Source organism: Zingiber officinale, chromosome 7A (genome assembly GCF_018446385.1).
Source record: "Zingiber officinale cultivar Zhangliang chromosome 7A, Zo_v1.1, whole genome shotgun sequence".
Lineage (NCBI taxonomy): Eukaryota > Viridiplantae > Streptophyta > Magnoliopsida > Zingiberales > Zingiberaceae > Zingiber > Zingiber officinale.
The window spans coordinates 66,285,386-66,429,564 of NC_055998.1; the positions used below are offsets into that span (position 1 = coordinate 66,285,386).

At 37.8% G+C, this 144,179-nt stretch overlaps 1 protein-coding gene across 2 annotated transcripts; it reads left to right on the plus strand.

The window, feature by feature from the left end:
• The first annotated feature begins 26,919 nt into the window (after positions 1-26,919).
• Positions 26,920-66,748, plus strand: LOC122001459 (methylenetetrahydrofolate reductase 1-like). Of its 2 annotated transcripts, XM_042556205.1 has the most exons (12): positions 26,926-27,289; positions 27,970-28,152; positions 28,459-28,519; positions 28,610-28,689; positions 29,328-29,501; positions 29,869-30,042; positions 30,119-30,219; positions 30,326-30,437; positions 65,133-65,213; positions 65,330-65,507; positions 65,902-66,236; positions 66,446-66,748. In XM_042556205.1, the coding sequence occupies exons 1-12, from the start codon at positions 27,068-27,070 to the stop codon at positions 66,527-66,529; spliced, it is 1,785 nt and encodes a 594-aa protein (XP_042412139.1). In that variant the 5' UTR covers positions 26,926-27,067; the 3' UTR covers positions 66,530-66,748. The 2 variants fall into 2 exon arrangements, with proteins under 2 accessions (XP_042412140.1, XP_042412139.1); XM_042556206.1 differs by lacking the exon at positions 27,970-28,152 and having other exon boundaries at positions 26,920-27,289.
• Positions 66,749-144,179: the final 77,431 nt, after the last annotated feature.

Consider the following 144,179-nt stretch of genomic DNA (forward strand, 5'->3'; position numbering starts at 1 on the left):
GAAGGAACCTATTTTGGGTTCTAAAATCATGCTTAGATTAAATTTTTATGCATGTCTTACATTTGAATTGATTGAATATTTTTTTCTTGCTTAGAATTGACTAAAAATTTTTTACATAGTTTTTGTTAAAAATTAATTTGATCCAAATTTTTTGGAGAAAGAAGAGTTCATTATTCTTCTATAGAAAAACTTTTACATTTTTTTGACTATTGTATTATTTTTCTATGAATTTTTTTTAACAAAAATCCTTTTTTTTAATTTAAAATTATTTTATCGAATTAATTTCTACAAAATTTATCTTTTTGTAAAATATTATCATTTTCTCTATATATGAATTTTTTTTTGAATTTTTTTAATCATTAGTAAATTTTCTATGAATTATTTATCCAAATATAAATTTTTAATATTAAAAATTCTTAAAAAATTATTTTTTTGAAAATTTATTTTCTCTGCAAAGCTACTTGCTATAATACATACTTAAAAAATATTTCAAAAATTTTTTAAACTTAAAAACTATTTTTAAAAATTTCTTTTGAAAATTTAACTTGTGTAGAAGAAAATTTATTAATACTTAAATCAAATTCATAATTTCATGAAGATTTTATTATAGCCTTGGTTATATCTGCTTTATCGCTATAAAAATTTTTAGATTAAAAATATTGTTCAAATTATTTTTTAAAAAAATGGTTTATAAGTTATAAAAATCTAGATTTTCAAAATTTAAACTTAATGATTTCTTTTTTGGTTATTAGTCACCTTATTTTTATCCCTTAGACTCTTTTTTACACTTTTTCCAGTTATTTTCATAGAATATCCCATTTTTAATGTGATCAAAGGGGGAAAACTAAGGGTTAAGTCTAGGGGGTATATTTTTAATTTTTAATTTTTAATTTTTTTTCTTAAATGTAAAACATGTACTTGCTAGTTTCTATTATTTGTTTTCAGTTAACACAAACTTAACTTAGGGTTACTCACATCAAAAAGGGGGATTGTAAGTATCCCGTGATAGTTTTGATGTGATCAACCAAGTCAAGTTAGGTCCTGTTATGTTTTGATGTCCTATGTCTAAGTATGTAGAAATTTAGGAGCACAGGAAGTAGAGGGAAGACACAGCCAGTGAGAAGGATGACACGGGAGAGAGTCAACGGGCTTAGTGCGTCCGAGGGACGAGGTGCTGCAGAAGAGTACGCTGGCGAATGAAAAGGAAGCACATAACGGTTCTGAGGGACGAGAAACCGGAGTGGAAGGTTGCTCAAGAAGGCTGAAAAATGGGTGTAGGTGAGCCCTATTCCAGATGGCTGGAATCACCCAAGTGAGTGAAGCCAGAGTGAGAGCTCGGACCGAAAAGTCAACAGGGAAGTTGACTTCAGTCCGGGTGCTTGGACCTAGTCCAAGCGCCCGGATCACCTGGGCGCACCCAACAGGGGCGTATCGACACCGTCTAGGCACCTGAAACCCTTTCGGGTGCCCAAACCAAAAAGTTTATCAAAACTCAATGTGTCGTGATCTATTGCAACTTAGATAAAATTTTATCCATGTCTAGGTGCATCGATCATGGCTATAAATACAACCCTAATTCCAGAAGCTAAAAACAACACTTGCAATCAATTCTTTTCATGTTTAGTTGTGTAATTCAGTACTTCAACTGCTATAAGAAGCTTCTCCACCTGAGGGAGACTTTAGTAAGCTTTTTCAACGTCTTGGATTAGTAATCTTTTGATTACAAACCAAGTAAAATCTCTGTGCCTCTCTTCTTTTAATTTGCTTACTATTTTTTGTACAAGTGTTTATGTTAATTAAGCTGTAAAGTTCAAGAAAGGTATTTGTTTTTTATTTCAAGCTATTCACCCCTTCTAGCCAACCACAAGGGACCAACATAAGAGTCGTACGTCACTTACCTTGTTGAACTCATTGTTCGAAGCTCCCCCTTCATCGAAGCTTTCTATGCTCATCTCGGATGAGGTTTCATCATTTTCTTCATCTTGGTGACTTGCCATTAGCACAAGTCTAGCGTATTGCTTTGTCTCAGATTCGAATGATGACATCTCATCCCAAGTCGCCTTCAAGTTTTTGTGCTTTAACCATCTTGGCCCTTTGTCCTTCTCTTTCTCTCTTTTCTTCAACTTTAGGCAGTTGTCTTTTATGTATCCTTCTTCATCGCAATTGTAGTACTGTATTTTTCTTTTTCTTCGAAGAAGCTTCTTGTCCTGCGACTTATTAAACTTGTTAGACTTAAAAGATTTTAAAATTTTTATTACCATATATACTCTTTCATCTTCATCAAGGGATGTGTCAAAATCTGATTCGCCCTTCTTAGCTTTCAGGGCAATGTTGTTGTTCATCTTTTCTATGTCTTTAAGACCTGCACATTGAGACTCATGAAGTTCAAAAGTTGAAAATAAATTCTCTAATGTACTTACCTCGAGGTCCTTGGAGATATAGTAGGAGTCTACTACAAATGCCCATGTCGGTGCTCTTGGAAATGCATTTAGGGCATACTTCAATGAATCCCTATTCGTTACCGATTCTCCGAGGTTGTTGAGTTCCGTAATCAGTTCTTTAATCTTGGCTTGCAGTTGAGCCACCTTTTCCCCTTCTTCTATCTAGAAGTTGGTTAGTCAATTTCAAAGAATGTCTCATCTTGCTAGATTAGCCTTCGATGTTTCTTCGTGAAGCTCCATGAATTTCTCCCAGAGTTCTCTCGAAATTTTTGTAAATCCCATATCTCATCGAGACCTTTCCACATTTTTTTTACATTCCATTTGTGCTTCTGGCTTTTGAACTTATGACTATAATAATTAACTTGTATGTGGACTTTGGTTCTTGTTGGGTATTGGTTTCGATTATGGTACATTGTGTCTAAGTCGTGCCGGTATGCAAACCATTTTGGTTTTCCTATATGTGGTTGATGTTTATCTTGCATGGTTTATGTTTGCACAATTGTGTGGCATGTGTATTATTATCTTACGTGATTTGTGTTTGTACTAATCGTGTGGGTTGTGTATTATCTTCTAGTGTGTTTATTCCAATTGTGTGGGTTGTATCATGTCATATTGTATATTGTTACAAGGGAGGTTCTGTTCGTTTTTGTCGGATAAGTATACCCCCAAGGCATAACATTCAAACTTGAGACAGACCCCCTGAGTTGAAGATGGTTTGGATATTCTACGTTTAGATGTGGGTAGTTCTTCCTAGACCTCCATAGTTTTTTTTATCTAGTGCATAATTTTTCATTTATTTATGTTAATTGGGTAGCATTTACTTGCTTACCATGACTCCACTCTATTTGTTTCTTGAGTTGATACTTACTTGCTTATCCTTATATTTAATCCATTTGATATATATATAGTCTCATTGTTCTTCATGCTTGATTGTTTATATACATACAATATCATTAGACCATCGTTAGCTAGCAGAGTTTAATCTTGGATATGATTGTTACTATTTACTAGTCATTATTAGTTTATATGCTTATATGTCACGATTGCCCACAAGACATCCGTGGTAGCGAGTTCACCTATAGTCCATAGCTAGATAGCTACATATATATATCCTAACTGCCCACAAGACATATGTAGTAGTGAGTTCGCTTGCAATCTGTAGCTAGATAGCTACATATATACCCTATCTTCCTACGAGACCATCCATGGTAGAGTGTTTCTCCCGTAGTTAGTAGCACCTATATGTCATGTTTACCCACGAGACCATCCATGGTATAACATTTTTCTCGTGGACAATAACTATTTATATTCCCTAATAGTCCACGAGACCCATTCGTGGTAGCATGTTGTTGCACGCAGTCATAACTTGTTATATGTTAGTTACGTATTTGTTTATGCTTATTTTGGATGTACCATATATACTCCCAATTTATTGATTATACCTGGTTGATCAGGTTTGTAGATGACTATGTTGGTGTTTTTCTCTTACTTTTATAGTAAGTATTTTAGCTAAGATTGCTTCTTTTAATCTCCTTACGTTATGTAGTTCATGAACTATCTTTCTTATACCCACTGAGTCATTGTACTCACTACCCCTTACTTTCCTTTGACCTTCAAGTTAATAGTTAGAGGATGTGTCGTGTCGCAAAGGTCCTGACTGTTGGTTCCACCAGTTTGGATTCCCTTTTTGAATTGCTTAGTTGATTTTTCATCGCTTGTATTTATGGTTTCTTTCCACATCGATTCAAATAGTATGACTTTTATCTTGTTTAGTTGAGTATGTTCACATGTATATGTATACATACACACATTGACATTTGTAACTTGGTGATATTATATTACATTGGTGTTTGTATTGGCTTTAATTGGATTGATATTGATTATTTCCTATATTGTCACTAGAGGTTACCGTTCTATTTGGCGGACAAGTGCACTCTCAAGGCGTGACAAATGATCACTCCAAATATTGAAACATAAAGAAACTTTATTATCTAATTTACTAAATTCATCAATTAAATTCTTTTTTCTTGTTTTAGTAATTTTTTTAATTGTATGAATAAGTTAGTCCTAGGAACACGTTTAGCACATGGATTCAGAGATTCTTTATAAAAATCTTCAAATATATATTTAGATCCAAAACTAAAAGAAAGATGTTCTTAAAAAACAAATTTAGTAATATTTCTCTTAATTTATTATTAGAATATAAAAATAAATCAGAATCAGTACACTGCTAGTTGAAAAATATCTAGAAAATTATAATTGAGAACGGTCGAGTCTATATTTTATCGGTTGCTTTGTTCTACGTATTGTTTCTATGACCCATAGCTGACGACGACTTGGAATTTGTAGAAAGCATTGTATTGCTTATATTTTGTACATAATTCTTCCGACGGAAGAGTGACATTCTCAAAATGTTTAGTAAAAATAGAAGATTTTAGAGAAGAAATTTCTCGAACCTTAGAATTAATTGTATCGAAACTTCTTTATGTTTCAGGTGTCAGAAGGTGCTCGGTTTCATTATCGATGAATTGAATGTTGGGTGGATTCACTATTTTCTTTCTCTTATGAGATTGAGATGATGAACCTCCACGACCTCATTCCATTGTAGTTGAATGTTGGAGACAAAAGTGCACAGAAATTGAGACTTGAAGTCAAAAACGTGTAGAGAATTCAGAATTGAGAATAAAGAGGAGAGAAAATGTGTGTGGAAATGATGAAATGAATTTTCTATTTATAGAGTTTGGATAGTAATGAACACTAAATCATAACCTTTGCTCAAAAAATGATTAGATGGTCTTAACCATTAAAAAAAACAAAATAATCATCCCCAACAACTAGAAACTATTGGTTACTAATAGAAACATAAAAAAAATTTAGAATCGGCGGGTTAAACCGACGGTCCATCGATTTTTGGAGGCCTAGAACCGTAACATGCCCACCTACCGGGCTAGTTACGATTCGACCTGGTGACCTAGGTTAGCGGGCAACTAGCCCCGCAACAGGCTCGTTGACCTGGTTACAGGCCCGGGTTGAGTCCGGGCCAAATCCGGCCTAAGTCAGGTTGGGTCACCCTTTATCAAAAAAATAATAATAATAAAACTTTATGATGTATCGAGCCATCGATAGTTCTATATAACATCTTTTACTTTTCATCTAGTATAGTTCGCCTCCTTTTGACTATCGTCAATCCTATCATCTTAATATCTCTTGTCCTATAGTTCCTCATGTTTTATATCATTCTTTTCTATTTTTTTATTGAACTTTGAGCCATCAAATCATATCAACTTGGTTGCACCAAGTCAAGCTCCATGATTTGTGCTACTAAGGGATTCACAACAAGCATTTTTTCAAACTCCCTTATTTTCTCTTTCCTATGTATCGTTGAATATTAAGAGCATCTCCAATAGGGCTGCAAACGAATCGAGCCGGCTCGCGAGCTTTTCGAGCCGGCTCGAAAAATATTCGATTCGCATTCGAATTTATCGAATTCGAGCCGAACTCGAACATGTTCGAACTTTTTTTCGAGCCGAACTCGAGCCCAAATGATATTGTTCGAGCCGCTCGTGAGCCGCTCGCGAGCCTTAATATTTATTAATATAAGTTAAATATATATTAAATAAATAAATTTCGAGCCTTTTGAACATATTTTCGAGCAATAATTCGAATAGTTCGCGAACATGTTCGAATATTTCGAGCCGAACTCGAACCCGAGCCCTAATTCGAACCGAACTTGAATCAAACATTTTGAATTTTTCGAGCTTCGAATTGAGCTCGAACTCGAATATACTTATTTCGAGCCGAATTCGAGCCTTAAATTTTTCTGCATATTCGGCTCGATTCGGTTCGTTTGCACCCCTAATCTCCAATACAAGGTTTTTAAAGAACTTTATTGAATGAAAAAGCTAAACAAAAAAGTTTTAACCATTATAGATACAATGCTTGAAGTTTATAGTTCAAGAGCAATAATAAAATTTCAAAGCTGCTTTTTTATCTTAAAATTGATGTAATATGCATATAGCCATACAATTATATGTTATGAATTGTACCACACAAAAAACATTTAGAGCTCTAACTATTGGAGATCTTTCAATAGATTTTTAAAATATTGATGTGACATGATGTGACATATTGAGATTATAAAAAAAAGCTTTTGTAGAACTCTAAGGGCATCTTCAATGTTTAGAGTTCTACAAAAGCTTTTTTTTTATAATCCCAATATGGCATATCAATATTCTGAAAACCTATTGAAACATCTTCAATAGTTAGAGCTTTAAATGATTTTTGTGTGGGTCAATTCATAACATGTAATTGCATGACTATCTGCATATTATATCAATTTCAAGACAAAAAAGTAGTTTTGAAATTTCGCAACTACTCTTGAACTATAAACTTCAAACATTGTACCCATAATGGTTAAAACTTTTGTATTCGATTTTTTTATTTCACAAACTTCCTAAAAATCTTATATTGTAGATGCTTTAACCATTGAAGATGCCCTAACTTCTTAATATTCTTTTCCTATGTGTCACCCAACTTCTTAATATTCTCTTTCATAATCACTAAATATTAGAGCACTAACAATGAGAGCTCCTTAGGAGCTCCCAACGTGGATGTGGCATAAGGGAGGGAGCCTTCTCCTATAGTGAGAGAGAGCTCCCTCATTTCCAGGAAGACGCGACTCCCAGTTTATTTTTAATTTTTATTTTTTTTTAATTATAATAACTTTTTAAATTTAAATTTAAAAAATCAATAAAGTTTTTATTTATGATTTTTATTTCAAATAATGTAATTTATTCTTTAATTATTAATATTATTTAGTGGCAACTTATGAATTTAAATTTTATTTATATATAAGATAAAATATAATGAAAAAAAGTAGGATCCATAAAGAGCTATTTAGAGGTTTTTTTATGATAGAGAGATATATAATGGTTTTTACTTTTGATGTAACGTTGATATGATATTAAGAGAGCTCTTAGAGAACTCCCACGACTATGGATGTTCTTAGCTTCTTAATCTTTTTCATCCTTTCTTTGAGGACCACAGTAAAATCCAAAAAACCTCCTAACCATTAGAGATGTTCTAAGTTTCTACCCAACTTAATGTCTACATCAATAATATAGGTAAAAATAAAAATTAAATTATCAACATATTAAACATTGATAAATTATCCTAAAATCCCTATGCAAAGTTTTAACTTTGTCGTTAGTCTCTAATTCAACATCACTTAATTCACTATTATAGATAGTGCTCAATTTAATAGAACATATACTCGATTTTAGTTTAAACGATGTTGAATTAGAGAAATTATACTTCATTATGGACTTTTTTACCTATATTTTGTCATGTACCTAAAAATATGTGCATAGGAATTATGTTAAATTTAAGAGAATTATATCTCATTATAGACTTCTTGTACTTATATTTTACCATTAACCTAAAAATTATGTGTATATATAGTGCACTAGATTTAAGTTTAAATAGTACTGAATTTAAGAAGAATTATACCTTATTTCAGACGAATGATACCTTCTTTTGAACTTTTATACCTATATTTTATAACAGTCTCTCGAAATTTATGCACATATAGTGAAAAATTGGTATGAATTAGGAAGTTGAAATAAATATTCTCCAACATAGTGACTCACGACAAAATTGTAACTTTACATGATAATTTTAGGACAATTTGCCCTTAAAACATCATTAGAAATAAAAAAATTAAATATAAAATTAAATTATCAAAATATTAAAACACCATAGTTGAACACGATTACGTAATCTTCGATTGCACTACCAGGGGAGCACACAGACGGAAACAGAAGGAAATTGAAATTGATAAGTTGAGAGCACACTTACAAACTGCTATAATACTAATCTACTAATCCTCAGGTAAGGTTCGAGTGAACGCTCGATGCCCTTGCGAGAGGCTATTCTTTCCTTCTTATAGCAAACGATGGGTGCTCATTGGGCCACATCATCACGTTTGTTGATAAAAGGATAAGAAGCACTTCACATCTTTAGTAGTGCCTATCTACTCACAGCGCATCTACTTTTTAAAAAGTAGTGCATTATTGTACATACTTTAATTATATATTGCTTCACGCGCGAATCTTCTTTTTCTTTGGGTCCATCACGTCTGTTGTCCTTCAGACCTTAAAGTTGCTCATTCTTGTCATACAATCTTGAAGAAGATACGCAGCATGTGATAGTTGTCTGTCACACTGTTCTACTGCTGAGTACCAGTCGTTCCACCGGTTGTCCTTCTCTCGACACTGGTTACACTCTTGTCGTTTAAGGGAGTGGATAAGTCTGAGTTGCTGTAAAGCATTGACAGCTCGGTTTGCTGCTCTTTTGTTCAATAGTGTATAAATCTTCTGAGATCTGGTGGTACTCATCGAGTGGGACCGGTCTCTCATGTCTTGAATTGATCTTTCGTTGGTATTGTTCAACGATTTCAAAAGGGCTAGAATCATCTTGTTTAGTAGATCCTGCGCTTGCGGGTGCGGCTGGTCTGTGACTTCCGTGATGGTTGGTGCTAGCAGCGCCAATTGGCCTAAATGCTATTCCGGCCATTCTGAAAATAGTAACACAGAAATTAGACGAGATAAAGAGTCAGCTACCTGATTATTTTTGTCGTCTATGTGTTCAAATTGTACTGTTGGTCCAGCCCCAGTAATATAATCCATGAAGGAAATCCATCTAACTCGGGAAGGTTTATGGTTAGATGTTTTTCCGAAAAAGCTAATAATAGCTTGGCAGTCTGTTCTAATGAGGAGCTCAGATTTGTCCAGAAAATATATTTTTAAAGCTTCCATTGTATTCATGACTGCATAGATCTCTGCATCGATAGTTGACTTTGGTGGGTTAAATTTATCACTTGAATAAGCACAAATCTTTTCAGAGGAAGTAGGATCAAATTTCTTTCTTTTCCATTTGCAAATTCCGCCCCATCCATCCATACATCCGTCTACTTCAAGGATCATATAACATTCTGGTGGGGGTAGCTCAAGGTTTGGTAATTGCTTTACCTTGGCTTTAATTTGCCGGATTAAATTCCATTCTTGCTGATTTAATCTTCTTTCTCTATTAGGAGATGTTTTGGCATATAGAGGTCCAAGCAATTTTCCCAAGTTAGGGATATAGTTTTTGGCATAATTCAGCAGTCAGCTCGTTGTCATTAAAATCTACAATTTTTGTAATCACATAAGGTTGTAGTTTGATTCTGCAGTTGCCGATGATAGCACCTAGAAATTCAATTTCTGGTACAGCTATTTTCATTTTTGTTGGGCTTAATATTAACCCATTGTCTTGGCAAATACTAAGCATCTTTTGAAGATGTTGCTCGTGACTCTTTTCATCTGGGGAGAATACCAGAATATCATCTATGTACACAGCAATAAAATCTTCTGTTCCTTTGAAGCATGAGTCCATTTTTCTTTGAAAAACTGCTGGTGCATTTTTAAGACCGAATGACATAATTAGCCACTCATATAATCCATCAGGGACCCAGAATGTCATCCATTCAATAGAATCAGGATGCATAACAACCTGATGAAATCCACTTTTCAAATCAAATTTTGAAAATATACAACTATTACTGACCTTTTTAAGAATGATATTAATACCCGGTAGACTGTACTGGTCTTTATGCGTGATATCATTTAGACAATCTTCCTTTCCTTTCCTTTCTTCCTTTGTGATCGGGTCAATAGTAGTTCCAGAGTTTACAATAATAGTCGTGGTTCGGTGCCGACTTTTGCTCGGACAAATAATCTTTAGATCCAATAAGGCCTTAACATGTTTTGAGAAAGCTTCTTTCTGAGTAGGAGTCAGATGCTTCAGAGGCCTATCTTCAATAATAAACTCCGGACTTTTTATATCCAGTTGACATACGATTTGGTTTTTCTGCCAGTGTTGCAAGGGGTTTTCCCCAATTACTCCTTGCTCCTTTAGCTTTTGTAAGAGAGGTCCAAATTTTTGTTCAAAAGATAAATTTCTTTTTCCAACTGATATATAAACCATTTCTTTTATCTAGATGTATTCTTCTTCCTCCAGCTTGAGTTCCTCAATGGCTGCATTAACAGAAGGCAATGTATTTATAGGGGTCAGATTCTTATAGAATGTTACCGTATTACCTTCAATTCTTAATCCTCCGTGCATAGCTCTTATAAAATTGCATCCAATGATAAATTGGATGTTGTCTCCCAGAGTCATAGGAAAACTGTAGGTGTAAGGAATTCTGAAGATATTGTCACCAATCATCATTCTGCCGTTCTTTAGTTTCATTTTTACAGTCTGCTGCGAATTTACCCCGCTGAAACATACTGTGAATGTGTTTTGTTCCAATGATTCTTTTGGGACTGACCTCTGATTAACGCAGCAGTTAGTTGCCCCGTGTCAAGTATTGCCTTCAGTTTGAACTTAGGAATTCCTAGAATATCTATTTCAACTGTTAGATTATACAACATATTTTTTACTAACCTGGGGCTGGAATTGGAAGCAGCTATTTCTTCAATCAACATATGAGAAACTTCCTCATCTTCTTCTCCTAAGTCTTGAAAATCCTTTTGAATTCTTTTTCTAGTTGTAGTGCTTCGTATTGAGTCTTGAAGTATTTTACTTCTTCCTGCAACCTTCTTATTTCTTCTTCACACCATATAATATAATTTCGCTGCTCCTGAATTAAATTGTTAGGATTAAATATTATTGCAGGGGCAGGGGTAACCGGTACCTCCTTGTTGAAGTAATAAGGTCCACAAAGATTGCAGATCGTGAGGAAGCAGTTTGGGCAGTGGATTCTTGCCCTTTGTATGGTTGCCCTTTTGCAGCAGGTGCATGTTGGGAATTTCGGGCCGCAAAAACCGCTTTTTCGCATTGCGAAAACCCTGATTCCCATGCCACCGAATCCGTGCGAAGTAAAATTTTTGAAAAGCATAATGAGTACGAGTTTCTTATGCTAGTTCTAAACTAGATCTACAAGGAGAAGGAATTTACCCTCGATGCGATGCCCTTCGCAATCCCGCTCGTCCAACAGTTCGTCGGATCTCAAGATCATCAAGGGTACGATCCTCTAGAAATATCCACACGAACAAACTAGGTGGAGAAGACCAAACAAAGGTATGCTAGCACCTTAGATGGTTCGGCCAAGGAGGAGGAGAGGGAGAGCAAGAATGAGAGGAAGAAGGAGGAATGAATGCCTTGAATGAAAATCAAAATTTTCATCCACACCATAAGTAGTCAGCCACTTAATGGAGTTGTAACCTCCATTCACATTTAATGTGGCCATTAAAGAGGAGATTTGCAACCTCCATGAGATGGCACACACATGTGCTAAACATGATGATGTGTAACACCATTATTGGCCACTTAATGCCAACTCACAAATGAGGAGGCATATAGTCAAGTCAAACTTGACTTTTCCTCTTCCTCTCAAGTCAAGTTAAACTTGACATTATAACTCCCATGGTTGATCTAATCCAACCATTTGATTCAAGCCAATTTAATATAATGAATCTAATTCATTTAATTAAATTAATTCAATGAGTCATAATCTAAATTAGACTCATTGAACACATGAATCAAATTGAGTCCAACTCAATTAGTACAATTAGGATTACTCTTAATCCAATTTGGTTCATCACATGAATCTAATCCTCTTGGTTCATCATATGAACCTAATCTCCATCTAATTGTCATTTGTGTGTGACCCTATAGGTTCTTATTACGTTGGCAATGCTCCTAAACCCATTTAGAAGCATAAGTAATGAGCGGTATCTAGCAACACATCATTACTACCCAAGTTATAAGAATGTTGAGATCCAACATCACCTTGTGACTACTAATTGTGATTCCTCACAATATATGACATTGTCCTTCTATCCTAGACATCTAGATTGATCAATGTGAGGCATAGACCGTGTCATCCTCTAATCAATCTAAATCTTGAACTCCAAGTAGACTCACTCAATCAAATGAGCTCAATATCTCATATTGACTCATTTGGGCATGGTCATGTACTTCGTGGTCTCACTCTATTAAGAATATCGATGTCGCTCCCGTCATATAGGAGGGATAGATCCCATCTACATCACTCACATCCCTCTGCATAATTCGTTACATACCTAGTAATCGTCTTTATAGTCCACCCAGTTACGAGTGACATTTGACGAAGCCAAAGTACGTAACTCCTTATGTAGGGATCCATGTTGACTTCAGGTCCAAGGACTAGTAGTCATACTAATAGCCACATGAGAAAGTATATAACACTCATATAACGATCTATGATATTTTCTCATGGTGGGTCATTCAGTATACATTCTCTAATGCATACCCATGTATCAACTTGATATCTCTATATCCATGACTTGTGAGATCAAGTCATCGAGTTGACCTACATGCTAGTCTCGTCACATTAACATTGTCCCTGAATGTTAATACTCGACTAGGAATGATTAAGAGTAGTGTTCCCTATATCATCTCACTATCGGTTCAACTAACCGATTGATATAGGTAAGAACTCTCTACTCAAGGACGCTATTATACTTAATTTATTTGGTACCAATACAAGTAAGTATAATAACAAAAAAACCAAATGCCTTTATATATAAGAATATGATACAATGAGTCCATACAACAATCATCAAATGATTTGCTCTAGGGCTCTAACTAACAGTGCATATATGGGATTGAGGAGAAAATATCCTTTCATTATGTTTCCACTGGTGCAGGTAATTAGACTGCGCATCTGTTAACTTGATTTGTTGCCGGTACCCTCCATCTTCTAAGCCAAACATATATATAGAGTTTAATTGGAGAGTTTGCAGAGATTGTTGTACCTCATATATACCATCTTCTCCTTCAGAAAGGCTAAATATGGCCTCACTTTGGGCTTCTCCCTCTTGTACTGAAAGTATGTCGCAGTCGTCGGGTAGGTCTAGTTGCTCAAATATAGCAACTCTGTTTACATTTCGTTTTTCATTGGGATAGTCTTTAGCGAAATGTCCTTCTTGTCCACATAAATAACACTTACATTTCTTATTTCTAAGTGTTTTCTCTTTTCAATTCTTGCATGGGAATTGTGGGGTTTACCTTTGTAGGTCTTTGACTGTCTTACCCCCATCCTTTTGGTTCCAGTCTTTTGATAGTAGCCCGGGATTGGGATTTGGCTATAAAAAGACAAGTCCTTGAGTGACCTTTTGAATGCCGCATCTTTACATTCTTGTTCTAAGAATTTGTGGGCAAAAATAATTCTGGGGAATACTCCCACTGTTAGACCAGGATGCTTTGCTTCAAAGGCTGCTTTAATTCTATTTCCGAGGTCTCCTGGCATTTTAAGCCAGAACTTTTCTAATAGCTTTGGTCCCACATATAATCTTCCTATTTTGGCTGCTAGCCGCATATAATCATTAATATACTGGATTATATTCTTGACATTGTCACCTGATAACTTCTCAAGATCTCCGTAAGCAGAATTCTGGATTTCAGTAGATCCTTGGGTAGGATCTTCTGCAGAGAATATCCTTCTCATTTGGGACAATATGTTCTGAGTCCCTTCCCTTCCTCCACTGATTGTTATGAGGGTGTCATATTCTGTAGCATAAGTCATCCTCCATTGTGCCCAAGTTATTTTTTCAATTTCTCCTAAAAGATTTTCAATGAACTCTACCTTTTTCTTGGTATCTGAGAATAATCGTGCAGCTACAAAATTCTTTGTAATAGATTCTCATCTTGAAAAGGCATCATCAAAAAGATTCAATTATTCCGGGATTACGAATATCGCCCCACTTTGTTGCTGTGCAGATGGGAGAGTCCATAACTCATTATTCATACCTCCTCGAAATCTTGTTCTTGGTGGTTGTTGTTCGTATATGGGTTGAAAAGCAGGGGGATTTGTAGTGGTGTTGTCTGTCGGGGGGATACCCAGGTGGTCCCATTGCCGTGTCTGTGGGAGGGCGATATGGAGATATTATGGTGCTAGTGGAGTAAATTTGTTCCATAGTTGGTGTTACTTCTTCTACCAGCCGTCTTAAACAGGGGTACTCCATTTCAGCATTGGCAGCAATTAATTCAATAAATACCTCACAATATTCTAGAGATAATTCAATAAATGTTTCCTTTCTCCCATCACCTTCGCTCGCAAAGGGGTAGTCCATTCAGACTCTGAGTCAGGATAAGTGTCCCATAATGGTTTGGTTTCTGTACTTAATTGAGACAAGTATTGGATGTAGTCCAGATAGGAGTTGTCAGTATCCTCATAATTTTGAGTAGTTTCCATGGACCGTGGTACAGAGGCCCCTAGGCTTGTATCCACTGCATGGGCTTTTTCAAAATTATTTGGATCTGAGTAATCCTTGACAAGGACTGCCGTTGTTTCCCTTGGAAGTAATAAGGAAAGTATATCCTAAGTTGTAAAATATTACGGGCTTTGTGAAGTTGAGGCTTGATTTTGGGTTAGTGTATGCTGATTTTGTTAGTTAGAGCCCTAGAGCCAATCATTTGATGATTGTATTATAGACTTGTTGTATCGTATTCTTATATAAATAAAAGGCATTTGTTTTGGTTATTATACTTAGTATTGGTGCCAAATAAACTAAGTATAATAGCGTCCTTGAATGGAAATGTTCTCACCTACATCAATCGGTTTGTTGAACCGATAGTGAGATGATATAGGGAACACTACTCTTAATCATTCCTAGTCGAGTATTAACATTCAGGGACAATGTTAATGCAATAAGACTATCATGTAGGTCAACTCGATGACTTGATCTCACAAGTCATGGATATGGAGATATCAAGTTGACACATGGGTATGCATTAGAGAATGTATACTGAATGACCCGCCATAAGAAAGTATCATGGATCGTTATATGAGTGTCATATACTTTCTCATGTGGCTATTAGTATGACTACTAGTCCTTAGACCTGAAGTCACCATGGTTCCCTACATAAGGAGTTATGTACTTTGGTTTCGTCAAACGTCACCCGTAACTTGGTGGACTATAAAGGCGATTACTGGGTATGTAACAAATTATGCGGAGGGATGTGAGTAATGTAAATGAGATCTATCCCTCCTATATGATGGGAGAGACATCGGTATTCTTGATAGAGTGAGACCACGAAGTGCATGGTCATGCCCAAATGAGTCAACATGAGATATTGATCTCATTTGATTTAATGGGTCTACTTGGAGTTCAAGATTTAGATTGGTCAGAGGATGACACTGTCTATGCCTCACATTGATCAATCTAGATGTCTAGGATAGAAGAACACTTGTCATATATTGTGAGGAGTCACAATTAGTAGTCACAAGATGATGTTGGATCTCAACATTCTTGTAACTTGGGTAGCAATGATGTATTGCTAGATGTCGCTCATTGCTTATGTTTCTAAAGGAGTTTAGAAACATTGCCAACATTACAAGAACCTATTGGGTCACACACAAAGAATAAGTGGATGGAGATTAGGTTCATATGATGAACCAATTGGATTAGGTTCAAATGATGCACCAAAGATTGGATTCGGATTAATTCAAATTAGACTTATTGAGTTAGACTCAATTAGATTTAATTGTTGAATGAGTCTAATTTAAATTTGATTTATTGAGTCAATTTATATTAATGAATTGAGATTCATTAAATTAAAATTGACTTGAATCAAAGGTTGGTTTTAACTCAACAAGGAAGAGAATTGGTCAATTTTGACTTGACCAAATGGAAGTTGAAACATCAAGTTTGACTTGATGTATTGACACATCATGAAGGTTGACTCATCCTACATGGCATGACTAACCTTGCCACATCATCCCCACATTAATGTGGTGTGCCACCTCATGGAGGTTACACATCACATTCCATTTAATGTGGTCGGCCACATTAATGAGGGGAGTTACAAGATGCGGCTGGCCACACTAATGTGTGGAGAGGTTTTGTTATGTGGTATTGATGTGTGTTCATTGTTGCATCTTCTTCCTTGGGTTCTTCCTCCTCCTTTGCTACTGTTGCCGTGGGTTTCAAGCAGGTGAAGGTGAGTGAGTTAATTTCCAATAGAATAGGGTGGAGTGAAGGTCACAAAGGAGGGTACTTAGAGGAGTGTATGAGATTCCTTTTACTTTCTCTCCTTTCTCCCCTTTTAAATCCTATCCGAGAGCCCTAGAAAGTGCTAGCACACTTGTGGTGCTCTCTTCTCCATCCTTGTGTGTTAGAGAACACATCTTATTCATGTGGATACTTCTAGAGGATTGTCTACGTTGACAATCTTGAGATCCGACGTATCTTGGACTTGCGGGATTGCGAAGGGCTTCGCTTCAAAGGTATAATTTTTTTCCCTTGTAGATCTAAGTGTAGATCTAGGTAAACTCGTACTCGTTGTTTTTCAAAATTTTTCTTCACACGGATCTGTTGGCTAGGGAGTTTCGGGGTTTCCGCGACGCGAAAAAGCGGTTTTCACGGTCCGAAAAACCCAACAGTGGTATCAGAGCCACGTGCGAAGGCGTGTACGAGTTTATTTTGGTTTTTATAAAAGATAAACATTCTGTGAATTTCTGTAATTTCATGATTTTTATAGTTTTAAAGGGTATTTTTCTCGTAGAAGCGAAGCACAAGTGTTTAGACACTTGTAGGCTTCGACTACCAAGAAGATTTTTCCGTAACGGCAATGTTTCGACCTAAAACCTTTTGGGACAACGGGCTAAGGCGCTGTAGGATCGCTTAGGAGCAACTCGCGATGGTTAGATCGTGGATAGGGGTACTGCCCCTAACCCCGCAAGGGGATTTGCTCCGCGATTGCGCCCGAAATCGCTAATCGGGACCTCTGGGAAAAATTTACTCATAAAATTGTAAAAATTATGAAAAATTACAGAAAATTATGAAAATATATAATTTAGAATTATATATTATTTTTGTGATAGTCATGGCCCAAAAAGACCCAATATGATTGGATTTGTGTTGTAATTTATAATACGGCCTACGTGCCGTCATGTGTTTGTGTGTGCTGTATTTGATACGCGACCTACACGTCGTGCCTCCCTATTTATATTCTGGTTGTAAATTAGATTTAGACTCGAATGTAACTCGAGTTTCAAAATTGTAATGTAAATTTTAAAGCGGTGGAAGGTTCACTCAAGACAGAGTTACGAGGAAGGCGCGAGCAACACAAGGTGGTCAAAAGGAAGGCGCTTGAGAAGCTATTGACCTTAAGTTGACCATCTGATCTTCTCATTGGCTTGAGAAGATCGTAGTAGGGCCATGACATAATCACAAAATTTAGTTAATTACTTGTGTATGTGATGCATGTTTAATTAAGTAATTAATTAGTGCCTAACGAATTAGATTAGATCTAAATCGTGCACAAGATGCACCCTTACGATTGGATTAGATCTACATCGTGTACAAGATGCACTCTATCGATTAGATTAGATCTATATCGAGTATATGATACAACATCGACATTTAGATTAGATCTAAATCACGACAACTCAAAATGCCTACCGTGCCGTGATACCTACTACTACCTCGATCACATGTCGTTGTTGAATCTGCCAAAGTAGAGCAACACATATTATCTTGGTAGGGTACGGAGGGACAATCTTGGTCCCGCCTATCAACGCATGGGTGAGTACAACTCAATTAGATTGAGTAACTAGTTAACTCGGTTGGATCGAGTACAACTATAGGCATTCTTCCAACGGTTGTAAAGACAGGACATAAATCATATTTATATTAATTCTTGGGTGTATTAGCCAAAGCTAACTCAAGGGTTAGTATGATGTGGATCTTGTCCCACATGAATTATAGAATTCAGTAGGAGTATCATTTAGTTAAAGGCCTAATTAAATGATTTAAAATGAATATGATATTTATTTCTGCATTTATTTCTGTTGTAGAATTTTCATGACGTCAAACACGAACAACTTCTCTCTGCATTCTGTCCTTAAGAAGGACAAGTTCAACGGAGCAAATTTCCTGGACTGGTACAGGAATCTGAGAATAGTTCTTACTCAGGAACGTAAACTGTACGTTCTGGAGCAGCCCATTCCGGAGGCTCCTCCTGCCACTGCCACGCGAGCAGACCGAGATGCTTACAAGAAGCATCAAGATGACGTATTAGATGTGTCCTGTCTTATACTCGCGACCATGAACTCTGAGCTTCAGAAGCAACATGAGTTGATGGGTACTTATGATATGGTTGAACATCTTTGTCACCTATATCAAGGACAAGCAAGGCACTGGAAGAGAACTCCAAAGAATACCTGGAAGATCTTAAGAAGAAGAGAAATAAGATTTCTACTTTAGGTATATATGTTATAGAAGTCAACCTCTCTATTTCTTCATCGTGGGTATTAGATACCGGATGTGCTTCGCACATTTGTACTAATGTACAAGCGTTGAGAAATAGCAGGGCATTGACGAAGGGTGAGGTAGACCTACGAGTAGGCAATGGAGCACGGGTTGCTGCTATTGCTGTAGGAACTTACTATCTATCTCTACCCTCTGGGCTTGTACTAGAATTAGATGATTGTTGTTATGTGCCTGCCTTGACTAAGAACATAATTTCAGTTTCTTGTTTGGACAAGAAAGGATTTTCGTTTACAATAAAGAACAAATGTTGTTCCGTCTATTTAAACGAAATGTTCTATTGTAGTGCACCTCTGATAAACGGACTCTATATTCTAGACCTTGAAAGTCCTATCTATAACATAAATACCAAGAGGTTCAAGTCAAATGACCTGAACTAAACCTACCTCTGGCACTGTCGCTTAGGTCATATAAATGACAAACGCTTATCCCAGCTCCATAAGGAAGGTTTGCTGGACTCATTTGATTTTGAATCATATGAGATATGCGAGTCATACCTACGAGGCAAGATGACCAAGACTCCTTTTAGTGGGCACAGCAAGAGAGCGACTGATTTGTTAGGACTTATACATAGTGATGTATGCGCCCCTTTCAATGTCGCTGCTAGAGGAGGTTATATGTACTTCATCACATTTACTGATAACTTCATTAGATATGGTTATGTGTACTTAATGACACATAAGTCTGAATCCTTTGAAAAGTTCAAAGAATTCAAGAATGAAGTACAGAACCAGTTTGGCAAGAGTATTAAGATACTTCGATCAGATCGAGGTGGAGAATACCTTAGCCATGAGTTTCGTGACTATCTAGCAGAGTGTGGGATCCTATCCCAACTCACTCCTCCTGGAACATCACAGTGGAATGGTGTATCCGAAAGGAGGAATCGTACCCTATTAGATATGGTGCGATCTATGATGAGTCACACAGATCTTCCGACAAACCTTTGGGGCTATGCTCTAGACACGGCAGCTTTTATACTCAACCGAGTTCCATCCAAGGCCGTGATAAAGACACTATATAGGATATGGACTGGGAGAGATGCTCAGGTGTCTTTCATGAGGATTTGGGGTTGTGAGCTTACGTTCGACGTCAAGTCTCAGACAAGTTAGGACCCAAATCTGACAAGTGCTACTTTATTGGATATCCCAAGGAAACTAAGGGATATTACTTCTATATTCCTAGTCAGCACAAGGTAGTTGTGGCAAAGATTGGGTCTTTCTAGAAAGGGACTTTGTTTCTAGAAAGACTAGCGGGAGCACGTTCGATCTTGAAGAAGTTCAAGATGCGAACAATAGCACTGATGCCTTGATGGAAGTTGAACTGGAACCACAAAGTATTGTGGATGATGTTGTTCCATAAAGAGTTGAGGAACAACAACCAGTTCAAGTAGACATACCTCTTCGCAGGTCTGATAGGGTACGTCGTTAGCCTGAGAGATACTCATTTCTCTTGTTTGACCATGATGACATTGTGCTCATGGATGATGAGCCTACCACCTATCAGGAAGCTGTGATGAGACCAGATTTTGAGAAATGGCTAGAGGCCATGAGATCCGAGATGGAATCCATGTACACCAACCAAGTATGGATTTTGGTTGATCCACCTGAAGGGGTAAAACTCATAGGGTGTAAGTGGGTCTTTAAGAGAAAGACTGACATGGATGGACTTATCTATAAGGGTCGCTTGGTAGCTAAAGGTTTCAAGCAGATTCATGGTATTATTGACTATGATAAAACCTTTTCTCCAGTAGCGATGTTTAAGTCCATTCGGATCATGCTTGCTATTGCAGCTTACCACGATTACGAGATCTGGCAGATAGATGTCAAAACCACATTTCTGAATGAAAATCCACTCGAGGATGTGTACATGACACAACCTGAGGGTTTTATAGATCCACAGCATACTAGCAGAGTATGCAAGCTGCATAGGTCCATTTATGGACTAAAGCAAGCTTCTCGGAGCTGGAATCTTCGATTTGATGATGCAATCAAACAGTTTGGTTTCATCAAGAATGAAAATGAGCCTTGTGTCTACAAGAAGGTTGTAGGGGACATAGTTGTCTTCCTCATATTGTATGTGGATGACATACTACTCATTGGGAAAGACATCCCTTTGCTACAGTCTGTCAAGACTTGGCTAGGGACTTGTTTCTCAATGAAGGACTTAGGTGAGACATCCCACAGTTTAGGGATACAGATCTATAAAGATAGATCTAAGAGATTGCTTGGCCTAAGTCAGAGTACATACATTGACAAGGTACTCCTTCGGTTTGCCATGCAGAACTCCAAGAAGGGATTTCTGCCGATGTCACATGGCGTGAGTCTTTCGAAGACTCAAGGTCCCTCTTCTAGAGAGGAGAGCGACCGCATGGATCAGATTCCTTATGCCTCAGCCATAGGATCTATCATGTACGCCATGCTATGTACTCGACCTGATGTCTCGTATGCTTTGAGCATGACGAGCAGATACTAGTCAGATCCAGGTGAAAGCCACTGCATAGCGGTTAAGAATATTCTTAAGTACTTAAGAAGGACTAAAGAATATTTCTTGATATATGGAGGCGATGATGAGCTAGCTGTGAAGGGTTACAGTGATGCTAACTTCCAGACCGACCAGGATGATTATCGATCGTAGTCAGGGGTTCGTGTTTTGCATAAATGGTGGTGCTGTGAGCTGGAAGAGTTCGAAGCAGGACACAGTAGCTGATTCTACAATAGAGGCCGAGTACATTGCTGCATCAGAGGCAGCAAAGGAGGCAGTTTGGATCTGCAAGTTCATCACTGAACTTGGGGTGGTTCATAGCATTGCTGACCCCATTGAGCTCTATTGTGACAACAATTGAGCTATAGCACAGGCGAAGGAACCTCGCTCACACCAGCGGACCAAACACATACTACGGCGCTTCCATCTCATTCGAGAGATTATCGAGAGAGGAGATGTGAAGATATGCAGAGTACAGAAGCTAACATCGCAGATCCCTTGACTAAGGCTTTGGCACAGAGGAAGTATGATGGTCACACTAGGTCATTGGGGCTTAGAGCCTACACTGATTGCCACTAGTGCTAGTGGGAGATTGTTAGTTAGAGCCCTAGAGCCAATCATTTGATGATTGTATTATGGACTTGTTGTATCATATTCTTATATAAATAAAAGGCATTTGTTTTGGTTATTATACTTACTTGTATTGGTGCCAAATAAACTAAGTATAATAGCGTCCTTGAGTGGAAAGGTTCTCACCTATATCAATTGGTTAGTTGAACCGATAGTGAGATGATATAGGGAACACTACTCTTAATCATTCCTAGTCGAGTATTAACATTCAGGGACAATGTTAATGCAATAAGACTAGCATGTAGGTCAACTCGATGACTTGATCTCACAAGTTATGGATATGGAGATATCAAGTTGACACATGGGTATGCATTAGAGAATGTATACTGAATGACCCGCCATAAGAAAGTATCATGGATCGTTATATGAGTGTCATATACTTTCTCATGTGGCTATTAGTATGATTACTAGTCCTTAGACCTGAAGTCACCATGGTTCCCTACATAAGGAGTTATGTACTTTGGTTTCGTCAAACGTCACCCGTAACTGGGTGGACTATAAAGGCGATTACTAGGTATGTAACAAATTATGCGGAGGGATGTGAGTGATGTAGATGAGATCTATCCCTCCTATATGACGGGAGAGACATCGGTATTCTTGATAGAGTGAGACCACGAAGTGCATGACCATGCCCAAATGAGTCAATATGAGATATTGAGCTCATTTGATTTAGTGAGTCTACTTGGAGTTCAAGATTTAGATTAGTTAGAGGATGACATGGTCTATGCCTCACATTGATCAATCTAGATGTCTAAGATAGAAGGACACTTGTCATATATTGTGAGGAGTCACAATTAGTAGTCACAAGGTAATGTTGGATCTCAACATTCTTGTAACTTGGGTAGCAATAATGTATTGCTAGATGTCGCTCATTGCTTATGTTTCTAAAGGAGTTTAGAAACATTGCCAACGTTACAAGAACCTATTGGGTCACACACAAATAACAAGTGGATGGAGATTAGGTTCATATGATGAACCAATTGGATTAGATTCATATGATGCACCAAAGATTGGATTCAGATTAATTCAAATTAGACTTATTGAGTTAGACTCAATTAGATTCAATTGTTGAATGAGTCTAATTTAAATTTGATTCATTGAGTCAATTTATATTAATGAATTGAGATTCATTAAATTAAAATTGACTTAAATCAAAGGTTGGTTTTAACTCAACAAGGAAGAGAATTGGTTAATTTTGACTTGACTATATGGAAGTTGAAACATCAAGTTTGACTTGATGTATTGACACATCATGAAGGTTGACTCATCCTACATGGCATGACTAACCTTGCCACATCATCCCCACATTAATGTGGTGTGCCACCTCATGGAGGTTACACATCACATTCCATTTAATGTGGTCGGCTACATTAATGAGGGGAGTTACAAGATGTGGCCGACCACACTAATGTGTGGAGAGGTTTTGTTTTGTGGTATTGATGTGTGTTCATTGTTGCATCTTCTTCCTTAGGTTCTTCCTCCTCCTTTGCTACTGTTGCCGTGGGTTTCAAGCAAGGTGAAGGTGAGTGAGTTAAGTTCCAATAGAAAAGGGTGGAGTGAAGGTCACAAAGGAGGGTACTTAGAGGAGTGTATGAGATTCCTTTTACTTTCTCTCCTTTCTCCCCTTTTAAATCCTACCCGAGAGCCCTAGAAAGTGCTAGCACACTTGTGGTGTTCTCTTCTCCATCCTTGTGTATTAGAGAACACATCTTGTTCGTGTGGATACTTCTAGAGGATTGTCTACGTTGACAATCTTGAGATCCGACGTATCTTGGACTTGCGGGATTGCGAAGGGCTTCGTTTCAAAGGTATAACCTTTTTCTCTTGTAGATCTAAGTGTAGATCTAGGTAAACTCGTACTCGTTGTTTTTCAAAAAAAAATTTCGCACGTATCCGTTGGCTAGGGAGTTTCGAGGTTCCCGCGACACGAAAAAGTGATTTTCGCGGCCCGAAAAACCCAACAAAGTTTCAGTTGACCCAAATCCTTTAGTTCCCCTTTCTGTGTAGCTAAGATGAGGTACTTCATAAACCTCTAGAATAACTATTTTTTCAAGTATCAGTTGCCCAATCTTTTGCTGCTGAGAAATATAGACTGGGAGATTAGTTCTATTAAACAAAAGTACTTGAACTTCACCTCTGTAGTCGGAGTCGATTACGCCTGCTCCGACTTCTATCCCTGTTTTCCATGCTAGTCTTGATCGTGAGGCTAGCCTTCCATAATATCCATATGGAATTTCGATTCGTAGACCTATATGAATTAGATCTCGGCCATATGGTTCTATAACTGCTGCATGACTTGCCGCTATATCTAGGCCAGCAGATCCCTCAGTATGCCTTGTTGGTGTAACTGCATTTGGAGAGATTTTATTTATGAGAATGTGTGGTTCAGTTATTGAAGAATACCTTTCACTTGAAGCTTCCCTTGTTTGCTTTCCTTCTGGACTTCTTGGTTTGCTGAATTTATTTATCTCTTCTTCATCACCTCAGCTAGATGGGGGTGGGAGTTCTGAATCAAGATAGGTTTCTAGGATATCATAGCTGACGTAATAATCAAACTTTCCACTTGGTTGTCCCAAAGTATCCCATCTTCTAGTTTTTGGCCTTCCCCTTTTAATGCAATCATCCATTTCTCCATACAATTCATAATATTCTTCAACGATACCATCATAGTTTGTGAAAACTCCTGGCTTTGTCTCAATTAAGACTGCTAGAGTTTCATAAACTTCTTCATCTTTGTTATTGAAAGTTGGTTGCTCCGTTGGCCGTGCTGCTGCATAGCTGCTGAAGCTTAATGATATGCATCCATCCATCATTGTTTGGCTATTTACTTCTGATGATTGCATCGGTATAGAGACTTAGGTAGGGTTTATAACCCAATTTAAGCCTTGCAAGCTACTTGTAGAAAACCTTCTTCCAGGTAGAGCATTAGCCCCATGAGAGGTCAGATAATCCACCACTCCCTGCACTTCATAAGCAAACCCAATATTATGTGTATTAGAAAGCCTACCGACAATCCCTCTGGTGATTAATAGGTTTGCTTCACTGTTCTGCTATGCTTCATATCCTCTTGCGAGGATAGAGATTTGAATATTGTGGTAGAAGTCTCTAATTGTCATCATTACTTCTGGAATAACATAAATCATCTGACTACCCCGTGTTAAATCTACCTCCATTGTTGCTAGAATGGCTTGATCACCTTTCCACCGGTTATCTCTGAAGACTATGAGTGCCATAGTCCCTTCATGTTGCCTGTGTAATATCTGAATACGCACCTGGAGGACACCCAGGTGGATATACTGCATGAGACTTCTTTGTAGTTGCATAAAACTTTCTTCTTGAATGAAGTTCCTGTCTACTTGGTGATTGTTAGTCACCAGTATGGCTTCTTCAGATCTATGAACATAAACTCTATGATGAGCGTCATACCTTCTAGAATGATAAAGAACCTCTGCCGGTACTATAGAGGCTCGTTCTTGCATGGATAGCTGCAGCTGGGCTTCTGGCTCCAGTTGTTGTTCAAGGGTGTACCTTGATGATGCTCCACCAGTAAGTTGTCGTCCAAGTCTCCTTGCAGCTTGCTGAGTATTGTAAAGATGTCGTTGATTTCTTCTGTAACCCCTTATTTGATCTTCAAATAATGATGTTGTGGCTACCTGCTGTTGCTCTGTTCTAGTGGCGACCATACTCCTTTTAGTTTTTCCTGTTCTTGCTTTAGGATTTTATATGGGTCTTTAAATACCCTTAGCTTTCCAGGTTTTTCTTTAGGTTTGGATGGACCAAGAGATAAGTTTTGAAGTTTGGAGACTAGGTCTTGTGGAAAAGGAGGGGTGTTTTGTTTTCGAAGTTCCTGCTGAATCTCTCTTAAGGTTTCGACTGTTTGGATAAGCAAATGGATTTGTATATTATTTTGTTTGATGATTGTAGCAATTCTAGGCGTAGTACCTTGATAATCGCTTGGTTTAGCAAAACCAATAGAGAAATTTTCTATAGGATCAGTAGCAGAAAGAGCTTCTCGATATGAAATTGTATTTCTTGAAATAATAAAAGTGCTCATGAAAACTTATCAGAACTTACAGGGACTTTTGTTCTTTGGGTGAGGACAGTTTCTTCCCTGAGAACCTCATACAAATGTGCCCTTGGATTTCTCAGACCTTCTTTACCTTTCTCCACCAAGTTAGGATCTATCCCTAAACAGCTCATTTGATATGTGAGTAGCTTCATCCACAATCAAAGGTAATCTAATACTTTGACTTTGTGAAATTGGCAAATTACACATCAATATTGGAGTTGACTAAATTAATTATTCTAATCGAGTGAACGTAGTGCTAATTTATTGAATTATTTTACAGTTGATTGTATGGTGTAAACTCTACAAGTACAATTTTAAAACTTATAATTTTTTTAAACATTTTAAAATTTATAATTGTAATTATATATAATAAAATAAATTATACTAGAAAAATATTTCATTAAAAAAATAAAAATAGTGGTACTCCCCACATCATAATGGATCCATAGGAGGTCGTTTCAGTCAGGCAACGATTGAGCGCTCCGATTAAATCAGGTCAAATCCTCTGGACCGTTTTTGCGGTCCAAAGAATACTCCCTTTACATGTATTGGTGGGGATGTATATCTCTACTTGTAAAATAGGTGGGGATCATGCACCAATGCATGGAAATGGAACATCCTCTAAACCGTAAAAAGTGGTCCAAAAAATCTCCTCTCCGATAAATTGCCAAATTAGATTGGTGGGAGTCAAAGTCTAAACTGAACCCAAGCCATAACCTAATAATTGCCTAGTTACATCGGTCTCAGTCAAAATCTAAATTGAACCCAAGCCCGAACCTAATCCACACTCCTCATTCGTGCGGAAATAGTCGTTGGGCGGGTTGGTGTGGGATTAAGAGCTCGGAATAAATTTTAAAGAGAAAATAAAACCAAAATAATAATAATAATAATAATAATAATAATAATAATAAAACGAGAGTGATCATAGAGCTGTGGTAGGTGAAGAAAAAGCGGATCTCTTGGAGTGGATCAACAGATCACAACGCTGCCTGTTTCTTGATTCGATTTCGTTTCTCTGTTTATATAAGGGATCCGATCGCGCATTGCGACTCTGCGATAGGGCAGAGGAGGAGAGCGGAGGAGAGGAGGAGACCATGAAGGTGATCGACAAGATTCGGGGAGCAGCTAACGGCGATGGGAGGACCGCTTTCTCCTTCGAGTTCTTCCCCCCCAAGACGGAGGAGGGCGTGGAGAACCTCTTCGACCGCATGGACCGTATGGTCGCCCACAACCCCTCCTTCTGCGATATCACCTGGGGCGCTGGCGGATCCACTGCCGACCTCACCCTCGACATCTCCAACCGTATGCAGAATATGGTACGTTTTCCTTAGATTTACTGGCTGGGTCTTCTTCTACCGAGCGACAATGTTTTTTTCTGGGTATATATCAGTAAGTTTCTGATGAATCTCTATCCTTTTCTGCTAGAAAGTAATGTATCCTGTTTACATAGATCTGCTGAATTCTGATATTGATCTTGAATCTGCATTACCTGATCGGTGGATTGTATTGTATTGTCGCCTTTTAATTATTCTTCCCATCGTTACCGGTTATGGCGGAAATATCTCTTTTTGTTACATGAACCCTATGAGCTTTAGGTCCGAGTAGGAATGAAGTGGTTAGTGTATTAATGTATTCATTTGTGCAATAATTCAAGTACGACCCAATGTTTTGCTCAGTGTTCTGCACGCGTCTTGTGTAGCTTCTCTTTTGCACCTATTTCTACTGCTGTTTATTGGTATTTGACATTTTTTGCTAGAATGTTGAGTCCCCAGAATATTTTTTAGAATGTTTGTTGTCGGGGCTTCCAAGTTTGCATATAATAATAATTGAGATCAAATAAGCCACATTGATGAATAGAAGAAGAGGAGTTTCTTTATTACTAAAATTAATGAAATTGTGAGAATTTAACCTATGTTCTTGAATACACCAGCATGCGATTTGTAGAGCCATCACAAAAAGTGTGCTTGTATTTGATTCCATTGATTCTTTCATGCAGATCTGTGTAGAAACGATGATGCATTTGACTTGTACCAATATGCCAGTGGAAAAGATTGATCATGCTCTGGACACCATCAAGTCCAATGGAATTCAAAATGTTCTGGCACTCAGAGGGGATCCTCCTCATGGCCAGGATAAGTTTGTTCAGGTGGCTGGTGGATTTGCATGTGCCCTTGATCTGGTATAATCCTATTTACTTTTTAAATGTTTGATAATTTGGCAGTTCCATATCTGAAGCAAGATTTGATTTATGAAGATATTTAGTTTTTTTAGAAACACCATAGGGCTACCTTCTTCAAAATCTTGCTTGAATTAGTGTCATTTTCTTCTTGCTAAAAAAGCTATTGTTATGTGCACTTCATAAGTTTCTAACTATCAACTTGTTTTTATTTGAGGTGCATCTCATTACTTGTTCTTTGGTAAGTAAGATATAGTTTCTTTGATGATGTTTGACAATTCATACACACATATCACAATTGGCTTACAGGTGCAACACATTAGGGCTAAGTATGGGGACTATTTTGGCATCACAGTTGCTGGTTACCCAGGTTAGTGTGGTCACAATATGCTATCATGATAGTGCTCCATGTGGCTTGTAAATTATTTTTAAAAAAAATACATATATTTTTTCATTTTAGAGGCACATCCTGATATGATACAAGATGGAATTGCTACAGAAGAAGCTTATAACAGTGATCTTACTTATTTAAAGAGAAAGGTTCCTCCTTTCTTATTGTTCTTATTTTCTTCATGTTGGTTTGTCTTAAAGTTTAATTATGTAATATTTCATGCTTCTGTTTTTCTTGATTTGCTTTTTCCTACTAGTTTGATTTTTTCTGTGCTATTACCATATTTGTTCATTACATGGAGCAAGTTGACAATCTAGTTTGTGAGCATATAGTATTCTTAGGAATGTAAGATGCATCTTTATGCCACATAATTTCTATTGCTACAAAGAGATTTGCTGCATAAGCCTAAAAACAAGTTTGTTGCATATGCATAATGATGTGTAATGGCGTTTAATACAGATCTGACATTCATATTAATACAATTTTGAATATACATATACTCTCCTACTTATGTTTGCCTCATTACAGTTTGCTTTGTCTCATTACAGTTTGCTTTGTCTCAGTGATTATATCAACTTCATACAAGAGAGAGTACAAGAGTGTTTTAATCATTAGACATTGATTGCAGTGCATAGTAGATAATAATTAGTAAAGATGTAAAATTCATCACTTGGTGCCACTAGCTGTTACATCTCATGCGTCGACAATTTATTCTTTGCTTTAGTTATTGCTGCAATTATTTTTAAATTTGAATTTTTATTATGTTCTCATTCTATCCTTTGGACAGGTGGATGCTGGTGCTGACCTCATTATCACTCAACTATTTTATGACACTGATATATTTCTGAAGTTTGTTAATGATTGTCGTCAAATTGGAATAACCTGTCCAATTGTACCTGGCATTATGCCAATCAACAATTATAAGGGCTTCTTGAGAATGACTGGTTTTTGCAAAACTAAAGTAAGTTGTTTTAATTCTTATTTTTTTCTCTTAAGGTTCAGATCTTGATACATCCATTATCCATTAATACCAGTAATTTGCTCAATTAAGATGCAGACCCCTTCCTTAATGTGATATATAGTCTCAACTATTGATGGTATAAATTATTATTTGCTGACTCATTCTAGAGAAGTTAATTTCTTTTTCAAAGTTCATGGTATATAATAAAGAAAAATTCTAAATAGGTCCCCTTTTTCTTCTAGAGAATGTTTTTGTTTTCCTTTTTCAATGCAGTGAAAACAAATCATATTTCAATATCCAGAATCTAGATATAAAATCTGTGTAGAATGTCTATTTTTTCATAATTTGGCATGTAATTGCTCTACAGATTCCAGATAAGATCACAAATGCTTTGGAACCTATCAAGGACAATGAAGAGGCAGTCAGAGCATATGGAATTCACTTAGGGACTGAAATGTGCAAGAAGATTTTAGCTAATGGAATCAACACATTGCATCTCTACACACTAAACATGGAAAAATCTGCATTAGCCATTATAATGGTTGCTATTTTTTTTTCTAGTGCCATGTTTAAAGTTGTTTTATTTACTAGCTGACTGACAAAACTTGCATTTTCAGAATCTTGGATTAATAGAAGAGTCTAAAGTTCTAAGGTCCTTACCTTGGAGACGTCCAACAAATGTTTTTCGTGTCCAAGAAGACGTCCGACCTATTTTTTGGTATGATTTGTCTTCTACTTGTTGATATGTAAATTTCATGATTGACAGGCTTTCTGTATTTGGTTTTTGAACTCTACTTATATTGTTTTGTTTTCAATTTAACTAGGGCAAATCGTCCAAAAAGTTATATTTCAAGGACGATTGGATGGGACCAGTATCCGCATGGGAGGTGGGGCGATTCTAATAACCCATCGTATGGAGCTTTGACTGATTACCAGGTAATTTCTATGTTTCCTCTCTTACTACCTTAATCATGACTGCTGAGTCTTTCTGTTTAATTATATATGCCTTTCAGTGTGTATTTGCAAAGTTCAGCAAATTTCATGCTGTAGATTAATTGTGAATTCTTCTGTATGATTGACCTTGTTTCAAAATATTGACTAATATTTTCTTCCTTTTATCTAAAATAACAATTTCCTCTTAGTTTACTAGTGTTTTTTTTTCCTTCTATTTTCCTCTTGGATTCCAAGATGAACAGAAATTGGTTCTTTAAAGGATAGTGATGCCTTTTGCATTACTGTCAAACTTATTTCCTCTTAATTTTGTCATGAAGTTAAACTAACTAATCAAGTAACTGTCTCATACCATGTTCCAAAGCTCTTAGAGTTCTAGTAACCAAGTTCATATGCTGCATGATGAAGATATGGATATCTTACTTGATGCAACATGAACTTGTTTAAAGGTTTAGACAATTTCTAGATCTACTTCATACCTAAATTAATAACAACCAAATTTTTATCCTATTAAGTAAGGTTGACTATACGAATCATTCACCATTGAGCTCTATCCCCTACTATATCCTTATATATTTAAATGAATTTTATTCTATTTTATTGTTGCTAAGTCTTCTTTGGTCTCCTTTCTCGATTAATATACGTATTTGTCATGGTTTCATATCATCTAATTGAGGTATTTATGTTGGATATCTTATCCACAATCGAGTTTTGGGAGAGATTGGGAATACTTATCTGTTAAGATGACTTGAGTTGATTATTTTAAGCTGTTGGCCTGGCTGAGTAGGCCAATTACTAACTTAGTCCTAGCTCTTTCGGGACTTGGCCAGAGTGGAAGACAATCGTTGCCCAAGCCTGAGTGGGAGAACTCAACCGTGGACTTTCAAAGTGGGAGAGGGAAGTTGCCTGAGTGCCGAGTCGGGCCAGAGATGCATTGCTGAGATGATGCAGAGCTAGGACACTGAATACCCCTAAGAATCAAGTTGGGAGGTAGCCGAGTCGTCTAGCAAGAAGCAGAAGCTCGAGCACCAGAGGACTTCCCAAGTGGGCCAATATTGTGTCAGGAAAGTTGAGCCGGTGCAGAGCTGCCAAGTGGGTCGCCGAGTGCTTGGACAGAGTCTAGGTACTTAGAGCTTCAATCCCAGGTCTGAGTGGGAATATGCTGTTGGTGCGGGTAGCACTAACGGTCTAACCCAGGTTTTGATGAATGACAAATAGGTTAAGTTAGTTGTGTTGTTGTCTGACACTTTGATCAAGTGTGCAGGAAAAGTCCAGCTAGGTCGACGGGCTGATAGTCGGCGAGAAGTCTAGCGGGTCGACGGCCGACCGGACGAGAAGTCCAACAGTCGACGGTCGACCGGATAGTGGCGAGAAGTCCAAGCGGTCGACGGGCTGACCGGACGCTGGCGAGAAGTCAGACAGGTCGACGGGCCGACCGGACGTCTGCAGGTAAGTGAGGTAAGTCACCGAGGGGAGTGACCGCGAGGACGCTCCGTGGAAGGGACATTAGGCGTCGATCCGCCAGATCCATTTCGATGTCTGTCGAGATCGTGACTAGATTCCGGTCTCTGAAAGACGGAATCTAAGTCATACTATCTTTATCTATCTGTGAACTTTAACTGCTAACCATTTGTTTTACTGTGATATATATTTGCCTCGGACTAACCTTGTTTGCAGAAAAGGAGTCTTTTCTCGAACAGGTCCGCGCCTTAAGGGATCCGGCGCCGAAGGCTAATTTTATCCAGACACCTCGCCGCCATACGGAGCATCTGATTCGAAAGACGACACCGTGCGCCTGAAGGGATCCAGCGCCCGAAAGATATAAAAGAAGCCCAGCAGGAGCTTCGAATCAACTTTTCGATCGAGAACTCTTCACGATTCCGCGCCGACGCTCATGCGCGTCAACGACGCTCCGACAAAAGTGCTCTTCCGGTTTTGTTTAATTTTTGTCGGTATTGCTTTATTATTACTAGCATCTCCGTACTTTTTCAATCATATTTCGACTCTAGTGATTGCCCAACGAAAGTGGTCGAGGACCACGGCCTCGAGTAGAGTCGTCACAGTCCGAACGCAAAAATATTTGTGTCTACTTTATCTTTTTTCAGCGCTTAAACTCTTGTTTTTTCGAATCGATATTCACCCTCTCTATCGAATCTAACGGTCCCACAAGTGGTATCAGAGCAGGCGCTTCGATTTGGTGCAACCACCAATCAGACAGGGGTGAATTTTTTTATTAATTTTAAAACTGGTGTTTCGATAACTTAATATTTAACTAATCAATTTAAATTAGTGCAACACGAATCTAGTTTTTTTTATCTTTTTCTTCCCGCACTACTAATCCAAGACCAAGTCTTGGGATATTTTTTCTTGGTTATTTATCTGTGCACAGAATGTCCCAACAAGAAGGATTCAGCACAGTGCGACCTCCACTCTTCAACGGGGACGACTTCCCTTACTGGAAGAAGCGCATGGAGGTCTACCTCAAGACAGGCTTCGACCAGTGGATGAGCATTACGAAACCTTACAAAATTCCAGTGGACAACGTCGGGAATCTAGTGGATCCTGAAGACTGGACAGCAGATCTCAAGAAAAAAGCATCAACAGAAAACAAAGCGATCAACACTCTACAGCGCGGACTAACAAGAGAAGAGCTAAACAGAGTCGGTCCACACAAGAACGCTAAAGAATTATGGGACAAACTGATCGAGCTGTACGAAGGAACAAGCGACGCTAAGGTAACAAAACGAGACCTGCTTTTAAATAAAATTTTTAATATAAAAATGCAGAAAGGAGAAACAGCGAATCAACTCCACGCGAGGATCAAGGACATCCTCAACGGGCTCCATGCGATAGGCCACCAGATGGAGAACAGAGACTTGATAAGGTACGCATTAAACGCCTTTCCACGTAATAGTTTGTGGGCATCAATAGTGGATGCCTACAAAATTTCTAAGAATCTTTCTAAATTAAAATTGGATGAGCTTTTCTGTGAATTAGAATTGCACGAACAAACTAATGCTGGAGCCGAGAAAGGTGTAGCCTTATTTGCAGGTTCCTCAAAGAAAAGCAAGCCTGAACTTGAAGAAGACTCCGATCAAGATTCTGAAGACGAAGAACACCTGGTGAACTTGGTAAGAAAAATGTTCACCAGGAGAAAGAGGAGCTTCAGCAAAAAGGATCTTCAAAAGATCAGCTCTCCCTCAGAACAAAAAAACGTGACCTGCTACGGCTGCAACAAAAAGGACATTATAAGAACGAATGTCCAAAACTAAAGTTCGACAAACCAAAGCCAACCAAAAGAAGGCACTCAAAGCAACGGGACGACCCTCGGACGAATCGAGGAAGAAGAGCGAAACATCGAGCCACATCGCACCGACGGCCCGGGTCGAAACAGATAACGAGTCTGAAGATGAAGACGGGTCGAACTCAAACAAGCCACGAGTCCGTACTCCCGAAGGCCCGAATGAGGTATACTTTAATTTAAACAAAAATTTTTTAGAATTATTTCTGTTTAAATAGTAAATTAATTAAATTAGAAAAAAACAAATCACTTCTTGAGGAAAATCAAAACCTCAAGGAACAATTAAAGAATTCGAATCCAACTCAAGATCTAACACTTGAGGAAGAGAATTTATCATTAAAAAATGAAATAAACAATTTAAAAGAGATGTTAGAAAAATTCACAACAAGATCAAAAAATTTAGACTTAATCTTAAATAATCAAAAAGCATGTTATAATAAAACCGGACTAGAATACAAGTCGAATTCAAATAAAACCTTCAAATCATTAATAACCCAATACAAGTCAACCAATCTAGCTTGGGTTCCGAAAGCGTGTCTAACCACGCAAGTAGGACTTAATCAATATTATATACCTAAAGAAAAAATACATTATATAAATAAACCAAACCAAAATCCAAAATACAAACCTAAATCAAATTCAAAATCTAAACAGTTTAAAAAATAACAAAATTATCACCAAGTTAACTATAACTATAAAAAGAATTGACACAAGCCTAAAATCAAAACTTAAATTAATGGCCAATAATTCAGGGGGAGGCTCCAGAGTAGCTGGCACCTCCAAAACTAACTTACCCGACAGGTAACCCAAACTAACAAACCCTGCAGGCAATTAGAATTGAGACCAAGTTTAACTGAATCACGGCATCGGTGAAATTTTGGATGATAAGACGTTAGGAAACTGGGCATCGTACGCCTAGAAAGATATGGTTTCGATCCGCATTCGCCCGAACTGACCAAGCTACCCTTAAACGAATCCTAACCAGTTAGACTAATACTAAGTTCGTGGATAGGACTATTCGGAAAACCTCGAAAGGTTGGTTACTTCTAATGATGTCCTTGTGACTCACCAAGCTTAAGTTTATCCAAGAATGGCTATTCAGGAAACCAAAGCTAAGTCTGAATCTAACACAAGTTAAAACAAAACTCTGTAATCAAACTAATTTCATCTCACAAAATCATAGGATTCCTTGATTGATAATATAGATCGGGTGAGATGAATAAGGCTTAAAAATTAATTTCAAAATTTTAATTTTAAACTTAAATTAATTTCAAAATTTCAATTTTAAAACTTAAATTCAAAATTTTAATTTTAAAACTTAAATTAGTTTCAAAATTTTAATTTTAAAACTTAAATTAATTTCAAAATTTCAATTTTAAACTTAAAAATTAATTTCAAAATTTTAATTTTAAAACTTAAAAATTAATTTCAAAATTTCAATTTTAAAACTTAAAGTAATTTCAAAATTTTAAATTTTAAAACTTAAATTAATTTTTAAAACTTAAATTAATTTCAAAATCTTAATTTTAAACTTAAATTAATTTCAATTTTAAAACTTAAATTAATTTCAAAATTTCAATTTTAAACTTAAAAATTAATTTCAAAATTTTAATTTTAAAAACTTAAATTAATTTCAAAATTTCAATTTTAAAACTTAAATTAATCTCAAAATCTTAATCTAATGCATGCTCGAAAGACTAACCTCAAAATCCTACTTACTGTAGGAAACCAAGTGGATTTTGGACAGTGGTTGCTCCAAACATATGACTGGAGATCACACCAAGTTCACTCAACTCACTTACAAAAGCCTAGGAACAGTTGCCTTTGGAAACAACGGCAAACTCAAGGTAATTGGTATAGGTAATATTGAATTAAAATCAGACTTTATAATTACAAATGTCTTACTTGTCGAAAACTTTAAATATAATCTTCTAAGTATAAGTCAATTGTGTGATACTAGGTATAAGGTCAAGTTTCTATCTACAGAATGCTCAATCAAACATCTAGATAATCCTACCATAAGCCTAAAAGGTTTTAGAAAAGACAACATCTATGTCATCAACTTACCCATTTCTTCCATTAAGTGTTATTTAACACAAAAAGAAGAAACTTGGTTATGGCATAGGAGAATGTCTCACACCAACTTTAGAAATATAAGTAAACTAAATGGACTTGTAAAAGGCTTACCGAAGTTACCTAACTTAGATTCAACTATATGTAATGCTTGTCAACAAGGAAAACAAACTAAGTCAACCCACAAACAAACAAATCAACCACAAACTAACTCAATCTTAGAACTTCTACATTTAGATCTTTTTGACTCCCATGGAGTCAAATCCATTAATGGAAACTTATACTGTTTAGTAATTATAGACGATTACTCTAGGTTTACTTGGGTAAAATTCTTAAAACATAAAGATGAAACTTTTGAAATTCTTACAAATTTTTGCAAACAGTTGAAACGAAAAGATATTAAAATTAAAAGAATTAGGAGTGACAATGGGGAGAATTTAAAAATCATAACTTTAACGGATTTTGTCTAGAGTTACCATCACGAGTTCTCATGCCCTAAAACCCCCCAACAAAATGGAATTGTAGAAAGAAAAAATAGAACCCTACTTGAAGCTTCTAGAACAATGTTAAATGAGTATAACCTACCTAAATACTTTTGGGCAGAAGCCGTTAGTACAGCCTGCTATGTACAGAACAGAACAACAATAAATAAAACTCATAACAAAACTTTCTTCGAAATATTTTATAATAAACAACCAAACATAAAATACTTTAAGGTATTTGGGTGCCCAGTTTTTATCTTAAATACAAGAGAACACTTAGGAAAATTCACCTCCAAAATTGAAAATGGAATTTTTGTAGGGTATTCCCTAAATAGTAGAGGCTACAGAATTTACAATAAGGTTACCTTAAAAATTGAAGAAACTACTAATGTAAAATTTGAAGAAACTAAACAAGACATAGGATCTACACAAACACCTGAGTTTGTTCCAGAAACCAACCAAACTCTAAGTCATGAAGAAGAGGAACAACATCAGGAGGATCAACCTCCTAGAACAATAAGGATTAACCCAAATCATCCAACTGATCAAATAATTGGTGACCCAGAATTAAGAGTTCAAACCAGATCATCGTTTAGAAACCTAAGTCAAATTTCATTAATTTCAAAAATTGAACCCAAAACTGTGGATGAATCCCTACTAGACCCAGATTGGATCATAGCTATGCAAGAAGAACTAGCCCAATTTGAGCGTAATGAGGTCTGGGACCTAGTTCCACCACCTAAGAACAAGAAAATAATAGAAACAAAATGGGTATTCAGAAACAAACTAAGTGAAACTGGGGAAATTACTAGAAATAAGGCTAGACTGGTTGCCAAAGGATTTAGTCAAGTTGAAGGACTTGACTATGACGAAACATATGCCCCAGTAGCCAGATTAGAATCCATTAGAATGTTACTAAGTTATGCAGCCCATAAGGGATTTAAACTATACCAAATGGATGTTAAGTCTGCCTTTCTTAATGGACTAATCAGAGAAGAAGTTTATGTAGGTCAGCCTCCTGGTTTTGAAAGCTTAGAACACCCTGATTATGTTTTTAAATTAAAGAAAGCCCTATATGGACTTAAACAAGCACCCAGGGCGTGGTATGAGAGGCTAACATCTTACCTAACATCTAAAGGATTCAAACAAGGTCAAATTGACCCAACCTTGTTTGTCAAATCATTAAATACAAACATATTTATTGCACAAATATACGTGGATGACATAATATTTGGCTCAACAAATTCAGAATTTTTAGAAGAATTTATTAATCTAATGGAAAAAGAGTTTGAAATGAGCTTAGTGGGAAAACTAACCTATTTCTTAGGATTACAAATCAAACAGACAAATGAAGGAAACTATATCTCTCAACATAAATACACCAAAGAATTACTTAAAAAATTCGGAATGGAAAATACAAAAGAAATAAAAACACGATGGTAAACACAATCTTAGATAGTGACCCAAATGGAAAACCAATGACTTAAAATATTATGTGCAATAGTAGCCCATCGACCTAATGGCAGTTTAATTCGATATTTTATTCATAGCTAGTATGCTAGATACTAAACTAGTCTAAGGAATCCCATTCGACACAAGTTAAAAGAATTTTAGATATCTTAAAGGAACAACAAATGTAGGAATCGGTATCCAGGATAAGTAATTTGAACTAATAGGGTATTCTGACTCGATTATACTGATGCAAATTAGACCGCAGTGAGTGGTGGGTGCCAATTATTAGGTTCATCACTGTTATCGGTTTAGTAGAAGCAACATTGTGTTGCTCTGTTACAACCGAGTCGAATACATAGCTATAGGCGAATGTGTTGCACAAATATTATGGATGATGCATACTCTAAAAGATTTCAACTTAAATATCACAAATGTAAAAGTATTAATTGACAATATAAGTTCAATTAACTTAACCAAGAATCCTGTGCATCATTCAAGAACCAAACATATTGAAATTAGACACCACTTCATCGGGGATCATGTTATTAAAGGCGACATTCAAGTACATTGAGTCCAAATCAAATTTAGCTGACATCTTTACAAAACCTCTCCCTGAAAGTGAATTTAGCAACTTACGACGAAAATTAGGGATGTGCTTAATAGACTAGGATCTTTCAAAAATACTTTCAAAAATGATTTTACCAACTTATAGGTTAAACTTGTTTGTTTTCAAACTTTCCATTTTTAGACTTTCGAAAACAGTTTTGGCCTTAGATTAGTTTTACATCCTTAGAAAGCATGTGCCCATAGGTCTAGTTCTTGAGCATCTCACCAATACCTTAGGTTTACCTTGCTTGTATTTGATAAACATAGAAAGGGGTGAGATGCATAGGCCAACTGTCTGGACTTAAGATACTAATTTCAGTGCATCAACATAAGTCTGGACGTTAAATACAATTCAGATATTAATCAGATTAAAGTTCATCAGTCAAGTCAAACACTGACTGATCATAATCTGACTAACCAAGTGAAAGCTACTATCTTCTGATAGTTAGTTAGTACCTAATTGGTTAGACAGCTGGTTAAAGTTATGTCAGGTTCAGGGGGAGGAATTAATTAAAAATTTTCCTTTATATAAAATATTTTAAATTTTGTTTGAAAAATGTTTTCTTAAAAAATTTCTTAAACCTACTTTTGAAAACTAACTCTTATAAAACTAAGCTGTTTTTAAGAATTAGGTTTTACATCTTATTGAAAATTGATTTTGAAAATTAGATTTAATTTAGTTTTGAAAATTGTGGAAATTAGATTTTCCAAAACTTAAGTTTACAAACTAAGCTTCTCAAATTTTTTTCCTTAATTTTGAAAATCAAAGTTCAATAATCAATCTTCAAAATCAACTTGCTTAAAATTGTGAAATTTTTTAAATCAACTCAAAATTGTTTGTTTTAAATCACAAACTTTTTATCCTTTTTACTTAGTCTTTGAAAACTCAACTTTTCAAGTATTTTAAACCATGGTTTTGAAACTAGTACTTTTGAACTTTAAAAGTTTGATTTTTTTTATTTTACTTTATCAAAGTTAGTTCTCCCAAACTCCTTTGAAAACTAAAAGTAAAGTTCAAAATCGATATTTGCAAACTGAAATTTGATTTGCAAAAATTATGAAAGTTAGATTTTTCAAACTTAAATCATTGTCAAAACTTAAGTTTTAATCGTTTACAAATTTAGTTGTGAAAAATAAATCAGTTTTGGAAAAATAGGTTTTTCAAATTTAGTTTTGGAATTTTTGGTTTTGAAAACTTATGTTTGAAAAAGCGTTTCAAAGTTGAAACTTGTTTTGAAATTTAGACCTTATACACTTATGTTTGTAAATTTAAATCTTGAAATTTTTCTAAAAACTACTGCTTTATACAAGTTTTCAAAATTTTATACTCCCCCAAGTCAACTTGATCTTTTCTTGGATTGAAAAATTGTACTTTTGTCCTTAAATTCTGAACTATGATTGTTTAAGTGTTATTCAGTAACTCTACACTATGATTGTTTACCCTTGTTTTTTGATGATGAATGCCAAAGGGGGAGGAGGGTTAGGTGGTTAAGTTAGCTAAACCAATTTGAAAACACAAACCGACTTTAAAACCACACAAATGCATGTTGTTTCGTAACATATGCTTTCACTAACTTAACCAGGTTGTCATTCCATCAAAAAGGAGATTGTTGCGCGGTAGCACTAACTGCCTAACCTGTGTTTGATGAATGACAAATAAGTTAAGTTAGTATTGTTGTCCGACACTTTGATCAGTGTGCAGAAAAGTCCACTAGCGACGGGCCGACGGATAGTCGGCGAGAAGTCCAAGCGGTCGACGGGCTGACCGGACGCAGGCGAAGTCCAAACAAGTCGACGGGCCGACCGGATAGGCGAGAAGTCCAAGCGGTCGACGGGCTGACCGGATGCTTGGCGAGGCGGGTCGACGGGCTGACCGGACGTCTGGCCGGTAAGTGAGGTAAGTCACCGGAGGGGATGATCGTGAGGACGATTCCGGAGGGGACATTAGGCGTCGATCCGCTTAGATCCATTTCGGATCTAAGTCGAGATCGTGACTAGATTCCGTTTCGGAAAGACGGAATCTAAGTCATACTATCTTTATCTATCCGTTGAACTTTAATCGCTAACCATTTGTTTTACAGATATATATTTGCCTTGACTAACCTTGTTTTCAGAAAAGGAGTCTTTCTCGATCAAGGTGGTCCGGCGCTGGAGTCCGGCCCGGAGGTCCCGCCGGGCGAATTTTATCCAGACACCCTGCCGCTACGTGAGCATCTTGATTGAAAGAAGACAGACTCGTGCGCCCGGAGGATCCAGCGCCCGAACAGATATAAAAGAAGCCCTGCAGGAGCTTCGAATCAACTTTTCGACCGAGAACTCTTTTCACGATCTTGCACGCCGACGTTCAAGTGCGACGTCAACGACGCTCCGACAAAAGTGCTCTTCCGGTTTTTGTTTAATTTTCCTTTTGTCGGTATTGCTTTATTATTACTAGCATCTCCTGTACTTTTTATGTAATCATATTTCGACTTGCTAGTGATTGCCCAACGAAAGTGGTCAAGGACCACGGGCCTTCGAGTAGGAGTCGTCACAGGCTCCGAACGAAGTAAAAATATTTGTGTCTACTTTATCTTTTTCCGCTGCGCTTAAACTCTTGTTTTTTCGAATCGATATTCACCCCCCCTCTATCGAATCTAACGGTCCTACATATGCCAAGTCAGGAAAGCCGATGTTGAGTCGGCTGAGTTGCCGAGTGAAGAGTAGGTGAAGCCGTGTGCTCGGGACGAACGCCCAGTGCTCGGGAACAAACTTAGATCCTGAGTCCTATTGGGTTGCGTGAGGAGCGTCGCCCGAGGCCAAGTTATGATGGTGGGTCTTGCAGCAAGATAATCTCCTTAAAACGGATTCATTCCTTCCGGTGGTGTTAGGATGTCACGCTGAACGCTCCCATGATAAAACGACGAAACCACAAACACAACCTAGCACTTGTTGTCGCGTATTGAACGTATTTCTGCCTAGTGAAGAACTACATGACAGAAAGGAAGAAGAAACGAGGGGATCAGGTGGATGGATCTCTCATCTCTAATCTCTTTTGCTTTTTCTTTTTCTTTTTCTTGCTCATGTTCTGTTCAAGATCAAAGCACTTCCCTATATATGAGCTCCTTGAGCTACATATGGCACACATGTGGGCTAGAGCATGCAAGACATGTGGCGCTTGAGCATGCAAGGTGGCATGCCATGTGGCACGCTCCTGGTTGAGCCACGTGGGCTTAGCATGCAAAAGAGCATTGTAGCAAACATTGGTTGATCCACGTGGGCATACTGTGTTCTGAATGCGGTCTGCGTACACTAGCGTTCCCACAAGAACCAGTTCGGTTAGTTCAATCTGGGCCTTGGATTCACACTCACTTCCAAGGAATCAAATGTCGTTCCGTGCCGCTCGGCACGAACGGTTTTTACCGTTCCGCCGGGCGATTGAAACCGGCACAGGAGACGGGGACGTCTCGAGGAGTCGCGGACGCCTCCGGCGGTGCAGGAGGAGACGCGGGATGTCTCTGGCGGCACTGGAGAAGTCGCGAGAGGCCTCCGGCGGTCTCGCGAAGCCTTCGACATCGAAGGCAGGTGTTGAGCGAAGTCTTTTGCGGCGCCGAAGGCGTCGCTGGACGATCCTTCCGGCGCCACCGGACGCGTCCGACGACCCTTCCGGCGCCGCTGGATGCGTCCGACGACGCTTCCGGCACTGCTGGACGCCCCCCGCGACGATCGCGGTGAGCGATCGTGGGTTCGCTATCGCGATCGTGGGTTCGCTATCGCGATCGCGGGTTCGCGATCGTTTTCTTTTTCTTTTTTTTTTTCTGATAAATAATTATTTTATTTAATTAATTTAAACAATTCCTAAGGTCCGGTGATATTTCGAACAGGCTTTTATAAACCCTAATTAAAGTATCCTAATAAAATATATAAAAAATATATTTAAAATTAAAATAAATTCAATAAATTTTATTAATTAATATTCTGATTTTTTAATGTTTTAAATTTCATTTAAAAATTTCTACTATATTTTTTAAATATTTTGTATTATTTTAAATTTCATTTAAATTTTTTTAAAAATTCTTTAAAATTCTAATTTTTTTTAAAAATCTAATAAATAATATTTATATTATGATATTTTTTTATTTGATATTTTTTACTATTTAAAATATATATTATTTAATAAATAAATAAATAAATAGTTAATTTATATAATTATTATTATATATAAAGTAATATCTTATGTTAATTTTTATACTTATTACTATAGATAGATCCATTTAATTCGAATTATTGATCTATCAATTTTATTTAAATAAAATTATTTTTAATTATTTTTTCTAACAATGTTAAATTGTTCAATAATTGAAAATTTATACAAAATCAATATACAATTTATTTTTATATATAGACCATAATTATATTTATCTTATAATTATTATATATAAATAAAAAAATACCGAAACTATATCGGCACGGCACGATACGATACCGAAACCGTATCGTTCCAGTCTGAAACCGAAACCTCGGCACGGGTCAAAATTTTAAACCTTGCTCACTTCTACACTTTATATCAGCCTTAGTGTCAATTAACTTCCACTGTAGGACTAATGCCTCATTCATTTCCATTCACATTTTTTCAACAATCCCGTATATGAATGGAAACGAGGTATATGATAACCTTCGACAATTGAGTAGTGTATAAGATAGGTATGTGTTTCCCTTTGAACTTTTCCTTGTGAAAATATGTTTGCTCACTGCTGACAAGTAGACGCAACGTCTTTGAACCATTCTGCCATTTGTGTAACCATGAACATATCTCACCCAGGACTCTCCCTAATATAGCTCAGTTCTTATGGGTGTATTTGTTCGTGGCCATGAACATGCCTGGTTATGTGAAAAGGTCTAAAAATTGTGCCTTTAATTTTTTTCGAAGTGATCCCATTTCTTTCTCACATAGGAATCTCTTGAGGATCATTAAAAATAGAATGCTTATCCTTTCATTCATTTACTGTTCTATTGGGTGTGCTCCCTCACAATGATTGCCTTAAATCGATGTAGTTAGGTTGTTCCTTTAAACATAGTTCTTGAGATCTCAAGTCAACATACGTTGAGTTTCCTTTACATTTATATTTTTCATCGGTACCAAGCCTATTCTTCGCGGTGAGCTTGCAACTAACTTTCTGTTTAACCTTTTAGTTAGCGGATCCACTATGTTATCCTTTAACTGACTCTCGTTGAGAGTAGTTGTCTAATGGTATCGTGTGTATGACGTATATGTTGAGACTTACTATTATACAGATGACTTTGTATTTGACGAATTACTGATTGATTATTGCAATGTATGCAAATTGTTGGCACAAGTTTTGACCATCTAGGAATATCTTTTAAGAATTATCGTTATTATTCAACCTCCTCATCACATTTGTGAAGAGCTAATAATTCAGATTCCATTATGGAGTTATTACAGTTGCTTAGAAGATTTCCACGATATAGTTGCACTTACCAAAGTGAATACATATCCACTTGTAGAATTAGAACCTTTTAGGTTTAATATTCAATTCTCATTGTTGTATCTTTCAATCACAATAAGATAAGATATCTTATATAATGCAGTCTATAATTATAAGTATATCTCAAGTACCTTAGTACTCTTGTTATTTTTTTCTAGTACTCAACAACGAGATTACTCGTTATCTACTCAGTTTATTTGCTGCGTAGGCCAAGTCTGATCGTGTTCAACTCATTAAGTGCATTAGACTTCGAATCAACATGAAGTACTCTATCTGAGAGATAATTTCTCCTTGATTTTTCAATAAATCTTGACTCATATCTATTAGCGTCCATGCCAATACATCATCACCCTTATTGAATGTATCAACAATCTTGTTCACATAATGAGATTGACTAAGAACAAGTCCTTATGCTTTTTTGATAATTTTAATTCCTAGAATCATATTAGCTAAGTCTATTGATCCTGTCCGAACGCTGAATCAACGGACGCTGGGCACGTGGCGCTCTCCCAGCGGCTGATGTAGATCTCCTGACTGTCCGCACGGACCTCCGGTAAACCTGCACAGAAGTCGGGCCGGGAAGGGGTTCCCGGCGACGACCCTCCGACGCTCAAGTCAGGTAAGCGAACAACGAAGAAGTGGCTCCCAGTGTCAAAGAACGCGTACCTCCGGCGAAGGGTGAGGACCTTTTATATAGAGCTGTGAAGAGGCTCGGGCACACATACCGAGGTGCATACGTGTCCTCTGTCCATACTCGTACGGGTCACGTAAGAGCTTACCGACACCATACATCATACCGAGCACATCTACGATGGGACAGGATCCTCCGTAAGATCTCGCAGATGGCTCGTCGCCGAACATACCCACCGCCGAGATGTTCCCCGATGTTTCCTTCGTCTTTTATCTCTTCGCTCGCCGAGCGCTACCGCTTACCGGCATAGTCCGACCGGGCGAGGTATCGGTCCGACCGTGCTTCTACCGAGAGTGTTCCACAAGAACGACAGCGATGCTTTATGCCGAGCGGGCTATCCGCCGCCAGTGACCTTTTCACTATGAAGGCGAAACCCGCCCACGGTCGGGTTGTCTTCGTCCGCCCGGAAGCTCGCCAATGTCGTCGGCTCGACATCCTTCCGCTCGCCCGACATCCTTCCGCTCGGCCGCATCCTTCCGCTCGCAGGCATCCTTCCGCTCGCCCGCATGTTTCCGTCAGCCCGACATCCTTCCGCTCGCGGCATCTTCCGCTCGCCCGACATCCTTCCGCTCACCCGCATCCTTCCGCTCGCCCGCCCTTCCGCTCGGTCCCGCATCCTTCCGCTCGCCCAGACGCCTGCTCACCGACGCCTGCTCGAAGCCTGCTCGCAGGCTATCCGCCGCCAGTGACCTTTTCACTACGAAGGCGTAAACCCGCCTATGGCCGGTTGTTTCCGTTCGCCCAGAAGCTCGCCGAATGTCGTCGGCTCGAGATCCTTCCGCTCGCCCGCATCCTTCCGCTCGCACGACATCCTTCCGCTCGCCCGATCCTTCCGCTCGGCAGGCATCCTTCCGCTCGCCCGACATCCTTCCGCTCGCCCGCATGCCTGCTCGCACGGCATCCTTCCGTTCGGCCCGGCATCCTTCCGTTCGGCAGGGCATCCTTCCGTTCGGCCCGACATCCTTCCGTTCGGCCCTGCGTCCTTCCGTTCGGCCCTGTATCCTTCCGTTCGGCCTGGCATGCTTCCGTTCGGCAGGGCATCCTTCCGTTCGGCCGGGCATGCTTCCGTTCGGCCCGGCATGCTTCCGTTCGGCAGGGCATCCTTCCGTTCGGCCCGGCATCCTTCCGTTCAGTCCGGCATCCTTCGTTCGGCAGGGCATCCTTCCGTTCGGCCCGGCATCCTTCGTTCGGCGCGAACTTGGGGTTGACCTCCACGTGTCTTTGACCCTCCGCCCATGAGGGTCCCCGTCCTTACCACCGGATCATCTATATTTTTCATGTCAAATCTTGAGTTCAACATAACTTTAATGAATTTGATTATTTTATCATTACTTCCAATGATAAGTATATTATTTACATAAATATATAAGATGACATAATCGACCTCGGTGTCTTTCACATAGACACATTTGTTATATTCATTAATCGTAAATCCATTTTCTTTCATGGTAGTATCAAACCTTTCATGCCATTGTTTCGGAGCTTGTTTCAAATCTTATAACAACTTTACTAATTTATAAACCTTATATCTCTGTCTTGTCGCAGAAAACCTTTTAGGTTGCTTTATATAAATTTTCTCTTCTAAATCACCATTTAGAAAGACCCCTTTTATATCCATTTGATGTATTTCCAAATTCTATAGAGCGACGATAGCTAATAACACTTTAATGAAAGTTATTCTCAATATTGGAGAATATGTATCAAAGTAATCAAAGCCTTCACGTTGACGGTAACATTTAATTACCAATCTAGCCTTATAGCATCCGATTTCATTTTCTTCTTGAAAACCCATTTATAACCTAGTGGTTTATTTCTTGGAGGAAGATTCACAAGTTCCTAACTGTGATTTTGCAAGATAGAATCAATTTCATATGCAACCCTCGGAATAACTTACTACTTTTGAGTAACTTTGAGAATCATGTTTTGACATAAAAATAATCATTCCGAAGAATTTTTCTTGTCACGCCCCAGAGGAGTCCCTACCAGACGAAAATCCGGCAGCATCTCTCTTGTACCGGTGACCATCTGAATCCTGAAATACATAGCCCTTGGGGCTTTTAAATCCTCGACCAATACGGCCGGAAACATATATGATAAAATAAGTAAACATTCCACGCAATTTAATATAAAACCTACTCCACTACAAAGAGGTAAACACAACCCACAACGAAAAACCATCGTAGCGGAAAAAAAAACATGGGCAGCGTATCAAAACTTGATATAAAATGCACAAGTGCAAGAACTACACATCACAGGTCGGTAGATCACATAACAAGGAACTAAAGTCCGAAAACAGAAACCTATCTCGACACGGAGTGGGGACTAGCAACTGAAACCTCCTGACAGCTTCAACCTATAGAAATAAATCAACGGAGTGTGTTCAAGAACTCAACGGGTATCAATCAGACATGCATAGTAAGATATAACTATCAGTAATAATCATGCAGTACAGTCTAACAACAGAACTGAACAACAGAAGAGACTGTACTCACCAGTACCTCTTATTTGAACATAAGAGTGTGAACCATACCAATAAGTGCAGGGTCGTCGGTCGTCAGACTAAATACATAATATCTCCTGTATGCATATCAATTATATGCAACCACTAAAATGCAACAATCACAAGTAATAAATGCAATCCATGTATATGATGCAAATGACATGGTCACCCCTGATGTCAGGTAACCACTTCACACGCGATGGTGAGGTCGAGTGGATAGGGCTATGACAACTGTGCACTCTGCTATCACTATCCCTGAGTGATCGGATGGACAGGATGCTGTTGGAGTACACATATCCTCCTACCCCAAACATAGTGGGAGAGCCTAAACTCTCATCTTCCTGTATCATAGTCAAGAGGGATCCTTGTCCGCTACCACGCTGTAGTTACCACTACTCATGAGCGGACCAACGGAGCCCTGACGGAGCAAACTGCACACACCTGCCTGATGTACCACTAACCCATGAGTGGTTGTGTGTGTAGAGATCATGTAACTGGCGATGTGCTCAACTATAAAGGAGCCGACAATCGCTTAGCATGCAATCATGCAAAATGGTACATGACACTAAAGCATGTAACTCCTGAAATATCAACCTCCAAATAATATGTATCAAAAGGAAAACCAAGTCCATAACAATGAGGTAGGTAACATAAATCTAAGTACACATGTTAAGTATATCTAGTAGCTAGACCTGTACCGGTAATGCATTGTATGTCACTACTTCTATGAATATAAGTACACATGGCAAGAATCAAGAGGCATAAGTATAAATGCATAACAGATAACAATATGGGCATATTACGGATATCAAGTAGTGACATACCAAGGCAGATATAAACATAACCATTACTATTAGCTATAACCTATTACGCATATCAGAATGATAATATCAAAAGAGATAAGTCAAAGGTACACGTCTCAAAAAGGTCGTATCAGATAGATCCCACGTCGAGACGCTCGTCTCGAATCAAAGTCCTGTAACAACTTGCATATAATTAATCCACTCCAATATGTATCCAGTAGCTAAATCAAAATTTCTATTAAACTAAGAAACCCCAAATTCCCTCATTAATCCTGGTAAACTACATAAATCGAGTCTAACTCGCAGCTTAGATTAGATCCAACGTTTAATCCTAATTATCAAGACAACCACTTGGATCAATCATACCTAATCTTTCCTAACTTTAATTCCAAGTGTAAGCTACAGCAAAGATCAAATTCTCTACACCTTACCTCAACTCAAGCCACCACTGTTGACTCATGATCGGAAAACACAGCTGCTGGGAATACCAGCGGGGAGCACTTGCTGTCGTCCCAAACCAAATAACCTAAGGTAACATCGAGTATAGATCGATAATTAGGACGTACACTAGGATAAATAGATTACCTCAAATCTGGCCGCTGGAAACCCTAGATCGGCGATGGAAAAGGGCTCACGTGACTCGGATCTAACGAAGAAGGGAGATTCGTAGGTGAACTCGAGTCTAGGCCGAATCCCACTACTCGGGCGACGATCCACTAGAGGAAGGTTGGCGTCGGCCGTTAGCGCGAGGAGGTGTGACGATGTCAGCGCGGTCGGCGATCTAGGGCAGAGACGCGAGAGAAAGGCTCGGCACTGGTTGACTAGCTCTTGTAGTGACCGGAGGTGGGAGAGGATCGGGCTACCGACGCTAGGGCAGAGGGAAGGCGGTCGACACTATTTGGAGAAGAGGAAGGAGACGTCGCAAGGGAGAGGGCTCGAGGTTTTTCCTTGGCCGATGGGTTTTGTACACATGGGAGAAGAGGAACCGAAGCGAGGCGTCGCGTCGGGTTGGGGAGGCAAAGAGATCGGGGAAGAGGAAAGGGGGTCGGCGTCGGAAGAGGGAGAGGGAGAGGAAGGGGGATCGGGAGGAGAGGAAGAGAAGTGGCTAGGGCACGGTGAAGAGAGGAATCGGGGTATGCGGCGGTGAGAGGAGAAGGAATTAAAAAAATAGCTTTTATAATCCTAACTTAGGTTTAATTAATTAAATCCTAAGTTGACTCCTCAATTAACTCCCACTAAATGGATATTCCAAATAGGCTTTTCCCAAGTAGAGCTGTCAAACGGGCCAACCCATGGCGGGGCGGGTCGGCCCGTGGCGGGTCCACCATTTGGCGGGGCGGGGCGGGCCGTCAACTTGGCGGGTTGAGAAATTTCCAACCCAACCCAATCCAAGGCGGGTCGCGGGTTTGGCGGGCCAATCAATTTTTTTAAAAAAATTTTAAAAAAAAGAGTTCATATCTTCAATGTTTTATTTCGGAAATATTTTATCAATCAAATATATTCATAAACAAGTATTTTAAATATAAATGGACATAAACTACCATAAATGGACAAGTATTTTAATAACTTATGTTGGGTCAAAAGTATTATTTTTATTTTAAAATTATAACAAAGAAAGATAATAAACTACCCTAAAATTGTGCAATGAAGAGGAATAGTAATTAGGACTCCTGGCTGTGCGTCGAGCAGTTTAGATCAGTGGTACCCTGGCTATGCGTGTGTAAACGAATCAAATAAGAAGGTCATCTACTTTTAAGAAGGCCATCTAGTTTGGGTACACACACCAAGCTCTTCATTGTGCATAATGTATGTTTCAAATTTATCCCATAAACAAATCAAATAAGAAGGTCATCTACTTTTAAGATTAATCGACTTTGTGTGCATATATATTTCTGTAACTTTTGTCTATCACACTCAACTTCATAAGTATGGGCTTTTCCTAATTAGTATTTCTCTCAATGAAGAAGATAATGAAATGCTATAATTTAACTCCGGGTACTCTCGCAGTTGCAGCATTGACTACTGATATAAATTGCTTACATGTGTTTCTCAACCCGCGGGCCAACCCAAGCCCATCGCTGGCCGACCCGCGCGGGTCGCGGGCCTAGGCGGGTCGGCCCACGGCGGACTTGGGTTGATAAAATTCCAACCCAACCCACTTAATTAGTTTGGCGGGGCGGGCTAACCCGACGGGCCTAACCCAAATTGACGGCTCTATTCCCAAGCTTATAAATTCATCCCCTTACAATACACCATACGAACTCCGAAAAATTCCCAGAAAATTTCTAAAAATTTCTAAAAATTCCGTTAAGGTTATTCGTCCACTAAACCTTATTATTATTATTATTATTTTGGTAGGGTATTTTACATTTCCACTCTTTTGCTTTGTTTGACTGGACCTCAACTAGTTCATTAGTTTCTTCTTGTGGTTTAAATGTTCGTTTTGAGAAACTCGTTTCTTTTCGTTTCTTATATGGAAACACATGTTCGAAGAACAAGATATTTTTTAATTTAATAATCGAGTTGTTGTGTATCTATAGTATTTGTGAAACATACACAAGAAATCGATAAGCATTGTTGTTATATATATCCAATAAATATGCAATCAATAGCCCTTGATTCTATCTTAATTCTTTTTGGATTAGGACCAACACTTTGGCAAAATAACCTCACACTCGTAAGGATTTGTGGGATGGTTGCCTTCCAGTTTATAGCTCATAAAGGTTCTTATCTATTATCTTTCGGGTATCTTATTTAAAAGGTAATTAACTATTAACATAACTTCCTCACGTGAACTTTGACAGTCCAGAGCTCAATAAAAGAGCATTCATTATTTCTTTTAGAAAGTGATTGTTTCTCTCAGCAATCCCATTTTGCTAAGGAGTATAGAGAGCTGTTGTTTCATGTTTGATTCCATGTTCAACACACAACTTAGCGAACAATGATATATATTTGTCTCGGCCATTTCAAACCACTTTAATTTTTTTATTAAGTTGATTTTCAACTTCATTCTTATAGCGAACAAATTTTTTATAGCTATATCCTTATTTTTGAGAAGATACACACAACAGTATTTTGTGTTATCATCTATAAAAGTGATGAACTACTTATTTTCATCACTTGTCGGTATACCTTTAAGATCGCATACATTGGTGTGGAAGGCTTAGTGTTTTATTGCTTCTTTTAATGTGTTGAAAGGATGACCTTGTCATTTTTGTTTATACAAGTCTCACACAAGAGTTTCTCATCAAGGTGGAATGTAAGTATGTTTTGCATGTTAATTAATTTACACAATACATCATAGTTAATAAGTCCTAATCTACCATACCACAAAGTAGACGACTCAAGCATATATATAGAAGAACTTTCAACTTTATTTATCTTAGACTGCATGACCATTATACTGACCTTGAATGACCATTACAGCTTGAACAACCATCATTTATCCTTCCCTACAAACATTTCATGTTTGGACAACACAACTCTATTTGACTCAAAAATAATACGGAAACCATGCTTTCTCAAAAGCAGTTTGAATACTAGATTCTTTTGAATCTCTGCCTGAGGTCATTTTCAACACCACGTTTCCTTAGCCCTTGATGTCCAAGGTTGCTGAATTCTCCATGAATAACTTGTCTTCTTTGACTGCTAACAAATTGTAGAGGAGCTCCTTGTCGCGGGTTTGAAGCTATTAGGTTCACTTCAAAGACCACTTCATAGAGGTCCATATCTGATTCCTCGTTTAGGTTGACATCTATTTTCTTCGGTTTCTTGCACTCCAAAGACTTGTGACTGATTCAGTCATAGTTATAACACTTCCTAGAGAATTTCCTTTTACTTACGACTACTCTGGGTCTCATCTTAGAAGATTTGAGATTCTTCAGTTTCGAGCTACCACGGTATCCTGAGACAACAAATTTCTTTTTGAACTCTTGTTATCTTCTTTAATTCGAAGTCTAACAATGAGTTTTTCCACATTCATTTCTTTCCGCTTATACTTCAAGTAGCTCTTGATGTTGTTCTAACTGGGAGGCAACTTCTTAATGATCGATGCCACTTGGAAGGTTGCACTCAGCGTCATGCCTTCCAAGTGAATATCTTATAAGATCACTTGAAGCTTCTAGACTTGGCTGATCACTGTCTTGGAGTCCACCATTTTGTAGTTCAGGAAGCAACCAATAATGAACTTTTTGGTCCAACATTCTTTGATTTATATTTTCTTTTTCCAAGATTTCCTATAGCTCCTTCATCCTTCTCTTCATACAGTACACAATGTACTACGAGTCAGCAAGGAGGTTAAGGATGTAATTTTGGCATAGGAACTTGGAATGGTTCCATGCGTCCACTACAGCGATGGTCTACGCATCACTTGCACACTCAATATACTTGGAAGGTTCCTTTGTCAAGATTCGTGCTAGGTTCAGTATGGTTAGGTAGAAGTAGACCCGACCCCGGGCCGGGTCTGGCCCGGACCCGGCCCAAGCCCGTAACCGGGTCAACGGGCTGGTTGCCCGTTGACCTGGTTTGCCGGGTCGAACCGGAACCGACCCGACAAGTTGCCGGGCCAGTTTCGGTTCATTCGCTATAAAACCGATGAACCGCCGATTAAACGGTGGGTTGAACCGCCGGTTCAGACGATAAATTTTTTATTTATTTTTCTTAAACGACTTGAACCGCGATTAACCGACGGTTCATAGCCGTTGGAACCGTCGGTTAACCGGCGGTTCGTAGCCGTTGGGAGGATTTTTTGGGTATTTTTTTTCAACGGTTAGAATCATTTGACCGTTTTTTAATCAATGGCTATGATTTAGTGTCCGTTACTATCAAAACTCTATAAATAGAGAACTCATTTCATCATTTTTCACACACATCTTCTCTACTCTTAATCTCATTTTCTTATTCTCTAATCTTTAGACTCTACACGCTTTCGTTTCCAATTTTCAATTACAATGGAAGGAGGTCGTGCAGGTGTATCATCTCGAGCTCGGAAGGGAAAGCAAATAATGAATCCGCGGGTGGAGGACCCCAACATTCAATCCACCGATGATGAGATCGAGCATCTTCCGAATCCGACACCCGAAACACAAGGAAGTATCGATGCAATTACTTCTAAGGTTCGGGAACTTCCTCCTCTAAAGTCTTCTATTTTCACTAAACATTTTGAGAAGGTCACTCTTCCGTCGGGAGAAATGCGTGCAAAATGTAAGTACTGCAATGCTTCCTATAAATTCCAAGCCGGCGGCGGCTATGTGTCGTTGAAACGACATGTAGAAACGAAGCACCCGACGGAATATGGACTCGACCGTTCTCAAACACAATTATCAAGATTTTCTTCAACTAGCGGTAGCACCGATTCCGGTTTATTTTTATATTCAGATAATAAATTAAGAGATTCATTAGCTAAATTTATTTCCGTATAACATCTTTCTTTTAGTTTTGAATCTAAATGCACATTTGAAGATTTTTGTAAAGAATCTCTTAATTCATGTGCTAAATGTGTTCCTAGGACTACACTTACTCATATAATTAAAAAATTAGTAAAACAAGGAAAAAAGAATTTAATTGATGAATTTAGTAAATTAGATAATAAAGTTTCTTTATGTTCTGATATTTGGAGTGATCATTGGCAAACACATTCGTATATGGGTGTGACTTGTCATTCGATCGATAACTCTTGGAACCTCCAAAAAAGATTATTAGCTTATAGAGTTTTTGATGAATTACATAATGCTCATAATATCGCACAATTATTATGTTTAATTTTAGAAGAATATGGTTTAACTCATAAAATATTTTCAATATCATTAGATAATGCTAGTTCCAATACTGCTTGTATAGATGATTTAAAATTTGTTTGTCAACCTATTATTGGAGGTTATTTTTTCATATTCGTTGTGTATGCCATGTTTTAAATTTATGTGTTCAAGATGGTTTTAAAATTTTAGAAAGTTATATTAAACCAATTAAAATTGCAATTTCTTATTTATGGTCTCATCCATCTATAATGAAACAATGGGGTAGGTTTTGTAAAATTAATGGGATGAGATCTAAAAAATTTCCACGTGATGTACCAACACGTTGGAATTCAACATACCAATTATTACAAGATTCATTTCAATATAAAGAATTATTATGTTCATTTTTTTGCACAAAACACTAATACTAATATATATTTATTTTCACAACAATGAAATATTTGTAGTAGTATTTGTGAAATTTTAAAAGTATTTAATGATGCAACCGAACAACTTTCCGGTGTTTATTATCCCACTGCTCAATTAGTTTTAGAAAATTTTTCTAATATAGTATTAGTTTTAAATGAACATATTAATAATGAATCTTTATCTCCTTGCATCTTAGCTATGAAAACTAAATGGGAAAAATATTTTTATTTAATTCCTGAAATTTATTTAATTGCATTTGCTTTAGATCCTAGATTTAAATTAGAAGTTTTACAAGAAATGTTAACTTTATATTATGACGCTTTAATTCCAATTAAAGATTCTTCTTTCCCTGATCCAGTTAATATTATATATAATGTTAGAATTTATTTATATGATATTTATAATCAGTATTATGCAAAATATGGAATACAAATTAATATTTCTGAAATACAACAAACTACTAGTAGTAATTTAAAATTTACAAAAGTGCAACTCTTATTAAAAAAAGGGACAAAACATCCACGAGGATCCTCAAGTTCCATACAGGAACTTGAGAATTATTTTACGACTTCTTTTGATTTTAATGAAGCAGATAACGAAAACTTCGATATCTTAAGGTGGTGGTCACAGAAGGCTCAAAGCTTTCCCATTCTCTCCGTGATCGCAAAAGAAATTTTAGCTTGTCCAGTGTCAACTGTTGTTGTGGAACAGACGTTCAGTGCTGGCGGCAACATATTAGATGAACGACGATCAACTTTGTCTCTCGACTCATTGGAAGCCCAAACATTACTGGACGATTGGACCAGAGTGGAGAAAAAAATCTAAGGAATGCAACTTTCAAATGACGAAGTTGAAGATTTTGATACTGAAAGAACAAATACGACAGGAACAGGAAATGGTAGTGAGTGAAAATGTTAAAGGATAAAAATGTAAAAGAATTACGTGGACTTTGATTCCCCTAAAGGGATACGTAGGCAACTTAAATAAGTGCAAGCCCTTTTTCCAATAAATTTTAATTTTTAATGTTTAATTTTTAATTTTTTTAACATAATAATCTTGAACCGTGGCAAACTGTGACGAACCGTGAATCGAACCGTCAACCGGCGGTTCCGAACCGTGAACCGTAACCGTCTTGGGCGGTTAAGGTTAAGGGTCGACCTGCCTGGAACCGTCGAACCGTCGGTTTCGAACCGTGGTCAGGTCTAGGTAGAAGAACATCGACGACCACCGCTTGAAGCCAATGCACTTCTCTGATTTTTCCCCATTATTGATTGGAATATTTTCCATCGGGCAGATGACGCGATACATGTTGAGCTTGTTGCATCTCAACATCTTCTGCGACCATGTCAACGGAATGAATATGCTTTAATATTGTCAGATCTCTTATCCACAATCGAGATCCTGGAGAGATAGGTAATATTTACTTCTTAAGATGGCTTGAGTTGATTATCTCAAGCTGTTGGTCTTGCTGAGTAGGCTGATCGCCAACTTCGTTCGAGCTCTTTCGAGACTTCGCTGGCGCCTGCATGAGCTAGAGTGGAAGACAATCGTCGCTCGAGCCCAAGTGGGACAACTCAATAGTGGACTTTTTGAGTGGGAGAGGGAAGTTGCCGAGTGCCGGGTTGGGTCGGAGATGCATTGCCAAGCTGATGCATAGTTGGGACACTGAATACCTTCGTGAGTCGAGTCGGGAGGAAGTTGAGTCGGCTAGTAGGAAGTAGAGGCTTGTGCACCAGAGGACTTCTCAAGTGGGAATCCGATGTCGAGTTGGGAAAGCCGAACTGGAGCCAAGCTATCGAGTGGGTTGCCGAGTGCTTGGACGGAGTCGAGGTACTCGGAAGCTTTGATTTTTGTTCCAAGTGGGAATCCACCGAGTTGGCTAAGTTGCTGAGTGAAGAGTCGGTGAAGTTGAGTGCTTGGGAGCAAACTCGGAGCTTGAGTCTGAGTAGGTTGTGTGAGGAGGTTGCCTGAGGCTAAGTTACGATGCCAAGTCCTACAACGAGGCAGTTTCCTTAAAATATATTCGTCCCCACTAACGATTTCTTAGGATAAAGTGGAGAAACCATGAACACAACCTAGCACAAGTTGTTGTGGTGAACTGAATGTATACTTGAACACTATCACAAGTTTCTTTCAAGCCAAGAATTGCACAATAGAAAGGAAGAAGAAACGAGGGGATCAAGTGGAAGGATCTCTCCTTTTTTACTTTTTCTTGCTCATGTTCTGCTTAATATCAATGTGCTTCCCTATATAGGAGTTCCTTGAACTACATGTAACGACATTTGGCACATATATGGGCTAGAGCATGCAAGACATGTGACGCTTGAGCATGCAAGGGCATGTGGCATGCCATGTGGCACGCTCCTGATTGAGCCACACGGGCTTAGCATGCAAAAGAGCATTGTGGCAAACATTGGCCGATCCACGTGGGCACAGTGTGCCCCGACCGTGGTCTAATAGCATTCACATAAGAACAAGTTGGGTTATTGCAATCCGAGCCCTTGATTCGCACCCCCTTCTACACTCTACTAGCCTTAATGCGACCCAACTTCCAATATGGGACTAATGCCTCATTCATTTCCATTTACATTTTTCTAACAATTTATTGGTTGTATAAGTAAATGTACATATCATTTTAAACGCGTCTTTCGAAATTTTACCTCCATAGGTGCAACCTCATCTTTTTCTCTAATGTTTTCATTTCTTATCCTGTCCATCCTCATATGTCCACGCATCCATTTTAACATTCTTATCTTTACAACTCTATCTTTTATTTATGTGTTTGATTCATAATCCAACATTCAGCTTCACATAACATAGTAGATCTAACCGTTATTTTATAAAACTTCTCTTTAAGCTTTCAAGGTATCTACGATCACAAAGAACACCTGACATCCTCTTTCATTTCAACCATCCTACTTGTATTATATGTAAAACATCACTATCAAATCCTCTATCCTTTTGCAAAATCAATCCATACCCAAAACTTTTAGTTATAGGTAACTCATCATCTCTTATCCTAATAATTTTCCTACCACATCTAATACTACTAAATTTAAATTCCATATATTTGATCTCTCTTCTATTAAGTCTAAAATCTTTATTTTAAAACTTAGCATTTACTTCTTCATGTGCCTAATCGACCAAATTAATGTTATCCGCAAACAATATGCATCATGAGAATGCATTTTTGATGTGTCCTGAGTTTATTCATTTCTAGTATAAAAAATGGACTTAGATCTGATTCTTCTTATAACTCTAAACAACATGCCTATGTCCATTTTTTTAAAAATTGGAAATTGTTGTATTTTGTCTGGATAATAATTGTATTTGCTCTTTTTTATTTGAATTATGTAATCCTGTAAGACAGTTCTTAATTGTTGTATGGTCCGCAGCTGTTCTTTGAGACCAGCTTCTTTTCTCTCTCTTCCCTTGTCGATAGAGGCATGTAGTTGCGGTCCTGAGTGCTATCATATCCATGTTTAATGGAATTATTGAACGAACAAATACCTTTTGCTTCCTACTTTGCATGTCACCGCTCCCCACCTCCACCTTCCACTGCAATACCAGATGCATCTTTAGCACTCAATTCCTACAACATCAGCTAATTAGCCTCCTTTCAACCTCTAACCACTGTTTTTCAGTGTTGTCATTGTAGATCTTCATCTTCCTTCACCCTACCACTTTCATTGTAGATAAAGAAATATATCCTCCCCACTTCCTAATGTGTGGTGAGCAAATCTTGTAGAGAGAACAAGCAGCAGGCATTTGAACGTAACTTTTGAGTCACAATAGCCACCATCTTCATTTTGAGTCCTTGTTCACAGAGCTTGACCCTACCAACGTCTCCTCTACCACTCTAACTCAACTACACGCTTCTGTTGCAGTTGCTAGAAGATGGTATTCACCACCCTCGAAGAATTTTCTTCAATCCAGTGCCATCATCAACCTTCATAAACTGCATGGGAAACAATCTTTTACTTATGCCACTACTCACTGCGGACCAATTTGCAGCAACCTCCACTGGCACCTCATCGCCCTATGCCTCGTTTGCCCTATAAATAGCTAACCACTAGTAGTTACCATTGCATCATCGATCCCTGTTCCTGCCATTCCTTTTTTTGACAGCCGTGCATGAAGCAAAACCAGAATGAGGGGGCACACCTTCTTTAAAGAAGGAAAAAACAATGTCATGTGCCACTGATTTTGGAATTAGTTAAGATCAGGAACAATAATCAAACAGGGCCCAGTCATTGGCAGTTATAAAAAGGAGTGAGAAATTCTAAAGTTAACAAAAAGAAAATGGCTATTGAGTCAAAAGTGGAACCAGAAATGTGAAAAATAATGCATTTGGAAAGCAAGTAGAGCATGTGACTGTTGGTGCAGTTAGCACTAACAGTCTAACTTAGGTTTTGATAAATGACAAAGTAAGTTAAGTTAGGTTCATTATGATCTAATAATCTGACTGAGTGTGCAAGAGAAATCCAGTTAGGTTAACGGACCGACCGGATAGTTGGTACGAAGTCCAGCTATGTCAACGGGCCGATCGGATAGCTGGTACGAAGTCCAGCTAGGTTGACCGGATAGCTGGCACGAAGTCTAGCTAGGTCGACGAGCCGATCAGATAGCTGGCACAAAGTCCAGCTAGGTCGACGGGCCGATCAGATAGCTGGCTCAAAGTCCATCTAGGTCGACGGGCCTACCGGATAGCTTGCACGAAGTCCAGACTAATTGACGGGCTGACCGGATGTCTGGCAAAAGGTAAGTAAAGGTAAGTCACTAGAGGAGAGTGACTGTGAGGACGCGTCCCAGTTGAGGGACACCAGTTCAATTTAGATCTATTTGGGATCCCTAAACTGAGACCTTGACTAGTTCCTGGTCCTGGGAGGATAAGAACTAATTACTCTATTTATTATATTTGCGCTAACACTTATCTTGATATTTGAATTAACACATTTGTTGTAAGGCAAGAAAGCAAGCAAAGAAGCAAAGCTGCCTTCGGGTGAATAGTACCTGAAGGCACCTTCTATGGCTATGGAAGGCGTCTCGGTACTGTTCATAGAAGGCGCCTTCCATGGCTATGGAAGGCGCCCTCAGCATGATGATTTTTGGAATCAGTCGTAGATAAGTGCCATAATGCTCGGGATAGATTTTACCTCATTAGAGGCGCCTTCCATGCTTATGGAAGGCGCCCTCCAACCCTTTATAAGGCAGTCTCGAGTAGGCAGTTGCACATCAACTACATATGAGTTACTGTGCGCACATTTGAGCCTCCGACTGCTCCCGGTTCCTATTGCGACTCTACTACTACTCTACTACTAAGCTGCTGAGCCCGACGACTACTCCGAGGAGTTCCGATCACGCTTGACAGATAGCTTTCATTTCTATTATTGAAGTGTTGGTAAAGTTTCTTTTTGTACTTAATTACTATAAAAGGATAAGTGCAGTGTGTTGCACTTGGCCTAATTTTTTTTGTACTCGATTCTCTTTTCTGGGGGTACCGGAAGAGGTTTTTAGTGGATTGTCCATCGATAGGTCTGCGAAACCTGAGCCTTGGAGTAGGAGTTGCCAAAGGCTCCGAACCAAGTAAAAACTGCTTGTGTTCTTTTCGTATTTTCTTATCTTCAAACTTCTTACTTTCCGCTGTGTACTCGTGTTTTTAAAACCGAAAAGAAGAGTTTTTGAAAATCACGTGATTCACCCCCCCTACGTGTGTCACGATCCAACAGTGACCATGTGGACATTAGTGACTTTTTCTCTTAAAAAAATATCATAAATATTTTGTTTCCTTAATTCTAGTTCCCCAAAATCACTAATTTGCCAACAAACTATATCTTAGTTCAATTTCTATTTGAGGACGTGCATGTTGCCAATATATTTTCTAAGCCTCCATACATGTTAATTTTCTTTAGGATTCTAGAACTGGTGATTCCATCAAAATCCTCCACAATTGTCCATATTCAATTTTCTCTTCTATGTTTGGCTCCTTGAGGGAAGAAATTTTAATGAACGTGTATTAGTATAATACATGGTACATTTTTTTAAACTAATTTCGTTACTTCTATTGGAAATGATTAACCTAAGGGACATGCAATCACTAATTTGCACATGGTTCATGTTGCATTGTTCTTGTCAGTATTTGTTCTCGTGAACCTGATCTACATCATAATCCTAACAATTTCCTTTCTCTTAATCCTAATTATTCACAAATTTTTGGTACCGACACTTCTAAATTTTTGTTATTTAGATTGTTTGACACTAGTTATTGGTAATGCATTGTGGAGTTATGCTAATATCTACAATGTGAAGGGCAAAGGGTATTTTGTTGTCACTTTCATTGAGTTATCATAACATCATAACATTGAGTCAGCATGAAAAAATTTGATTAAGCACCATAATGGGTTAATTGTTTTGAGTAGACTTAGGAATATTATTCATAATTGTTAGACAATATCACTAGTCAATCTACAATTCTGGTTGTTTCATAGACAATGTTTTTGGGGGTGGAAGTTATTTTCCCTACTTGTCTACAGCCTCCCCTCTTGTTTGCCACCCCTTCCTCCATCCTCTAGTTTGTGTGGCCTCTTCCATGTTGAGCCCCTCTTGATTAGCCACCCCTCCCTTCTTTCTGCACTATTTGTGGCCCATTTCTCTTTAATGAGCTAGCATCTTGAGCTTCATCCGTGCAAGACTCCAATCCCCTCCATTTGCCACCATTTGCAACATCCCTTCCCCCTTCCCACCCTCCCTTGTTTGCCACTGTTTGTGATACCCCACCCTCCCATCTGCCAATGTATTGAGCCCCCCTCCTTTTGTAACCTCCTCTACCATTATCTTCTCCGTTTGTAAGGAGTTATGCAAAGGAAATTGAGGGAGACATTGGAGAGATGTCTTACCCATATAACACCGAAAAGCGGATAATAGTTCCTTGTAAAAAATTTTCCGAGAAAGTATTTTATCATATAAGTTATTTTTCATTAAACAAACAAACCAAAAACATTGTAGGTACTTGCATCATATAATTGGCACCATGTAATTACTCCTAGTTTGCATTAAGAAAAAAGAATTAATCGCTTAATGTAGCCTGAAATTTTATCCTTTTAAAATATAGCTTGGTTTTTAAATTGAGTATATTAACTTATCATTTTCTCACAATTTCATCATACCAGCAGTGCACAATCATTCTTTCTTATTTCAACGGGCTACTTCGTACATATAATGTTGATACTAGTATATCTTTCTTCTTGCTAATGCTTCATGCTTACTTTTACATTACAATCATTCTCACTTGAATGCACACACACACACACACCATAAAAGCATATTAAGGAAAGGTCACAATTAGATGCCAAATAAATTGTCCATTTCAACCCACCTATTTTTATAAAGCTTTGCATTGTATTTACATTTGTTCTTTGACTTTAGATTAAATTGCACATTTACAAAGTCTTAAACTCCACCCATGACAAATAAACTCCGTCATGACTAGTCTCAAGCCTAGATAAAAGAGGAGGGTTGCATTATGTTGTCAGCCAAGGTTAAAACATAGGAAAATGTTATGTATGGATAAATTAAATTATTGTGCCAATGTTAGGTCCTTTCCTAGAAGGAATGTTGCAGGGTTCGACTGCAACGTCTTAGTAAGGACGGCTACTTCTCCAATGAGAATTTTGATGTAATGTTAAATATACAAGAATTCTTACACTATAAGTCAGATAAGAATAGACATGATAGGAATATTGATTGTCTTAGATTTAGAATGTGGAATGTAGGAACATTCATCGACAAAACAACGAAGATAATAGATACGTTGATTAGGAGAAGAATTTCTTATGCTTACAAGAGGCAAAATGGGTAGGAGAGAAAACAAAGATGATAAAGAATTTAGATTTTAAGTATGGTATACAAGAAAGAGTAAAACGAGAAATGAAGTCGGTATTATTGTAGATAGTTCATTAAAGTACTAAGTAGTAGTAGGTATGAAGGAAGATAGAATTATAAATCTTAAGATAGTGGTAGTAAAAGAAATTATTAATGTAATTAGCATATATTGTGGCAAAAAGGCGAATACGCTGGCTCCCAGCACCTCCGCCAACCCGTCCCAAGGCCAACACAGAGGAGGTAAATCACGACGGCTACTAGCCTTTGGAATAGTGACTAGCACATAAGGGAGGTATTTACCTCGGCTTTGCCGAGATTCGAACCCCAGACCTCATTGTGGCAACACCTCATGCATGCACCTATTAGATGAATACACCAAACTTTGGTTTTCGGAAGATTAAATGCAGTAGTATACAAAAATTCTGACAAACAAGATAATTTTAATATAAGGATATCTAAATGAGCACGTAGAGTAAGAAATGAGAATATGATAAAGTGTAGGGCTATAGTTTTGGAACAAGAAACGAAGAAGGAAAAACTATATTGAATTTCGCGATAACATTTGAACTTATAATAGCTACTATAATTTTTTAAGAAGAGAGAAAAACACCTAATTACTTCTAAAAGTGGGAATAATAAGTTGCAAATCGTCTTTCTTATAGTTAGGAGGGATAATTATTTTTTTAAAAAATTACATGGTCAATTTTGGAGAAAACTTAACCATCCAACATACATTAGTCATGTTAGATATGCATCTTAAGCATAGTATGTATAGAAGGAAAATGTGCATGACTTCTAAGATGGGATAAAGTTAAAGGATGGAAAGTAAAGTATCTTTAAGGTGAGGGTATGAGCACAAGAATTACGAGAAATACATGGTGACTCGAATACGACATAAAATGACTTTAATTTGAAAATGGCGGACAAAAGTGTACTCGATGAGTTAAGAGGATGAACACCAAATAAAGAATCTTGGTGGTGGAATAAGAAAATACAGGAGAGTCTGAAGGGAAAGAAGTCTATAAGTTACTATTGTACATGTAACAATGAAGAAAACTATAAAAAGTATACTGTAGCAAGGTGACTAAGAAAGTAATGAGTGAAGCAAAGAATGAAATTTTCTAATGCTTATATTGACACCTTGAAATAAAAGAAGGGGAAAAGAGCATTTATATAATAACTAAAGGAAGAGAGAGAGGAAAATAAGGAATTTATCTAAATAAGGTATATTAAAAGATGAATCCAATAAGATACTAGTGAAGGATAAGGAAATAAAGGAGTGATGGAAGAGGTATTTTCATCAACTTTTTAATGAAGATTTCGATGACCAACTTAACTTAGAAAATTTAAAAGGTTAGAAGAGTAGAGGAGTATAGAAATTTAAAATTTTATTGGAGAATTCAAATTTTAGAAGTAGTTAGGTGTTTAAGAGACGCCTATTAAGAATATTAGAGATAAAGTCAGCTTGCACATATTGAGAAAAAATTCTAAAAGACACATTTAAGATAGTATAGACTTGTACTTGGGCGACCAATAAATACCCTAGTTTGGTGATGTGACGCTATGATAAATACTCACAATAATTAAGGAAGGAGACCAAAGAAGTCTTGGTTAGCAACAATTAAATGGTATAATATTTATTTAAATATATATGAAGATATAATAGGGGATCGAGCCTAATGACATAGGAGGACCTATATAGTTGGGTAAAGATTGATTGTTGTTGTAAAGTCTTAAAAAGCATATTGGTCTCATGTGATGAGAACATACCAATTGTGATGAAAAACATACCGATTGCATGAGCAAGCTAAACATTAATGATGTATAAATGTTGGCTATAATTGTATAAGTCCTAAGAGAAATTATATGAAGAATTCCAAAAAGAGAGGTATTAGCGTAATATATATTGAACAAATTAAGGATATGTACAAGGATATAACGACTAGAGTAAAAATTTCAGGTGGAATAATTGAAGCATTTTCAATAAAGATAGGGTCACATCAATCAGCTTAAGTTCCTATTTTTTACACTAAATATGGATGAATTCACTGATACAATACCGTGGTACATGTTGTTTGCAGATGATATTATTTTAGTAGATGAAACACGTGAAGGAGTAAATGCTAAACTAGAATTTTGGCGGGAAACACTAGAAGGGAAAGGTTTTAGGCTTAGTAGAATAAAGACATAATATATGGATTTTAAGTTTAACAATATTAGACATAATTAGACAATTATTAAAATAGAAGATGACGAGTTGTCCAGAGCCGAGAACTTTAGATATTTAGGATTTTTTTGCAAAATGATGGAGGGATTGAGAGGGATGTCTTATATAAAATACAAGCAGAATAGTTGAGATGGAAGAGAACGTCGGGTGTTTTATGTGACTATAAAATACCTCTAAAACTTAAAGGAAAATTCTACAAAATCGTAGTTAGATTTGCTATGCTATATAGAGCTGAATGTTGGACTATGACTCGAGCACATGAGCAAAATATGAGAGTTGCAAAGATAAGAATGTTAAGGTGGATGAGTGGACATACGAGAATGGACAGAATAAGAAATAAGAGCATTAGAGAGAAAGTCGGAGTTATTGAGGGAAAGCTCCGAGAGACATGTTTAAGATAGTATGAGTATGTACTTAGACGATTAATAAATGCTTCAGTTAGGCGATGTAAAACTTTGACAAACACGCATATCAAACGAGGAAGAGGTAGAAAAAAGACTTGGTTAACAATAATAAAACAAAATAAAATTTAAGTATAGATGATGATATAGTAGGAGATATAGCTCAATGCCGTAAAAGAATCCATATAGCCGACCCCACTTAGTGGGATAAGGTTTAGTTGTTGTTGTTAATTTTGTCCATTATACTGCTATAATTTAAAATTCATGCTATATTTGTTAATATTTCAAGAGTTCTATTAAGCAACTTGGGATAAAAAATGGCTTGGAATTGCAGGAAATGACACGTCACATTTTCTAAACCCATACTGTTTTAATTTTGTTACCTAGTGTTGTCAATCATAGAAAGATGATGGGAAAGAATCATTGTTGTAAGTCTGGCTGAATTTGCTTTAGCTTGCATGATTGTAATACTGGAATACTATTTTCTTACAAATGATGTTAATATTTTGTTTCTATACTGTAACCATATTATACTTGCTGCCATAGATAACTTCAAGTTTCCTCATTTGGTATTTTAATGACCTTACATGGTTTGGTTGCCTTCTCATTTAAACAGTTCATGCGCCCACGCTCACGGGACAAGAAACTTCAGGAGGAATGGGCAACTCCATTAAAATCTGTTGATGATATCAGTGAGGTACCTTGATAATCATGCTTTATGTGCTTTTGGATTAGTTGTCACTTGACTGCAACTGTACATATGATCATGGATAGGGGCTACATAGCCAATCATTCTGATTTTCTAAAATGCAGCAATTTGTGAAACTTTGCTTGGGGAAACGTAGAAGTAGTCCTTGGTCAGAATTAGATGGTCTTCAACCGGAGACAAAGATAATCGATGAGAAGCTTTCACAGGTTAACTCAAAAGGTTTTCTTACTATCAACAGCCAACCTGCCATTAACGGAGAGAAATCTGACTCTCCTGCTGTTGGTAAGCTTGTCATATGTTGTTGGGCATTTGAAAATTATACTTATTCATGCTTTTAATGTGCCGTATAAAAGTTTTGATGGGCATAAATGTATGTATCTTAGTTTGGTGACCTGAGTCCGGGTCATAAAGTAGTGTCTTTTTCTTTTTGTTTTTCCTCAGAATGCATTTTTTTAGAGCAATTAGAGGATATATGTACAATATGAACAGAGAACCACGGTTGCTGGCTGGTTTTAGGGGTAAGTGTTAAAAATAGTGAGATTGTTGGGTAGGATTGAAACATACGACATCCATGTTAGTTGATTTATTAATCTGTATATGCCATTTAATGATTAGTTTCTCTGATACATAACACAATGCATGATATGCTAAATGTATGGTATGGTTTCCTTTGTAGGATGGGGTGGACCCGGGGGCTATGTTTATCAAAAGGCATATCTGGAATTCTTCTGTTCAAAGGATAAACTGCATTCAATTGTTGAGAACTGCAAAGTCTTGCCGTCACTCACCTACATCGCTGTGAACAAAGACGGCAATCATACCTCAAATGTTGCTCCAAATGCAGTCAATGCGGTAACATGGGGGGTTTTCCCTGGAAAAGAGATCATCCAACCTACAGTAGTCGACCCTATGAGCTTCATGATTTGGAAGGATGAAGCTTTTGAGATCTGGTCACGTGGTTGGGCTCGCTTGTTCCCTGAGGGCGATCCATCAAGGGAATTATTATTACAGGTACTCTTGTTATCATCTTGAATATATCTCTTGGTTCTTTTTACATCGGTTGTTGTATACTAATGCAATAAGAGCTGCTTCTTGTAAATGCTTCGTTCAAACATATAAATGAAGTTTTTTTCCCTCTCCCAGGCTTCATTTCTTCCATTATATTTTCATCAGGAACTAATCGTCCTAAATTATTGTGGCTTATTTTTTGCATTTTATAGGTGCAGAAGAGCTACTACTTGGTTAGCCTTGTGGACAACGACTTCATTCATGGTGATATCTTTGCGGCTTTCAAGGATATATGAAGTCAAATTCTTGGATTAAAAGTATTTCCGTATTGCAAAACAGGGTTTTTCTGTAATTCGGCACGTTGGTTAGGACTTAACACGCCCTGAGAACTTCCGATTGCATTAGAATTATCCAATCTATGCATTTGATGTCTTCTAATTTTCGGGAATAACTGAGTAATGGAATTTGTTCCACATGTGCTTTATAATTATGTTATTGGATTTTTATTTTATAAATATGTTTCCTGTTGTCCTGTACTATTTCACAAAAGATATTGCTAGTGAAGTCAGCTGCTCATGATTTCCCCAGGGGTAAAAATGGGGCACATGAAATTGTCGTTCAAGGAGAACTATGGGATGCTTTATTTTTTTTATTCTATTTTTTTTTTCCGAATAATTTAAGAGGGCGTTTGGTTTAGGGGAATAGGAGTGGGGAAAGAGAATGAGATTCTGGGAATCATTGATTGTCATTGTTAATGTTTAGATTATAGAAATAGGAATGCAAATAAGGGAATGAATCATTGAAATTGGGTAATAATTCATTCCCATGTACCTCTCCTTCAATGAGCCATTATCCTATTTTCATCAATCAAAATATTCCTTTATTTCAAAAATATCTTTGACTTGAATTTAAAATTTTCTCCCTTAATATCAAATATCAAAATATATTTATTTATTTTTTCTTTCATATCACTTCTCTCTCCTTGTTCTCTCTCATCATATTTTCTCTCTCATCATTTTATCACACTTTCTCTCTTCTATCACACTCTCTTTCTTTTTTTTTCTCATTACACTTTCTCTCTCAGCATACTTTCTCTCTCCTCAATCTCTTCCATCGCACTTTCTTCCTTTTTTTTCTCATCATATTTTTTTTCTCCTCAATCTCTCCCATCACACTCCCTTTTCTCTTTTTTTCTCATTACACTTTCACTTTCATCATACTTTCTCTCTCCTCAATCTCTCTTGTCACACTCCCTCCTTTTTTTCCTCAACACACTTTCTCCCTCATCATACTTTCTCTCTCCTCAATTTCTCCCATCACACTCAATGTTCGTTTTTTTTCATCACACTTTCTCTCTCATCATACTTTATCTTTCATCATATTTTTTTTCTCCTCAATCTCTCTCATCACACACTCTTTCCTTACTTTTTCTCATTATATTTTCTCTCTCTTCATTTTCTCTCATTGTGCTTTTTCTCACATCATATTTTCTTTCTCATTATGTTCTCTCCTATCACTCTCTTTTCTCATTTTTTTCTCATCATACTTTCTCTCTCTTCATTCTTTCACATCACACTTTCTCTCTCTTCATTCTTTCTCATCACACTTTACCTCTCATCATACTTTCTCTTTCATCATTCTCTTTCATCATATTTTTCTCTCACATTCATCTTTCTCTCCCATCTAATTTTTTCTCTTATTTTTCTTTAAGGGTAAAAAAGGAAATTTTGATTTATTCCGATAGAAAATATGCAACTAACCAAACATTACTTTAAGAGTGATATTCATGTTCATACTCATTCCTATTCTACAATACAATGACTCTTATTCCGATTTCTATTCCTAGGAAAGAACCAAACGCCCCCTAAATTAAAGGGGACGCGACAAACTTCCTTTTTTTTATTTTCAATAATCGATTAAAGTCCTTAGTTATTTTAGTATCCACTAAGAAATCTTATCGTAACAAATTTCGTATAGAAATGTTAATTGAACTGCTTAAGAAACTACACGATAGTGGCTTTATATATTAGATGTCAGAATGAGCTACATTCATGCTCCTCTGTGTACTTCAAATGGAAGTGTGTGGATGGAGGAAAGGGAATGAACTATGAAAATATTCTCAGGAAAAGGGATGAGGCCACAATGGCTGCTAACTTGTAGCCTCGTTGCAAGTTTGCACCCTTGCCGTGAACTTACGACTGTCAAATTTTTCAAGTTCACGATGAGGTCATGACAGTCGCTAGCCTCGTGAGTTTGCACTCTCACCGTGAATTTATGGCAACCAGTTTTTATGTGTTCGGGATTGGGATTCGCAGACAAAGTATGTTTTTCTAGTAGGTAATTTATTTTTGATCGAGGATGGAAAATTCATTTTGTCTAATTTTGGACGCATGAAAAAAAAATAGTCAACGGGATGGATTTTGAGTCCGTCTATTAGCAAAGAGAAGAAAATGTTTAGGCAAAATGTCTCAATTCTTGTGCAATTCAATGCTTTCAGAGTACATAGAACCTTAAAGATTGAGAGAGGAGGAAAGAATCGAGTCTCTTTAGAGGGAGGAAGGAATTGAGTCTGCTTTGTGCTTCTGGTGAAAGACGATGGCGGGGATTGCTTGGATTATTGATAGATAAATAAGATACATCTGAAGGTCTTCCGATTCCGATCAAGTGACGGAAAGGGGAAAGAAATTGATTCTAAATAACATATCCGCACAAATATTAAGGGGAAAAGGAATTGAATCTATGGTAAATTGTCCTAAAATCCCCATGCAAAGTTTCAACTTTACTGTCAATCCCATAATATTTGTTTCAACTTTCTAATCCATACAAATTTATCTAATTCACTACCTATGCATATATTTTGAGGGACTGTTAAAAAATATATGTACAAATAATTTAAAAGAAGGCATCATATTTATCCAAAATGCGATATAATTCCTTCTAAATTTAACACAATTTAAATTCAAATCTAGTATATTATCTATGCACATAATTTTTAGGTATATGATAAAATATAGGTACAAGAAGTGCATAATGAAATATAATTCTTTCTAAATTTAACATCATTTCTGTGCCCATATTTTTAGGTACATGGTAAAATATAGATACAAAAAAATCCATAATGAGGTATAATTCAGCTTATAGCATCATTTAAACTAAAATTTAGTATTTTTCTATCAAATTGAGTATCATCTATAATAGATCGATCAATATCATCTATATACATGAATATGTAGTATATATGTAGGTACATAATCTATTTTATTAGGTACAAAATATTTGAAATCAAGTATATATGCAGTTTAATTAGGTATAATTGTACAAGATTATGTACAAATAGTGAATTAGGTGAATTAGTGTGGATTAGAGAGTTGAAATAAATATTCTTTAACATAGGGACTGACGACAAAATTGAAACTTTGTATGGGGAGTTTAGGGCAATTAATTGTTGAATCTATATGATAATATTATTAAAAAGAGTTTAAGTATTTTTTTTTAAAACTTTGTCAACTTCTTGCTTCATATGTTTGAATTAATTTTTTTAAAACTTAAAATTTTTAAATATTTATTTATTTTATTATAAATTATTTTTTTAAAAAAAAATTAACACACATATATATATTTTTAAATATTTTATTAATTAGATAAATTCATGATTAATTTTAAAATCCCTCTACTTAAACAATTCATAATTTGATAGATTTATGTCATATTAGGGTTTGGACTAAGTCATATATTATACATCTATAAAAGCATTTGAGAGTTTTTCTTTTGAGTTGTAATGACTTATTGTGAGTATGAAAGAATAATTTTACCAATCTACTATTTGCCATTAATTAAAGTTCTTTCTTTAATCTCTTTCTTTTAATCTATAAATGGTATCAGAGTCAATAGTCAAGCATCAACTACTAAAGACTTCAAGAGCAGCGATCAAGGATTGTCTCTATGATGAGATGTCGTTAGTGCGTAGTCTGGGACGATAAAGTTTATTGATATAGGATGAGACTTGGTTAATTGGAGTTGATAACCAAGTCACTATGGCAGATATGACAATTATATAAGTAGTCTTAAAAAACTTAATAATAATTATTATATCACTTGGAGTATTCGTATATAATTTTATTTGTTTCAAGATTGATCTTGTAGGAGATTGTTGGGGCAGTGAGATATCACCACCAATAAATTAAAATGATCTTAAAAAGTGGAAGATGAGGACGGATAGTGATGTATGATTTTTTAGAGGATATCTATATAGATGATTTGCTATAACACATCTAGGATGTGAAGACACCCAAAGAGGCATGGGACACTCTTGTTAGAATTCTCGATCGAACAAATGATGTTATGCTACAACAACTTGAGAACTGACTATTATGATATGACAGTGAGGGAATATTTTACAAAGTTAAAGCTTTATGCCAAGAAATTTCAAAATTAGATCCTCAAAATCAAATTATGGAGATAAGGATGAGAAGGATTATTGTTCATGGGCTATATCTCGAATTTAATACACTTTTGCAATAAAAGATGAAGTTGTCACTTTAGTAGATCCTCTAGGATGTCCCCATATATTCTGAAAGGAGATAAATCATGGGGGTAAAATCTTAGCATAATGAGCCTTTGTATGGGGGAAGTTAGACACCCAGCAATGTATTTTTCCACTCGTTGGAAATTGACAGCAAGACCTATTGCAACAAACACCTAATTAAGTAGGTACAAACTATTGGCGCAGCGGGACCGGCAAGAGGGAAGGGGTGAATTGTCTGCAAAAGGAAAATACCCTCATCGTTCTTTCAACTCTAAAATAGCAACAATAATAAAATAAAATAACAGAAAAGAAGAGATAATAAATTTAATTTGGTTACAACCTAAGTGGTTGTTAATCCAAAGCAATTGAAACGCTCCACTAGAAATGTCTCCTTCATTGTAGGTGAAGAAGCCATTACACATTAAGAAAGCTCTAATAGTTGCTAGGAATTGAATACTGAGTTGAAGGAATAATTTCCTAGCTCCAGGGGCCTTTATATAGCTCCTGAAAATCCTATCTCGAGTATTGAGGGTGCCTCCAAAGGGGTTGAGGGCGTCTCCAGCTGAGGCATCGGATAAAAATTTATCCAACTACAAAACAGTCAAGTAGACTGGGTCGAGGGCACCCTCAATGGCCTTGAGAGCACCCTGGACAATGTGGAGGGCACCCTCAATGCCTTGAGGGTGCCCTGGACAATGTGGAGGGCACCCTCAAGGTAATGAGGGCGCCCTCAAGCCTGTAGATAGCAGAGGCGCCTCCAACACTTCGTTGAGGGGGCCTTCAGCTTGCTTTTCCAGCTCCTTTTGACTCCGAAGCTCCAATCGCTTGGGTGATTACGGCCAACCGAAATAGGGCTCACCTGAACCCAATTTCCGGCATTCTCCTCGAGCAAGCTTCCGCCCCAGCTTCTCATCCCTCGAACCTTGTTCACATTCTTCTCGTCCACCGGTGTACTCTTCCGCAACTCTCTCATCCTTCGGACGCATCGAGCCCATCGGCTCCCTTCCCGTGCCATCCTTCTTGCTAGATGCATCTTCCGCTTGACTTCCTGCACTCCTAAGCTCCTGCACACTTAGACACAGGGATCAAAACCAAACAGGACCTAACCTAACTTGGTTGATCATATCAAAACAACTACGGGTCCAACAATTTCTCCTTTTTGATGTGCATCAACCCAAGTTCAAGTTAGGGTAAAAAAAAAACAGACAAGTAGTAATTTAAATAAATTACTAAACTAATATTTTAAGCATAAAGATTGCAATAATAGAATTTACAACACTAAGTAAACAAAAGATTTTTAAAAAAATATTAACTCCCCCTAAACTTGTACCTATCTCTCCCCCTTTGATCACATAAAAAAAAAAATAGGTACAAATGGTTCAACTTTTGTTTTTAGACAAAATTATTTTTTGAGAATATTTTAAACAAGAAAGCTTTCTAAGCAAAAGAAAATTTCCAAAAAAAATGTAAAAAAAACTTTTTAAAGTATTATTTAATTTCAATGCTTTACCAATAAGTTAATTAAATATTTTATTTCAATATTTTAGCTTCTAGACAGTGACGAGGCACTAGGCCTTCTTGGTTATTGGAGCAACAACCACTTTCTTAAACAAATCCTCATAAAGAAATTAATTGTTTAATTTTTCTTGCTGAAAGTGCTAACTTACAAAAAATTTAATCTAGAAAAGATTTTAAAACCTAGTATAGGTTCCTTCCTACTGGATTAATCAAAAACTTAGGGGGTATATAATTTCTAGGAATTTTTCTAAGTTATCCTTGGTGATATTTAATATACCAATTTAATTTCCCATAAGTTCTAAGTTTTGATTTTTGAAATTTATTTAAGCATGCATGATCATTTTTCAATTTTTCTATTTTAATTTTTAATTTTTCATTATCTAATTTTAGATTATCGTACATTTCTAGAGGACATGCTTTTGCTAAGTTTAATTTTAACTCATCATTTTCCTTTTCTAACTTAACTAAATCTTTAGTAAGCACTTTAATGAACTGAAAGGACTGCTTGGGAGTTAGAGCACGTACCTTACTTACCTCAATTTCTGATGCTCCCCCTTCATCGCAGCTTTCTTCTTCTGATGATTCTCCCCCTTCATCTATGCTCATTTCTAAGCTGGTCTCATCCTCTTCTACTTGATGGTTGACCATCAGTGCTAATCCTGAGAAGGCTTCGACTTCAGATTTGGAGGATGATGATTCATCCCATGTAGCCTTCAAACTCTTGTGTTTAGTGGGCATCGGTCTCTAGGACTTCTCCTTGTCCATTTTCTTCAATTTTAGGTAGTCATCCTTGATGTGCCCTTCCTCATTGTAGTTGTAACATCGGACCGTCCTTTTGTTGCGTTGATGCTTTCTCGATTGCGATCTAAATTTATTAGTCTTAATAAACTTATTTAACTTCCTTACCAATAACGCCACTTCATTTTCATTGATCGATGCTTCGGAGTCGGGATCTCCATCTCGGCTTGTAGGGCAATATTGAGATTTGACTTCTCTATTTGTTTAGGTTCTGCAATTCGAGACTCGCGAAGTTCAAAAGTTGAAAATAAATTTTCTAGCATACTTACCTCAAAGTCCTTAGAGATGTAGTATGAATCTACTAAGGACGCCCATTCTGGAGTTCTTGGGAAGGCGTTGACCGCATACCGGATGGAGTCTCAATTTATTACCGATTCTCCGAGGTTGTTCAGTTGAGTTATTAGCTCCTAATTCTTGCTTGGAGTTGTGCTATCTTTTCGTCGTTGTTTATCCGGAGATTTGTGAGCTGAGTCCGGAGGATGTCGCGCATTGCTAAATTCGCTTCTAAGGTGCCTTCGTGGAGCTCCAGGAATTTTTCCTAGAGGTCTTTGGCGGAGTCGTAGCTTCCGATCTGACTTACCTCCTGGGGTGGCAGAACGCTGAGCAGATGGAACTCTGCCTTTCCGTTGGCCACGAAATCAGCTTGTTCCTTTTTCATCCAGTTGTATTCTTCCTTGTCTTTAGGGACTGCAAAACCATATTTCATAACTAAAAGAATATCAAATTCTATTTTAAAGAATACCTTCATTTGACGTTTCCATGTAGCGAAGTCTCTATCAAATTTTAGGGGATGAATACTTGCACCGGCCATCGTCTTGATCTTGATATTTCAGTCGGCGATCAGTCCTTCTGAGGCGGTCTGACTCTGATACCGCTTGTTGGCGTAGCGGGACTGGAAAGAGGGGAGGGGTGAATTGCCTGCAAAAAGAAAATACCCTCCTCGTTCTTTCAACTCTAAAACAACAACAATAATAAAATAAAATAACAGAAAAGACGAGACAAGAAATTTAACTTGGTTACAACCTAGGTGGTTGTTAATCTAAGGCAGTTGAAACACTCCACTAGAAATGTCTCCTTCACTGTAGGTGGAGAAGCCTTTACACACTAAGATGCTCTAATAGTTGCTAGGAATTGAATATTGAGTTGAATGAATAATTTCCTAGCTCCAGGGGTTTTTATATAGCTCCTGAAAATTCTATCTCAAGTATTGAGGGCGCCTCCAAAGGGGTTGAGGGCGCCTCCAGCCGAGGCATCAGATAAAACTTTATCTAACTACGAAATAGTCAAGTAGACTAGGTCGAGTGCGCCCTCAATGGTCTTGAGGGTGCCTTGGACAATGTGGAGGGCACCCTGGATAATGTGGAGGACGCCCTCAAGGCAATGAGGGCGCCCTCAAGCCTGTAGACAGCGGAGGCGCCTCCAACACTTCATTGAGGGTGCCTTCAACTTGCTTTTCTAGCTCCTTTTGACTTCGAAGCTCTGATTGCTTGGGTGATTGCGGCCAACCGAAATAGGGCTCACCCGAACATAATTTGCGGCCTTCTCCTCGAGCAGGCTTCCGCCCCGGCTTCTCATCCCTCGAAAGTCATGCACGTTCTTCTTATCCACCGGTGTACTCTTCTGCAGCTCTCTCGTCCTTCGGACGCACCGAGCCCGTCGACTCCCTTCCCGTGTCGTCATTTTCGCTAGCTGCGTCTTCCGCTCGACTTCCTGTGCTCCTAAGGTCTTGCACACTTAGACACAGGGATCAAAACCAAACAGGACCTAACCTAACTTGGTTGATCACATCAAAACAACTACGGGGTCCAACACAAACTGAGCCTACTTGAGGGGTCACTCAAATTTAATACACTTGTCACAATAATTTGTGGATGGTCTAAAGAATTGACATTGGATGAGATAGAAAATGTCTTGGCCAATCAAGTGGCATTGGACAAACAAATGTCCAGAGTAAGCTCTATAAAGGGTAAGATTTCTAACATTAATGCTCTATTTACTTCGAGGTGCAGATGGAGAAAGAAAAGGATTATTTGTGGAAAAAAAATCCTTTCACGTGAAGGAAGAGAAAAGAAAGAAAAGAGAGGGAAGAGAATCCTTGGGGAAAGGATGAGAAATCATGAAAGGAAAAAAATAGCGGCAACATAGGGGTTGCCTTGCATGAGGTGGTTGTGCAGGGCAACCCATGACACTAGTGGCTCGCTTGATTGAGAGCAAAAGAGAAAAGACTTTGCTTCCACCCAATTTGGGCGGATAAAAAAAATCTAAAAATTGATATGCAAACATATTTATAAATCCATTCGTTCATCATTTTACAATAAGTAAACAGTGGAAAAGATGAGTAATCCATCCTTTGTTGTGAAATAAACAATAGAAAACTTCTAGCACGGAAAACTTTCTTCAATTTTAAAATCTATCCTCTCAAGTAAACAGGGCATAAGATATCATGATATAGAGGAGAATCAAAGAAAGATGAACACCATAATAACAAGGGAGAGCACGCGTGCACACACACACAAAACTAATAATTACCAACTAGAGGAAAAGGCAAGTTTTGAAAAGAATAACCATTGCTATACTTGTAGAAAAAGAGGTCATTATGCTACAGGTTGTCGATATAACAAAGCAGAAGGAAATGTTGCAACATCCTCCTAGCCCCAAATTGATAGTAGAGATGAATGAGATTTTAAAACCTCTTGTGTTATTTTAGAGACAATTATAAGTAATTCTAATATGTCTATTCCCTCTCCCATAGCTAAGTCATAGGAAGAATATGCAATGGTAATTGATGATTCTATTTGTAGAGATCTAGTGCGCTAAACACACAGAAAATGCAGTTTCTAGATCCTCTCCAGAAGATTGTTGAGAGGAAAATCATATACTAAGTATTTGTTGAGAGTTATACCTTTGTTGCGTGCCCTTCGTAATTCCGGCAGCAATGTTTCTTTAGATGTAGATCTCAGCGCAATCAAGTGGCCGCACCTCTACGATATCCACATGAACAAGCCTTCGTTTGTCTCACAAACTTACGAAGTGGAGAAGGAAACCACCTAAGGTTGGGCTAACAACCCTTTCTAGGAGGTTCAGCCAAGATAAGGAGGAAGAAAAGAAGATAATATGAACCATTCAAGTTCTGGCCAAAAATCATCAACACACCTTTTGTACTCTCATGGAATACCAAAAGTCCTTGTGTCTTTTGATCTTCCTTCATGAATTCAATTCATGAAGAACCTCTTGTTCTCCTTCACGAATTAACTCTTAGTCATCTTTTATAAAGAGTCTTTTGGTCTTTCTTTTAGAATTCAAATCAACATTTGATGGTCATTTTCAAAGTTAACCTTTCATCTTCCATGGTGAATTCAAGTTCACCCAATAAGTCTAACTCATGAACCTCATCAATCCAAATTGACTCCATGAATCTAATTCATTGTACGATTGACTCTTAGAGCTAATACTAACACTATCAACTATAATGATGATTGGATAATACATTTCAGAAGCTTAACCACATGATAGGAGATAAAGAAAAATTATCGAGTAAGAGTACAAAAAGAAGTGAGTTTTTATCATGGAAAACAACTCAAAGTTACCCATAACTCATGTTGGCAAGGCATTGATGGTGCCCTGATTCAATTCAAAGCAAGTAGAGTTGGAGAATGTATTTCATGAACCTAGATCCTAGAAAAACCTATATCATTGTCACAACTAACATCCACAAGAAACTATGTTGTTCAGGTTGAAGGATGTTAAAATTTATCAAAGGTTAAAGTCAACTAAGCACACCACTCATAGAGGGATGAAAGTTAAAATCTATGTGATGTCAACTCAAACAACTAGTGACAAATCATATGGGAAGACTAAGTTTTCATGGAAAACATGAATATATCACAAATTGAAGAAGAACCACGACCAAGCTGACTAGAAGAGATCTATGAAGATGAAGAAGAGGAATATCATTCATACTTAAGATGGTCCAAATATAGAGAAAGCCAAATTCAAAGTATCCAAATGTTGCGCTTATTGAAAAAAAATAAAGTACAAGAACCTAATACATATGCAGAAGCATCGTCAAGTAAAGAATAGAGAAAATCTATGGAAGAAGAAATTGATGCTAAATAGAATAAATCTTGGGATTTGATAACAAAGCCTAAAGATGTAAAGCTAAAAGCATTTTATTAGATTTATAAAGTAAACACTCATCTTGATAGTTCAATAGAGTGATACAAGGCACAATTGCTGGCTCGAGGATTCTCACAAAAATATGAAGTATAGTATGAGGAGAAATTTAGTTTAGTGACAAAGATTACAACAATACATGCCCTATTAGCCTTAGCTACTTTTAAGGATTGGAAGCTCTGGTAGATTAGTATTAGTCCTAAGAGCCAATTATAAGATAATTATGCTTATTGGTGTTGGTACAGAGAGCACCAGACGATCGAATATGAGTTTTGATAATCGCAAAGGGTTCAAAAGTTAAGATATCTTATGATCTAATAAGTGTGACTGAGCTTGCAGGAAAGTCCTAAGTTTTCTTAGGCAAAAGTTTGATGTGCGTAAATTATATACACTTTTATATATGTTTGGACGCACATCTACTTGTATTTCATTAGCATAATCTATGTTTATTACACCATATTTCATTATAATGTCATACTTCCATTATATTCTATTTAGAGATCTGCTTTTTGTATATTTGATTGACAGGACGCATATTGGAGCGAAAATGGAGCAAAAACGCACACGAGAACAACTTTGGAAGAAATCAAGCCAAGGCTGTGTGACCCACATGACCGTGCTCCACCACCAGAGGCAAATCAAGCCACAGCCATGTGAGTCACACAACCGTGTCAATATCTTGTGGCTAGGCAGCACACGGCCGTGTCAAATGACACGGCCGTGCCAACTTTCCAGAGGCGAAGAAGGCCACGACCGTGTGAATCCATACGACCATGTGACTTTGGCAGAGAAGAAGAAGGCCACGACCGTGTGACCCACACGGCTGTGTGACTCAACCTGAGAGGAAGTCCGATGAGGCCGTGTGGATCTCACACGGCCATGCCACGGAGTCGTGCCATGCCAAAACAGAGCTGTGCTGAATTCTTGGCAGATTGCAGACTAATCGTAAAATGATCATAACTTTGCGCTCAGTTGGAGTTTTGGGCTATTATTTATACTGAAACGTAGCTAACTTCAAGGTCTATAACTTTTCTTCAGATCCAACAGAGAGATAGCATTTTCTACCCATGCTAAATGTCACGGCCGTGCCTCCCAACCGCGGGTTCATCTGGACCTCCGTCCAGACTGCAGACCAAACTTTGAACCGCCATAACTTTTGGCTCGGTTGGAGACAGTGCTCGATCCAAATATCAGATTGTAGATAATATCAAGAGCTACAACTTTGATTCAGGGTAAATCACAAGAAAACATGGTTTAATGGGAGAAAAGCCAGATTTACCGAACCCCTATAATCTTGATTTTTCTGCGCAGTTTCGAGGAGGTATAAAAGGGTCAAGAACCTCATTCTTTAACTCATCTTGGGTTTGGGATTTCATCCCTCTCCTTGGGGAAGGGTTCTCCCCTTAAGGGAAAAATCCTAGAGTTTCATTAACCTCCATCCCTTGATGATCCGTCCATCTCCGGAGCAAGGAGGCATCCCCAAGACATCAGAAACATCGACAAGCATATCTTCTTCCCCTTCTTCTCACATCTAGGGTTGTAAGTATGCTTTACTTTATATTTTGAGGTTGTTCTTCCTTTACAATCGAGTAGATCTCCTTTCTAGGATTAGGGAGTATATGTGATGTGATGGAAATGTAAAACTATGTAGATTTGTTATGTTTCTATTCAATGACTTGTAATGCCTTGTTCATGTTTAATGAAATGTGTGTATGAAACTTATATATATCTTTTGCATGTTTTATCAAATGATTGTGTAGAATTGTTAATCCCTTAGAGGGATACCCTAGATCGTATGATCGAGGGGTGCTAGTGATAGGCTGCTCCGCTAACGGACGTATAGGGTATCACCTTGAAAGGAGAAGCAAATCTCCACAAGGAAGTAGGGGATCAGGCATAATCACTATTTCTATTTCTATGTTATTGTATGTTAGTGTGTTTCTGTGTTGTATGATCGAGGGGCGTTAGTGACAGGCTACCCCGCTAATGGACTTCATAGGAATCACTTCCATTTAGTAGCTTAGGACATGGAGTAGGAGATCATGCTGGCTTATCCACTACAGGGGAGAGTCGGTAATGCATCTAACTTACTACAAGGGCATGAACATAGAGGATAGGAACTAAACAATCTATGTAACATCGCCTAGCATCACAAGGAAATCAAAATCCTAGAATCGCACCTCAAACTATCTCTCACATCCTCTTAGCTCAACCCCTCTCAAGATCCACCATCTCTTCTCTCTTCTCTTTCTCTTACTTTCTTTTCCAACCAATCTTACGTTTCTCTAGATAATTCACTGTGCGAAGTTAACTAGTGCTTAATCAACAGTCCCTGTGGATTCAATGTCTTTTTATTACTGACGACAAAACCGTACACTTGCGGTTGCATAGCAAGTTTTTGACGCCGTTGCCAGGGACTATTTTCGATTAACATTAGTTGATTAGCATATGAGTTATTCTACATATTTTTCTTTTTTCCTTTTGCCTTTTCTTTCTTGTTTTCATTATACACTTTCTTTCTTGCAATTTAAATTCTGCATTTTCTTTCTTGTTTTTCATATAGCATTTTATTTCTGATATTTAATTCTTCATTTTTATTTTTTCTCATAATTTTTTCTTAGATATACATGAGCACTAACATACCAAGCAGACCTTTGAGAGAATTTTCTACATCTATTTCCGTAATATTTTTATCTCTGATTGTGCAACCTCAAATCGAAGAAGAAAGTTTCCAACTAGACCCAGAGTTAATTGCTATGATACAAGGTTATAAATTTGAAGGAGAAGTATCAAAAAGTCCTTATCTGCACCTTGAGACATTTCTAGAGTTTTGTGATATGGTGAACTGTGAAGGAGTGTCAGCAGATGCAGTTCGATTGATGACATTTCCTTTCAGTATTAAGGATAAAGCAAGGACTTGGTTATATTCTCTCCGTCCTCAAAGTATTACAAGTTGGGAACAATTGGAGCAGAAATTTTTGAATTATTTTTCCCTCCAAGCAGAATAGTGTATATGAGGAATTGCATTACAAATTTTGCTCAAGCAAATGAAGAGTCATTATTTGAATCATGTGATAGATTCAAGAGTCTACAAAGACTGCACCCTCATTATGGTTTGGAAAAATGGCTGACCTTGCACATATTTTATAGGGAAATTTCTTTCTCAGACAAATATTTATTGAATTCATCAGCTGGAGGTTCTTTTATGAATAAGAGTGTGGATAAAGCATATACATTAATTGATCAAGTGGCATTGAACCTCCATGAATGGTCGAATAAAAGTTGGATGGAATCTCTTTCAAAAATTCAAGAAGTGCAAGCCATAAATGCAAGAGAGCCTGTTAAACAAATTACAATTCAACCGTCCAAGAATTTTGAAATTCACAGGTCACAGAATGAGGGGTCCAAAAAGTTGGAGGCAAAGATTGATAGTATTGTTTCAAAATGGTTTAAACGAGATCCCCCTCCTACATAGACAAGATCTAGTAAAAATGGTAATGATACTAAGTTGAGAAGTGGCAAGAATCATGAAGAACTTCTGAAAAAGGACTTGTACAGAATTGAGGAGAAGAATAATAGAAGACCATAAAAACTTAATTCTCCACAAGTACCTTTCCCTCAACGATTGATCACACCAACACTAGATAAGCAAGTTGGACATCCTCCGTAAGCTCAAAGGGAAAATGGGAAAAAGGAAGTTCAATGTTTCTCAAGATCTTCACTAAGGGTTTCTTTTCCACAAAAGCTATTGAAGGTCAATGAAAACAAAGAGTTTAAAAAATTTTGTGATTCTAATATGGTTGAATGCAGATTTCTGGATGTATATAAAGATGAAGACTCTTCAGATGAGGATTGTGATGATAATGCAGTGGATAACAAGTTTTCAGATCCACCTTCTGGGTTTACAAGGTGTTATAATGAATTTGAATTTTCAGATGATAAATGTGATGTGGTAGATCAACTTAAAACTGCAAGTGAAGTTATTGATACTCTTGTAATTGATTCTCCTATTGAGGATATTGATATTGGTTTATTTTTTGATGTTTGTGTTGATGATAATGATATGGAAGGAAGTGTAGGGAGCTGTATTGTGGAAGCAACATCTCAAAGATCACCTCCTTTGTCCACACAACCCTTAGAGGTTATAGGAGTTGCAAGGATTGAACATATTATGGATCAATGTGTAAGGACATATGCAGAATTAACAGAGTCTCAAGAATCACCACCTTGGTAGCACCAACACCTGAGCTAGAGCCAGAACCATCATTTGATTCAGAGGAAGTCACATCCACATGTTTAGGAATTTCAGGTATCTCTTAGTAAAGCAAAGTTAGTATTTCTTGTAATCTTTTGGACAACATTATAGAGGTACCCATCGTTGACTTTGTTTGATGTAATTCAATTTTTATTACTCATTCAGCTTATTTTGATATGGTAATGGTTCTATCTTATTTAACATGCTTATGGGAGATTTGTATTTCTTTTTTGTGTGCAGATTTCACTTGGGCCAAATACTGGAAGCTCAATCTGAACCGTCTTCGACCACCTAAAAGAACTTCAAAGAAGACGAGGATGGAGAGAGCGATACTTCACCTTTTAACTTTTATATTGAAAGCTTCCTCCATAATAAAGAGCCCTTGGTAGGAGGGTGTTGAAATATCTTACCCCTTCAAGAGCGAGATTTAGATGAATATAATGAGGTGATCGAGCTAATAACCTTAAACAAGCACTTCTTGGGAGGCTACCCAAGTTCATTTCCTTGTTTTCATTTATGTCTTTAGTTCTTTCTAGTTTCATTTCTTTCTTTATATAATAAACGTATATCCTCTAAATTTTTGTTGTCTATCTTCTTTTATAGGACTCAAAGATTAGGATGACGGCAACTACATGATAGAGAAGTTCATGACATGAATATTTGGCATGCATCATTTGATAACTTCTCTTACTTTAAATCTCCTCCACATTGTTTTTAGTTTTCATTAGGACAATGAAAAGTTTAAGTTTGGGGGGATGCATTAGATGCATTAGGTTTGGTTTAGCTTTTGTTATATTCTTCTTTTTGCATCATAATTTTTTTTGCTAGTTGCATCATTCAGCATATTATGTCTGCTTGTTCCTTAATGCAAAATACTAGCATGCTTGTTCTAGATTTATGTGGTTTATGGGTTACTTATGGTGCTAGTATGTTTAGTAATTTATCTTTTTATATCTATGATAGCGTGAAGCGAACAATGTTTTTACTGCAAGAGTTTAAGTATTGGTCTTGTTTTAGAATCTCTTACACCTTACCTAGTTTTGATGGTAGATAACTCTAAAAATAGTCATGATTCATAGAACTTGATTAGTACTAGTGTTTTGATGGTAACTTCTCAAATTGTATTTTGATTACTGGATGAGGTTCGAGTCATGTCAACTTATTTGGAAAAATCAAAATATCTCAATATTTGCACTTAAATGCATTTGTGTTCAAGTATTGCATCTTGCAATCACTTGGAAAAAAAATGATGATGAAAAAAATGAATAAGGGATATAAAAAATGTTGGATCGAGACGTGCTAGAGGGGGGGGGGGGTGAATAGCACTCGTGGCTAAATCGTTCGATTTGTAAAACACTCGAGTAATTAAGACGCAGTGGAATAAAAAGGCAAACACACAAACACAGAGGAATTTACTTCGTTCGGAGCCTAAGGCGACTCCTACTCGAAGGCCCGCGATCCTTGATCGCTTCCGGTGGGCAACAACTATAAGCTCGATTATTACAGACTAAGTATTACAAGAGATGCGATAAAAGAAATCTATACCGACGACGAAAAAGAGGAATCTTGGAGCTCTGGGTCGTCGTAGACGTGTAGCAGCACTTCCGGGAGTCTTTCGGAGCAGCACGTTGAGTAAAGAAGGCTTGGAACTTGTTTTTCTGAGCTGCTGGTCGAACCCCCTTTATAAACAGTGTTCAAGGCGCCTTAAACCCTTTCAAGGCGCCTTAAGCCTGAATCTTATCCCGTTCTGCTCGCTGGGATAATTCTTTGACTGCCGCGACCTGAAGGCGCCTTAAACCCTTTCAAGGCGCCTCCAAGCTGTCTAAGGCGCCTTAAACCCCTCCAAGGCGCCTTAAGCCTCCTCCTCGCGCCAGCTCAGGATTTTGAACCCGAGGCGCCTCCAAGCCTCATGGAGGCGCCTCGGACACTGTTCATCCGAGTTCTTCTTTGTGTTTTTGGTACCTGCAAGTATGTTAATCCAAAAATACCTGCAACACAAAGTTAACACAAAATAATAGTGTGAATATGAAATTATGACAGTCTCCGGACTGTCCGGGTCTGACTTCGAATTTCCGACCGGAAACCCTAGGTCGACCCGACGCCTCTGTTCCTCTACGGGAACACGCCTCACCTACTCCACTCAGATTTACCTGTTGCCAGTCGATCCTCCGGATCGACTGGACTTTTGCTCAGCACTCGATACTTCCGGACTTTCTGCTGGACATCCGCTTCCCGGCTAGTCCAGTCTTTCACCTGGTTCGCGACACCAGGACTTTCCACCTAGGGTTACCACCCCCTAGGACTTTTGCCTGAAGCCATCGACCTGCCAAGACTTTCCGCATAGGGTTACCACCCCCTATGACCTAGGGTTACCACCCCCTAGGGTTTTTCCCTTTGCCTAACCGCAGCTAGGACTTTTCTCCACCTAGGGTTACCACCCCCTAGGACCTAGGGTTACCACCCTCTAGGGTTTTTCACCTGCCTAACCGCAGTTAGGACTTTTCCTGAAATACTCATTCAGCATGTTAGATCACAACACACCTTAACTTTGAATCCTTTGCCATTATCAAAACTTGGGTTCGATCGTCGGATGCTTCCCGCACCAACAAAAAATAGTTATCGTGAGTTGAAACTAGCAAGTTACCCTTTTGAGACCGAGTTAGGTTACTGGGAAATAGCTACTATGTTTCTCTTAATATCGAGCATGACTTTGAGACCATGGGTAGATTGTGGAGGATGAACCAAGTGTGTGGCAGGTAAGTGCCTATCGCCGGAAGCATAAGGAATATAGTTTTATGATGACTTGACTAGGCTTAGGGATTGATACTTGATAAACATAGGCCACTATCGCATTGAGCACGGAGGACTACTATTTAGGTCATACTCAAACTACTTTTGTATCTTGCTCACCAATGAAATCATTTGATAGGATTAGATTGACTTGCTAGAAATTATGATGCACTATTTAACCACATGAGTTTAGATGCAGTTTTTGCTTGAGGACAAGCAAAGGTTTAAGTCTAGGGGTGCCCCTAGGTTATGAAAAGTCCTAGCTATGGTAGAAAACCCTGGAGGGAGGTAACCTTAGGTTATGGAAAGTCCTAGCTACGGTACGAAGTCCTGGTCCCGGGGACTGGGGGAAGTTTGGAGGGTAAGGACGTTGGGCGAAATCTTAGAGTCGAGAACTCTAGGTGAAAATCCTGGGGGTCGTGGACACTAGGTGGAAGACTAGATGTGTCAAGGATCGGACATTCAGCATGAAGTCTTTACGGATTGGACGCTGAGCAAAAATCCAGACGGTCTGGAGGATCGATCTGGTAAAAGATAAACTCTCCTGAGAAGAGTAGGTGAGGACACATTACCCATTGAGGGAACAGTAAATGCCGATTCGACCTAGGATTTTCGAAAAATCTAAAAGTTAGAATCAGACAGTCCAAAGGCTATCAAAATATATTTTTGCCTATTATTCTAACTTTATTTTGTAGAAAACTAACATTTTATAGGTTGAAGTTCGCGGCCTTGATCAATCGACCGAACCTCCGGATTGGTCGACCTAACCTCCGGATTGGTCGACCGAACCCCAAAAATCAGATTAGCTTATGACTAAGTTTCGACCAAGGATTGGTCGACCGAACCTCGGGTTCAGTCGATCAAAAGGTGGATAAGTAGTGACTTAATTTGACCAGGTTGATCAGACTAGATAAGCCAGCAAGGATAGCGGGATTGGTCGAATGAACGATGGGATCAGTCGATCGAATGAAAGCTTATTTGAAGCAGCATCATCTGGATGGGAAACTGGATAGATGTAGAAAGTTTGGTCGACTGATCAAGGGGATCAGTTGACCGATCAACATTGAGTCAAACTTGATCCCGAAATTAGTGGATCTAGATCAGGCTCAACTCGGCTATAAAAGAAGGCCTCGATCAAGCACTTTGACACACATTTTCAGACATTCAATCAGAATGACCTCTCATGTGTGCGCTGCTCAAAAGACGAATCTATAATGTCGTAACTCTACTCCGACGATGATTAAGCAAAAGATCCAACTTTCCAAGTCATCGGTAAACTTTATTTTGTTACAATACTTGTACTTGTAATCTTTCAATTTATTAGTGATTGCCCATCGAAAGCACTCTCACGTGTAGGCCTTAGAGTATGAGTCGTCACATGTTTCGAACCAAGTAAAATCCTTAGTATTCTTATTTTGTGTTCTTTACTTTCCGCTGCGTATTACTCCGATTGATTTTAAATGAAAAAGTGAAAAAAAAGCACAAGTGCTATTCACCCCCTCATCCCTCTAACACGTCTCGATCCTATAATTCGGTTAATGAGTCCAATTCAAGCTAGACTCATTGGGTTAGATGGAGTCTAATCTGAGTTAGACTCAATTGAATCCACTCATTAAAGAATAAAAATGATGATTAATTTGGATTAATCATGCATTGAAAGAGAAGACCAAAAGGCAAAAGACCGACCTTTTGTATTCCTTCCATTAAAGAGTTTAATGGATCATTAATCAAAGGAAAATCAAAAGCTAAAATACCTTTGGTATTCTTCAGATGAGTAAAAAAGGTTGTTGAATTCATTTTTGTGAAAGAGAATAATTCTAGTCTTCCTCCTCCTCTTCATTCTTCTTGGTCGAAACTTCCTTGAGGGGTTGCTAGCACAACCAAGGTTGTTTCTTCTCCAAGTCGTGAGTTCATAAGACGAATAGGAGAACATATTCATGTGGATACCATAGAGGCATGAACACTTGATTGAGTTGAGATTTGCATCCTAGGACAAAGTTACTTTCGGGAGTTCATGTTTATGTAACAAAGGTAGAACTCTCAATTCAACTAGTATACAATTTCCTTCGCATGGATCTTCTGGAAAAGATCTTGATAATATTCTACTGTGCTCGTGTCATTTTATGCTTAAGATCCTAACAGTAGATGAATGTGAAGAATGCATTTTTGCATAGCAATTTGGATTGAGAAATATATATGGAGCAATTCCGTGGATTTAATAGCAAGACTCATCAAACTTTGTGTTTAAATTAAAGAAAACACTTTGTAATTTGAAGAAAGCACCAAGAGTATGGTATGAAAAAGATAATTCTTGATTCAAAGTGATTATAGGATGGCACCATCAAACTCCAATTTATTTGTAAAATCTCAAGGAGGTAAGTTTGCAATAGTACTAGTCTATGTAGATGATCTTATTATCACAAGAGACGATAAAGTAGAGATTGATCAAATCAAATCAAATTCAACTTATCAATACATTTCCAAATGAAAGACTTGGGAAAATTAAGGCATTTCCTCGGTATTGAAGTTAAGTGAACTATGGACTCTTTTAACGCCAAGAAAAATATACTAAGGATCTCCTAGAAAAGTATGAGATGTAAGAATGTAAGCCTATTTCAACTCCATTAGAGGTACATACATAGCTTTTCTCCACTGAAGGAAAGGATTTGGAAGATGAAACAATGTACAGGCAACTAGTTGGTAGCCTAATTTATCTCAATCTCACAAGATAGACATATCATGTGTAGTGAGCATAGCAAGTAGATTCATGTAGAAGCCAAAGAAACCTCACTTAGAAGTTGTTTAAAGAATTCTAAGATACATCAAAGGTACCATTGATTACGGTATATTATATTAAATGAAGGAAAAAAGTAAAGTAATTCCCCTTGCCTTGAGGGCATAGCTAATACTAGTGCTGTTGTAAGTGCTTGCTTCAATTAATCGAAGCTCCTTTGATAGTCTACTCCCCACTCATACCTAGCATTCTTTTTTGTCATTGTTGTCAGCGGTACTATAATACTAAAAAAATGTAACTATCTTGAGTTGATTTTGATATGATCAACCAAGTTAAGTTAGACTCTATATTTTTTGATGCGTTGTGTCTAAGTGTGAAGGGACTTCGGAACACAAGAAGTCAAGTGGAAGACATAGTTAGCGAGAAGGATGATACGGGAAGTGAGTCGATAGGGTCAGTGCATCCAAAGGATTAGGTGTTGCAGAAGAGTACATCGACGGACAAGAAGGACACATGTGGTGCTTCCGAGGGATGAGAAATCAGGGAGGAAGATTGTTCAAGGAGAAGACAGGAGTTAGGTTAGGGTAAGCTCAACTCTAGACGGCTAGAACATCACCCAAGAGACCGAACAAAAGTTAACTATTAAGTTGACTATGTCAAGGCTCCTGGACTAAGTCCAGGCGCTCGGACCTAGTCTAGGTGCCTGAATCCCTTCGAGCCACATTAGATAGCTGATATAGAGAAGATGATTAGTATGGAGCTGTTAGGGTTGCAAGGTTGCAAAGATAGTCCTATATTGAAAACACATGGGAAAGATCATGGGTTTATAAGAGGAAAAGATATCTCCATTGGAATGAGGCCTTTTGGGGAGAGCCTAAGAGCAAAGCCATGAGGGCCTAGGCCCAAAGTGGACAATATCATATCATTATGGAGATATCTAAATTATTTTCGATCCTACAATTGGTATCAGAGACCAGACTGCCAAAAGGTTTAACCGCCTACTGTGCACAAGAGCTATGGTCTGATTGAACTATGTGGGTACAATATTGACCTTGAACAAAGAAAGTGGGGGCTCCTATGTTCGGATCAAGAGGACCAGACACCAGGTAGGAAGTGTTGTGACTAGGTAAGGAAGTCCTAGTAGGTTGGGTGGACCGAGGGGCAGGAAGACTTGGTGGGTCGAGGATCGGACGTGGGAAGCCTATGTTCCTTTGTTTGAGGGGGGGATTGTTAGAGTCGCAAGGTTGCAAACATAGTCCCATATTGAAAACAAATGGGAAAGATCATGGGTTTATAAGAGGAAAAGATATCTCCATTGGAATGAAGCCTTTTGGGGAGAGCCCAAGAACAAAGCCATGAGGGCCTAGGCCTAAAGTGGACAATATCATGCCATTGTGAAGATATCTAAATTCTTTTCGATCTTCCAGGAGCCACATTATCCGAATCTAGGCGCCCGGACCATGTCCAAGCGCTCAAGTTGGGTTCAAGTGTCTGGGAGCTGCCACGTTAGCAAACAACTAGTTCAACCAAAGGGCTATAAATAGATCTCTGATTCTTGAATTTTAAATAATGCATTTGTACTTTCATCTACAAATTCTATTTTCATTTTGCTTGTTCTTAAACTGCTATAAGAGGCTACTCTACCTTCAACAAAAGAGATCTTTCTAGTTCAACTTTCACTACCTTGGATTAACAATCTCTCTTATTGTAAACCAAGTAAATTTTATTTTCTCCTTCTCTTTCTATTGCATGTTATATTTCTCTAATTAATGTCTATTTTGTCCTTGCTAAGTAAGTAGCAAGAGATCAGTTTTAAATTTATATTGCAGGCTATTCTCCCCTCTAGCCAGCCTAATACGGACCAACAATTAATATCAAAGCCCAACCTCCTCAAAAGGACTAACCGCTAACTGAAGCAACGAGATAACCAGAGCAAGGATTCATCCACCAAAGTTCGAGGGGGATTTCACGATTTAGAAAATAGAGATGGAGGTATTTTTTTTAAATAATTTTTTAAATATTACTAATAATAAAATATGATTTTGTAGCACTCGGAGTGCTGCATGGAGAGAAAAAAGAATAACATCTCTGGAGCAAAAAGGAGCAGGCCGACTTTGCGGCTAATGGAAAAGCAGAATTCCATCTGCTAACCATATTACCATCTCAAGAAGTTAACAACATCAAAATCTACAACTCTTCCAAAAAACTCTGAGAGAAGTTCTTAGAGCTTCACAAAGGTACATCGGAAGCAAAGCTAACAAAATGGGACATCCTATGAAGTAAGTTACTATACCTCCGAATGGAAAAAGGAGAGACAATGGCTCAATTACACATGAAGATCAAAGCACTAATCACTGGAATTATCAATCTCGGCAAATCAGTAACAAATTGGGACCTAGTTCGTTATGCACTTAATGCTCTTCTGAGAATTTCAGAGTGGACATCAATAGTAGATGACTACTACATCTCAAAAGATTTAAAATAAGTACTTTAGAAGATTTATTTTCTACATTAGAATTTCACAAGTCTAGATATGCAGGTGTCAGAAAAGAAAAGGAACTGAGTCAGAACTAGCATTAAAAGCCAACAAGACGGATGAACCAGAGTTAGATTCTTCACTCAATGAAAATGAAGAAGCATACATGGTAAGAAAATTTAAAAGGTTTGTAAATTTAACAATTTTCATAAGTTGCAGGCTAAGAAGCTTATTCAGAGCAAATGAAAGGTTCGATGCTATAGCTGTCAAGAAGAAGGAAATGGTTGGAGAAATCGGTATGACCCTAGGTTTGATGTTTGGGTAAAGATTTAAGTTATGCTTATTATTATATTTGATATGCACTTGTGAGTGTGTAGGATACATGTACAACATGGTGAAGTCCAATTGTGTAGCCTTAGCAGTGTAAGTCCAAGTATATAGCCTCGGCAACATAAGTCCAAGTGTGACTTGGCAAAGGTGAAAGTCCAAGTGGAGTCTTGGCAGTGTAAGTTCAAGTGTATAACCTTACCAACATAAGTCCAAATATGATTTAACAAAGGAAGACCTAACAATAAAGGAAAAGGCTGAAGGAAGTATCTTGAAGGTGTTGGTGCAGGAAGCATCTGACGATCGAACCCAAGTTTTGATAATGGCAAAGGAGTTAAAGTTAAGCTTATTTGTGATCTAACATGTCTGATGGAGATTGCAGGAAAGTCCTAAGTGTTCTTAGGTAAAAGTACTAGCTGCGGTTAGGCAAGGAGAAAACCCTAGGGGATGGTAACCCTAGGTTCTAGGGGGTGGTAACCCTAGGTCCTAGGGGGTGGTAACCCTAGGTGGAGGAAAATCCTAAGGGGGGTAACCTTAGGTCATAGGGGGAGGTAACCCTAGGTGGAGGAAAATCCTAAGGGTGGGGGGTGGGGGGGGGGTAACCTTAGGTCCTAGGGGACGGTGACCCTAGGTGTAGGAAAATCCTAAGGGGGGGGGGGGGTAACCTTAGGTCCTAGGGGGTGGAAACCCTAGGTGGAGAAAAACCCTATGGGGCGGTAATCCTAGGTCCTAGGGGGTGGAAACCCTAGGCAGAAAGTCTAATCGGTCTGGAGGACCGGATTGACACCAGGTAATCCCTCCTGAGGGGAGTAGGTGAGGGCACGTTCCCTGTAGAGGGAACAGTAGGCGTCGGGTCGACCTAGGGTTTTCGATTGGAGATCCGAAGTCAGACCTGAACAGTTCGATGACTGTCACACTCTATATTCATACTGTTATTTATGTGCTAACATTGTCTTGCAGGGTATGTTGTTGTTTTGGGACTAACATGTCTTGCAGGAATAAGCTAAGCCTCGGATGAACAGTGTCCGAGGCGCCTCCTTAGAGCTTGGAGGCGGCTTGGGTGCAAATGAGCCGAAGTCTGTGCGGTAGTGCTGGAGGCGCGTCAGATGGAGCTGGAGGCGCCTTGGACCAGAGATTGGAGGCGCCTTGTGTTGGTTAGTCCTAGGAAAATGTACCGGTTCCACTGTACAAAAATTTTTTGTACAAGTGTCGAACCTTTCCTTAAATAACCTATTATGTTCTTTAGAAGTTAAATTAGGAATCACAGACGGAACTTAACATCATTGATTCCAAATTTAACTTATCTGTTCTTAATGGTTTAGATTTGAATCGCAAGCGGAACTTAACACTATTGATTCAAATCTACCTAAGTTATTAATTCCATTAAATATTAATTTCCAAAATTGGCTTCCAGGACTGCATGGCGAGGCAGGTGGCCTTTTTGGATATGGGAGCAACCACTGTCGCCTAGGCAAAGCCTTTTAAGGAAAGCTAATATTTAATTTTCTTAAATAACTCTAGGTTAACCAAAAAGAACAATCGAATCAAAAATTCGAAAAAGAAGAAAACACAAACTCAGAAAAAACTTATTCGAAAAACTAGATCTATTTGCCTCTTGTATTTAGAATTCTTACAAAGAAAATAACTAGTATGATGCGAAAGAAAATTACTAGTTATACCTTCTTTTTGTAAGCTAATGACCTCGAGATCTTCTGCCGTATTCCTCGCCTCACCTTGGACGTCGTGTGGGCGACGATCCTCCAAGATGAACACCACCCAAAAGCTTCCTCCTCTTCTTCTAAAATCCGGCCACCACCACCACCAAGAAGAAGAGAGCAAAAGGGAAAAGAGAAGGGAGAGAGGGGCCAACCACTTGAGATCTCCAAGCAAAAGAATAAGAGTCGTGTCTCATGAAGCCCCCTCACCCCTTCTTTTATATTACTTGCCCAAGGCAAATAAGGAAAAACTTTTTACAAAAAATAAAACCATGCAAGAGTTTTTCCTTTTTCCTTTTCTTTCCTCTTGATTGAATCAATCACCAATTTTGATTTTGTGATGATTTTTATTTAATTTATGATGGCCGGCCACTTGCTTGGGCACCAAGCAAGGTGGCCGGCCACCTCATCAAGAGGAATAAGGAAAAATATTTTTTTTTAAATTTACAAGAAGTAATCCTCTTATAAAATTTACAAGCTCTCTTTCCTAAAGTAGGAGTTAAAAAAGGAAAGTTCTAAAAATTAAAACCATGTTTTAAAATTTAAAATTTCTCTTATAAAATTTCCTTTTTTAACATGATGATAGAAAATTTTAATTTTAAAACTTATCTCCCCTTTTTTTCTTAAACCATGAGGATGGTTAAAAAAAGAAAGTTTTAAAACTTTTAAAATTCTCTATTAAAACATGTGGCCTAATTCAAATAAGGAAAGTTTTAAAAAATTAAAATCTCTCTTTTAAAACTTATAGTTTTCTACAAAGAGAAGATTTTAAAAATTCAAAACAACCCTCCCTTTTTGATTTATTGTGATCGGCCCCTTCATGCTTGGTCACCAAGCAAAGGGCCGACCCCTTTAGAAGAGGATGTGGCCGACCCTTGCTTGGTCACCAAGCATTGGACCAGCCCACTTCTTGGACACGAAGAAGAGCATTACATTTGGATGGACTTAAGGCTATAATGAGGCTACGATAGGGACCTAGAGGAGAAATTGGTTTTGGCCTTCCGATGAGCTTGAGTATCCCGTGTTCGCCCCGAACACACAACTCAAGTTCATCGATAATAACTTATTCCACTAGAGAGTTATTATCGTACTACCACACCAATCCCAAATTACATTATGGGCTCCTTCTTATTATGAGTGTGTTAGTCTTCCTGTGTTTAAGATTACGAATGCCCACTAATTAAGTACGTTACTGACAACTCACTTAATTAATATCTAGCTCCAAGAGTAGTACCACTCAACTTCATTGTCATGTCGTACTAAGTCCACCTGCAGGGTTTAACATGATAATCCTTATGAGCTCCTCTTGGGGACATTCTCAACCTAGATAACTAGGACACAGATTCCTTCTATAATCAACAACACACACTATAAGTAATATCATTTCCCAACTTATCAGGTATATTGATTTATCGAGCTAAACCTCACCCTTTGATAAGTCAAAGAAATAAATATTAAATATATGTGCTTGTTATTATTGTTGGTGCAATCATGCCCTGGAAGTTTCAATGTGTTGACAATTATTTAAGTTTAGGTTAATAAGTTGGAACTAACATACATTGTGAGTTTGCAGGAGGAGTTTCTTGCAGGTCGGAAGACCAGATGCAAGAGAAGTCCAAGAAGGTCGAGGACTGGATTCTTGGTAAAAAGGTTTCTTGCAGGTTTAGAAGACTAGATGCAAGAGAAGTCTGAGAAGGTCGGGGACCGGATTCTTGGCAAAAGAAGTTCCTGTAGATCACAAGATTATATGTGTGTTAGGCTCACTATTAGAGATCAATTGGTGAATCGATTCAGGCATGGCTGTGAGGCAGAATGTCTTTGAATCGATCAGCCGATCGATTGAAGGTAAGTCAATCAATCGGCCGATCGATTGGAAAGGATCTGCGCGAAGCACAGAACGCTTCTGAATCGATCAGCCGATCGATTCAAGGTATTGAATCGATCGGCCGATCGATCCGTGAACATTCTGTGCGAAGCACAGAATCCTTCTGAATCGATCAACCGATCGATTCAAGGTATTGAATCGATCGGCCGATTGATCCGTGAACATTCTGTGCGAAGCACAGAATTATTCTGAATCAATCAACCGATCGATTCAAGGTATTGAATCGATCGGCCGATCGATTCACAAAGCTGCAATTTCATGAGCAAGCGGCTGAATCAATTCAAACTCTGTCCCAATCGATCCAAGTCTAATAAAAGAATCTCACCGTTGATCTTGACGCGATGGCTTCCAACGGATACTTGTGAATCGATTGGGACATAATCTCAATCGATCCACGGCGACGGCAGCGTGAGAAACGACTAGTTTTCTTGATGTTTAAAAGGCTGGAAGAACGAGGAATAAGCACCTATTAACAAAAATTACTGTTCTATTGCTGTGGTGTGAAGAATCCTTGAAGTGCTCAAGATCTCTCAAGCGTTGGAAGTTAGAGCTCTCAATCTCTCCAAGCTTTCAAATCTCATGCCGCAAGGAAGAAGCTATTTCTAGTTTGTAAATCTCTTCTCTTCTTCATTGTAGTGAGTGTGAGTTATTTCCTTTGGGAGAGGAAGTATTGTAAGTGTTGTAAGGTTTCTCCACCTTCGGTGTGATTCCGAGAAGGAGGATTTTTGGATAGTGAAAGTGTGGTGAGTGGTGTGGATCCTTGGACTAGTCACCTCCTTGAGGAGGTGGATACCAAGTAAATACCGGAGTTAGCATTGGCTTCAAGTTTCCGCTGTGCAAAATCAAGATCAAGAAAATGAAGTGAGCCATTCACCTCTAGCTCAACCGATCCTAACAAGTGGTATCAGAGCATTGGTTTGCTTTTGAGGATTCATTATCAAGAAAGCACAAGTTAAAGAGCTACAAGATGTCAATGAAGGAGGGACATAGTACTTCACGACCACCATTCTATGAAGGCAGCAATTTTGCTTATTGGAAGAGCCGCATGGAACACTATCTCATGACCGAAATTGATATGTGGTTCTTAATCACGGAGGGATTCATGGCGTCAACTGAAAATGGAAAAATGCTTGAGTCATCAAGGTGGACTGTTGAACAAAAAATGAAGGCTCAAGCAAATGCAAAGGCGATTGTGACTCTTCAATGTGGATTAAGCTCGGAACAACTCAACAAAGTTGGACCCTTTAAGAGTGCCAAGGATTTGTGGGATAAGCTTATTGAACTAAATGAAGGCACCAAGGATTCAAGAATTGCAAAGAGGGATTTGTTGATAAATCAACTTCAAAACTTCACCATGAAGGATGGAGAAACGGTAAGCTCACTACATGGGAGATTCAAGGAACTCCTAAATGGTCTTCATTCAGTTGGAGAGAGTGTGGAGAACCGAGATCTCATAAGGTATGCTTTAAAATCTTTCCCAAGAAACTCTTTATGGTCATCCATGGTGGATGCTTATAAGGTTTCAAGGGATTTGTCAATAGTGATATTGGATGAATTATTTTGTGAACTTAAATTGCATGAGCAAGCTAACACAAGCCATAAGGAGAAAGGTATAGCCTTGGTTGCAGGTGAAAAGGGCAAAAAGAAGCACAAAGAAAAGAAAAAGGAGAAGAAGGAGTCATCTTCAGAATCCGAACAAGATAGTGATAGTGAGAGTGATGAAGAGCTATCATCAAGTGAAATGGCAAACTTCGTTCGAAGAATGATGAGACATTCAAGGAAGTTTGACAAGAAGGATGTTAAGAAAATCTTCAATGATGAGAAAAGAAAAGGTAAATCTCTTGTGGATTCTAAGAATAAGACTGATGTAATTTGCTATGAATGTAAGAAAAAGGGGCACTACAAAACGGAGTGTCCAAAATTGAAGAAGCAAGAGGAAAAGATCAAGAAAAAGAAGAAGGCGTTGAAAGCCACATGGGATGACTCATCATCAAGCTCATCGGAAGAAGATGAAAGGAAGAGCTCAAAGCACATGGCTTTCATGGCCTTAAGTCATGTAGAAGATAGTGAAGATGAAGATAGTCATGGAGAAGATGTGGAGTCTTCAAGTGAGTCATCATCTAGTGATGATGAGGTAATTTCTCCCAAACTTGATAAGATGTATGCCACCATTGCATGCTTAACCAATGCACTAGCTAAATCAAAAGGGAAGGTTAAAAGATTGCAAAATGAATTGAAATCACTCAAAAATGAAATTGTGCCATGTGAAAGTTGCATGCTTCATGAAAATGACAAAAATGATGTTGATGATCTTGAAAAAGAAAATGTATCATTGAAATCACAAGTTGATGATCTTAGATGTGCTCTAGTAAAATTTACTTCAAGCTCAAAATACTTAGACATGATTCTAGGAGCTCAAAGAGGTGTGTACAACAAAGCGGGACTAGGTTTTAAATCTCAAGATAAGGAAGTTAAATTCATGTCCCTAATTAGTAGAAACCATGCTTCAAGGGTTAAGGTTGTTCAATCTTGGGTACCCAAGCAATTTGTTATTGATGCTACCGGACCCAAAGTGTAGGTACCAAAACATTTGGTTCATCGTGTTTAAACAGACATGCACGAAGGGGGAGCATCCAACAACATGGTTCGTAGATAGTAGATGCTCTAAGCATATGACGGGGGATTCATCAAAATTTTCATCATTTAGACACAAAAGTAAAGGTACCGTTTCTTTTGGTAATAGTGGTGAGTTAAAAGTTATAGGAATTGGAGATATTAGAATTTCGAAAAAATTTGTAATTAAAAATGTGTTATTAGTGAAAGGCATGGTTTTTAATCTTTTGAGTGTTAGTCAACTATGTGATTCGGGTTATGGAGTGGAGTTCAACTCATCTCAATGCCTAATCAAGCATAGTGAACTAAACACCAATATTCTCATAGGCCATAGAAGAGAGAATATTTATCAAGTTGAACTATTTGGTGCTACTAATGTGTTTGCTAAGTGTCTCATGTCCAAAGAAGAGGAGATGTGGCTTTGGCACCGGAGACTCACTCACACAAACATGAAGAATATCAAAAACCTCTCAAAGAAGGAGTTGGTGCACGGATTGCCAAAGTTGAAGTTTCAAAAAGACAAAATATGTGATGCATGTCAAATGTGTTAGTTAGAGCCCTAGAGCCAATCATTTGATGATTGTATGGACTCATGTATATCATATTCTTGTATATTAATAAAGGCATTTGTTTGGTTATTATACTTATTTATATTAGTGCCAAATAGACTAAGTATAATAGCGTCCTTGAGTAGAAGGTTCATACCTATATCAATCGATTAGTTGAATCGATAGTGAGATGATATAGGGAACACTACTCTAAATTATTCCTAGTCGAGTATTAGTGTTCAGGGACAATGTTAATACAATAAGACTAGCATGTAGGTCAGCTCGATGACTTGATCTCATAAGTCATGGATATAGAGATATCAAGCTGACACATGGGTATGCATTAGAGAATGTATACTGAATGACCCGCCATGTGAAAGTATCATGGCTCGTTATATGAGTGTCATATACTTTCTCATGTGGCTATTAGTATGACTATTAGTCCTTAGACCTGAAGTCACCATGGATTCCTACATAAGGAGTTATGTACTTTGGTTTCGTCAAACGTCACCCGTAACTGGGTGGACTATAAAGGCGATTACTGGGTATATAACGAATTATGTAGAGGGATGTGAGTGATGTAGATGGGATCTATCCCTCCCATATGACGGGAGCGACATCGGTATTCTTGATAGAGTGAGACCACTAAGTGCATGGCCATGCCCAAATGAGTCAACATTAGATGTTGAGCTCATTTGATCGAGTGATTCTACTTGGAGTTCAAGATTTAGATTGATTAGAGGATGACACGGTCTATGCCTCACATTGATCAATCTAGATGTCTTGGATAGAAGGACACTTGTCATTATTTTGTGAGTAGTCACAATTGGTAGTCACAAGGTGATGTCGGATCTCGACATTCTTGTAACTTGGGTAGTAATGATGTGTTGCTAGATACCGCTCATTACTTATGCTCCTAAATGGGTTTAGGGCATTGCCAACGTTACAAGAACCTATAGGGTCACACACTTAGGAGAATTAGATGGAGATTAGGTTCATATGATGAACCAAGAGGATTAGATTCATTTGATGAATCAAATTGGATTAAGAGTAATCCTAATTGGGCTAACTTGAGTTCGACTCAAGTTGATTCATGTGTTCAATGAGTCTAATTTAGATTTTGACTCATTGAATTAATTTAATTTAATGAATTAGATTCATTATATTAAGTTGACTCGAATCAAATGGTTAGATTAGATCAACCATGGTAGAGATTGGGTCAAGTTTGACTTGACTTGAGAAGGAAGTCCAAAGGTCAATTTTGACTTGACCTTTTGCCACCTCATTGGTGAGTTGGCATTAGGTGGACCAATAATGATATTCCACATCATCATGGGTGCCACCTCATGGAAGTTACAAAGCCATTTTCTTATTAACTTCACATTAATTGCATTTAATGGGGAGTTACACAAGAAGAAAGTGGCCGGCCACTTTGTGAAGGAATTTTGAATTCATTTTCATTTAAGTGTGTTGAATCTTCCTCCTTCTTCCTCTCAAGCTCTCCCTCTCCCTCTCCTCCTTGCTTGGCCGAATCTCACCAAGGTGCTAGCACACCTTTGTGTGAGGTTTTCTCCACCTACGTGTCCATGTGGATACTTCTAGAGGACCGGCGCTTGACGGTCTAGAGATCCGGCAACTCCTTGGACGAGCGGGATAAGCGAAAGGCACGCTTCGAAGGTATAACCCTTATCTAGTGTAGATCTAAAGGTTTTACAAACTCGTACAAGAAAAGGTTTTTCGAAAAGTTTTGTTTACGAATCTTTGCACGGATCTACGGCTTTGGGTGACTCGGGGTTTCCGCGACGCGAAAAAGCGGTTTTCGCGGCCCGAAGAACCCAACAGTGGTATCAGAGCCACGTGCAAAGACTTGTACGAGTTCGTTTGTATTTTTATGAAAAATATACCTTCTGTGATTTTCTGTAAAAATTGAGTTTTTAGAGTTTTTATGATTAATTTTTCCGTAGAAGCGAAGCACAAGTGTCTCGGCACTTGTAGGCTTCGGCTACCGGAAAGTTTTCTTTTAAACGGCTTCGTTTTGCCCCAAATCCGTTTGGGACAGCGGGGTCGGGTGCCATTAGATCGCAAAGGAGCAACTCACGATGGTTAGATCGTGGGTAGGGGCATTGCCCCTAACCCCGCAAGGGAATTTGCTCCGCGATTGCACCCGAAATCGCTAAAAACGAACCCGCCGGGAAGATTTTTCCGAAACGGCAATGTCTCGACCCAAATCATTTTGGGACAGCGGGTTTAGGCGCTGTTGGATCGTAAAGGAACCCTCGCGATGGTTAGATCGCGGGTAGGGGCGCTGCCCCTGGGCCCCGCAAGGGGATCCGTTCCGCGATTGCGCCCAAAACCGCTAAACGGGACCGCCGGGAAATTTTACTCATAAAAATTGTAAAAATTAATTTTAAAATTATATAAAATTATGAAAAATATATAATTTTGAATTATATATTAATTTGTGATAGTCATGGCCCAAAATACCCAATAAGATTGGATTTGTGTTGTAATTCATAATACGGCCTGCGTGCCGTCATATGATTGTGTGTGTTGTATTTTTATTTTTTTCCACGGCCTGCGCGTCGTGCCTTTCTCTTATTCTGGTTGTAAATTAGATTTAGACTCGAATGTAACTCGAGTTTCAAATTGTAATGTACAAATTGGAGCGGTGGAGGGTCCACACGAGACGGAGTTCCGAGGCGGGCACGAGCAACACAAGGTGGTCAAAGGGAGGAGCTTGGAGAAGCTGTTGACCCTAGGTTGACCATTCGATCTTCTCATTGGCTTGAGAAGATCGTAGTAGGGCCATGACTAAATCACAAATAGATTAATTAATTAATTGTTATGTATCTCATGCATGTTTAATAATTAATTAATTAATTAGTGCCTTAACGATTAGATTAGATCTAAGTCGTGCACATGATGCACCCTTGTGATTAGATTAGATCTAAGTCGTGCACAAGATGCATCCTTCTCGATTAGATTAGATCTAGATCGAACCAACTCTAAATGCCTAACCGTGCCGTGATCCTTGATCACATGTATTGTTGAATCTGCCAAAGCAGAGCAATACATATTATCTTGGTAGGGTACGGAGGGACAATCTTGGTCCCGCCTATCAACGCATGGGTGAATACAAACTCAATTAGATTGAGTATTCCTAGTTACTCGGTTAGATCGAGTCAACTATAGGCATTCTTCCAATAGTTGGAAAGGTAAGACAAAATCACGTTTATATTAACTCTCGGGCGTATTAGCCAAAGCTAACTCGAGTTTTAATATAAATATGGATCTTGATCCTATAAACAAGAGTTGCATAGAGATGTAATTGGTAATCGTTACCTACCGATCATACTAAGCCTTGGGAGTATTAGCCAAAGCTAACTCAAGGGTTAGTATGATGTGGATCTTGTCCCACAAGAATTATAGAATTCAGTGGGAGCATCATTTAATTAAAGGCCTAATTAAATGATTTTTAAAGAATATGATATTTATTTCTGCAAATTTTCTGTTGTAGATAACCATGACGTCGAACACGAATTCCTTCTCCCTGCGATCTGTCCTTGAGAATGACAAGCTCAACGGAGCGAATTTCCTGGACTGGTACAGGAACTTGAGAATAGTTCTCACCGAAGAACGTAAACTGTACATTCTGGAGCAGCCCATTCCGGAGGCTCCTCCTGCCAATGCCCCGCGAGCTTACAAGAAGCATCAAGACGACGCATTAGATGTGTCCTGTCTAATGCTCGCGACCATGAACTCAGAGCTTCAGAAGCAACATGAGTTGATGGGCGCTTTTGATATGGTTGAGCATCTTTGCCAACTATATCATGGACAAGCGAGGCATGAGAGATTTGAGATCTCGAAGGCACTGTTTCAGTGCAAGATGTCAGACGGGGCTCCTGTAGGTCCTTATGTACTCAAGATGATTGGGTACATAGAGAACCTACAAAGACTGGGGTTCCCACTTGGCCAAGAGCTGGCCACTGACTTGATCTTGCAGTCCTTGCCAGATAGCTATAGTCAATTCGTTCTCAACTATAACATGAACGAGATTGACAAGCCACTGCACGAGTTACTTAGTATGTTACGAACTGCTGAGATTAACCTTAAGAAGGTTAAGCCCATTCTGATGGTCCAGAAGCACAAGGGCAAGGGCAAGCCCAAAGGTAAGGGAAAGTCCCAAACCAAGGGCAAAGGCAAGGCACTGAAGCCTAAAGAAGGGGTCGCCAACTGCGGTCAGACCGGGCACTGGAAGAGGAACTGTAAGGTATACTTGGAGGATCTTAAGAAGAAGCGAAGTGAGACTTTCACTTCAGGTATATATGTTATAGAAGTCAATCTATTTATTTCTACATCATGGGTATTAGATACTGGATGTGCTTCTCACATTTGTACTGATGTGCAGGCGCTGAGAAATAGCAGAGCATTGGCAAAGGGCGAGGTGGACCTACGAGTAGGCAATGGAGCACGGGTTGCTGCTGTTGCTGTAGGAACTTATCAGCTATCTCTGCCCTCTGGGCTTGTACTAGATTTAGATGATTGTTGTTATGTGCCTGCTCTTACTAAGAACATAGTTTCAGTTTCTTGTTTAGACAAGAAAGGATACTCTTTTATAATAAAAGACAAATGTTGTTCTGTATATTTAAAAGATATGTTCTATTGTAGTGCACCTCTAATAAACGGACTCTATATTCTAGACCTTGAGAGCCCTATCTATAACATTAGTACCAAGAGGTTCAAGTCAAATAACATGAACCAAACCTACCTCTGGCACTGTCGCTTAGGTCATATAAATGACAAGCGCTTATCCCAGCTCCATAAGGATGGTTTGCTGGACTCATTTGATTTTGAATCATATGAGATATGCGAGTCATGCCTACGAGGCAAGATGACCAAGACGCCTTTAGTGGGCATAGCGAGAGAGCAACTGATTTGTTAGGACTCATACATAGTGATGTATGTGGCCCTTTCAATGTTGCTGCTAGAGGCGGTTATAGGTACTTCATCACATTTACTGATGATTTCAGTAGATACGGTTATGTGTACTTGATGACACATAAGTCTGAATCCTTTGAAAAGTTCAAAGAATTCAAGAATGAAGTACAGAACCAGCTTGGCAAGAGTATTAAGTTACTTCGATCAGATCGAGGTGGTGAATACTTAAGCCATGAGTTTCGTGACTACTTAGCTGAGTGTGGGATTTTATCTCAACTCACTCCTCCTGGAACACCACAGTGGAATGGTGTATCCGAAAGGAGGAATCGTACCTTATTAGATATGGTACGATCTATGATGAGTCACACAGATCTTCCGACATATCTATGGGGATATGCTCTAGACACGGCAGCTTTCATACTCAACCGAGTTCCATCAAAGGCCGTGATAAAGACACCATATAGGATATGGACTGGGAGAGATGCCCAGGTGTCTTTCATGAGGATTTGGGGTTGTGAGGCTTACGTACGACGTCAAGTCTCAGACAAATTAGGACCCAAATCCGAAAAGTGCTACTTTATTGGATATCCCAAGGAAACTAAGGGATATTACTTCTACATTCCCAGTCAGCACAAGATAGTTGTGGCAAAGACTGGGGTTTTTCTAGAAAGGGACTTTGTTTCTAGAAAGACTAGTGGGAGCGCGTTTGATCTTGAAGAAGTTCAAGATGCGAACAATAGCACTGATGCCTCGATGGAAATTGAACTGGAACCACAAAGTGTTGTGGATGATGTTGTTCCACAAAGAGTTGAGGAACAACAACCAGTTCAAGTAGACATACCTCTTCGTAGGTCTGATAGGGTACGTCATCAGCCTGAGAGATACTCATTTCTCTTGTCTGACCATGATGACATTGTGCTCATAGAGGATGAGCCTACCACCTATCAGGAAGCTGTGATGAGACCAGATTCCGAGAAATGGCTAGAAGCCATGAGATCCGAAATGGAATCCATGTACACCAACCAAGTATGGACTTTGGTTGATCCACCTGAAGGGGTAAAACCCATTGGGTGTAAGTGGGTCTTTAAGAGAAAGACTGACATGGATGGACTTATTTATAAGGGTCGCTTGGTAGCTAAAGGTTTCAAGCAGATTCATGGTATTGACTATGATGAAACTTTTTCTCCAGTAGCGATGTTTAAGTCCATTCAGATCATGCTTGCTATTGCAGCCTACCATGACTATGAGATATGGCAGATGGATGTTAAAACCGCGTTTCTGAATGGAAACCTACTCGAGGATGTGTACATGACACAACCTGAGAGTTTTGTAGATCCACAGCATACTAGCAGAGTATGCAAGCTGCATAAGTCCATTTATGGATTAAAGCAAGCTTCTCGGAGCTGGAATCTTCGTTTTGATGATGCAATCAAACAGTTTGGTTTCATCAAGAATGAAGATGAGCCTTGTGTCTACAAGAAGGTTGTAGGGGATATAGTTGTCTTCCTCATATTGTATGTGGATGACATACTACTCATTGGGAAGGACATCCCTATGCTTCAGTCTGTCAAGACCTGGCTAGGGAGTTGCTTCTCAATGAAGGACTTAGGTGAGGCATCCCGCATTCTAGGGATACAGATCTATAGAGATAGATCTAAGAGATTGCTTGGCCTAAGTCAGAGTACATATATTGACAAGGTACTCCTTCGGTTTGCCATGCAGAACTCCAAGAAGGGATTTCCGATGTCACATGGCGTGAGTCTTCAAGACTCAAGGTCCCTCTTCTAGAGAGGAGAGATCGCATGGATCAGATCCCTTATGTCTCACCATTGGATCGATCATGTACGCTATCTTGTGTACTCGACCCGATGTCTCGTATGCTTTGAGCATGACGAGAAATCGAGGTGAAAGTCACTAGATAGCGGTCAAGAATATTCTTAAGTACTTACGAAGGACTAAAGAATATTTCTTGATATATGGAGGCAATGATGAGCTAACTGTAAAGGGTTACAGTGATGCCAGCTTTCAGACCGATCAGGATGATTACCGATCGCAGTCAGGGTTCGTATTTTGCATTAATGGTGGTGCTGTCAGCTGGAAGAGTTCGAAGTAGGATACAGTAGCTGATTCTACAACAGAAGCCGAGTATATTGCTGCATCAGAGGCAGCAAAGGAGGCAGTTTGGATCCGCAAGTTCATTACTGAACTCGGGGTGGTTCCTAGCATCGCTGAACCAGTTGAGCTCTATTGTGACAACAGTGGAGCTATAGTACAGGCGAAGGAACCTCGCTCACACCAGCGGACCAAGCATATACTACGGCGCTTCCATCTCATTCGAGAGATTATCGATAGAGGAGATGTGAAGATTTGCAGAGTACCTACAGAGGCTAACATCGCAGATCCCTTGACCAAGGCTTTGGCACAGAGGAAGCATGATGGTCACACTAGGTCTTTAGGCTTTAGAGCCTATACTGATTGGCACTAGTGCTAGTGGGAGATTGTTAGTTAGAGCCCTAGAGCCAATCATTTGATGATTGTATGGACTCATGTATATCATATTCTTGTATATTAATAAAGGCATTTGTTTGGTTATTATACTTATTTATATTAGTGCCAAATAGACTAAGTATAATAGCATCCTTGAGTAGAAGGTTCATACCTATATCAATCGATTAGTTGAATCGATAGTGAGATGATATAGGGAACACTACTCTAAATTATTTCAAGTCGAGTATTAGCGTTCAGGGATAATGTTAATACAATAAGACTAGCATGTAGGTCAGCTCGATGACTTGATCTCATAAGTCATGGATATAGAGATATCAAGCTGACACATGGATATGCATTAGAGAATGTATACTGAATGACCCGCCATGAGAAAGTATCATGGCTCGTTATATGAGTGTCATATACTTTCTCATGTGGCTATTAGTATGACTATTAGTCCTTAGACCTGAAGTCACCATGGATCCCTACATAAGGAGTTATGTACTTTGGTTTCGTCAAACGTCACCCGTAACTGGGTGGACTATAAAGGCGATTACTGGGTATATAATGAATTATGTAGAGGGATGTGAGTGATGTAGATGGGATCTATCCCTCCCATATGACGGGAGCGACATCGGTATTCTTGATAGAGTGAGACCACTAAGTGCATGGCCATGCCCAAATGAGTCAACATTAGATGTTGAGCTCATTTGATCGAGTGATTCTACTTGGAGTTCAAGATTTAGATTGATTAGAGGATGACACGGTCTATGCCTCACATTGATCAATCTAGATGTCTTGGATAGAAGGACACTTGTCATTATTTTGTGAGTAGTCACAATTGGTAGTCACAAGGTGATGTCGGATCTCGACATTCTTGTAACTTGGGTAGTAATGATGTGTTGCTAGATACCGCTCATTACTTATGCTCCTAAATGGGTTTAGGGCATTGCCAACGTTACAAGAACCTATAGGGTCACACACTTAGGAGAATTAGATGGAGATTAGGTTCATATGATGAACCAAGAGGATTAGATTCATTTGATGAATCAAATTGGATTAAGAGTAATCCTAATTGGGCTAACTTGAGTTCGACTCAAGTTGATTCATGTGTTCAATGAGTCTAATTTAGATTTTGACTCATTGAATTAATTTAATTTAATGAATTAGATTCATTATATTAAGTTGACTCGAATCAAATGGTTAGATTAGATCAACCATGGTAGAGATTGGGTCAAGTTTGACTTGACTTGAGAAGGAAGTCCAAAGGTCAATTTTAACTTGACCTTTTGCCACCTCATTGGTGAGTTGGCATTAGGTGGACCAATAATGATATTCCACATCATCATGGGTGCCACCTCATGGAAGTTACAAATCTATTTTCTTATTAACTTCACATTAATTGCATTTAATGGGGAGTTACACAAGAAGAAAGTGGCCGGCCACTTTGTGAAGGAATTTTGAATTCATTTTCATTTAAGTGTGTTGAATCTTCCTCCTTCTTCCTCTCAAGCTCTCCCTCTCCCTCTCCTCTTTGCTTGGCCGAATCTCACCAAGGTGCTAGCACACCTTTGTGTGAGGTTTTCTCCACCTACGTGTCCGTGTGGATACTTCTAGAGGACCGACGCTTGACGGTCTAGAGATCCGGCAACTCCTTGTACGAGTGGGATAAGCGAAAGGTATGCTTCGAAGGTATAACCCTTATCTAGTGTAGATCTAAAGGTTTTTACAAACTCGTACAAGAAAAGGTTTTTTGAAAAGTTTTGTTTACGAATCTTTGCACGGATCTATGGCTTTGGGTGACTCGGGGTTTCCGCGACGCGGAAAAGCGGTTTTCGCGGCTCGAAGAACCCAACAAAATGGGTAAGCAAACCAAAGCTACTCATAAAGGTAAAAATGTTGTAAGTACCTCAAATGCTTTGGAGCTCATTCACATGGATTTATTTGATAGTAGTAGATATATTTCTTTAAATGGTAGTAGATATTGCTTTATGATTGTGGATGATTACACTAGATATACATGGGTGTTTTTCTTGAAACATAAGGATCAAACTCTAGATATCTTGATTGCCTTTTGTAATAGAGTAGAAAATGAAAAGGCTCATAAGATAAACAAAATAAGAAGTGATCATGGAGGTGAGTTTGAAAATGATAGATTCACTAATTTTTGTATAGAAAAAGGATATAAACATGAATTTTCAACCCCTAGAACACCTCAACAAAATGGAGTTGTTGAGAGGAAAAATAGGGTTTTGCAAGAGGCCGCTAGGAGCATGTTAAATGAATATTCACTACATAGTTTCCTATGGGCCGAAGCAATTAATACGGCTTGTTATGTCCAAAATCGAACTTTAATACATAAGTTTCTAGGAAAAACACCTCATGAATTGTGGTTTGGTAAACAACCTACAATTAAACATCTTAGAGTATTTGGGTGTAAGGTCTATATTTTAAACACCAAGGATCACTTGGGAAAGTTTTCCGCTAAGGCGGATGAGGGAATTCTTGTAGGCTACTCAAGTCATAGCAAGGCATACCGAATTTACAACAAAAGATCAAAACTAGTTGAAGAATCACTAAATGTTGTATTTGAAGAAAATCCCTCTTTAAACTCTATAAGAACAAACGATGAAGAATTACAATTTGAGTTAGAGAAACTAACACTAAATGAGGTAAATCATCAAGGAGAAGAAAATCAAGAAAGTGATGGTGAGAAAAATGAACCTTTGCCACTTGAACCCGAAACTATAACAAATCAAGACTCAAGACCGACTAGGACTCATGTAAATCATCCCTTAGATCAAGTAGAAGGAGACATTACTCAAGGAGTGAGAACTCGATCTTACTTTAGAAATGAAGGAAGTCAAGTTGCCTTAATATCTCAAATAGAACCAAAAACCATTGATGATGCCTTGTTTGATCCGGATTGGATTTTAGCAATGCAAGATGAATTATCTCAATTTGAGAGAAGTCAAGTTTAGGATTTAGTTCCTAGGCCTAACAACAAATCAATTATTGATACAAAATGGGTCTTTAGGAACAAACTTGATGATAAAGGGATAGTGGTGAGAAACAAAGCTAGATTGGTCGCTAGGGGTTTCAATCAAGTAGAAGGTTTGGACTATGATGAAACTTATGCACCCGTAGAAAGATTGGAGTCAATTAGAATGATGTTGTCCTTTGCCGCCCACAAGGGTTTCAAATTGTACCAAATGGATGTAAAATCAGCATTTTTAAATGGTGTAATAAAAGAAGAAGTATATGTTGAGCAACCACCGGGATTTGAGATTTTGGAGTGTCCAACCCATGTATATAAACTTAAAAAGGCCTTATATGGACTAAAACAAGCTCCTCGGGCTTGGTATGAACGATTGTCAACATTTCTAGTATCAAAAGGGTTTCATAGAGGAAAAATTGATCCTACTTTATTCTTGAAAAATAATGGTAATGATATATTTGTGGCCCAAGTATATGTAGATGGCATTATTTGTGGTTCCACAAATAAAGATTTTTTAAATGAATTCATTAATCACATGGAGAGTGAATTCGAAATGAGTTTGGTTGGTGAGTTGACATTTTTCCTAGGATTACAAATTAAGCAAACAAAAGAAGGCATTTACATTCATCAATCTAAATATGTCAAAGAGCTATTTAAGAAATTTGGAATGGAAAATGCAAAGGAAATATCTACCCCCATGGCCACAAATACTAAGTTGGATAAAGACATTGAGGGGAAAGAAGTTGACTCCAAAGTGTATCGTAGTGCTATAGGAAGTCTTCTCTATCTCACGGTTAGTAGACCGGATATACTTTTCACCGTAGGTATATGTGCTAGGTATCAATCTTGTACCATGGAGTCACATTTGAGTGCCGTTAAACGAATTCTTCGTTATCTCAAGGGGACTCAAAATGTTGGTCTTTGGTATCCTAGAACCGAAACTTTTGACCTAGTAGGCTATACCGATTCCAATTATGCCGGATGCAAGTTGGATCGCAAAAGCACTAGTGGTAGCTGTCAATTTCTAGGGTCCTCTTTGGTAAGTTGGTCAAGTAGAAAGCAACATTGTGTAGCTCTCTCCACAACCGAAGCGGAATATATTGCCATGGGAGAGTGTGTATCACAATTATTGTGGATGACTCATACTCTAGAAGACTATAAACTTACCTATAACAATGCTCAAGTTCTTTGTGATAATGTGAGTACAATCAACTTAACCAAAAATCCCGTTCATCATTCAAGAACGAAACACATAGAGGTTAAACATCATTTTATTCGTGATCATGTAACTCGAGGTGATATCATTTTAAATTATGTTGGATCAAAATCAAACTTAGCCGATATCTTCACCAAACCTCTTCCCGAAGTTGAATTTAGCTTTCTTAGAAGGGAATTGGGAATATGTTGTATCGATTAAATCATATCCTCCATGATCACTTCATAAGTAAAGCTCTTTAAGTTTTATTCATCTTAAGCTGTGCCTCTCACAAAAACATAGGATTGTCCTCTTAATGTGATTTAGATGGGGGTGAGAGGCTAGGGACATTTACTTTGATCATAATGCTTGTTATGATGCATTATTTTAGTCAAGAAAAATAGTTTTCATATGAAACATTCATTTGTCCAATCATAGGGAAAGCACGTGTACAAATCATGTGTACGTTGCCCTACGATTATGATTGGAAATTTTTAAAATCACCATAGGCACCATACTTATTTTTGAAACCTTGATAAGACTCACTCGAATCATTGATGTTTTCAACAATTTTTAATTTTGTGTAAATCTTATCTAGGGAGTGTCACTTTTTGTAAACCTTTATTTTTCCTTGATAATATGAGACATGAATAGTGTTTACACCAAATTTCGTGATTTTTAGAGGAATATACAATTATTTGTGCATTTCCAAATCTTGGATATGAGAGGTTTTCAGAAATGCAGAAATATCAGACTTCCCAATCGATCCGTCGATCGATTGGGAGGTTCACATTTCACTCCAGAGAGCATTTGAATCGATCAATGGATCGATTCAAATCATCTGAATCGATCAATGGATCGATTCAGACCATTTCAATCTATCAATGGATCGATTGAACAACGTTATTCGATTTTCACAGAAGGCATCTGAATCGATCAATGGATTGATTCAGACCATCTCAATCGATCAATGGATCGATTGGACAACGTTATTCGATTTTCACAGAAGGCATTTTAATCGATCAATGGATCGATTCATCCCGTTTGAATCGATCGTTGGATCGATCGAGACGCCTGTTCACATTTTCACAGAAGCATTGTGAATCGATCGACCGATCGATTCACTTACTCTCAATCGATCGGTCGATCGATCGGTCGATCGATCGAAACCTCAAAACCCATCTTAAACCCTTAGATCCGAATCGATCCCCTCATTCTATTTCTTCCTTTTCTCTCTCTCGACGCGGTCTTGCCCTAGGCGACTTCCCAGGCGATGTTTTCGTCTGTCTCGATCGTCACTCCGGCGTGCTTCTCCAGCGAAGGGGAGCTATTCCATTTATCTTCCAGTTCTCTCTCGACTCACTGGGCAGCTCCTTTCCTCGTCTCCGCGTCCTCACACAAAATGCGGACTCCAAACCCTAACCCTAGGTAAAGTTCTTTGCTCTACTCCTTGTTGTTCTTTTTGCTCCTATTTTTGACCTAATCTATATGGTTCTTGTGTGTCTTTGTGCATTGCATTATCCCTCATGCATTGCATTACTTGCATTGCCCTTGAATTTTTTGCTTATCCTTCCCGTTCACTGTCAAACCGTATGCCTCTCTTGTATTTGTTTTCTATCCCACAGAAAGAAACAAAAGGTTTGTGATTCGGGCGAAGGATCGTCTGTACCTTCCTCACGTCCTCAACCTCCCACTGATCCGAGATTTCCAAATGCTGCAATGCAACAAGCTTTTAGCAAAAACACTTTCAAACTTATACCCCCTAGATCAGTTGATTTGCAATACTATAGGACATCTTGTTTTGATACCTATAATAGGTTCAAGCATTATAAACTTGACTCCTTGTTGACCTGTGAGAGGGACGTCAATGTAGGTCTTGTCTCCGAATTCTATAATAATTTACACACTTCAGATGGTGTAAATTATCGCACTCGTGTTGCAAAACAGAGCCTGGACTTCTCTTATGAGATTCTTCAATCTTATCTCAAATGTCTACCTTCAAACAATGATTTTGTCTTTTATCCAAATCTTCCCGATGAGCTGCCTCCACCTTTTGAGCATATTAGTATTGCATCCATGCATCAGTTCTTCTTTGGTCGTCCTCGTCCGGATGGGCCAGATGCTCATATCACTAAGTTTTCTTCTCTTGAGTTATCGACTGAAAATGCCGCTTTGTTTAAAGTGATCATCAACTGCCTTTTCCCCATTGCCTCTCGTGCCCTAGCCGCTCTACGACCGCCTCATATGTTTGCTCTCTATGCCATTCGTCATTCCCTTGACATCAACATCGCTCTGAATATCTTTCATTGCATCATTCATTTTACCCAGCCCGTGCAGCAGACAATACATATGCCTTTCGGGCATCTTATCACAGATTGGCTGGCGTACCAGAAGATAGATGTCTCTCGGGGACGGCTGGAGCACATGACAGTGGCTTATTCTCGAATTTCTTCCCGCTCTTTCAAGAAGACGGGCTTGATTGGTGGTCCAGCTGGAGTTCGATGGATCGATGGCCGTGCTTTTGGTGAGGGACCCCGGGCTCGCCACAGGGGGGCTGCCCAGGCCTTGGTCCCTGCGGCGGATGATGCTGAGGAGGATATTCCCGAGCCGGCTTCTCCGACATTCAAGGAGACTGTTGACACTCGACTGGAGGAGCTGTCGATGGAGGTAGTCGACCTGCGTTCCATGATGGAGACCATGGTCCATCGACAAACTTCGATACAGGCGACCATGGATACATTAGTGGATTTGGTGAGCTCCTGGGTGACGGGTAATCCGTCTCAGTCTGCTCCCTCCACTGCTCCCGTTCCCCAGGCTGCGGATGCTGCTGGTGTTGACACTGAGGCGGTTCCTGCTCCAGCTACTACTTCGGCTCCTCCTCCTGCTGCTGTTACTGATCCCCCTCCTTCGGGCGATGATCTTATCGAGTTCTTTGTCCTGCTATGACATGTTATTGTATGCTATATGGATGGTTGTTGTTATGGAGTCACTGTGTGAACTTCGTCTCTTTTTGAATGTATGATATACTCCTTATGATGTATTTCATTTTGTTTACATATATATATGTCTCTATTTCAATGTTGTTCTATTCTGTGGCTATATGTGTTTTAGGGGGCGCACCCCTCGGATTTATCGTATTTGTCTCGTGCACTTATTGAGGGGGAGTTCTGTTTTTTTTTTTTTGACAAAGGGGGAGATATTGTTGAAGTTTACGCTTAAGATAATTAAAATCAAACTTACTACTTAAATATGTTCATGTTTATTGCTTATGCTAAACTTAGATGATTTTCAGCGTTGTTGCTATCATTATCTATCATTGTATCATTATGATATTTTGGAAGTTAGCCTAAACTTAAATAAATTGTCAAACATCAAAAAGGGGGAGATTGATGGTGCAATCATGCCCTGGAAGTTTCAATGTGTTGACAATTATTTAAGTTTAGGTTAATACGTTGGAACTAACATACATTGTGAGTTTACAGGAGGAGTTTCTTGCAGGTCGGAAGACCAGATGCAAGAGAAGTCCAAGAAGGTCAAGGACTGGATTCTTGGTAAAAAGGTTTCTTGCAGGTTTAGAAGACCAGATGCAAGAGAAGTCCGAGAAGGTCGGGGACCGGATTCTTGGCAAAAGAAGTTCCTGTAGATCACAAGATTATATGTGTGTTAGGCTCACTATTAGAGATCAATTGGTGAATCGATTCAGGCATGGCTGTGAGGCAGAATGTCTTTGAATTGATCAGCCGATCGATTGAAGGTAAGTCAATCGATCGGTCGATCGATTGGAAAGGATCTACGCGAAGCACAGAACGCTTCTGAATCGATCAGCCGATCGATTCAAGGTATTGAATCGATCGACCGATCGATTCAAGGTATTGAATCGATCGACAGATCGATCCGTGAACATTCTGTGCGAAGCACAGAATCCTTCTGAATCGATCAGCCGATCAATTCAAGGTATTGAATCGATCGGTCGATCGATCCGTGAACATTCTGTGCGAAGCACATAATTATTCTGAATCGATCATTCGATCGATTCAAGGTATTGAATCGATCGGCCGATCGATTCACAAAGCTGCAATTTCATGAGCAAGCGGTTGAATCGATTCAAACTCTGTCCCAATCGATCCAAGTCAAATAAAAGAATCTGCACCGTTGATCTTGACGCGATGGCTTCCAACGGATACTTGTGAATCGATTGGGACATAATCTCAATCGATCCACGGCGACAGCAGCATGAGAAACGGCTAGTTTTCTTGATATTTAAAAGGCTGGAAGAACGAGGAATAAGCACCTATTAACAAAAATTACTGTTCTATTGCTCTGGTGTGAAGAATCCTTGAAGTGCTCAAGATCTCTCAAGCGTTGGAAGTTAGAGCTCTCAATCTCTCCAAGCTTTCAAATCTCACGCCACAAGGAAGAAGTTATTTCTAGTTTGTAAATCTCTTCTCTTCTTCATTGTAGTGAGTGTGAGTTATTTCCTTTGGGAGAGGAAGTATTGTAAGTGTTGTAAGGTTTCTCCACCTTCGGTGTGATTCTGAGAAGGAGGGTTTTTGGATAGTGAAAGTGTGGTGAGTGGTGTGGATCCTTGGACTAGTCACCTCCTTGAGGAGGTGGATACCAAGTAAATACCGGAGTTAGCATTGTCTTCAAGTTTCCGCTGTGCAAAATCAAGATCAAGAAAACGAAGTGAGCCATTCACCCCCCCCCCCCCCTCTCTAGCTCAACCGATCCTAACAATTATATTAGGATTAAGAGCACACACTTCCATAATAACTAAGGTCTAGTTCTTTTACTAAGTCAGTACAAAAAGAACTTACCTAAATTGTCCTACTCAATACACTTAAAGTGTATCAGTGTAATTTATTAGTCAAGATAAACTAATACTTAATTACACTATGACTATTCTGATGGTTTGTTCTTTTCCATCTTAGTCGTGAGCAACTTGTTTATAATTTATAGAGAACCGACAACATGATCTTCTGAGTGTGACACCACACGCCATGTTATCTACTATATAAATTAATTGAACAATTACATTTAACAAATAAATGCAGATATTGACCAATGTGATTCTTTTATTTCAAAAATAAATGTTTACAAAAGCTAGCCTTTTAGTATACACTCCAACGCCTTGGATTGGCTTGAAGGCGCCTTCAAGTGGATGGGTTGCGACCAGGTCCGTGTTGATCCACGCGGCTGACTCGGCTTGTTGGAGGTGCCTTGGATGGTGTTGGAGGTACCTCCAGCAGTGCATAAAGGAGCTCCCGAGTAGCAAGTTAAGGCATTAATTCTCAAGCGACCTTTTTGCATCCAGCTACTTACGAGAAGCTCCGACGAAGCTACAACTTGATGCCGACGACCCGAAACTCTAAATCTGACATTTCACTTGTCGTTGGTATATTCTGTTATTACTGTTAATTATACTTGCTTGTAAAAGAATTTTGATATTATAGTTGTTGCCCACCGGAAGCGATCAACGATCGCGGGCCTTGGAGTAGGAGTCGTCACAGGCTCCGAACCAAGTAAATATCCTATGTCTTTCTGGGGTTTTCTTTTCTTTACTGTTTTCGATGCTTTAACTCGAACAATTTACGAATTCGAAATGTGTGAAAGCCACGAGCGCTATTCACCCCCCTCTAGCGCATCTCGATCCAACAATTGGTATCAGAGCGGGGTAGCGTTGATCTGGTGCAACCACTAATCACGCATTTCTTTCGTGGTGTTTTCTATTTTTCGGAGTCGATTAGAATTAGCATAATTGCTATTTTCTGATCAAGTTATTTTCATTATCAAATTCTTTTCTCGGGGTTGGTGCAACACCACTCGAGAACGTAATTTACCCTTACTTTCATACTGCACTGCTAATCCAGGATCAAGTCCTGGGATATTCTTGTGTTATTTTTTTGTGTCAGATCTAAATGGCCCAACAAGAAGGCTATAGCACTGTCCGTCTCCCGCTCTTCACCGGAGAGGACTTCCGTTACTAGAAGGGCAGGATGGAAATTTTCCTGAAGATCCAGTTCGAGATGTGGATGATCGTCAAGACCGGGTTTGAACTACCGACTGACAGAGACGACAAACCAACACCCTGCGAAGACTGGGAACCAGCATTAATCAAGAAGGTGGAGGCAAATTCCAGAGCAATGTGCACCCTCTAGTGCGGATTGACGAAGGAGGAGCTAAACCGCGTCAGCCCATTCTCGAGTGCCAAGGAGCTATGGGATAAGCTGATCGAGCTTCACGAAGGGACCTCCGATAGAGGGACTTAATTTTTAATAAATTATTAAATATTAAATTGCAGGAAGGTGAGACGGCTACCCAACTCCACATCCAAATACAAGATCTACTCAACGGTCTTTATGCGATCAGATAGAAGGTGGAGAACCGGGACATAATCAGGTTCTCTCTGAACGCTTTTTCGAGGAACACCTTGTGGACATCAATGGTAGATGCTTACATGGTTTCTAAGGATCTTTCTTGTATTAAATTAGATGAATTATTCTATGATTTTGAGTTGCATGAACAAATTAATACACGCCCTACCGAGAAAGGGTTGGCTTTGGTTGCAGGTACAGGAAAAGCAAGCGAATCGAAAACAAAACGCAGAACCGAACCAGAGACAAGAGAAGAAACAGATTCGGACGACAACGACGACGAGCTCACAACCGAAATAGTCAACTTGGTGAATAAACTCTACAAAAAGAAGGGCTTCAACAAAAAGGATGTCAGAAAAGCCATCCAATCTAAAGAAGCCCAACCAAGCTCAAAGGTCAAATTCGATGTAATGTGCTACGGGTGCAATCAGAAGGGGCACATCAAGGCGAACTGCCCATACCAGAAGGATCCGAAGAAACCAAGGAGAAAGAAGGTCCTGAAGGCGACGTGGGATGAGTCCTCTTCCGAGGAAGACGACGACGAAGAACTCAAGCAGACGAGTTTTCTCGCGTTGACGGCCCGGGACCACACCAACGAATCCGGAAGCGAGGATGAATCGGAAGCCGAGTCTGAGAGAAGCCACAGATCCGTATCCATTTCCGAAGGGCCAAACCCCTTGGTAAGCATGAATCGCCTTTACAGTCTAATTAATTTCTTAATGTGTAAAGTAGTTAAGTCCAAGGTTCGGATCAAGTCGCTTCTAAAGGAGATAACATCCCTTAAAGAAGTGACTAATAACGAATTGTTGACTGAATCTGTTCAGACTGGAACCTCAACTCAAGTCCAAAAGCTTGAGGAAGAGAATTCCAGCCTGAAAATTCAAATCAAAGACTTGAAAATTGTATTGGAACGGTTTACACTGGATTCCAAGAATCTTGACTTGATTCTTGGAAAACAGAAAGCCGTTTACAATCGATCTGAACTAGGATTCAAAGAAAATAGAAAATTTCAATCTTATTTATCTTTAGTGAACAGACCAAATAGTAAAATAGTCCAAGCATGGGTACAATAGTCCAAGCATGGGTACCTAACTCCAACTTAGTTAATCAAGTTGGACTTAGTCAATATTGGGCCCCCAAAGATCAAGTGCACTACCTTGATAGACCATATCGAGACTATGATTCAGGGGGAGCCAAAAGAAAAATTGTATTAATAAAAAGATAAATCATCCAAATAAAATAATTAAAAATTAACATTAAAATTAAATTAAAAACTTAAATCTAAGTTATAAATTAAACCATTAAAGAAATATAAATTTAATGTATATAAATAAAAATACATAAAGTTATTAATAACGTAGGGGGAGGCTCCGGAATATCTGGCACCTCCAAAACTAACCTACCCGGTATGGTAACCTAAACCAAGCTACCCGACAGGGTAATTAGAACTAATTAGAAAGGGAACAAGTTTAACTTGACCTATGGTACTAGTGAAATTTTGGATGATAGTACATTAGGGAAGTTTAGTCTATGCATGACTAGGAAGATATAGCTTTGACCTGGTGCATTTGGCTAAATGGAACTAACCAAAGCTACCCTTTATGGATCCTAACCAGTTAGACAAAGGTTTTGTATTAAGTTCAGTGGATAAGACTATTTGGAAAACCTCGAAGGCATGATTACTTTAATGATATCCAAGTGCCTCACCATAGCCCAGAAGTTTATCCAAAGAATGTCTATTTGTTGAGCCAAAACTAAACCTGAATCTAACACAAAGTTAAACAAAACCCTATAATTGAACTCAATTCATTTCACGAAATTATAGGATTCCCTGATTTGAAATTTAGAACGGGTGAGATGACTAAGGATTTCAAATTAATAATTGAAAAATAAATCAAATTAATAATTAAAAAATTTCAAATTAAATCAAATTAATAATTAAAAAATTTCAAATTAAATCAAATTAATAATTGAAAATTTAAAACAAATTAATAATTAAAAATTTCAAATGAAATCAAATTAATAACTAAAAAATTTCAAAATAAATCAAATTAATAATTAAAAAATTTCAAATTAAATCAAATTAATAATTAAAAAATTTCAAATTAAATCAAATTAATAATTGAAAAATTAAATCAAATTAATAATAAAAAATTTCAAATTAAATCAAATTAATAATTAAAAATTTCAAATTAAATCAAATTAATAATTAATAATTTCAAATTAAATCAAATTAATAATTAAAAATTTCAAATTAAATCAAATTAATAATCAAAAAAATTCAAATTAAATCAAATTATTTAAAAATTCTTTTAAAAACTTATTTAAAAATTCTTTTAAAAACTTATTTAAAAATTGTTTTAAAAACTTATTTAAAAAATTCTTTTAAAATCTTATTTAAAAATTGTTTTAAAAACTTATTTAAAAATCGTTTTAAAAACTTATTTACAAAATCCTTTTAAAAACTTATTTAAAAATCCTTTTAAAAACTTATTTAAAAATCCTTTTAAAAACTTATTTAAAAAATTCCTTTAAAAACTTATTTAAAAATTATTTTAAAAAACTTATTTAAAAATTATTTTAAAAATTTATTTAAAAATTCTTTTAAAAACTTATTTAAAAATTATCTTAAAAACTTATTTAAAAATTCTTTTAAAAACTTATTTAAAAAATTCTTTTAAAAACTTAATTAAAAATTATTTTAAAAACTTATTTAAAAATTCTTTTAAAAAACTTTCTTAAAAATTATTTTAAAAACTTATTTAAAAATTATTTTAAAAACTTATTTAAAAATTCTTTTAAAAAACTTTCTTAAAAATTATTTTAAAAACTTATTTAAAAATTCTTTTAAAAACTTATTTAAAAAAAAATTTCGCAAATTACCTTAACCAATTTAATTAACCTAACCAAAACCTATTTAATCTAATTAGATTTAATCAATAAATCATCTCACAATCACTCATTAGGGTGCTAACTTCAATCGAACTATCTTTTCATCAAAATGATTCCAATTCAGATACTTTATATGTAGGAATTGGATCAATGGATGTTGGATAGTGGATGTTCCAGACATATGACTGGAGATAGATTAAAGTTCACAAAGCTCAAATTAAAGAATTTAGGCTCAGTTGCATTCAGTAACGATGGTAAACTTAAGGTAATCGGAAGAGGTAACATCGAACTCAACTCAGACTTTATTATTCGAAAAGTTTTATTAGTTCAAAATTTTAACTTTAATTTACTCAGCATTACCCAATTATGTGATAGTGGTTACTTAGTTAACTTTACCAAATCTGGGTGTACAGTTAAAAATGCTTATAACCCTGAAATCATACTTAAGGGCATTAGGAGAAATAATGTTTACACAATTAACCTACCAATATCCTCAACAAAGTGTCTCCTGACACAACACGAGGAAACTGAGTTGTGGCACAGGAGACTGGGTCACACTCATACTAGACTCATTTAAAAAATGAGTCAAAATGGTCTAGTTAGAGGTCTACCCAAATTAAAATTCATTGATAATTCAACATGTGATGCTTGTCAACAAGGTAAAAAAACCAAGTCAAACCATAAGTTAACCAACCTAAATAAAACTACTTCAATACTTGAGCTCCTTCACCTAGACTTGTTTGATTCGCATGGAGGCAAGTTACTAAGCAAAAACCAATATTGCTTAGTAATAATCGATGACTACTCAAGATTTACTTGGGTAAAATTTATAAAAACCAAAGATGAAACTTTTGAAACATTTAAAATCTTTTGTAAATTAATAGAAAATGAAAAAGACACTCAAATAAAAGGAATCAGAAGTGACCATGGGGGAGAATTTGAAAATCATAACTTTATTGAACTTTGTGAAATTAATGGGTATAAGCATGAATACTCTTGTCCTAGGATCCCCAACAAAATGGTCTAGTAGAATGTAAAAACAGAACCCTACAAGAAGCCGCTAGGACCATGTTAACACAAATACAATTATCTAATCAATTCTGGGCTGAAGTGATTAATACAACATGTTATATACAAAATAGAATTTTAATTAACAAATTTTAAAATAAAACACCCTATGAAATATACTATAATAAAATCCCTAATTTAAACTATCTAAAAGTGTTTGGATGTAAAGTATTCATCTTGAACACTAAAGACTACTTAGGAAATTTTCATCAAAAACAACCCCAGGAATATTTTTAGGGTACTCAACAACTAGTAGAGCATATAGAGTGTACAACAAAAATACCCTAAAAGTCGAAGAAATAATAAACGTAATATTTGATGAAGAAAATAATCTACACAATATAATAAATGAAAACAAAAATCTAGAACATGTTAACTCAACAAATACAGAAGATGATAACGAAATTCAACCTGAACCCAATGCATCTGAAGAACCAATTGCTAACCCAAATATAAGACCAACTAGAACAAACACAAATCACCCATTTGACCAAATTTTGGGCGATCCAACTCTAGGAGTTAGAACTAGGTCATCCTACAGAAACCTTAGCCAAATAGCCCTGATCTCACTACAAGAAAAAAGCTAATAGACAACGCTTTTAAAGCGTTGTCTTTGTGCCTGAAAAAGCATTGTTAAAGGCACTGTTGTTAAAAGTCTGCTCAACGACAATGTTTTTAAAGCGTTGTCGTTTGTAGCGAAGACAACGCTTTTGCAATACTATTACAACGCTTTAAAAGTGTTGTTGTTTTTTTACAAAGACAACATTTTTTGTAACGCTTTAAAAGCGTTGTCGTTTTAAAGAAAAAAATTTTAAAAAAATTTATTTAAAAATCATTATTTTTATATTTATGAAACTATTATTTTTATTTTACCATGTCTAGATTCGAATTTTACATATAATCAACTCAGCTAATGATTTCAAACTCATACCAAAATAATAGAATTCTGACATTGAAGTAATATTAGTATTTAATTACATGAGAAGCTAGTAAATATCAAAATTAATACTAATTCTGTTTCAAAGTAGATAGTGATATTCACAATTAAAACAAAATAGCACAAAATAACTAGCCGACCTCGAAGCCAACAATCTGTTTACTTCTACTAGCTACACTCAAAAATTATTATCGGCTTGAGAACGGGACAAAACAGTACAGTAATTACTACCACAATACTGAAGAAGTAGCTTGTCTTTCTCAATCTATTACAGGAATAAGCAATTGGATTTTGCCTAGGATCTTTGTGAACTTTGAATAGATTGAACAGTTAGCCTGAAATATAAACAAAAAATTACAATCAATAGTTTGAACTAAAAAATTACTTCTACTAGCTATTTTCTATAAATGAACCAAAACTCATTACTCAGAAATGAAATGCTTGTAGAAAGAAAGAAAGAAAGATTGTAGAATACAATGTTTCTTCAAACTGTAGAAAGAAAGCTTGCAGAAATGAAACACTTTCTTCTTTGCAAACGTTTTCTTGCAAAAAGCACTGTTGTTGCAGAAATGCAACGTTTCTTCAAACTGCAAAAATATGTTTCAAGTCCATACATGAGAATTACTGATGGCTCTCAAAAGAAACAAAACAATCATTGGAGACGAATGAATGAATACTCACATTAACCAATATTATACAAGGTTAACAAATCAACATACCAATGACCTTACAGGAATTGTCTTATTCTAGAACAGCTCAAAAGCCACATTCAAAACAGAAATGCCAAAAAGGTGAACAACCCATATAAGAAACTTCCAAATATAAATGGAGGTACTCAGAGAATACCCACTGGTATTGATCAACATTAGAGTTGTGAAGGTTACAACATTGCTATGGTGACTTCATAGCAAACAATAAAAAGTTGCATAAAGAACCAAACACCAAATTTTACCATCAAACATTAGTAAAAGTTTAGACATTTCAAATCAAAATAAACGAGTTCAAAATGTGAAACTTTGCTAGAGAATCAACTATAATATCATAAACTGTGGTTTGTAGTACTCAGTATTACATCCATTTCTCAGTTTTTGTCTTATGTTGCATTTGTGTTTTTTATTTCATATTTACATAAAGTATATATCTTGTAATACAAGCAAATATCCTGAAGTTCAATAATACAGATCTATAGTAAGCTTCTACGCCTACAACCAATGAAGTTCTATAAGAACTTCTTATGAGACATCAGTTGAGGTTTGTGTTGTTTACATTCCTTTCTAATTTTAATAGAGAATGATCATGGTCAGCATGCGAGTGAACAACTTCAAGGAAATTCAACAGCGTTATACTTTAACAAAGGTCTTAACTAGATTGAATAACTTACTTAAAAGAAGTAATGTCTACTTGAACATTGCTTTCTTCCATTAAAACCTCCTTAGCTTTTTCGCAAAGCACCCTAACCTGAAATTTTATTTAAAAACTTATAAATATAGTTATTAACTCGCAATGATAAACTGCAAGAAATTCCAAATATTATTTTCATAGAGAAAAAAAAGAACACTAAACAAACATTGGACTGCAAAAGCTAATGTCTTAACGATGTGAACTTTTAGCAATTAGAAAGACACAAGAAGGGAATAGAAGCATTTACCTCTATTCCTTATTAATAGAACAAACATGCATGTAACTAGAGGAGTCCTCCTATAACTTGAGTAATATTTCATAAATTTCCAGAGACTTATGAAAAGATACAATAGAAACCTCTACGAATATTTTTTCTATATAACTTACAAGAAAAATCAGCTCAATCAAAAACTGAATTCCGAATGACATGCTGATCAGATAAACTATTTCCCATCGTCTCTAACAAATTAAAGCATTTATAATTGTATCAAGGAGAAATAATTAAGTCGCATTGGATAAATAAATCATCAGATTATTCATTAACAAGCGACACTAACCCACCCCATAGTCCAACAAAGAACGGCTTAATAACAAAGGAAACCCAAATTAAAGCAGTGCAGCCAGAGACTCAAGATAAGCAATCAGCAATAGTTCAAACACAGTTCTACTTTGTCAAGAATTGCAAATGCAGTTGCAATGGAGTTTGATATCCATTTATGGTGAAAACCCAAATTTAAAAGCAAACAAAAGTGTAGATATAACAATGAAGCAAATAAGAAAGGGGAAAAACTCAAGAACACCCTTGCAGCAGGATCCGAAACGACAAAGAGTCACTCCATGACAAAAGAATATCTCCAAATTCTCTACTTGTAGCAGTCGCAATGAAATTAATAACAAAGGAAATTGGATGGAGGGCATCAAGCTGAAGAAAAGCCTCCTTTTTTTTTTTTACCGCCAGTAGAAGCGAAAGGAGAGTCTTTTCCACGACCAAAGCAACCTCGGCGACGAACAACAGCACTACGGAGCATAAAGCAGCTCTGCTGCTCTGGGTTCGACAGAGAACATACATCTCTACAAAATACACACCAAAACCCTTCAAAGAAACCAGCAACGAGAAGAAAAAAGGATGAGAAATAGAAGCCTACAACTGCAGCCCTCTATCGTGGCAAAGCACAAACCGAGAAGCGAAGAATCCCGCGAGACCGAGGAGGGAGCGTAGCAGAGAGACGCCTCCGATCCGATGCTACCGCGCCAGATCTCCGAGTCTCCTTCGAGGATTAGGGTTTTAGGATGTTGTAATAAAGAGTTTTTAATATTCATCATATTTCAGGAGAATTACATATGCTTATATAGCCACACAACCCTAAGCATCAACTTATTAACAAAAGATAAAAAGACTTATCTACCCTTGCTTCTCACAACACTCCCCCTCAAGTTGAACATATATATCAAACATGTTTAACTTGCTAAGAGAAGAGTCAAACACAACTTGGGGTATAGCTTTTGTAAACATATCAACAAGTTCATCCTTAGACTTAACATAAGGCAGACATAGCTCTCCAGAATCAAGTCTCTCCCGAATAAAGTGACGGTCAATCTCAATGTGTTTAGTCCGGTCATGTTGTACTGGATTATTTGCAATATTGATTGCTGCCTTGTTGTCGCAATATAACCTGAGAGGTAATTCAACCTTTAATCCTATGTCTGTCAACAGAAAACTCAGCCGCAACATCTCTGCAAGACCATGTGCCATGGCTCGATATTCAGCTTCAGCACTAGACCGTGCACAAACATTTTGTTTCTTACTCCTCCAAGTTACCAAGTTTCCTCCCAAAAAAGTGCAATAGCCAGAAGTGGACCTTCTATCATCTCGAGAACCAGCCCAGTCTGCATCAGAATAGCATTCCACCTTCAGATCACCACCTCCTTTAAACAGCAAGCCTTTTCCAGGACATGATTTCAAGTACCTTAGAATCCTATCAACAACCTTCATGTGGATAGTTTTAGGAGCATGCATGTACTGGCTTACTACACTAACAGCATAGGTGATGTCAGGCCTAGTCATAGATAAATAGAGTAATTTTCCAACCAGCCTTTGATACGTTCCCTTTCCATACTTGTAAGATCTTCCCCACTAGAACTAGTAAGATCATGATTTACTTCTATAGGAGTAGACGCTGGCCGAGAACCCAGCTTCCCTATCTCCTTGAGTAAGTCCAACACATATTTTCTCTGACATACATAAATTCCTTCCTTTGATCGAGTGACTTCAATACCCAGGAAGTACTTCAATGATCCAAGGTATTTAATTTCAAATTCTGATGTTAACTTGGACTTAAGAGCCTGGATTTCTACCTCATCATCCCCTGTAACTATCATATCATCAACATAAACCAATAGAATGGTAGTGCTGTCCTTTTTCCTTTTTATAAAGAGTGTATGATCAGCATTCCCTTGTTTAAAACCAAACAATATCATGACTTTGCAAAACCTATCAAACCATGCTCTGGGAGATTGTTTAAGCCCATACAAAGCTTTTCTTAGCTTGCAAACATTTCCTTTTATTTCAATTCCAGGTGGTGGCAACATGTATACTTCTTCATAAAGGTCACCATTCAAGAAGGCATTTTTAACATCTAACTGAAATAGAGGCCAATCATATTGAGCAGCAAGAGAAAGAATTACCCTGACCGAGTTCAGCTTTGCAACTGGAGCGAAAGTTTCCAAGTAATCTACCCCATATGTTTGGGTGAATCCCTTGGCAACAAGTCTGGCTTTATATCTAATCACTTCACCCTCTGAGTTATACTTGATAGCATAGACCCATTTAGAACCAACCAAGTTCTTCCCCTTTGGGGGATCAACTAATTCCCAAGTACCATTTTTGTTAAGAGCCTCCATTTCTTCGTGCATTACTTCCTGCCACCTTGAATCCCTTACAACTTCATAATAGGAAGAAGGTATAGCATGGTTTGATAATTGTGAAACAAATGCATGATATGAAGGAGACAAACGAGAGTATGAAACATGGTTGGAGATAGGATGTTGAGTACATGACCTGACACCTTTTCTAACAGCAACCGGAAGGTCCAGCTCGTTCATATTTAGAGGTGCGGTTGGCTCAACTGATGAGGATAACTGCTTCACAGGATCAGGAGCCAGAGCATCCGATTCAACCAGCCGATCCATAGGAGGTTCTTGCTTGTGTCTTCATCATTTATAAGTAATAATATCTGGTGAAGACTGTGCTCCCAGTGATGGGGCATATTTTCCCGGTGATGGGGCATCTTTTCTATTTTCTATGACATCCAGTGGAATAGGAGAAGAAACCACTTGAGGAACTTGAGGAACGACCACTTGAGGCACAAAGGAAGAGGTAATATTCTCCCCCTGAGGATGAGACTGAGGAGAATAATAAGACTCAGACTCAAAGAAAGTAACATCCTTCAAGATATATCTCGTCCTAGTAATAGGATCAAAGCACTTGTAGCCTTTTTGGCAAGTGGAATACCCTATAAAAACTCCTCGTATAGAACGAGGATCAAGTTTAGAAGATTTGGGACCAAGAACATGTATAAAACAAAGTGAACCAAAAACTCGAGGTGTAAGGGAGAACAACTCTACGCTAGGATGAAGAATAGTGAGAGGACACCTGTTCCCGAGACCTTTAGATGGCAATCGATTGATGAGATAAGCAGCGGCAAGAACAGCATCAGCCCAGAAATATTTGGGTAAGTGACGTTGAAATAAAAGTGCACGGGCTGTTTCAAGAATATGACGATTCTTTCTCTCGGCCACTCCATTTTGTTGTGGTGTGTATGGACAAGATGACTCATGAAGAATTCCTGAGTCTTCAAGAAAAGTATTTAGAGACTATGCAAAGTACTCACGGGCATTGTCAGAACGAAGAATCTTCACCTTTGAGTTAAATTGGGTTTCAACCATTCTACAAAAATTTTGAATGAGACGAGGAACTTCTTCCCTGGTTTTCATCAAATAAAGCCATGTACAGTGGGTGTAGTCATCAATAAAAGATAGAAAATATCGATAGCCATCCAAAGAAGTCACAGGAGAGGTCCCCCACACATCCGAATGAACAAGATCAAATGGAGACAAACTCTTCTTTATAGACTGAGAAAAATGTGTTCTACAATGTTTGGAAAACTGACAGATTTCACATTGAAATGACTGAAGAGAAACAGAAAAGAAGAGACTAGGAAATAAAATTTTCAAAGACTGAAAAGACAAATGTCCCAACCGAGAATGGCATAAAAGAATTTCTTGATGCTTAGTTCCCAAACACTTGGCTGCAGATTTCAGAGCAGATGTTATTTCAAGCTGGTAATAATAAAGACCTCCTACTTCACGGCCAGTCCCAATCATCTGCTTGGTCTCGAGATCTTGGAAGACACAATGATCAGGGAAAAAGGTTACGGAGTAGTGTAGTTGTTTAGTAATGCTACTAACAGAAAGTAAATTAATAGAGACGGAAGGAACGTGAAGTGCAGAGGATAGGAAAAAATGATCTGTAAGTTTTATGGAACCTTTGCCAAGAATTTGGTTCCCTTTTAAATCACTTTCTTTTGCCCAGAGGATAAAGAATAAGAAATAAAGGAGTTAGCAGCATTTGTCATGTGATCCGTAGCTCCTGAATCAATGACCCAGGGGCTGTAACACTTAATCCCAGGCCACGGATACCTGTGTGCGCTTGAAATGGAGTAGAATCTGCAGGAGTAGAGGCCGAAGATGAAGCCTGAAGCCGAGAGAGAAGATGCTAGAGGTTAACAATATCAGTAAAAGACAATCCCGTGATAGAGGACACAGAGGAACCAATAGTCTCTTCACTTTCTAACTTTTGGATAGCAATATTACTACTGTTAGGAGCCTTCTTAGCATTGTGCTTAAATTTTTCAGGTTTCTTTTCCGGATATTTTTTCCAACAGAAATATGAATCATGATTAGTTTTCTTGCAGTGCCGACAAAATCTGTCCCCTTGTCTTTTAGTTCCCCTAGGCCAAAACTTGTTTGCAGAACCAATAAAGATAGAGGTCTCCCTAATCGGAGGGCCTCCAGTGGAAATCCCCTTGTTGTTCATAGTCCTTTTTCTACCTTCTTCACTTAGAATTTTGTAGTAAACCTGTTCTAGAGAAGGAGTAGGATCAAGACCAAGAATTTGCCCTTTTAAACTCTCAAACTCTGCAGTAAGTCCATCTAAAAATTTAATAATTCTGTCTTTTTCCAGAAGCTTTAAATATCTCTGATGATCATCAGTGGAACTCCAATTTTCCATCCGGTAGTAGTCAAATTCATCCCACAGTCCCTTCAGAGTAGAAAAATAGTTGGTGACTAACATAGAACCTTGTTCAAGTTTGAAAATTTGACTGCTGATCTGATAAGTACGCAGCATATCATGTCGACGTCTATACATCTTCTCCAGTGTCTTCCACATGTCGTACGCTGTTTTGTTATGAAGAATGACTTGTTTGATGCCAGAATTAATAGAGTTAAGCATCCAAGTCATTAATTGAATATTGTCACGTCGCCAAGTTCGAAAACTAGGATCCTTTTCATCTGGTTTCACTTTAGTGCCATGAAGAATATCAAGTTTATCATGGCCTTCGACATAAAGCTCAACAGCAACTGCCCAAGATGCATAATTTGTCTCAGACAATTTTTTTGATACTATCTGAAGACCGGACCCTCCAGTGCCTGTCATTGTGAAAACCGGTTGTATCTGTCCTGAAGGAGACATAGGGTTCGCAGAAATCCCCGAGGTTTCGCTAGCGTTGTCCGCCATTAAAATTTTTCTGGAAGGGGTGGTGGTAGTAGACTGGGCTGAAGAAAAAGAATTCGAGAGAAGGTGAAGTGCAGGAATTCACAGCAGTTTGAAGAAGCTGCTGCTCTCCGGTGACCAGCAAATCACTGCAGCTTTGCCGGTGAAGTTGGGGCGGTGGCAACCTTGTGGGCACCTTCGGGAAGAAGATCTGCACGTGGCAGAGAGAAGGGAAGAAAGCTTGGTCGACGCCAGGAGATCGCGATGAAGAAAGGAAGAGGAAAGCTTGGTCGGCGCTAGGGCAAAGAGGAAGAAGATGCGCCGACGGCTAGGGTTAGGGTTAGGGATCGGAACTTTGCTCTGATACCATGTTGTAATAAAGAGTTTTTAATATTCATCATATTTCAGGAGAATTACATATGCTTATATAGCCACACAACCCTAAGCATCAACTTATTAACAAAAGATAAAAAGACTTATCTACCCTTGCTTCTCACAACATAGGATATGCTGGGAGTCATGATCCTGTTCAAGCCATCGAAGCAAATGGTGGTCCAGGTTGCCATGGGTGTTCAAGGCCGACACTGGACTCATGCTCATCTTGTCCTCCTTATACCAGTCACCACCTCAACGTCGGGGGCGAAGGAGGCGAAGAGAGGTCTTGACAGAGAGGAGTTTGGAGGAGTGGTTTGCGGAGAGGGGTTCGCCAGAGAGGGGTTTGCTGGAGAGGAGTTGGATGGAGAAGGCCGCGTGAGATGAGGAGTTAGGAGAAGGGTTCGGGATCAAAAATGATCGGAAGATAGGAGTTGGGAGAAGGGTTCAGGTTTTCTACTCCTTACTTAGATCCAACGGTTTGTATTAATCAAGATTTAGATGAGAACTTAACAATAGACAACACTTTTTAAAAAACGTTGTCATAGACATTAAAAAAAAGTCTAATAGACAACGCTTTTTACGAAGCGTTGTCTTTGACCCGTAAAAATCACTAATAGACAACGGTTTTTAGAAAAGCGTTGTCTATTAATAAGAAAATAATGAAATAGACAACGCTTTTCACTAAAAGTATTGTTAAAAAAAACTAGACAACGCTTTTTACAAAAAGCGTTGTTGTTTAAGTGTTGTAGAGTCCCAATTTTCTTGTAGTGTCTCCAAAATTGAACCCAAAACTGTAGACGAAGACCTACCCAATCCAGACTGGACCTTAGCAATGCAAGAAGAATTAGTCCAATTTGAAAGAAATCAGGTCTGGGAATTAGTACCTAATACCACTGATAAAACTATAATTGATACTAAATGGGTATTTAGAAACAAATTAAATGATCAAGGTGAAATAATCAGAAACAAAGCAAGGTTAGTAGCTAAAGGGTTCAATCAAGTAGAAGGACTAGACTATGATGAGACCTATGCTCCTATAGCTAGACTTGAATCCATTAGGATCTGCTGGCCTACGCAGCACACAAATGATTCAATCTATACCAAATGGACGTGAAATCCGCATTCCTAAATAGATTTATTAAAGAAGAGATATATGTAGGTCAACCCCAGGATTTGAGGACTTAGAACATCCAAGTCATGTCTTTAGACTAAAAAAGGCACTATATGGACTAAAACAAGCTCCTAGAGCTTGGTATGAACGGTTGTCTAATTATTTATTAAAAAAGGATGTCACCAAGGTCAGGTAGATCCAACCCTTTTTGTGAAAACCTTAGAAAAGACATTTTCATAGTCCAAATTTATATAGATGATATAATATTTGGATCAACAAATTCAAAATTTTTAAAAGAATTTACAAACCTAATGGAAAATAAATTTGAAATGAGTTTAGTAGGAGAACTTAACTTCTTCTTAGGTCTACAAATAAAGCAAATAAAAGATGGAATTTACATCTTCCAAACCAAATATGTTAAAGAGTTAATTAAAAAGTTTGGAATTGAAAACTCAAAAAATATTAATACACCTATGGCCACTAACATCAAAATTGACTCAGACTTAGAAAGTAAACTAGTAGAGTTAAAATGCTATCGAAGTACGATAGGAAGTCTACTGTACTTAACTACAAGTCGACCTGACATTCTTTTTGCAGTAGGTATGTGCGTAAGATATCAATCTTGTGTAAAAGAGTCATCTAACTTATGTTAAAAGAATACTTAGGTATATTAAGGGAACCCTAAATGTAGGACTATGGTACCCTAGGACTTGCACCCTTGATCTAACTGGCTATTCTGATTCAGACTATGTCGGGTGCAAACTAGACAGAAAAAGTACAAGTGGTAGCTGTCAATTTCTAGGTCAGAGCCTAGTAAGTTGGTCAAGCAGATAACAACATTGTGTTGCTCTATCTACCAATGAAGCTGAGTACATAGCCCTAGGAGAATGTGTATCTCAATTATTATGGATGATACATACCCTAAAAGACTACCAACTGGAATATCAAAACACTAAAATTTCAATTGACAACATAAGTTCAATTAATTTAACCAAGAATCCAATTCACCACTCAAGAACTAAACACATAGAAGTAAAACACCATTTTGTAAGGGATCATGTGACTAGGGGTGATATTGTACTTAACTATGTTGAGTCCAAGTCAAACCTAGCTGACATATTCACAAAGCCCTTACCTAAACTTGAGTTCAGTGTGCTTAGAAGCAAATAGGAATGTGTTTAGTAGAATAGAACTTATTTTTTTTCAAATCAACTTGCTTTTATTAGGTTTCAAAATTGTATGAAAAATAATGTTTTCAAAATCCCAATTTTGTTAGATTTTCAAAATTATGTACTTAGCCTAGGCATTTCCCTTAGAAATAATGCACCCCTAGGTTTCAGCCAAAACATCTCACAAGCACACTAGACATAACTTGTTTATGTTTGAAAAACTTAGAACGGTGTGAGATGCATAGGGTACAACCTAGACTTCAGAATGCTTATTTCTATGCATCGCAGTAAGTCTGGACATTAAAAACCAACATTACATTAATCAAATTAAGTCATCCAGACCTAGTCAAATCTAACTGGATCAATTGACTTAACTTGACTAACCAAGTGAAAGTTGTTACTCTCTAAGTAATCAGCTAGTAGCTAATTGGTTAGACATGTGGCCACGAAAATTAAATGCTTAATTTTAATATTCTTAAGTTACTCATGCTTGGACTTTAGGGCTTAATAAATTTTTCTAAGAGTACAAATGGCCTTAGTTAAGATTTTCTAAATCTAGTTAAGTGTCTTAAATTAAAACTAAGAAATTTCTAGCTTCTTTTAAAATTAAGTATTTTTTAAAAAAGATTTTTTAAAATTTACAAAAAATTCTTTAAAAGCTTTAAGAATCAACGAAGCCTTTCAAAGTCACTTGTTACTCTTTCTTATTACTTCCTTGTTTATTTTGATATATGGCAAAGGGGGAGAGTAGGGAAAAATTTAAAATTCAAAAATTGAAAATTCAATTCACAAAATTTAAATTAAAAAGAGCTCTTATTAAGGGGGAGTCTTACATTGTTAAAAGCTTAAGTATGTTTTAGCTTAAATTATGCTTGCACTTGAAATTATTTACTTAAGCTTGCTTATGCTTTTTACTTAAACTTTGAAGATCGTTTATACATCCATTTTACTTAACTTTTAATTTTAGCTGTCATAATCAAAAAGGGGGAGATTGTTAGTGCAGGAAGCATCCGACGATCGAACCCAAGTTTTTATAATGGAAAAGGAGTCAAAGTTAAGCTTATTTGTGATCTAACATGTCTGATGGAGATTGCAGGAAAGTCTTAAGTGTTCTTAGGCAAAAGTCCTAGCTGCGGTTAGGCAAGGTGAAAACCCTAGGGGATGGTAATCCTAGGTCCTAGGGGTGGTAAACCTAGGTGGAGGAAAATCCTAGGGGGGGGGGATAACCTTAGGTCCTAGGGGGTGGAAACCCTAGGTGGAGAAAAACCCTAGGGGGCGGTAACCCTAGGTCCTAGGGGGTGGAAACCCTAGACAGAAAGTCCAGTCGATCTAGAGGACCGGACTGGCACCAGGCAATCTCTCCTGAGGGGAGTAGGTGAGGATGCGTTCCTTGCAAAGGGAACAGTAGGCATCGGGTCGACCTAGGATTTTCGGTCGGAGATCCGAAGTCAGACCTGGATAGTCCGATGACTGTCACACTCTATATTCATACTGTTATTTATATGCTAACATTGTCTTGCAGGGTATGTTGTTGTTTTGGGACTAACATGTCTTGTAGGAATAAGCTAAGCTTCGGATGAACAGTGTCCGAGGCGCCTCGGGTGCAAAGGAGCTGAAGTCTGCGTGGCAGTACTGGAGGCACCTCAGATGGAGCTGGAGGCACCTTGGACCAGAGATTGGAGGCGCCTTGGATTGGCTTGAAGGCATCTTCAAGTGGATGGGTTGCGACCATGTTTGTGCTGATCCACGCGGCTGACTCGGATTGTTGGAGGCGCCTTAGATGGTGTTGGAGGCGCCTCCAGCAGTGCATAAAAGGAGCCCTCGAGCAGCAAGTTAAGGCATCAATTCTCAAGCGACCTTTTTGCATCCAGCTACTTACGAGAAGCTCCGACGAAGCTACAACTTGACGTCGACGACCCGGAACTCTAAATCTGACGTATCACTTATCGTTGGTATATTCTGTTATTACTATTAATTGTACTTGCTTGTAAAAGAATTTCAATATTATAGTTGTTGTCCACCGGAAGTGATCAACGATCGCGGGCCTTGGAGTAGGAGTCGCCACAGGCTCCGAACCAAGTAAATATCCTGTGTCTTTCTGGGTTTTTCTTTTCTTTACTGTTTCTACTGCTTTAACTCAAATAATTTATGAATTCGAAACATGTGAAAGCCACGAGCGCTATTCACCCCCCTTCTAGCGCATCTCGATCCAACAGAAGGTAAGACGTGAAGGATGGGGAAGCATCGAGGGATACAAAGCTGAGGGAAGATGGCTAGAAGGCAAGGTCATGGTTATACTGGCAAAGGAAGACTTGACGACAAGGACAAGGCTGAAGGAATCATCTTGAAGGATGGGGAAACATCCAAGGGATGCAAGGTTGAGAGAAGATGGCTAGAAGGCAAGGTTATAGTTGTGCTATCATGGTTGAATGATGAGTGCATGAATGATTGTACTCAGAGAAAAAATCATAGTGTTAGGGTTTACCAATCGAATGATATGAAGGTCAGTCGACTGGTCCAAGACACAAAATGTTTTTGTGCCTTTGGTTGTGAAGATCAGTCGACTGGTAAGGATACTAGTCAACTGGTAGATAGCCATTGACAGAATCACAGATTCTATAGAGAGTCGTTGGCTAGCATCAGTCGATTGGTGGAGAGACCAGTCTACTGATAATGGGAAAAATAACTTGGCTATTTTTCCCAAGCTCTATATAATGGAGCTCGGGGTGGCTGGCTTGGTGATGAAATTAGAGGTAGTTAAACCCTAATTAGAGTCTCCAAGTTCTCAAACCAATCCAAGTATTCTTTATCGAGTTGTGGTAAGGTTTCTTCATCGAAAAGGAGGATTATGCTAGCCTGAGTTTACTGGGGACTAATCCATCAACAGAAAGGGATTGTCTACCTTACGGACAGTTGTGGAGTAAGAACATTATCTCTGAACCATATTAAATGAACGTGTTAGAGTTTGCATTTCTTTCTTGTCTTCAGCTTTTGTATTCATATTAGTTTTACATTTCCACTGTGCACTAACGAATACATAGGAAACAGAACATTTGGGGTGATCATCTATTCATCTCTCCTTCAAGCCGGGCCACGATCTTCAACAGACATATCAAAGATTAATGCCCAAAGCTCAAAAGTAAAGTAAAGGAGAAAGAAGGAGGGCCAAGATGGTCAAAGCACAAAACCTCAAGGCAACTTGGGATGAAACATCATTATCATAATCTGAAGTAGAAGCATACGCCGAACTTACATTGATGGCAAGTCATCAAGAAGAGAGCATTGATAAAGGGGGAGACACTTCTGAAGAAAGCAACAATAAAGGAGGAGAATCAAACTATGAATTCGATGACACCGTGAGTGAGGTAGGTCAGCTACCTCATGACCAATTATATGAGTGTATTAAAATACTAAGTAAATCATTATGCAAACTAAGAACTAAATGTATTGGATTGAAAAAGGAAAATCTAGATCTAAAAATTAAATTAGCAACATCTTGTGCATTAAAATATTTTGATAAAGTTCAAACAGAAAATGGAAAACTAAAAGAAGAAATAGAACTATTGAAAAATTATGCATGTTTAAATTTTTCTAATCGATCAAATTATAAAAATTATCAAGGAGGACTAAATTGGTATTTTAGATTTTATAAGGGTTAAATTAAGAAAGTGACACCAAAATATATTCTAAAAAATTATCTTGTTATTCCAGTAGGTAGAAACTTATATTAGGTTCCCAAATCATGTTTAGTTTGATTAAAATTAATTCATGCCTTTATTTTAATTTTCTTTAATTTTTAAACATTACTTACAAAATTAATTAGTTCGTATATGTACTGCTCATGTTTTCTATTGAATTTTTTTTCTTATGATGCACAAATAAATTGACTATTAGTATAAAAAATTTTGGACTTTTTTTGACCAATAATTAATCTTTTATGAATTTTTAATCAAAAATAAAAAATTTAAACTTTAAATTTTAAAATATTTTAGAGATTAATTTTTAAAATCTAATTTTTTAGATAATCACCGTTGTATTTTGAATGAGTAGAAAAATTAGATAGATTTTTAGGACTCAAAACTATTTTTAAATATTTTATTTTCAAAAATAACATTATTTTATCAAAATATTTATTATGGTTAAAATAAAAATATTTTGTATATGAAAATATTTATCATACTTTGATTAATTATGATTGTTATTGACCATTTTTTTATAGATTTTTTGAGACTTTTAAATAATTTTTAAATTATTTGTCCAAAATCTTGGATTATTCTGTTTCACATCCCTAGAAAATGTTTGAATAATTTTCTAAATTTTCTTCAGATTTTTCTTTTCTAACATCCTTTTAGATGTGATCAAAGGGGAAGAAAGTTAGAAGCTTAAGCTAAGGGGGAGGTATAAAAATTTTATATTTCCTTGAAGTTATTACTTGTAATTTTTCTTGAATTTATTGTAAAATTATTATCTATTATAAATGTAAATTTACTTTTTTTAATTATTTTATTTTTAGTTTAACCCCTAACTTAACTTGGATTGATGCATATAAAAAATAGAGATATTATAAGCACTCCGGGTTGACTTTGATGTGATCAACTGAGTTAAGTTAGCCTCTATGTTTTTGATGCCTTGTGTCTAAGTGTGTAGGGACTTAGGAATACAATAAGTCGAGCAGAAGATGCAGTAAGAGAGAAGGATGGCATTGGAAGCAAGTTGATGGGCTCAGTGCATCCAAGGGGTAATGTACTGTGAAAGAGTACATCGGTAGATGAGAAGGACGCATACGACGTTTTTGAGGGACGAGAAGCCAGGGAGGAAACTACGCTAGCAAAATGCCAGAGTTGGGTTTGGGTGAGCTCAACTCTAGAGAGCCAGAACATCATCCAAGAGATCGGACAAAAGTCAACTACTAAGTTGACTGTGTCCAGGCACCTTCAGGTGCCTAGATTCGACTGACATGGCTCTGTGTTAATCCTCTTTATTGCAATGGCTATTTGATGTGGCCCGAAGGGATTTGGGCACCTAGACCAGGTTAATGCACCTAGACTTATTCCAAGTGCTTGGATCCATTTGGGCCACATCATACAACTGTTGCATCGAAGGGTATTAGCGCGGAGCCACGTTGGTCGAATCCGAGCACTCAGACCGTGTCTAGGTGCTCGAGAACCAATAAACGCTTATCAAGAAGCTATTGCAGAGTGGATTGAGGTGATTGCATCCTGGTGCCCGGGAGCGGCCATGTCAACAAATGGCTAGTTTGATCAGAGGGCATAAATAGAGCTCTGATTGTCAAATTTTAAATAACACACTTGTACTTTCATTTACGAATTATGTTTTATTTTTCTTGTGCTTAAATTGCTGTAAGAGGCTACTCTGCATTTAATGAAGGAGATCTTTCTAGTTGAGCTTCCACTGCCTTGGATTACTAACCTCTCTGGTTGCAACCCAAGTAAATTTCGTTGTCTCTTATTCATTCTATTGCATGCTATATTTGTCCAATTAATATGTGTTTTGTCCTTGCTAAGTAAGTAGCAAAAGATTTGTTTTAAATTTATATTACAGGCTATTCACCCCCTCTAGTCGGCTTAACGCAAACCAATAGACAATCCCTTGATGAAATTTTCGATAATAGCCAGTTAAGCCTAAGAAACTGTGAATCTTGGATGCATTCCTAGGCCCTACCCATTCTTTCACGTCCTCTATCTTTGACAAATCACCTTCTACCCTTCCTTCGAAATGATGTGGCCTAGGAATGCTACCCTCTCTAGCCAAAACTCGCACTGATTGAACTTTGCAAATAGTTTTCGATCTTGCAGAATCTACAATGTTGTCCTCAAATGTTGTTATGCTCCTCTTTATCTCTGGAATAAATCAATATGTTATCTATGAAGACAATGAATAATTGATCAAGATGCGACCGAAATATATATTTCATGAGATCCATGAAGACCGTTGAGGCTTTAATCAACATGATCGACATTACTAGAAACTCATAATTCCCATATTGAGTTCTGAAGGCTATCTTATGCACATTTGCTTCTTTCACCTTCAGCTGATGATACCCTGATTGATGATCTATTTTTGAGAATACTGCGACTCCTTGCACTTGATCAAATAGGTCTTTGATCCTCGAGGGTGGGTACTTATTTTTCACTGTGATCCTATTAAACTCTCGATAATCAATACAGAGCTTATCATCTTTCTTCTTGACAAACAATACTGGCACACACCATGGGCAGAAACTACGGTGAATGAAGCCCTTCTCTAACGTCTCTTGGATTTGTTCATTCAACTCCTTCATTTCTTGAGGTGCTAATCTATACTGTGCCTTTGAAATGGGCACTATACCTAACATAAGGTTAATAAAAAACTTCACTTCCCTCTTAGGTGGAATACTAATAATGTTGTCAGGGAAAACATCAAGAAACTCCCTGATCACCTCTAGTTCCTTCAATGATGAACTGTTTGCAATAGGGGTCAGAATAAAACTGGCTAAGAAAGCCAAGCATCTTTTAAGAATGAGTTTCCTTGCCCTTATTCAGGATATCACTTTAGGCAAAGCCAAGCATCTCGATGCCTTGAATTAGAACTTCTCTCTTCCTTTTGGTCTGAGTAGCATTGACCTCTACTGATAATAAATCAATACCCCATTCTCTAATGACTAATCTATTCCAAGTATAACATCAAACTCTGGCATTGGTAACAAGATAAGATTGCCATAAATCGGATGACTATATAAGTCAAGCTCAACCTTTCTGACCATGCTAGTAGACTAGAGTTCTTCCCCTGACGGTACGGTCACAGTGTAACCTATAACAAGTTTAACGGTTTGGATGCTCCTAAGTTTCACATAGGTCTCGGATATAAAAGAATGAGTAGCCCCTGAATCTAATAACGCCTTAGTAGCTACCCCTACTATGATAATTTTTCCTATATATAGCCATCGATCACATGTAATTTCCTCACGATTTCAAAGCTGGTTTGAAAATTTAAAGATTCAAGCACTAATACGCAAAAATACCTATAATGAGTGTCTCTGGATTTGCCTCCTTGGCATGCATGACATATAATCGCCCTGAAGCAGGCTGCTTCAACTGTGGGCAATCCTTGGATATGTGTCCAACAACTCCGCATTTAAAGCACTTGTTCAATCCCTACATACACATACTGAAATTCTTGTGCTTGCACTCTTTGCATGAGGGTTTTTCATTAGTGTTAGGGTGACACTCTTGTGAGGTTGCTGCTCCTAAGGTCTCTATCACTGTCTGAATGATTTCTTCCCTTACTGTTGCTGCATTGGTAATGGCCTTGTTGGTTGCTACTCGGAATACCATTCTAGTTCCCCTGTATAAAAATTTGTACAAGTATAGAACTATCCTAGCTACCCATGTGCTCTATTGAAGTTAAATTTGGATTGCAAACTATGCTTAACATTATTAATCCAAATTGTCCTTCAGAAGTTAAACTTAGATTGGAAATGATACTTAACATTTTTACTCCAAGTTTAACCCATGTGATCTTCCTAAGTTTAACCATATTACAGAAGTTAATCAAATATCTATTTCAAAGATCAGCTTCCAGGTTAAACATGGTGAGGCACTAGGCCTTCTTGGATATGGGATCATCCACCACTTCCTAGACAAAGCCTTTCAAAGAAATCGGATATTTAACTTCTTACAGTAAACTAGATTTAACTATAGAGACCTCAATAGAAGTACATTATCGAAACATGAAATCAAAAAATAAAATCGATAACAAAATGATAACCTAAAACCGATAACATCTTGTGTTTGATTTTTCAAGATCTATACAAAAGATGAACTAGTTATGATGCAGAAACTAATAATTAGTTATACCTTTTGTAACTTATAGACCTCTTGATCTTCTGTTGTATTCCTCTCCTTCTCTTGGACGTCGTGTGGGCGACGATCTTCCAAGATGAAATCCACCCAAGCTTCTTCCTTTTCTTCCAAGTTTCGGCCACCAACTAACCTCCAAGGCATGTTAGACAAGAGAGCTTCCTTCTCTTCTTCTTTTCCTTCAAGCAACCGGCCACCAAGAGATCACCAAACTTGATGCTGCCGGCCTCCAAGGAAGAAAACAAAAAGAGAAGAGAAAAGGAAAGGGGCCAACCACCAAAGGATTGAAAGAGAGGAATAGAAGATGTGTTATCTCATGAGGCACCCCTTCATCTCTTTTATAAACCCTGATCTTGGCAAAAAAGGAAAGTTTTAAACATAATTAAAACTTCCTTATATTCCTTACCAATAACTAAAAAGGAAAGTTTTAAAACAAAAAATTAAAACTTCCTTTAATGCTTGTCATGGCCGGCCCTACACTTGTGCTCCAAATAAGGAAAGTTTTAAACATAAAATTAAAACTTCCTTATTTGTTTCCGGTAAGAAATTTTAATAAAAAATTTCTCTTTTAAATCCCTTGTTGGTTATACAAGGAAAACTTTATAAATTAAAATCTCTCTTTTAAAGACATGTGGATGGTTACAAAAAAGGAAAGTTTTATCAAAAATTAAAATCTTTCTTTTAACTGCAAATAAGTAAAGATATCAAACCTTTCTCTTAATCCTTTGTAGAAAGCTATAAAAGGAAATATTTTAAAATTTAAAAACTCTCTTTTAAAACCATGACTTCCACAAAAGGAAAGATTTTAAAATTTAAAATACCCTTTTAATTTTTATGTGGCCAACCACCTAGCTTGGGCTCCAAGCTTGGCAGACCATAACTTGGCTCCAATCTTTGGCTTGGTCGGCCCTATCTTAGGCTCTAAGCTTGGCTTGGCTGGCCACAAATGTAACGCCCCAAATTTCCTCAATTAGAGTCCTAAAAGTAATTTAAAAATATTTAAAAATGCTATAGAAATATTCTAGAGATTTTTAGGAATTTTTATAGTATTTTTATGTAATTTTTGGAGGTCGTTTAGTATTTTTACTAAACGAAGGAAGTTTTGACAAAAAAATGTCCAAGTCGAGGTTCGAACAAGCAACCTCTGACCCGGTCAAAACCTGGCTAACCAAGTGGGCAAGCAGTCTTTGCTAATTAAAAGAAGAGAGAAATGTATTTAAGTAGTAGAAGTTAATAAGAGGAAATAATAGGAAGAAAATGGTTGCAGCCGAAAATCAAACCCGCGACCTTTTGACTCGGTTAAAACCCGGCTAACCAGGTGTTCAAGCCATCGGTTCTGTTTAGAAAAGGTAGGAAATTTTATTTAAGAAAGTTAATAGAATTCAGAAATTTAAAAAGGAACTTAGGGCTTTCCGAAACCTAATTTTCCCCGATCCCTTCCTCTCTCGTGCGACAAAGGCAGCTCGAGCGGAAACAAGCCGCAACTATGGCACGATTCCGGTGGCCGGCGAGTGGCTAACTCGGGGAGGTTCTTCACCGTCGTGATCCTTGCATCGAGGAGGAACCGTAAGCACGAAGGAGTCGAAGCTTGCAATTTCCGCAAGCCCTAGAAGTTGTTCCGGTTGTAGGTTTAAGAAGAGGTAAGTAGCTCCTCACCTGCGGTAAGAGTAGCTGTGGAGATTTTTTTTCTTCTTGTTAGTTTTCCTTTTTTTTCTTTTCTATCCGAAGTGTGTTGTAAGGAACAAGCTTGAAATTTTCTGCCGTGGATTGAGGTTTCAGGTTTCTTGTTAGCTTCCTGTTTCTTTCGGAGCTTTGTTGAAAACCCTAGAGTAGTTTCGAGATTTGATTGCTCCTGTTGCTTCCCGTTCGTGCCTATGGCTCGAGTAATTCGGTGTAGATTTTGTTTGTTATGCTTTGCTGCCGTAAACCCTAAGGAAGGACGGAAGGATTAGTTCAGTCCAAGCATGTGGGATTGTTAGGTTTGGAAGTTAACAGATTGTTTAGTTTGTGGTCGCTCATTTCGGATTTTTGTGTTCTTGAATTTGAAGCATGCTGTAAAGTTCAAAGCTTTTGATTTTGTGTTGCTGCCGTGAGGTTGTTATGGTGCCAGGCAGTGCTATTTGGTTTTAGTTTGGGAATTTTGTGTAGCATACAAGCTTTGAACAAGTTTCATATAAGCTTCAAGGTTTAGTAGATATCAGTTTAAATCCTTTCTATTTGTTATTTTAATAAGCATGTTCGGTTTACACAGAGCACGATAAATCTCAGATTTTGTTGCTAGGCAATGAACGTAAGATAGCTTGAATAAATTTTGAGCATGTAGTTAGTTTTCTTCATTGCGGTTATATTTTAGTTTGAACAACCCCATTTCCCTTGTGTTTACAAGCAAGCATGAACAACTCTATTGAAGCTTAGAACAGCCCCCTTTGGAGTTTATTCCAGTCCGAATTTCTTTTGTTATATACATGCATGAAAGGGAGTAAATAGCTTTTGTAGTAGTGCAGATTTTTGCATTTAGGAGCAGTGCAGATTTTTCATATTGTAGCATTGCAGATTTTGGTTTTCCATTGCGTTTAGATGTGCACGAACAGATTTCTGGATTTCCTTATTGCCATTAGTTGTGCACGATCAGATTTGAGGTTTAGATATATTTTCTTGTTACACTCATTCTAGGATACAGATTTGAATTTCTCTATTCTAACATGAGGTTTAGATATGTTTCCTTGCTATCATTTATTCTAGCAAGCTTCACATAAGTTTAGAGTCAGTCAGTTTAGTTCTCTTAATTCGAAGCATGCAGTATAGGTTTTAATTCCAACAAGTTTTAGATTTAGTTTAAGCTTGTATGGTATGCAAATTTATATAAGTATTGCTTGCAGATTTTGATAAGTATTGCATGCAGAACTCCAATCTTAGAACAGATTCTTATTAAGCTTAATATGCAGAATTTTATTAGCATAGTAGGCATATTTTTGGTTCAAGCATTTTAAAGTTAGAATTTGCTTAAACATTTCAGTTTCTTTTTAAAGAAGCATTCTTTTAGAAGTATTAACAAGTATAAGAAATATAAAGAAAAGAAAGAAAAAGGCCAAGGCCTTAAGTAGATCCCAAAGTCAAGACTTTAGAGATTTTGGCACACAAGGTGCTTAAAGAAAATGCCGAGGCATTATATATTAGAAGTATTAAAAGATAACAAGTATTTTACTTTTATCAGTGGCATTGTACTGGACTCTCAGTGGTCCTTGGGTTGGGCTTCCATAGTCATCCCTAGGTTTAGATAACCTAGTATGCAGGACTCTCAGTTGTCCTTGGGTTGGGCTCCCATAGTCGTCCCTAGGTTTAGATAACCTAGTAAACCCTACTAGATTCGGGACCAACTATCTCGGGTCTAGTTAGGGATGAGCGCATAGCAAGTACAGTTGCCGGGCCCAAGAAGAAAGTTGATTATTATTTTGAAGTATTATAAGTATAAGTTTTTGAACAAGTAAAATAAGTTTCACATAAGTGTAAAAGTATTAAAGGATAAGTTTTAAACAAGTTAGATAAAATAATAAGTTTAGGACAAATGAATTAAGTTTCACTTTGTTTTAAAATCAGCAAGTTTAGTTTTCTTTTATGCTGGCATGTTATTTAGATTAGTTTATTATTTTTTGCTATTAGAAGAGCATGAGTAACTTTACATGTTTAGCATTTCAGTATGTTTGTTCTTTTACTAGTAGATGAGCATGAGTAGCTTTCTTTTTGAGCATTCAGCTTTAGTTTTTAGTATATTCACATGCATATCGAGATTTTGTGAGTTAGATAGCGCTTACTAAGCATTTTGCTTATAGATTGCATTTCCTCTTACTGCAGATACAGAAAAGGAAAAGATATAGAAAGGAAGACGATAAGGAGGTGCTTGAAGGATGTGTGATGCCAGGACTATGGAAGCCCTGGGACTTAGTTAAGAATTTGTTTAGATTAATTCTTTATTTAGGATGATAAGAAAATTTGGAAGTAAGAAGTTGTAATTCATTATTAAGTTTCCGCATTTTAGTATTTGGGATGGTATATGTTATTTTGATGTTATTAGGACATAGTAGATGAATTATAATCTTGTGTGGTGATTTCTGGTATAGTTTTCTTTTATTTTGGATTATTTACTGCATGAGTTGCTTGATAGATGTTCCAGCCGCCTGTAGCTGAAGTATATTATGTTTGTATATCAGTTTAAGGTCACCGGTACAGGGGAGATTCTGCCGAAATTTTTCGGTAGGGTTTCCATGTGGTTTTTAATCATACCGGTTAAGTAGAGTTAGTAGTTAGGTAACGGTCACTCTTAGAGAGTAGTAGTAGTAAGAAGGGTGGTCGTTACAAGCAGTTCCCATTCTCTAGCATCACACATCAGCACCATCTTTGTCATCTTCAAGTAAGAAAGTATTTAAGTTTTCCTTTTATGTTTTCTTTATTATTTGCAGTATGAAGTAATTGCTTATATGCGCTTTAGTAAGATGGAAGTTTTGTTTCTCTTATATTCATATACATAAGTATGTTTAGAAAGGATAGAGAAGATATCAAGCCTTCCAAGGACCACTAATGGGTACGATGCGATATGAATAATTGAGGACCAAGAAGTTAGGAGATTAAGGAACAAAGAGTACCATTAGTGAAAGTTATTTAGAACCAGAAGCACGAGGAAGTTACTTAGGAGCGTGAAGACAGTATGAGACAGAGATATTCAGAATTATTCTAAGTTCGAGGATGAACTTTTTATAAGGTAGGGAGAATTGTACTGCCCCAAATTTTCACAATTAGAGTCCTAAAAGTAATTTAAAAATATTTAAAAATGCTATAGAAATATTCTAGGGATTTTTAGGAATATTTAGAGTATTTTTATGTAATTTTTGGAGATCGTTCGGTATTTTTACTAAACGAAGGAAATTTTGACAAAAAAATGTCCAAGGCGAGATTTGAACCAGCAACCTCTGACCCGGTCAAAACCCGGCTAACCAAGTGGGCAAGCAATCTTTGCTAATTAAAAGAAGAGAGAAATGTATTTAAGTAGTAGAAGTTAATAAGAGGAAATAATAGGAAGAAAATGGTTGCAGCCGAGAATCGAACCCGCGACCTTTTGACTCGGTTAAAACCCGGCTGACCAGGTGTTCAAGCCATCGGTTCTGTTTAGAAAAGGTAGGAAATTTTATTTAAGGAAGTTAATAGAATTTGGAAATTTAAAAAGGAACTTAGGGCTTTCCGAAACCTAATTTTCCCCGATCCCTTCCTCTCTCGCGCGACAAAGGCAGCTCGAGCGGAAACAAGCCGCGGCTAGGGCACGATTCCGGCGGTCGGCGGGTGGCTAACTCGGGGAGGTTCTTCACCGTCGTGATCCTTGCGTCGAGGAGGAACCGTAAGCATGAAGGAGTCGAAGCTTGCAATTTCCGCAAGCCCTAGAAGTTGTTCCGGTTGTAGGTTTAAGAAGAGGTAAGTAGCTCCTCACCTGCGGTAAGAGTAGCTGTGGAGATTTTTTTTCTTCTTGTTAGTTTTCCTTTTTTCTTTTCTATCCGAAGTGTGTTGTAAGGAACAAGCTTGAAATTTTCTGCCGTGGATTGAGGTTTCGGGTTTCTTGTTAGCTTCCTGTTTCTTTCGGAGCTTTGTTGAAAACCCTAGAGTAGTTTCGAGATTTGATTGCTCCTGTTGCTTCCCGTTCATGCCTATGGCTCGAGTAATTCGGTGTAGATTTTGTTTGTTATGGTTTGCTGCCGTAAACCCTAAGGAAGGAGGGAAGGATTAGTTCAGTCCAAGCATGTGGGATTGTTAGATTCGGAAGTTAACAGATTGTTTAGTTTGTGGTCGCTCATTTCGGATTTTTGTGTTCTTAAATTTGAAGCATGCTGTAAAGTTCGAAGCTTTTGATTTTGTGTTGCTACCGTGAGGTTGTTCTGGTGCCAGGTAGTGCTATTTGGTTTTAGTTTGGGAATTTTGTGTAGCATACAAGCTTTGAACAAGTTTCATATACGCTTCAAGGTTTAGTAGATATCAGTTTAAATCCTTTCTGTTTGTTATTTTAATAAGCATGTTCGGTTTACACAGAGCACGGTAAATCTCAGATTTTGTTGCTAGGCAATGAACGTAAGATAGCTTGAATAAATTTTGAGTATGTAGTTAGTTTTCTTCATTGCGGTTAGATTTTAGTTTGAACAGCCCCATTTCCCTTGTGTTTACAAGCAAGCATGAACAACTCTATTGAAGCTTAGAACAGCCCCCTTTGGAGTTTATTCCAGTCCGAATTTCTTTTGTTATATACATGCATGAAAGGGAGTAAATAGCTTTTGTAGTAGTGCAGATTTTTGCATTTAGGAGCAGTGCAGATTTTTCATATTGTAGCGTTGCAGATTTTTGTTTTCCATTGCGTTTAGATGTGCACGAACTGATTTCTGGATTTCCTTATTGCCATTAGTTGTGCACGAGCAGATTTGAGGTTTAGATATATTTTCTTGTTACACTCATTCTAGGATACAGATTTGAATTTCTCTATTCTAACATGAGGTTTAGATATGTTTCCTTGCTATCATTTATTCCAGCAAGCTTCACATAAGTTTAGAGTCAGTCAGTTTAGTTCTCTTAATTCGAAGCATGCAGTATAGGTTTTAATTCCAACAAGTTTTAGATTTAGTTTAAGCTTGTATGGTATGCAGATTTATATAAGTATTGCTTGTAGATTTTGATAAGTATTGCATGCAGAACTCCAATCTTAGAACAGATTCTTATTAAGCTTAATATGCAGAATTTTATTAGCATATTAGGCATATTTTTGGTTCAAGCATTTTAAAGTTAGAATTTGCTTAAACATTTCAGTTTCTTTTTAAAGAAGCATTCTTTTAGAAGTATTAACAAGTATAAGAAATATAAAGAAAAGAAAGAAAAAGGTCAAGGCCTTAAGTAGATCCCTAAGTCAAGACTTTAGGGATTTTGGCACACAAGGTGTTTAAAGAAAATGCCGAGGCATTATATATTAGAAGTATTAAAAGATAAC

Excerpts from the sequence above, each read along its gene's own strand:
- LOC122001459 (XM_042556205.1), top strand. The coding sequence starts at position 27,068 with ATGAAGGTGATCGACAAGATTCGGGGAGCAGCTAACGGCGATGGGAGG. Across the intron at positions 27,290-27,969 it reads CCAACCGTATGCAGAATATG|ATCTGTGTAGAAACGATGAT; the intron begins GTACGTTTTCCT and ends TCTTTCATGCAG. Across the intron at positions 30,438-65,132 it reads GAGCTTTGACTGATTACCAG|TTCATGCGCCCACGCTCACG; the intron begins GTAATTTCTATG and ends TCATTTAAACAG.